Genomic DNA, 142882 nt, shown 5'->3' with positions numbered 1-142882 from the left:
AAAAGGATAAAAGGGATACCCCTCTAGAGAGATAGCAAGCTTTTTCTCTTCAATACAAAAACCCTTGTAAAACCCTATTCTATTGGATCTCAGATCATCAATTGGCGCCGTCTGTGGGAAACGACGGAGATCTTTTCATCACCGGAGTTTTCACTCTTAACAAAACCCACTGAGATCCACGATGGTTAATCACCAAGAAAGTAACCTTAACGTCCCAAATGACCTAAACTCTGCCCAAGAGGGGCAACAATTCTCCTTTTCTAGTCCTACGACATTAAACAACCAAACGCCTATTCCTCTTAATCCCTCGCCAAGTTTGGCAGGGAATACTCCTACTGTTACCCTGTCTAACCAGGATCTTCAAAACGTGGCTTTCCAGTTACAAAATACCGCCCACTGGTTGGGGCAGATAATGCAACATAGAGGCCTCAGCACCCCAGTAAATACACTCCCGGTTGTAAAGGAACCTCAGACTAATGACCCCCGATCCGCACCTGACCGTCTTCAAACCAGCAGCCGCGATACCGGAGAAAGAGGGAGAAGAGCTGGGGAAGAGGAAGGACCTGAGGCCCGAATCCATGCGAGGAGGGCGAGAGAGATGATAGAAAATGAGGAGATGGATAACTATTCCGCCGAAACAACCGGGTGGACGGGAACTGAAGCAGAGGAGGAGGAATACCACCTGGAGAAAAAACCTAGCCCGGAAGACGAGAAGGTGGACCAAAAGTTGAAGAGATTGAGAGAACAGCTCTTAGCTGAGCTAGGTAAGAAAGACCAACAACAAGAGACTGTCCCTAAAAAGTTTATGATGCCATCAATGGCGGCCTATGACGGAGCTGGTAACCCGAGAGAGCACGTCATGAACTATAAGACCTTCATGGAGTTACAAACTCTGTCAGATGCCTTAATGTGTAAAGTGTTCCCGACGACGCTCTCAGGACCCGCGCGGGCGTGGTTCAACAGCCTTGAGGCCGGAAGTATCAGCAGTTTCGGAGACCTAGCCACTCGCTTCATCAGTCGATTCATAGCCGGGGTGCCCGCAGAGAGGAAGATGAGCTACTTGGAGACAGTAAGACAGAGAGAGGGCGAATCACTCAGAGAGTATGTCGCTTGTTTCAATACGGAGGCCCTACAGATTCCTGAACTCAATGAAGGAAGGGCGGTAGAAGCCATGCAAAAGGGAACGACCTCTGCCGAGTTCTTCGGTTCTTTAAGCAGGAAGCCTCCGACTTCCCTGGCCGAGATGATGAAGAGAGCGGAGAAGTATATAAGGCAGGATGACGCCTTAGTAACAAGCCGATTTGCCAAAGGGATGACAGGAAAATAAAAAGCCTCAGAAGAAAGGAGGCCGGAGAGACATGAAAAGAAACACGGCAAGAGGCCCGAGCCGTACAAGCAGGCCTGGGAGCGAAGGGATCAAAGGCCTCCCCCTCCACGGGACCATGAGCCAAGATTGCCTCCCCCTTGGGTCCTTGAGAAGCCAACTCCACTAAATGCGTCCAGAGCCGAGGTGCTCATGGCTGTCCAGGATAAGGAATTCCTCCAGTGGCCCAAACCTATGAAGTCGGAAGCAGACCAACGGAATCCTGACAAATATTGTCAGTATCATCGGATGCATGGCCACGATACCAACAACTGCTTCCAGTTGATAGCAGAAATCGAAAGGTTGATAAAGAGGGGGCATCTCAAGAACTTTGTGAAGAAATCAGAGGGACAAAGGCCTCAATCCAGTCCGGCGGTTCAGATGCCGAGGAAAATAGGAACTGGACCAGTGAACGATGGATCCAGTGGGACCATCAACATGATTGTTGGAGGAACGGGAGGTCGGATGGGCCGCCGAGGGAAGAAGAGAAATCGGGAGGGAGAGACCAGCAGTACCGAGGTCATGCAGATCGTTGACCACTCTCCCATGACCATCACCTTCTCTTCAGAAGATGCTCAGGGTATTCAGATGCCCCATGATGACTCGCTCGTCATTGAAGCCGTCATTCACAATTATCGGGTAAAGAAGGTCTTAGTGGATGACGAGAGTAAAGTCAACTTGCTACCATATCGGGTCTTTCAGCAGATGGGAATTCCGGAAGAACAGTTGGTCCGAGACCAGGCTCCAATCAAGGGAATCGGAGGAGTACCAGTACTCGTAGAAGGGAAGGTGAAGCTGGCTCTCACCTTAGGTGAAGCACCCAGGACTCGCACTCACCACGAGGTATTTTTAGTGGTCAAACTTCCGTTGAGCTATAATGTGATACTGGGGAGGCCTGCGCTGTTCAACTTCGAAGCTGTCACCAGTATTAGGTATTTGGCGCTTAAATTTCCAACAGAAGAAGGAGTGGGAATAGTCCGGGGCAGCCAGGAAGAGGCAAGAGCAGTATACTTAGCCACAGTAGCAGAACCGAGCTCCACTGAAAAGGCTCTTGACTCGGAAGTTCTAGAGGTTCGGGATGAGAAAACAGAGGCCAGGACAGAACCGGTGGGGGAGCTGGAGATCTTCCCTCTATCAGAAGCGGAGGCAGACAAGGTCTTCAGTCTCAACGCCGGCCTCACTGAAGAACAAAAAGCTGAAGTCATGGCCCTGATCCGAGGTCATGCGTCTAGTTTCGCCTGGAAGCCCTCCGACATGCCTGGAATTGACCCTAAGGTAATGACACACAAACTGAATGTACTCCCCGAAGCCAAGCCAGTAAAGCAGAAGAAAATAGTAGTAGGAAGAGAGAAGCAGCAGGCCACCAGGGAGGAGGTGCAGAAACTTGAGGAGGCAGGCTTTATTAGGGAAGTTATGTACCCACAGTGGCTAGCAAATCCTGTATTAGTCAAAAAAGCCAATGGCAAATATAGGATGTGCATAGATTTTACTGACCTAAATAAGGCCTGCCCTAAAGATTGTTATCCACTTCCTGATATTAATAAAATGGTCGACTCTACGGCCGGTTTTGATTATATGTCTTCTTTGGATGCTATGTCTGGTTATCATCAAATCCCAATGGAAAGGTCGGATGAGGAAAAGACCTAATTTATAACTGAAGATGGAACTTATTGCTACAGAGCTATGCCCTTCGGATTAAGGAATGCCGGGGCAACTTACCAAAGATTGATGAATAAAATCTTCAAAAACCAGATTGGCAAAAATGTAGAAGTTTATGTAGATGATATGGTGGTCAAAAGCCCAAATTTCCAGCAGCACATAGCAGACTTGAAGGAGGTATTCGGGGTATTAAACCAGTACAGAATGAAGTTGAACCCAGCAAAATGTGCTTTCTTTATTAGAGGAGGAAAATTCTTGGGATTCATGGTGAGCGGAAAAGGCATCGAGCCTAACCCGGAGAAGGTAGAAGCCATATTGACAATGCCAGAGCCGACCTGTGTAAGGGACGTCCAAAGACTAACCGGAAGAGTAGTAGCACTCAACCGATTCATGTCAAGGTCAGCAAAAAAATGCTTACCATTTTTCAAAAAATTGAGGAAGGTGCCAAACTTTGAATGGACAGAAGACTGCCAAAAGGCCTTCGCAGAGCTTAAAAGATATCTCAGCTCGCCCCACGTGCTCAATAGTCCTATGAAAGGAGAAGAACTCTTGATATACTTAGCAGCCTCAGAACAAGCAGTCAGCGCAGTGTTAGTAAGGGTGGAAGAAGGGGAGCAGAAACCCGTCTTTTACGTCAGCAAGGTACTCAGAGATACCGAGGTCAGATATTCGAACATTGAAAAAATGGCTTACGCCCTATTGCTAGCAGTCCGGAAATTCAAAGTTTATTTGGAAGGCCACCAAGGAGTTGTGATGACAGACCAACCCTTAAAGAAGATTCTACGCAGGCCGGAAACTTCAGGTCGGATGTTGGCTTGGTCCGTAGAGATCAGCCCCTACTGCCTAGAGTATCGACCTAGGACAGCTATAAAATCTCAAGCCTTGGCTGACTTCATAGCAGAATGCACATTCAATGGGGAACAGAGAGGATCATTCTCAGTGATAGCAGGAAAGGAACATGAGGGGGAGCCTCATCCAGAATTTAACTGGAAGTTGTATGTAGACGGAGCGTCAGGCACTGAGGGCAGTGGTGCTGGAATAATGCTTAAGGGGCCAGAGGATTTTAAGGTATGTTACGCCTTACGTCTAGAGTTCAAAGCCTCGAATAATGTGGCAGAATATGAAGTCCTGATAAATGGAATGTTGGTGGCGCTGGAAGTGGGAGTAACCGATCTCGAGATAAACAGCGACTCTCAGCTGGTGATCAACCAAGTAACAGGGATGTATCAGGCTAGAGATCCCATTATGCAGAATTACCTGGCTAAAGTAAAAACTTTAGAAGCCGAGCTCGCAAGTCGAGGAATAACCATCAGATTTCAAAGAATATCCCGAGAGGAAAATGAGGAAGCAGATCTGCTTAGCCGATTATCCAAAGAAGAATTGGAACAGCTTCCCGATGAAGTGTACATACAACATGTCCATATACCTGCTTTTAATAAAACTAACACAATATTGCAGGTAGAACAGAACCCGACTTGGATGACCCCTTACTTAGAATACCTAGAGAAAGGTAAACTCCCCAAGGATAAAGATGAAGCCAAAAAGATAGCAGCTCGTGCTGCTAACTACCAAGCGATAAGGGGAACCTTATACAGAAAAGGAAAGTCCAGTCCGTGGCTCCGATGCGTGAGCCCGGAAGAGGCTACGAAGGTGATGGAGGAAATACATAGAGGCATGTGTGGAGCCCACGAGGGAGGAGGGACATTAGCTAATAAAGTATTCAGGCAAGGGTATTATTGGCCCACTGTTAAAAAAGAAGCAGAAGAGTTCGTCCGAAGATGCGACGTATGCCAGAGATTTGCTAATGCCATCAAAACTCCAGCCACTCCTCAAGCTAACATATCCAGTCCATGGCCTTTCTCGCAATGGGGAATTGACATCCTGGGACCTTTCCCCAAGACTACGGGTGTAATACCCGGCTAGACTCCGGTACCGGAATTCCTACCGTCCGGTGGAATCTCGGTTGTCGGAGACCTTTAGAAGGGTAAAAACATGTTTTTATAAAATGTTTTCATGTATTTTAATGTTTTAAGTATGAAAATTAAATGAGTTTTTGCATGAAAAGTCTTTGGAGGAAAACCCAGGTTCGGCCGCCGAAAGTCAAGTTCGGCCGCCGAACATGCATGCGTTTTGGAGGCACGTTAGGCCCCCGAAAGCATGAGTGAGGGAAGTCCAGGTTCGGCCGCCGAAACTTAAGTTCGGCCGCCGAACATGGCATGCATGCGGAGGCACTTTCGGCCCCCGAACGTGGCCTGGCCAGCCACCTATAAAAGGGTCACTTAGCCGAAATGGGCGAGCTTTCTCCCATTTTCGGCCACAGCTAGCTTCCGACCTCCCTCTCCCCAAATCTTGTGTTCTTTCTCCAAATCTCCTCCATTTTTCTTGAGTTTTCACCTCACATTACAAGTTTTGAGCATTTAAGACAAGTTTTGGAGCTTTGGGAACTCAGGAGCTCATTTGCTTGGATCTCCGAGTTTAGGTCGTCTCTCTCTCGATCATCAAGAGGTAAGAGCCGATCTTAAGCTCATTGTATGTTTTAAGTAAGTTTTAAGTTGTTTTATGGGATAGAATGGCATGTATAGGGTTGTATGAGTTTTTGAGCAAATGTTATGTTTTTGAACAATGTGGCATGTTTGAAGTGTTGTAGTTGGGGTATTTGATAGTTTGAGACCCCTAGGTGTGATGCATGATGTGTATGCATGTTTTAGAACAGGTTTATGCATGATTTGAGGCTTTGGGAGGCAAGAGGTTCATTTGAGCCAAGTTTCTGCCCATTTGGGAGAAACCAGGTTCGGCAGCCGAAGGAACTTTCGGCCGCCGAACCCCCTTGTGGAGGCAGCATTCGGCTGCCGAAGCTTGCCCCCGAAAAGAGACTTTCGTCTCTGTCTGGGACTTTCGGCTGCCGAAGGTGCCGCCGAAAGTGCCTGACTTTCGGCTCTGGAGGGACTTTCGGCCGCCGAACCTACCGCCGAAAGTGCCCTGTCCAGCCATTTCTTGCATGTTTTTATGTAATTGTTTTATGATGTTTTAGGGGGTTCTTGGGGAGTATATTAGAGTTATGTTTATGTATGTTTGGTCCCTCATTGAAGTCCACCTGTGTAGGTTCGGACCCGAGGAACCGAGGACCCCAGCAGTGAGCCAGCTGCTACAGAGTTTGTCAGAGCTAGCCAGAGGTGAGTGGAATAAACCTTAAGTTTTAAAATTAATGAAATATGAATTTTGAGCATGATCCATGCATCATGAATGCCATGAGATATAGTAGGTTGTTTGCATTAGTATTCACGAATATGTTGCATTGCATTTATGATGTTGATGTGGATTGGTTATTGGATGATCCTTTAGTCCTCATATGGTATGATGATGTTACGGCATGATATGGTATGGAAGTCCAGGTTGTACCCATTCTACGTCCCTGGCACTATGTAAGAGAAAGTCCAGGTTGTACCCATTCTACGTCCCTGGCACATTGGAATGTTATGATATGTTATGTTAAGAGAAAGACCGGTTGTACCCATTCTACGTCCCGGCACTTTGGAATGTAGAGGACTATTGGTGACAATACCATCCTTATGTGATTTGTTTGTGATGTGTTGCATTTCATGAAAGCATGAAATTTTAATATATGATTTCTCTATTCTGCTCACTGGGCTTTGTAGCTCACCCTTCTCCCCTAACCCCAGATGTGCAGGTACAGGGTAGACCAGGAGGTTAGCCAGGGTTTTGAAGTATGTTTATGTAATAGTTAGATGGTGGACATGACAATTGTACTATGATGTAATGTAAGAGATTCCAGCATGTTATGTAATGAAGTATATTGAGGTTATAGTTGTGCTTGACCCTATGAGTATTGTTATCCCTTTTGATACATGATCTATAGATATGTTTATAATGTTTATGATACAACCAAGCTTATGTATGATGAGATACCCCATTGGAGCATTTGATGAGGGCTCCAGTGGAGGTTTATGTTCACGTTTACGTTTATGTACAAGTTATGCTTGGTTGATATATGAGAGAGACTACAGGTTTATGTTATGTATGATCATGTATGGGATTGAACAGGTTTACAGGTGATATGTCAGGCTTGCTACGGTTCCCGGCGGCCTTATGCCGATCTGGATCCTAGCGCCGGTAGCGGTCCGATATTCGGGTCGTTACAGAATGGTATCAGAGCCCTAGGTTCATATGGTCGGACCTAGAGTGTCGGGCTCATAGATGTTATAGAAGGTCAACCACAATAGGAAGATCATGTCCACTAGGATAGGATGTGGAGTCCTGTCTTGTTTGATGATGTGAAATGCCATGACTTTATGCATGTGCATTAATGATATGCTATGATATGTGATGTATGTGATGAGGGTTCATGTGTGCCCACATGAACCATATGATGCTAATGTTTGCTTGTTATGTGCTGCCTTTCAGAAAACAGGATGAGGGGAACTCGTCGATCAGCAAGATTGACTGGAGTGCCACCTGAGGATGAGGGCATGAGTGCCCGTCCTCCAGCATTGCCTAGGGCAATGTCTAGTAGGTCTAATCGAGAAAGAGTAGCAAGAGACCCTAGAAGGTCTTTGGATCTGGGTAGAAGCAGATCAGTCAGAGGAACAGTTCAGGGAGGAATGTTAGAAGGCATGGGGGATGATATGGATGTAGAGCAGAGGAGGGATGGCAGTTTGGGAGTTAGTATGTCAGAAGAGGGAATGGGAGAGTCCCAAGGAGGCACTCAGGCCTCGGGATTTGTTCAGCCACCCCACTACCCACATTTCTCACAACATCCCGGGTATTCGATGGGAGGTACATCGAATTACCCTAGCTTCACCCCTTATCCCACACAGATGCCATACCCACCCTACTACCCACCATACTCACAGTACCCAATGTATCCACCCCCACCTTACTATCCAAACCCTACCTCAGAAAATGTTGCCCCACCTCCACCACCTACAGAACCAGCAGCCCCAGCTACTCAACCCCCTAGACCTAGCTCAGCCAGTGGGAGCAAGGTCAAGATGACAGACTACATGAAGTTGGGCGCTCCTCAGTATGAAAAAGGAGATGACCCGTTTGTGTACCTTGAGAGGGTGAAAGTGATCACTGATGAGATTGGGGCAGATGATAGTAGAGCCATTCAGATGGCCGGGTTCACACTCAAATGCAAGAAAGCCCGTGAGTGGTTTAAGAATTACGTGAACCCGAGGGTGGACAGCATGACTTGGGAGGAGTTTGCAAACGAGTTTGCGGGATGGGCTTTCCCCGATAGTTCAAGGGAGATGAAGATGATAGAGTTTGAGCAGTTGAGGCAGACCGATGAGATGGGTGTAGAAGACTTCACAGACAGATTCTTGGAGCTGTTGCCATTTGCAGGGCAAAACCTTGACACAGACCAGAAAAGATCAAGGAGGTATATCATGAAACTCCACTCTAGATATTCCTCTTTGATCCAGTCAGCAGATAGGGAGAGCTTCCAAGCCATAGTGGATATGGCCCGGAAAATGGAGGCCAGTGCCATCGTTCAGGGAACAGTCAAGCAGTCAGTGGCATAACCTTCTGGTTCCAAGACCCCAGGCTCTTCTCCTTTCAGTGCAGCAGCTTCAGGTAGCAAAAAGTGGAGTAACACCACTAGGAAGCCCAAGAAGAACAAGTTTTGGAACAAGGTCAAGTCCAGTCTGGGACTAGGGAGTGGCTCAAGCTCTGGCGCGGATAATGCAGTTTGTGCAAAGTGTGGTAGGCTACACAGGGGAGTTTGCCGGGCTGGGACAGCAGCCTGCTTCAGATGCGGGCAAGAGGGACACATGGCTCGGGAGTGTCCCAGGGCAGCTTTTGGAGTACAGTCTCAGCAGACAGCTTCGGGTAGTGTGGCTCAGCCAGCAGCTCCAGCCATGACTCAGGCCAGTGGCAGAGGCAGAGGGAGAGGGGCAGCCTCTTCTTCAGCGGGTTTCAGAGTTGAAGGTCCATCAGCTCCAGCACGGATCTTCACGATGACTCAGCAGGAGGCAGATACATCTAACACCGTGGTGGCATGTAATTTAGTCATTGGTTGTTCAGATGTGTATGCCTTGATGGACCCTGGTGCATCTCATTCTTTTATTGCTCCGAGAGCCGTCCAGAGGTTGGGGTTGATGATCTCTGAGTTAGAGTGTCCTCTCTGGGTCAGTGGACCCAAGTGTGACCCATCAGTGGCAGAGTTAGTCTGCCAGTGCAGTCTAGTCTTTGTTGAGGGAAGATGCTTGTCCGCCGACCTTGTGGTTCTAGATTTGACAGATTTTGACGTCATTCTAGGGATGGACTGGTTATCTACCCATGGTGCTACCTTGGACTGCAGGGACAAGGTAGTCAGGTTCAGAGGTCAGGATGGGTCAGAGATTGTCTTTAGGGGAGATAGGAGGGGTACACCTAGAGGTCTGATATCAGCTCTTCAGACTCGTAGGTTGCTTAGGAAGGGATGTCAAGGGTATTTAGCTCATGTGAGAGAGCTTAGCAGTCCGGTTAGAGAGCCCGCCTCGGTGCCAGTGGTTAGAGAGTTTCTAGACGTCTTCCCAGACGAGCTGCCAGGTTTACCACCTGCTAGGGAGATAGAGTTCGAGATAGAGTTGATGCCTGGAACTCGACCGATCTCTATCCCTCCCTACAGGATGGCTCCAGCCGAGTTGAAAGAATTGAAAGAACAGTTGCAAGAGCTGGTAGACAAGGGCTTCATCCGACCGAGTACCTCACCTTGGGGTGCACCAGTTTTGTTCGTGAGAAAGAAGGATGGATCCCTTAGACTTTGTATCGACTACAGGCAGTTGAACAAAGTCACTACCAAGAATAAGTACCCGTTGCCTAGGATCGACGATCTATTTGACCAGCTAGCCGGAGCAGGTTGTTTCTCCAAAATAGATCTGAGATCGGCGGGGTACCATCAGCTGAGGATCAGAGAAGAAGATGTGCCAAAGACAGCTTTCAGGACCAGATATGGGCATTTTGAGTTCCTTGTGATGCCGTTCGGGTTAACCAACGCCCCTGCAGCATTCATGGATCTTATGAACAGAGTGTTTAGCCAGTACCTGGATCACTTCGTTATTGTCTTCATAGATGATATCTTAGTGTATTCCAGGAATGCAGAGGAGCATGCCCATCATCTGCGGTTGGTCTTGCAGACCTTGAGGGAACATGGCTTGTATGCCAAGTTCTCTAAGTGTGAGTTTTGGCTGAGGAGCATTTTGTTCTTGGGGCATGTAGTGTCAGAGAATGGGATTGAGGTGGACCCCAAGAAGACAGAAACTGTGGCTAACTGGCCTAGACCCACTTCAGTGACGGAGATCAGGAGTTTCTTGGGTTTGGCAGGTTACTACAGGAGGTTCGTTCAGGACTTCTCGAAAATAGCAGCTCCTCTGACCAGACTAACCAGGAAGAACCAGAAGTTCGTGTGGACCGACCAATGCGAAGAGAGTTTTGAAGAGCTTAAGAAGAGATTGACTTCGGCGCCAGTGTTAGCTCTGCCATCAAGTAATGAGGACTTTACAGTCTTTTGTGATGCGTCCCGTGTGGGACTGGGTTGTGTACTGATGCAGAATGAGAGGGTGATTGCTTATGCTTCTAGGCAGCTGAAGAAGCATGAGTTGAATTACCCCACACATGACCTTGAGATGGCAGCAGTAATATTTGCACTCAAGATGTGGAGGCACTACCTCTATGGGGTAAAATGTGAGATCTTTACAGATCATAAGAGCCTGCAGTACATCCTGAGTCAAAGAGATTTGAACTTGAGACAGAGGAGATGGGTAGAGCTGCTGAGTGACTATGATTGCAAAATTCAGTATCATCCGGGTAAGGCGAATGTCGTGGCAGACGCCCTAAGCCGGAAGTCACTAGGTAGTCTATCCCACATCACGGCAGAGAGGAGACCAGTGGTGAAGGAGTTTTACAAGCTCATTGAGGAAGGTCTACAGTTGGAGTTGTCTGGTACAGGTGCCTTGGTTGCTCAGATGAAAGTGACACCTGTGTTTCTGGAGCAAGTGGCTCAGAAACAGCATGAGGATCCAGAGTTAGTGAAGATTGCCAGGACTGTTCAGTCAGGCAAGGACAGTGAGTTCAGATTTGATAGTAAAGGGATCCTCCGCTATGGGAGTCGATTATGTGTACCAAATGACATAGGGCTAAAAGGAGACATTATGAGGGAGGCTCATAATGCAAGATACAGCGTTCACCCCGGAGCCACCAAGATGTATCAAGATCTGAAGAAGGTCTATTGGTGGCCAGCGATGAAGAAAGAAGTGGCACAGTTTGTGTCCGCCTGCGATGTATGTCAGAGGGTGAAGCTGGAATATCAGAAGCCGGCTGGAATGCTTAACCCGCTACCTATTCCAGAATGGAAATGGGAGAATATAGCTATGGACTTCGTAGTGGGGTTACCGGCAGCGTCCAACAGAGTGGACTCCATATGGGTGATTGTGGACAGACTCACCAAATCTGCTCACTTCATCCCTGTTAGGAGTGGCTACTCTGTGGACAAGTTGGCGCAGGTATATGTAGATGAGATCGTCAGGCTGCATGGGGTTCCTGTTTCAATAGTATCTGATAGAGGGCCCCAGTTCACCTCCAGGTTTTGGCGGAGTCTGCAGAATGCCATAGGTACTAGGTTGGATTTCAGCACTGCCTTCCACCCCCAGACGGACGGACAGTCAGAGAGGACCATCCAGACCATAGAGGATATGCTAAGAATGTGTGTGCTGGACTTTGGTGGTTCTTGGAGGCAGCATCTACCTTTGGTGGAGTTTGCTTACAATAACAGCCATCATGCTAGCATCGGGATGGCTCCATATGAAGCTTTGTATGGGAGGAAGTGCAGGTCACCTGTTTGCTGGGAGGAAGTTGGAGAAAAGGCCTTGGCAGGGCCTGAGCTAGTAGAGATCACCAGCAGGGTGGTACCCATTATCAGAGAAAGAATCAAGACTACTGCAAGCAGACAGAAGAGTTATGCAGATATCCGCAGACGGCAAGTAGAGTTTCAGGAGGGGGATCTGGTATTGCTCAAAGTGTCTCCAATGAAAGGAGTGGTTCGCTTTGGGAAGAAAGGTAAACTAGCCCCACGATACATCGGACCCTTTGAAATCTTGCAGAAGATTGGGAATGTGTCGTACAAGCTAGATTTGCCTGCTTCAATGGCAAGAATCCATCTGGTTTTCCATGTTTCAATGTTGAGGAAGTTTGTGTCAGATCCGGGCAAAGTTCTTAGTGAGCCTGATGTGGAGATCCAAGAGGATCTCACCTATGTTGAGCAGCCAGTGCGGATCATAGACACCCAGATCAGAAAGCTGAGAAACAAGGAAATCCCGATGGTGAAAGTCCTTTGGAACCACCACAATATGGAAGAATGCACATGGGAGACATGGGAGTCCATGCTCCAGCAATACCCTTATCTTTTCTAAGGTTTGTTTCTTGTATGTTTTATGTGTATGTTATGTTCTATGCCTTGCATGTGCTAGTTGAGGAACATTCGGGGACGAATGTTCTTAAGGGGGGAAGAATGTAATACCCGGCTAGACTCCGGTACCGGAATTCCTACCGTCCGGTGGAATCTCGGTTGTCGGAGACCTCTAGAAGGGTAAAAACATGTTTTTATAAAATGTTTTCATGTATTTTAATGTTTTAAGTGTGAAAATTAAATGAGTTTTTGCATGAAAAGTCTTTGGAGGAAAACCCAGGTTCGGCCGCCGAAAGTCAAGTTCAGCCGCCGAACATGCATGCGTTTTGGAGGCACGTTAGGCCCCCGAAAGCATGAGTGAGGGAAGTCCAGGTTCGGCCGCCGAAACCTAAGTTCGGCCGCCGAACATGGCATGCATGCGGAAGCACTTTCGGCCCCCAAACGTGGCCTGGCCAGCCACCTATAAAAGGGTCACTTAGCCGAAATGGGCGAGCTTTCTCCCATTTTCGGCCACAGCTAGCTTCCGACCTCCCTCTCCCCAAATCTTGTGTTCTTTCTCCAAATCTCCTCCATTTTTCTTGAGTTTTCACCTCACATTACAAGTTTTGAGCATTTAAGACAAGTTTTGGAGCTTTGGGAACTCAGGAGCTCATTTGCTTGGATCTCCGAGTTTAGGTCGTCTCTCTCTCGATCATCAAGAGGTAAGAGCCGATCTTAAGCTCATTGTATGTTTTAAGTAAGTTTTAAGTTGTTTTATGGGGTAGAATGGCATGTATAGGGTTGTATGAGTTTTTGAGCAAATGTTATGTTTTTGAACAATGTGGCATGTTTGAAGTGTTGTAGTTGGGGTATTTGATAGTTTGAGACCCCTAGGTGTGATGCATGATGTGTATGCATGTTTTAGAACAGGTTTATGCATGATTTGAGGCTTTGGGAGGCAAGAGGTTCATTTGAGCCAAGTTTCTGCCCATTTGGGAGAAACCAGGTTCGGCAGCCGAAGGAACTTTCGGCCGCCGAACCCCCTTGTGGAGGCAGCATTCGGCTGCCGAAGCTTGCCCCCGAAAAGAGACTTTCGTCTCTGTCTGGGACTTTCGGCCGCCGAAGGTGCCGCCGAAAGTGCCTGACTTTCGGCTCTGGAGGGACTTTCGGCCGCCGAACCTGCCGCCGAAAGTGCCCTGTCCAGCCATTTCTTGCATGTTTTTATGTAATTGTTTTATGATGTTTTAGGGGGTTCTTGGGGAGTATATTAGAGTTATGTTTATGTATGTTTGGTCCCTCATTGGAGTCCACCTGTGTAGGTTCGGACCCGAGGAACCGAGGACCCCAGCAGTGAGCCAGCTGCTGCAGAGTTTGTCAGAGCTAGCCAGAGGTGAGTGGAATAAACCTTAAGTTTTAAAATTAATGAAATATGAATTTTGAGCATGATCCATGCATCATGAATGCCATGAGATATAGTAGGTTGTTTGCATTAGTATTCACGAATATGTTGTATTGCATTTATGATGTTGATGTGGATTGGTTATTGGATGATCCTTTAGTCCTCATATGGTATGATGATGTTACAGCATGATATGGTATGGAAGTCCAGGTTGTACCCATTCTACGTCCCTGGCACTATGTAAGAGAAAGTCCAGGTTGTACCCATTCTACGTCCCTGGCACATTGGAATGTTATGATATGTTATGTTAAGAGAAAGACCGGTTGTACCCATTCTACGTCCCGGCACTTTGGAATGTAGAGGACTATTGGTGACAATACCATCCTTATGTGATTTGTTTGTGATGTGTTGCATTTCATGAAAGCATGAAATTTTAATATATGATTTCTCTATTCTGCTCACTGGGCTTTGTAGCTCACCCCTCTCCCCTAACCCCAGATGTGCAGGTACAGGGTAGACCAGGAGGTTAGCCAGGGTTTTGAAGTATGTTTATGTAATAGTTAGATGGTGGAGATGACAATTGTACTATGATGTAATGTAAGAGATTCCAGCATGTTATGTAATGAAGTATATTGAGGTTATAGTTGTGCTTGACCCTATGAGTATTGTTATCCCTTTTGATACATGATCTATAGATATGTTTATAATGTTTATGATACAACCAAGCTTATGTATGATGAGATACCCCATTGGAGCATTTGATGAGGGCTCCAGTGGAGGTTTATGTTCACGTTTACGTTTATGTACAGGTTATGCTTGGTTGATATATGAGAGAGACTATAGGTTTATGTTATGTATGATCATGTATGGGATTGAACAGGTTTACAGGTGATATGTCAGGCTTGCTACGGTTTCCGGCGGCCTTATGCCGATCTAGATCCTAGCGCCGGTAGCGGTCCGATATTCGGGTCGTTACAACGGGGCAGAGGAAATTTGTAGTGGTGGCTGTAGAGTACTTCTCAAAATGGCCAGAGGCGGAAGCAATAGCCACAATTACAGCTCAAAAGATGATAGATTTTGTGTGGGGACATATCATCTGCAGATTTGGTGTACCCAGAGTGCTTATTTTAGATAATGGCAGACAGTTTGATTGCAGCACCTTCAGAGCTTTCACAACGAACATGGGTATCTGGCATAAATTCTCCTCTGTGGCTCATCCTCAAACTAACGGCCAAACAGAGGTCACCAACAGAGCCATCCTACAAGGATTAAAAAAGCGACTAGATGGGGCAAAGACAAATTGGGCAGAAGAACTCAACAGCATCCTGTGGGCACTCCGAACCACCCCTAGGGCACCCACTAAAGAAACGCCCTTTGCACTTGCCTATGGTACAGAGGCCGTTGTCCCAGTTGAGTTGCAGATTCCTACTCATCGAGTCCAATTTGCTAGTGAAAGCACTAACGATGACAAGCTAAGAAGCAACCTGGATGCCCTTGAGAAAATCAGGGAAGAAGCTCAAATCCGAACTGCCGCCTATCAACAACGGGCAGCACGATACTACAACCAAAAGGTCAGAGAAAGAAGCTTGAAAGTGGGAGACCTGGCCTTAAGAAACCTGGAAGCCACAGGAAAAAGGGCGGCAGCTGGTAAGCTAGCACCGACCTGGGAGGGCCCGTTCAAGGTAACGAAAGTAGTCCGGCCAGGAGTATATCGGATTGAAGATATGCAAGGGAATCATGAGCCCCACGCTTGGAATATTCAACACCTAAAGAGGTATTTCCCCTGATGTAGTTGTAAAGAAAAACATTGTATTCTGATAAATATGAAGGAAACAAGTTATTTACACAATGAGATTATCTTTATTATCATGAATAATATTCCTCTATGAAGAAGAAAGGTAGGTGTACAGGATCCCCTAGATTTCCTGACACCACAAACCAAATTGAGAGCACAAACAGCCGGCGGGGCCCCGAGGTCACCCCGGAACAAAGAAGACCAGGATCCCGTAAGATCTCCTGGAGCAAGAAACAACCGGCGAGGCCCCGAGGTCATCCCGGAAATACAAAAATGACCAGGATCCCGTAAGATCTCCTAGAGCAAGAAACAACCGGCGAGGCCCCGAGGTCATCCCGGAAATACAAAAATGACCAGGATCCCGTAAGATCTCCTGGAGCAAGAAACAACCGGCGAGGCCCCGAGGTCATCCCGGAAATACAAAAATGACCAGGATCCCGTAAGATCTCCTGGAGTAAGAAACAACCGGCGAGGCCCCGAGGTCATCCCGGAAATACAAAAATGACCAGGATTCCGTAAGATCTCCTGGAGCAAGAAACAACCGGCGAGGCCCCGAGGTCATCCCGGAAATACAAAAATGACCAGAATCCCGTAAGATCTCCTGGAGCAAGAAACAACCGGCGAGGCCCCGAGGTCATCCCGGAAATACAAAAATGACCAGGATCCCGTAAGATCTCCTGGAGCAAAAACAACCGGCGAGGCTCCGAGGTCATCCCAGAAATACAAAAATGACCAGGATCCCGTAAGATCTCCTAGAGCAGAAACAGCTGGCGAGGCCCCGAGGTCATCCGGAAATACAAAGAAGACCGGGATCCCCTAAGAACTCCCGGGAAAACAAAGTAAAAAACAGCTGGAGAAGGCCTTAAGACCATATTTAAGCAAAAATTCCCCATATCATGTGCAGAGACAATTCATAAAAATACAGTTCCGACCTCACAAGAAAGATGAGTCCAAAGGCTACCAAAGAAAGGCCAAATTCTGACCTCCCGAAGGAGTTCGGAACACTATAACCAAGAGGCACTAAAATTGAGAAATGATCGCTGATGCTAAGCTGGCTCATCTAGCCTAGAAAGAGGTCGAAGCAGCAAATAGCCCGGAAAACATCCAGGGGTATGAGAAACATCACAGGCCATAGGTATAATAGCCCAAGTAAAGAGTAAAGAGCCGAGCTCCCAACTCGGATAGACTCGCCACATAAAAACGCTCGAAAACATAGAGGAAGGCAAATGAAGACAGAGGACCGTGCTCATAACCAAGAAGAAAGGAAAAGTTATTTAAAATAAGCCCACACAAGCATATACAGAGTTTAAGGATTTACCCCCTCACCACCCATATAATGAAAGGTTGAGGAGGTAAAGGGGGCAATTTAGGAAGAAAGGACCTCAGCTTCATTTCCTGAAGTCAGAACTAAAAAAGGCAGCCTTGCTTATCACCATTAGAAGGTATGTGATCTGACTTCTCATGAGATCAGACAGTTAGCTAAGAATCGAGCTCATGACTAAAGGCTAATCTAGTTCAGAAAAAGCTTCTGAATCAAAATATAAGCATTACAGTTACGAGAAGGAGAGATAAATTATAAAGCGAAAAATAGTTCAAGTAAAAAGAAATTAAAATTTCATTAAGAATACGGGGCTGTTACAATCTACTTGTCGGACGAGGTTGAAGGAAAGATAGTCCTTAAAGGACTTACATTTGTAAGAACATCCTCGCCTACATTATGTTTATTTACAACTACATCTGGAGGAAGCCCGGCATCCTTGGGGTCAGATGTCTCAGTATCAACAACAGGGGCAATCTCCAACCCTGGATTGAGGTCCTCCCCTTCAGATTCGGGGTTGCCTCCTTCAGACTGAAGGGCTCCCATGTCCTCCCCATCCGGCTCGGATTCTTCTTCAGAAGATACAGCTGACGGGCCTCCAACGCAACAGTCCCCTCTAGGCATAGGGAAATCATCTTCTCCATACAAAACCGGCTCACCATCAGAGTCCACTTCGGCCATACGAAGCTTTGCCAGAGGAGTATCAGGAGCGTGTCTAGCCTCTCTTATACCGCGATTGTAACCAATTACATACATGCGGAAGGCTTTCTGAAGAACAGCAGATTTCATGTCTGCCGAGGCTTTATATTCATCAAGATGTGATTCACAGGCCTCAACTATAAATGCCTTCAACTCAGGAGAATCCTTGTAGTCCTGAAGGTGAGCTTCACAAGCCTGCTTAATATTTCTTTTCAGCTCCTCCGACTCCTGATATTCCGCTAGACACCTCTCGCGTTCTAGCAGGACCTTGCCTTCAACATGTTTCACCACCTTAAGCAGGGCTGAACATTTACGTTCCAAAGTCCTGACTTCATGGTTAAGCTGTTGATGCGAAGTTGAGACTCCTCCGCCAATGAAGCCAGGACTCTGATACGTTCAGAGCTCGTGCTCAGCTCCTGCTCAAGGACTTCCACCCGAGCTAGGGCCCTCTCCTTCTGAGCATTCAACTCATTCAGGCGAACTTGAAGTCCTTCAGAATCAGCCTTTAAGGCTTCATACTGGCACTGGACTTCGTTCCTCTGACTTACAGCCTCATCCTTTTCCTGAAGAGCCGCTGTCATAGAGGACAACTGCTTTAAAACTTCCACACAACGAACTTCCACCTCAACTGTCCTCTCATCAGACTCCTTGAGAATCCTGTGAGCACGAGACAACTCTACTTCCAGAGATTTGGTGTGCTCTGCTGCCTCAGCCGCCCTGCCTTCAGCTCTTTTAAGGGCCTCCAACGCAGAGTGCAACTCCACCTGGAGGGACTGGGAATGTTCCCGGGCAGCTAGAAGATTGCCCCTGGCATCATTGGTGGCAGATATATTCTCCTCCAGACGCGCCTCTTCAATCCGGCAATCCACAGACTCCCGGAGGGAGTGGTCGCGAGCGTCCACCTCCATAAAAAGACCCGTCACCTAGTAGGGGAGAACAACCGTCAAAAGAAAGAAATAGAGAAGACCAAAAGAGAGAGAAAAATAATTTACCATCAAAAGCATCTCCCTGATTGTATTCCCGAGCTCTTCACGAGATCGGGATCGGAAGGACGCTTGCTCCTTGGTAGAACTGGCTAAAAAACCAGTAAGGGCAAGCAGGCGTGGATCCGAGGCTTCTGTAGCTCTGCCGAACATCCGTTCTCTAAGAAATTCGGCGACGGCATTGGCCGGAGATTGAGAGGTGATGTCCGCTACGTTCAAAGTGTCGTTGTCAGTAGAAGACAATAGAGGTACAACAGAAACATCTTTTCCCTTCCCAATAGGAGGAAGGGCAGGAGAAGATCCTTTGGAAGCCCTGGGCTTCTTCTGGGCAGGAGGAGGGGCAGATGTTCCATGCGGCGCTGGACGTTTGTCCCCGGTTTTTCTTACGGGGTCTCCAGACTCAGACCTGATGTAATACCCGGCTAGACTCCGGTATCGAAATTCCTACCGTCCGGTGGAATCTCGGATGTCGGAAGTCTCTAGTAGGGTAGGAACATGTTTTATAAAATGTTTTCATGAATTTTAATAGTTTTAAGTATGAAACTAAATGAGTTTTTGCATGAAAATAGCATTGGAGGAAAACCCAGGTTCGGCCGCCGAAAGTCAAGTTCGGCCGCCGAAAGTCAAGTTCGGCCGCCGAAAGTCAAGTTCGGCCGCCGAACATGCATGCGTTTTGGAGGCACGTTAGGCCCCCGAAAGCATGAGTTAGGGAAGTTCAGGTTCGGCCGCCGAAAGTCAAGTTCGGCCGCCGAACATTGCATGGATGCGGAGGCACATTCGGCCCCCGAACGTGGCCTGGCCAGCCACCTATAAATGGGGCACTTAGCCGAAATGGGCGAGCTTTCTCCCATTTTCGGCCACAGCAAGCTTCCGACCTTCCTTTTGCAACTCTTGTGTTCTTCCTCCAAATCCCCACCATTTTTCTTGAGTTTTAAGCTTGCATTGAAGGTTTTGAGCTTTTAAACCAAGTTTTGGAGCTTTGGGAACTCAGGAGCTCATTTTCGTGGATCTCCAAGTTTAGGTCGTCTCCCTCTCGATCTTCAAGAGGTAAGAGCCGATCTTAAGCTCCTCATGTATTTTAAGTAAGTTTTAAGTGATTTTATGGGGTAGAATGGCATGTATAGGGTTGTATGAGTTTTTAAGTAAATGTTAGGTTTTATGTGATTTATGAACAATGTGGCATGTTTGAGTATGCTTGAAGTGTTGTAGTTGGGGTAATTGATGTTTTGAGGCCCCTAGGATCTTGTATGCATGTTTTAAGTGAGGTATATGCATGATGGGTGAGTTTGGAGGCAAAAATGCACAAAGGAACCGAGTTTCTGCCCTTTGGCAGAAACCAGGTTCGGCAGCCGAAGGCACTTTCGGCCGCCGAACATGGCTGGGGAGGCAGGCCTTTCGGCTGCCGAAGTTGCCCCCGAAAAGAGACTTTCGTCTCTGTCTGGGACTTTCGGCCGCCGAAGGTGCCGCCGAACCTACCTGAGTTTCGTCTCTGTCCAGGACTTTCGGCCGCCGAAGGTGCCGCCGAAAGTGCCCTGTTCAGCCACTTCATGCATATCTCTATGTGATATTTTCAGGATGTTTTAGGGGGTTTTTGGGGAATATATTAGAGTTATGTTTATGTATGTTTGGTCCCTCATTGGAGTCCACCTGTATAGGTTCGGACCCGAGGAACCAAGGACCCCAGCAGTGAGCCAGCTGCTACAGAGTTTGTCAGAGTCAGCCAGAGGTGAGTGGAACTAAACTTAACCCTTTTTAAATTAAGAAATGAAATGCTTTTATCATGCTTCATGCATCATGATCATATTATAGGATTGTTTGCATTAGAATTCACGACTATGCCGCATTGTATTGTTGTGATAAATGATAGTGGATGGACATTAGGATGATTCATTAGCCTTCTGATTACGAAGTCCTGTGGTGCCCATAATAGGGCCGGGCAATACGAAGTCCTGTGGTGCCCATAATAGGGCCAGGCAATAACTCCGAATACGAAGTCCTGTGGTGCCCATAATAGGGCCGGGCAATACGAAGTCCTGTGGTGCCCATAATAGGGCCGGGCATGGAGTTGAGGGATTTTTGAATCAGTCCATCCGTGGTGTGATTTGTTTGTGCAGTGACGCATTTCATGATAGCATGTTTTAAATATTTTCTTTTATAGTTCTACTCACTGGGCATCTAGCTCACCCCTCTCCCCTAACCCCCAGGTTTGCAGGTACGGGATAGATAGAGAAGGCAAGAAGAAAAAGTCATATGTATGTAATAGTTAGTTTGTGGACATGACAATTGTATTATGATGAAATGTAAAGATATTCGGGATGTTATGTAATGAGGTTATTGAGGATAGAGTTGTGCTTGACCATAATGTATTGTTAATCCCTTTTGTATATACATGATCTTATGTTATGATGTTTATGTAAACTAACTCAACACAGGTTGTTTTGCCTTTAAGGCTTGATGAGATCCCACAGAGGGACTATGTTATGTATATGATCAGAGTATGCACAGGTTGAGTTAGTTGATGACAGTATGTATGAAGAAAAGTTTTAATTGTTATGCATGTTGTTGATCATGTATGGGATTGTACAGGTTTACAGGTTTTATGTCAGGCTTGCTATGGGTCCCGGCGGCCTTAAGTCGATCCGGATCCTAGCGCCGGTAGCGGTCCGATTTTCGGGGCGTTACACCTGACCCCCACAGGGGCAGGGGCATCCTTGGCAGGCGCCTCCAAGACGTCATCCTCCACCAGGACGATCTCTTTTCCCTCCCCAGAGGCCTCCTTATCCTCGGTAATGGGGGACTTAAATTTTCCCCCTGACACCTCTTCAGAAGAATGAGCAAGACCCAACTGTGCTTGTTCGACGACCTCGGTCTGCTCCACAATGGCTAGAGAAACTTCCCTCACACCCTCTGAAGAAGCTTGAGCAGACTTAGACTCTTCAGTAGGCTTAATAGTCAAGGCCGACTTGCCACGACCAGATGGCCGAGATGACTTAGAGCCTCGAGAGCTCAGCTTAGGATCTCGAGAGGAAGCCTTGGTAGGAGGTCGGCTAACTTTCTTGGAAGAAGCAACTTGAGCCACCTCTGCAGCGACCTCAGGCACCGAACGCCCAGCCCGGAGGGCATCAAAAATTGCATGCATATTATCCCGAGACAGGACTAAGTTCTTCGGATGCTTGATCTCTTCCATTTTAACGTCAGAAGCTGCAAAGACACGAAACTATAAAGGATTAGCGCATTTTATAATATCATCTTGATAGAGCCAAATTTAGACCCATTTTCCATATTAATATTTATGTTAATTTACACATTTTCTACCTAATTTTGTGGTTTTAACCTTATTTTGCAGAAAATGGAGTAAAATGGTAATTTGGCAAAAATGGCCTTAAATCTGCCCAAAAGAGAGCAAAACTGCACAAGCATGGTTTGCCCAAATTGTTTGCCCAAACCAAAGTTGAAGCTGAAATGAAAGAGGAACAATCTGCTGTTTGACCAGACTGTTTGCCCAAACAGACTGGGCAAACAGACCAGCAGGGCAGAAGCAGAGCACAGACAACAGGAAAACCAGACTGTTTGCCCGAGCTGTTTGTCCAAACAACCCGGGCAAACAGCACCAGCAACCAGCAGACAGTAAATTGCGGGAAAATTAAAATTCAAATGCTCAAGAAGTGTTTTTCCTCCCAAACACGTGTGGACAGCTCAGCAAACCCTAAAGACACCTCAGCACTCATTCCCACATATTTAGGAAGACAAATCTCATCAAAATACAATTACCTTCCAAGAATTCAACTCCAATTGGGAAAAGGAGTCCCATCTCAACAAGGAAACCTAGGGCAGCCTCTTCAGCTATAAAAGGGCATGCAAACCAGCAGATCAATCATCTTTGGATCATCCTGGGATCAAGAATACCTGCGACAGAAGCACCACAGCAGCTGCGCCCTTGTGCCAGCCCTTCTTCTTCCTTTTTCTTGTTTTCTTTCTTTTATTTTTGTGTTAGTTTCAGCCATGAGTGGCTGAAACCCTTTTTCTAGTTGAAGAATAAGGTGAAACTTTGGTTGTTTATGGATTGGGAGATCTGAACCTTCATGTTATTCTTTTATTAATCAGTATTTATGCAATTTTGTGCTTAATTTATTGTTGCTTTGTTGTTTTGATCAAATTGGCCACTTGATTCTTGATTGCAAAGTAATTCTTTGTTAGTTTGGATAGTTTGAAGTCCGTAATTGCTTGAATTATTCAAATACAAGTAACCCTTGGTGTAAAAACCTAGGAAATTGCATAATCTAGCAATATCACCTTACGTTTGGGTAGCTAGAATTAGGTCTCTCTTTTTCTTAATGCAATTAACAGTTGTTAGATGCCAAAGGCCCAAGGACGTTCCTTGGCAACTTGTTAATTAGTGATTAATTAGAGGACGTTCCCTAAATAATCTATGCTTAAGGAGGGATATGGTTGGTGAGAAGCGTCTTCCACCTCCATAACTAATTTATTGAGTTAAATAAGAGAATATAAGTTTCAATGATCAATCCCAACAACTAAAGTGGATCTAACTCTTCAACTAGACCTTGCTCATTATTGAATTTCTCTACTTTAATTATTTGCTTTTCTCGATTGCTTTCAATATTAGTTTAGTTTATCAAACCTCAAAACCCCCCATTTTACTTTTATTGTTTGTTTCTTTACTTGGTCTTGACAAGGAAAATAAGTAAGTATCAATTCCCTGTGGATTCAACCCTATTGCCACTATCTGCAAGTTTATTGTTGATTGTTTAATAGGTTTATTTTTTACGGCTTCGACAACCGCTATAAAAAATTGGCGCCGTTGCCGGGGAATTGATTTAACTTATTTGTTTTTCTTTCATGATCAGATCTGGACTCAAGAAACTGATTCATGGATGAGGTAAGTATATCTATTCTCACTGCTCGACTTTCTGAACTAACCTCTGTTGTGAGAAGTTATGTCATAGGTCAAGCTCAACAACTTCAGCAGTCTCGGCCATGTGGGATTTGCACATACGTAGGACACCCAACTGATCAATGTCCTACACTTTATGAGGATTACCAGCAAGTACATGCCTTTGGAGGATTCAATAGCCAGCCAAGACATGATCCCTACCTTGATACCTACAATCCATGTTGGAGGGACCACCCGAATTATGACTATGCAAGGGCTAACTACTACCAAAACTATCAAGCCCAAGCAACACCTCAAAACTCCCATATGGAACTTGAAGAGATGGTGAGGAGGTTGGAAATTTCTGGGAAAAATCTCCAACAGCAAGTGGATCAAGCGGTCAACACAATGAACGCGCACATATTAAGAAGAGAGGAATATCTTCAAGATCTATGGGACGATGACGAAGGTTCCCAAGAAACAGACCGAGCTGCTGAATCTAGCTGCAAAATTATTGAATCAGCCGCTGTCCAAACAACACTTGTTGAAGCTCCTACCATCAAAGAGACAGCAATACATACTGCTGATGCTGAAAATATTGCAGCACCTGCTGTAAAAGATTCAGACTCTGCTGCTGTCCAAAAATCAGCAGCTACTGAAATTGCCCCAACCAAGCCTGAACCTGCTGAAACTTCCACAATTACACCAGAAATTGCTGAACCCGCTGCTGTCCATAAATCAACAATTGCAGAAATTGCCCCAACTGAACCTGAAGTTACTGCACTTGCTGAATCAGCAACATACATCACAGTACCAGCATCTGCCAAAGCACAGTTTGCAACCCCAGCTGCTGTCCAAAAACCAGCAACTGCTGTGTTTGCCCAAACAGCACAGCCCACTACTGTGTCTGCCCAAACACCTGCTGATGTGGATCAAAATGGTGTACTAACCAATGATTTTTATAGGGAGGACAGCCAAGAAGATGAAAGAAGCCAAGTAGAGCTGAAATGGACAGCAATGAACTGCTGCATGCAGAGGACAGATTGTTGTTTGCCTAAACAGCCTGGGCAAACAAGCAGACAAGAGGCAGAACAGGCAGATTACTGTCTGCCCAAACAGCCGGAAAAGGCAGAACAGGCAAGCCCCTGTTTGCCCAAACAGGTTCAGCAACCAGATGAGACTAATGGCAGACTGCCCAAATCACTCCAGCAAGAAGAACTTAGTTTGCCCAGATCAGTTGGGCAAACAACAAAGGCAGAATACTGTTCACCCGAAAAACCAGCAGAGGAAAAGAAGGTAGAAGCTTGTTTGCCCGAACAGCAAGTCAAAGCAGATTGCTGTTTGCCCAAACAGCAAGTCAAGGTAGAATCTTGTTTGCCCGAACAGGTCCAGCACCAGGCACAAAAATATTGCAGCCTCTCCAAACCACTTCAGCAAGCTGGAAACAGTTTGCCCAGATCAGTCAGGCAAGTAACCTTGACAAAATGCTGTTCACTCAAGCAACCAGCGAAGGAGCATGAGGAAAGTTGCTGTTTGCCCAAACAGCAGGGAGAAGGAGAATCCATCTTTTCCAAACAGCAAACCAAGGCAGAAACTTGTTTGCCCAAACAAGCTATGCAGATTGTACAAGAAGATTGCTGTTTGCCCAAACAGCAAGGTGAGGTAGAATTTGTTTTGCCCGAATTCAATATCAAATTGCAGCCACCTATGGAGAAATATGAATTGGAGTTCAAAGTGCTGCCCAATCATCTCAAATATGCACACATAAGGACTAGAGGCACACCTCATCTGAAAGAGGAGAAGCTAATCATGTTACTTTATGAGTACATGAAAGAAATAGGATGGGTTGTGACCAAATCAAAAGGCACGCTACACTTTTTACTTAATGCAGTTGGAACCATTTTCCCTCCTCCAATTACTTGAGCCTTAATCAAGTCAAGAAAGTCTAGCCCGTGACTTTAAACTAAGGCGCTACTGGGAGGCAACCCAGCGGAGACATGCCCAATTAAGGAAGATTTCCAGACGAAAAAAAAAAACTTGATACTTACTTATAGCGGTTGTCGAAACCGTAAAAAATAAACCTATTAAACAATCAACAATAAACTTGCAGATAGTGGCAATAGGGTCGAATCCACAGGGAATTGATACTTACTTATTTTCCTTGTCAAGACCAAGTAAAGAAACAAACAATAAAAGTAAAATGGGGGTTTTGAGGTTTGATAAACTAAACTAATATTGAAAGCAATCTAGAAAAGCAAATAATTAAAGTAGAGAAATTCATTAATGAGCAAGGTCTAGTTGAAGAGTTAGATCCACTTTAGTTGTTGGGATTGATCATTGAAACTTATATTCTCTTATTTAACTCAATAAATTAGTTATGGAGGTGGAAGACGCTTCTCACCAACCATATCCCTCCTTAAGCATAGATTATTTAGGGAACGTCCTCTAATTAATCACTAATTAACAAGTTGCCAAGGAACGTCCTTGGGCCTTTGGCATCTAACAACTGTTAATTGCATTAAGAAAAAGAGAGACCTAATTCTAGCTACCCAAACGTATGGTGATATTGCTAGATTATGCAATTTCCTAGGTTTTTACACCAAGGGTTACTTGTGTTTGAATAATTCAAGCAATTACGGACTTCAAACTATCCAAACTAACAAAGAATTACTTTGCAATCAAGAATCAAGTGGCCAATTTGATCAAAACAACAAAGCAACAATAAATTAAGCACAAAATTGCATAAATACTGATTAATAAAAGAATAACATGAAGGTTCAGATCTCCCAATCCATAAACAACCAAAGTTTCACCTTATTCTTCAACTAGAAAAAGGGTTTCAGCCACTCATGGCTGAAACTAACACAAAAATAAAAGAAAGAAAACAAGAAAAAGGAAGAAGAAGGGCTGGCACAAGGGCGCAGCTGCTGTGGTGCTTCTGTCGCAGGTATTCTTGATCCCAGGATGATCCAAAGATGATTGATCTGCTGATTTGCATGCCCTTTTATAGCTGAAGAGGCTACCCTAGGTTTCCTTGTTGAGATGGGACTCCTTTTCCCAATTGGAGTTGAATTCTTGGAAGGTAATTGTATTTTGATGAGATTTGCCTTCCTAAATATGTGGGAATGAGTGCTGAGGTGTCTTTAGGGTTTGCTGAGCTGTCCACACGTGTTTGGGAGGAAAAACACTTCTTGAGCATTTGAATTTTAATTTTCCCGCAATTTACTGTCTGCTGGTTGCTGGTGCTGTTTGCCTGGGTTGTTTGGACAAACAGCTCGGGCAAACAGTCTGGTTTTCCTGTTGTCTGTGCTCTGCTTCTGCCCTGCTGGTCTGTTTGCCCAGTCTGTTTGGGCAAACAGTCTGGTCAAACAGCAGATTGTTCCTCTTTCATTTCAGCTTCAACTTTGGTTTGGGCAAACAATTTGGGCAAACCATGCTTGTGCAGTTTTGCTCTCTTTTGGGCAGATTTAAGGCCATTTTTGCCAAATTACCATTTTACTCCATTTTCTGCAAAATAAGGTTAAAACCACAAAATTAGGTAGAAAATGTGTAAATTAACATAAATATTAATATGGAAAATGGGTCTAAATTTGGCTCTATCACATCTATAAAGAAGAAACGGAATCGCTGGACGAGGCACTATACCCGTGTCCCGAATATCCCTAAGATTAGACACGAATATACACTTCTCGACGTCATACTTCCTCTCAACAGAAGTCAGTCGAAGCAACCCCACCTGCTCAATAAGGCTCAATCGGGGCAGGTCATTGCAACCCGGAGGAACATCGTCCCAACTTAGATACACTTCCCATGATAAGGCGGATTCTAATTTCAGCTCCGCCACAAGGAAATTCTCAACCCATCCCTTTATGGAATCCTTGTAGCCCGTGAAAAGAGATAACCCACTACGGGGGAAAAAATAATAGAAATTCTGAACCGCCCTAACGAGACGGAAGAAAGTGACGAACAAACAGGCCGTGGGTGTGAAACCCCAGCTTCGGCAGATGGATTCGAAACAACTCATGAACAGAATAGAATTTGGGGATAACATCCGGGGGGTTACGCTGAAGTATTGGAAAACCTCGACAAAAAAAGGAGTAAAAGGGAAAGGTAGACCGAAATCCCTCTGTTTGAGGAAAAAGACTATACAACGCCCCCTCTGGGGATCCATCAAACCAGGGGGGGAGGGTTTGGAAGAACTATCCTTTCATTTTGGAAAGGAGCTCGAATAAGATAAAGCGGAGTATCTAAATACCTCCGAGAAATATGTTTATTTATGGTAGAAGAAGTGATATGCGACCTAAGATTAGCGACATCCGGAAGCTTTGGACCCTCCATGGAAGAACAAAGAAACGTACCTGAAAACGCAATAGGGTGGAAAAAGCAGAAGAAGTTGCAGGAAAATAGAGAGCAGAAGAGAGCGAGTTTCTTCAGAAGACAGGGAGAATTCGAAGTGAAAGGCAATAATGAGATGAAACGTTGTTCTGAGCAGTTTTGTCTTGGAGCTGCGCGATCATTAATTGCTCTCGAAGTTTACCCTCTCAACGGTTAGATAATAACCGGCGAGAAGGTAAAGGGGCAAAGAGATGACCGCTGGGCTTCTCCACTCCTACAAAGGGCCAGGCCCACGGCAATAGCCCATCAGCCGAAGGCCCACACGCTATCTACATAAGAGAAACCCAAATTGTCAAAACCTTGAGACTGAGCTCCAATTGAATCTCTCGCTCAGGACGACCTGACACGCAAAATGCACATCATCACCGCTCAGGCAGTAAAAACTAAGGAAAAAGAGTAAGTCATAGAAAGACCCAAGGAGACAAACAGGGGGAAGCATGATAAAGGTCAGACCAGCCTATCACCTAAAAAGGATCATCATAAAGCAAAGGCCAGGAGCCCAGAACGAAGCGATGAAGACGCCTAGGAATCCTACAAAGTTATGGGTCAGAAGCTCAACCCATTGATTAAAAGCAGAGCTCGCAGGTCGGTTAGTCTCGCTGAGATGAAGTAAACCAAAAGCGAGCTCGCAGGTCGGCTAGTCTCGCTTGGATAAAGTAAACCGAAAGCGAGCTCGCAGGTCGGTTGGTACAGCTCGGAAAGAGTAAACCGAAAACTCAGACTGGCTAAATGGATTCTGGGTCGGATCAATTAAAAGGCAAGAAGGAAAAAACAATATCGTAGACTTCTCAGAGAAAACCACGAAAACAGTCTCAACATCTCATTCATAATAAAGAAGGAACAGTTCGGATATGAACGAAAAAATGAAAGTTTCATTACAGCACGTTACGAATACCCACATTACAGAATAAAAAGCTATCCTTAGAGGATTTACATGACCAGGTACATCATCTATGTTTACATCATTATCACCTATCACACTATCCTAGTTTTCTATACAGAGGAACTCTCAGATATGGAAAACGAGCCCTGAAGGCCGGCCGAGTTCTGCTTCGATATTATAGGGGAACTGAATAAGTTGATTCCCACAAGTATTTCTCACTGTCCCCCTATAGGCAAACATTCGGTTGCCCAAGTGTGATTCACGGTACATACGAACAAGCTCAGATATTATATGTTGTTTGTATATCACGCATGAAAAACATAAGTCTTCGAGTTACAGCTTCAAGCAGATCACAGGGCATATATTCGAAGGCATCAACGGAAGCTTGACTGAGTGCAGCAGATCTCAGCCTCTCATAATACAGGTATTTCACACCAAAAGGGACAATAAATTGATCATTTTCGCCACCTCCATTTATATCAAAAGCAGACAACAGGGGCATCGGGGAAATTTCCTTCTCGAAGGAAGGTAAAGTCAAAGCAGGCCTCTCAACAGCCCAAAGCCTCTTTGGAGCTCGAACAACAATCAGAGGAGGAGGCCAGCCAGACGATCTGGGTAAAACAATTTCAACGACCTGCCAAATGGCCCTACCCATCAACCGCCCTACTAGGAGGACCGTTGAAGCAACCTCCAGACTCCCTCGAGGTAATATCAGATTTTCAAAAGGTTTGGACTGACCCATCTTTATCTCAGGTACTGCAGAAAGTTTCAAACAGAGATAAGTCAGGATATATAATCTCTTGTCAAGATAATGAAAGCAAGATTAGAGCAAACCTCTGGGGCAGCAAAGCAATGAAGCCTCAGGCTCACCTCAATCCGTTTGAAGAAGGCGTCAAATAGGACCTTTGCAGAAAAAACAGGAGAATCTCGCTGGAAGAAGGAAACAGACAGAGGGCTGGAAAGAAAGACTCCCTTTCTCCAACAAAGGGCCTAAGAGTGAAGAGGAGTTGACGCTGATATATACTCAAAATCTGAAGTCTTAGCACAAAATAAAGTAACTCTAGACTTTGAGCCCACGATGTCAGGATCTTTAAAAGATGTTCATGGAAAAGGAAAAAAGAGGCATGTCCAGGCGATAATGACAGGAAAGTAAAAAGAGCAGAGTATACGAGGGGTAAGGAAAGGCCAGAAAGGGAAAAAAGGCAGATAGGATTCAAGAAATGAGGAGTGACAAAAAGATGAAAGGGAGTTATGAAGGCAGCTACACACGAACAGGCGCGGTCATAATGGTTCTCGATATTCACCCCCTCGGCAGTCGGAGCAATAACTGCCAAGAAAGTGAAGGGGCAATTGATGACCGCTGGATTTCCCTACCCCCAATCCTGAGCCTAGATTACGGCCACGGCCCATGAAAGGAAGGCCCGCACGCCCTCTCAAGTAAAACAGGCCCGGATCACCAGATCCCTGAGGCCGGACTCCACCAGATTCTTCCTCATCGAGATCGGCCCAGCTCGTATAACCTCCCCACGGATTCCTTCTCCTCCTGGGTTCAGCGTCCAGCCCAGCTCTCGGCCCAGCCCAGAATCCAGAACGAGACTCGTCATACAGCCTGGCAGATCCGCTTGAGTGTACGCACGGAGGAGAATCAGAGGCCGTTACGCATGGAGCAGGCGCCGATATCCTCGTACGCCCATATCTGTATGGCAGAGACGCGTGGTCCAATCATGGGAGAGCCGTTATACGTCACCAGCAAGCAGGAAGAAAAGGATAAAAGGAATACCCCTCTAGAGAGATAGCAAGCTTTTTCTCTTCAATACAAAAACCCTTGTAAAACCCTATTCTATTGGATCTCAGATCATCAATAAATAATTTTTATTTATTTTATTTATTAGTAATAAAACTTTTTTTACAGCGAGGCTTAAATGCAAATAACTAATCAGATAGCGGTTATTGCCATCAGAAAACTTTGGTTGGCTGAGGAGAAAACAAACGACCCTTCACGAATGAAATTCATTCTGGGGTAGGAGGCGGCTACGCTGCTGGGTTACAAGGCTTCTCTTAGCCAAACAAATTAAGGGAAGTTGCATTCAGCTGTTCAATCGAGTAGCTTGGATGCTATAACCATAGACTCCTGCGCTCCTCTTGCTACGCACTTGAACATGGTCACTTGTCTAGCTGACAAGATAAAAGATAAAAATCTAATCCAACTACTTAATAAATTCAGATAGAGATAAATCTCTTAATCTGAAAAGATAAACTTCTGCTGTGCTGATGGACTTTTAACTCTCTCTGTTTGGAGCGCTTGCTGTAGTGCTTCCATAACAAAAATCCTCATCAGAAATTTGATTTCAGTATGTCTCCATCTGCACTTGCATTTAAACATATACTATTTGTTTTTCTTTAGCTAAATCTGAAAAAGCTGCATGTGAACAATTTCCACGAAGCTGCAAAAGGAAGTGTGAAAATATTAAATAAACCAACTAGGCCAAAAATCAGAAACATATAGCTGAACAAATTCAAGATCACAAGTATCTGCAGCTCTGAAAATTTTGTCTGCGTCATCATCCACAAACACCCCAACAGGTTTTTGTTCATATTATCGTGCAACTTATGAAATCTCATTTCCTACTGAAAGTGAAATTGAGCTCTTTGAGTTGGGCTAAAGAATTAGCTCTGGCTTGTGCTGCCATTGCAGCATCTTTAGCACTTGTAATGCCACACATCTTAACCAGAGGCCAAATCTTTTCATGTTCCTCATGAGTAAAGGTGACTTCCTCTAATTGGGAAAATGCACAAGTGATTCTATTATTCAAGTGAGGACGAAATCTTAAAAATTCAATTTCCCCACCGATAGACCTTCAAACGCTCAACAATCCTCTCGTGAAAAGCATAATGATAACACATTCAAGAATGGGAACCTAGCAATTGAATTTGATGAAGGGTATAAATGTTAGTGTGTCAACAATTGCACATTTTGAGGTGCACACATGAAATAAGAGGCAAAATATACCAGAATCATGCATTGTTTGCAAATTGGTAAGTTGCAAGTGACCTCCAGCAGCCAACCCTTTAAGGAACCAATGCTAATATGAAGCTAAAGTTCCACAAATTTAGATTCCAAGACAAGGTGATAACAAAAGAATTAAAACCAATGATGTATGAGCAAGTTTCTCTAGCCCTTGAAAATCATTTAACCTAATAAAGACACGGATTCCCACTTCCTCCCTTCTCTTTTCATTATGAAACTAACAAAAATGAATGGAACAATTGGAAATAAAATCAAATGCTAACTTCAATAAGTTCTCTAAGAGGAAATTCAACGAACAGTTTATATGCATTATAGCCAAACGTACAAAAGGGAGAAGAAAAGAGACCTGAAAGCATAATTTGGATTCCATTCTGAGGGGATGCTGAGTTCTGTATAGATGCACAAATATAGTTAATTTTGATTAATCAGAAATTACTTTCATTTGATTAATTAAATTAATTTTATTATATAATAATTATTAGCATTTATAATCTTTTTTTTCAACTCGGACTTCAATTTTTAGTGTAAATATCAAATTCCAAAAACTATTAATTTATCATTTTTATATTCAATAAATTTAAATGTCATTTTCTTTTGAATGAGTCAACCACTTCTATGCAATGAGTCAACCACTTCTAGATGGGATTACTAATTTTCAAAGACCACCTTAAAAAAATAGAAATATCCTTAATAATTTTTTTAAAGCGTAGTATAGGCCCGTCAAATGTTAATGGCTTCAGACCAAGAATCCATAAGAAATGTGGTGACCCCATTCAATAAACAATATTTTTAAAATATTATCTAAAGAATTAGTCTAAGTCGATAAATATTTTTGCAGAACTGGCTATGGCTAAAGGTTGTGGCTTCAATAATTAATTTTGCAGCATGAAAGAAACTTCTAGCATGGGACCATAAAAAAATAATAATTGGTTGACAAATGAACTCGTGGGCGGCTATTGACACTAAACAACTACTCATTTCTTGCTAAGAATTTTCCATTGCCGAGAGACAAAGCCAAGAAAACAAGACACACGTAGGCCCCAATCTCCATTTTTTCCAGTACTACTTGGGTTGAAGATAAGACCTTCATATCCATTCGAATTTTTTCTAATGTTTATTTGTCAATGAATTCATTCATGGGATTGAAAATTATTGAATGAATATGAAATATTATAATAAACTATCAAGAACTTGGAAGTTTCATATTAAAAAAAACATAATCCTCTGGTTGACTCTTTCAATCTTCCATTGCAAATATTCAAGTTGTTGCATAAGAGGATAAGTTTGACATCCGAACAATCTCTAATCGAAGTTGGTGTTGTTTTTAGGACCTTCCAACACCTTATAAAAAATCAAAATCTTTGAATTACGAACAAATATGGTTACAAGGCTAGAACTTTGAAAAAACTAACGAATTGACAGAAAAACACCACCGGGAATGAAGCCTGCAACTTAATTTGATTGATTCAATATATGAGAAAAACATAGTAAACATTGACAAACTGAGAGTTCTTCAGCATAAGCATAATGCTAACCCATAAATTAATTTTAATTCTAGATGATCAAGGGCCATCTGCAATTTATCATAAATGCTGCAAATAGCTGTTCACATGAGGCAACATGAAAGCTAATCCTGCGAAGAAGCACAAATTTTTTTCCTGTTGAGATTAGAGAACTTTGATCAGAGAAGAGAAATTATAATCTCTTTAATTTACTTAGAATTACAAAGCGCAATCTCCTCAGTTGGGGAGAAAAAGAAATAAGAATATAAATAATTAAAAAATTATCCCCTTTCTTGTTCCTGACTTCCTGCTAATTTTCATCCTAATTCTTCACTTCCTGTCAATGATTTGAGCAGACACTTCCTGCCCAGAGTTTTCTTCTTTGACTGGTCTGCAATTTTACTATTTAAATTCCCTTTTCTAACATAAATACAATTATCAGATACTAATAAGAAATTAAAGAGTATCAAATGTAAGGATAATCTTGGGGCGCACAGATGTTGTTTATGCCACCATCTGCTCCTGTTCTATGTACAACTGCTCCATCCATGGCTGCAGTGGTTCACGGACTCCTTTACTGAGATTATACTGCTTATCTGCACCAAACCCAGCAGGAGGAACATCTTTAACCAATGAATTTACCCACGACACGTCAGGCTCATTGATGTTCGAAAGTGTCAAGTCTGCTGCTGTTGTGCGGTTGTTGCTGCGAAACCCAAATGAAGCAGACTTCCTGAGCTTGTTCAGCTCATCTCCTTGAACACCCCAGTCAAGTTTTCCATCAGGGGAGCTCCAGTCTGAAAGATTAGAGGACATCATGGATACAGAATTTGCTGCTGCAGTGATCCCAAGTCGGTTCGTTGCAGCTCCACGGTCAATGAAACTATGGCTCCGCTTAGCAAAGGCAGAAGACCTTGAATTCATCACAGCTGCAGCCACTGCAGCAGATGAATCAAACCCAAATGAAGCAGGTTTCCTCACTGTGGAGGAGAGATTAGCTGGGTAGCTTGAACGAAGTTGATTCATATTTTGGCAAATCTGAACTCCAGTAGGAGATTGTAATTGAGTTGGTGTTGAAGGTTTTAATGACATCCCCTGCAATGGAGATAACAGAGAAGGATCGAGCAATCCAAAAACATCATCAAGGTTAGTAGGCTTCAAATCTCCAATCCTGTTGAAGTCCTTGCTCCAACAAGATGAAGAGGACAGGCCAGATATCTCATCCATCAATTGCTGTTGCTGAAGTTGGCTGGAGTGATTTTCCAACCCAAGCAATTCCATCTCCAAATCAAAATCTCTAGCACATAGAGCAGTCTTTAGCCTACTTCCTGGGAGCTGCAAAGCAGGTGGGGTTAGGTTAACTTTGTTCTGCCATAATCCTCCACTCTTGGGGGTTGAAGAAGCTGCCGACAATGGAGACATGGGTGGTGTTGAGACAGTAGGCAATGTCAATGATGATGATCCGAGACTCAAAGGACTCATAGTCGCCATGTCCATTGAACTAACTGAAATAGACTTGGGTGAAGGCATTGCTGAACCTGTGGAAGCATAAACAGGCCGCAATTCCTCAGGCTTGTGAGCAAAGAAACAAACTTTCCGTGAGCAACCAGTCTCATCCTTGCAAAGCCGGGTTCGATATTGAGCAGGATGCAGCCATGACTCAAAAACACCATGTGCGTATTCACAGGCATCACCTTTCTGGCATGCCCCCTTGCGGAACTCAGGGCAAGGGACGCAGCTGTAAGGGTACTTCTTGGGGTCTCTCCTCCTTGCGTTCTCTCCGGGATGGACAAATGGGCACTCGGTCCAATCATGGGAGTACGCCCTCGAGCAAGGCTTAACCTTAAAACAGTACATTCTGAACTCATCTGTACCATATATTCCATTGTTTATATCTGGCAGAGACACATCAATTGGGTATTCTTTCTTCTCGGTTCCTTCTTTTGTTGGCAGAGACATCAAGATTAGCTTTTCTTCTTCATCTCCGCTCAAGCTTTCACCTTTTAGCAACAACTCTACCAACTTCCTCCTTGAATTGCAGGGAGACTTCAAAGAAGAGGTAAAGAGATCACTGGGTTTGTTTCCGCTGGCGTCGACGCAGTTGGCATCAGCAGATGCATCCAGCAAAAGCTTAACAATTTCAACCAAAGAATTGGAACCACCAGCAACAGCACAGTGAAGGGCAGTAACCTTATCCCGGCCACAAGCCCGATTGACTTCAACTTTCCCAGTTTCAATGATATACTTCAGAACATTAGTACTTCCAAACATGGCTGCAATCATAATTGGTGTTCTCTCCTCAAAACCCATCTTTTTCGACCCGATTCTTCTCCCATACCAATAGCTTGCCTCATCAACATCTAAACCCTTCTCTTCAATCTCATTTTTGAATCCAACAAGGTCATCAGAAGCTGACAATTCAAGCAAAACTGAACATTTGCAGAAGATACCGTCCTTCCGGCTGCCAGATTCGACTTCCATGGTAGGATTTGAGGGAAAAGGTTTACTCTTGGAACCACTGCACATACCCTAATTCTGCATAATCACAACAAATAGATATCAACTTCCACTCTATCAATGGTGGGAAATCTAGTTACTTAAGATCACAAGTGAATATCAATTGGAACATAGACACAAGCGATTCCTTAACTCTTTCTGGAAAATGAGAAGAATCCAAAAGTATAAACTGTAATTATGTTAACACAATTCATTACCTGTACAAGTGACCATAATAATTTTAACAGCAGCATCTAAAAATATAAAGTCCTAAAAATCTATAAGATTTAGATAACATCAGTGGCCAAATTGAAAGAAGTAAAGCAACACAAAAGAAAGAGATTTCCGAAACAGAAAGAGGCTCAAAAAATTAGCACAAGAGAAGCAAGCAAACATTATAGTCAACCTGCTACACAAGCCAAAATAAGACTTTGTTCTAGGATCACTAACCTTTCTAACACAAAACCCGAAACCAAAATATTTAAAACAGTCAACTCAAGCTAACCCAGAAAACAAAATATTCAAACTTTTAGCCAAAATCGAACAAACCCATGAAAGAAAACACCGAAAAAAAATTAATCAAAACCTAAAAATTAGCAAAAATTTTTGTTTTTCAATTTCTTTGAAGAAGAAACATACCTATGAGCAGTATTCTTGTGAGAAGAAGATGACGAGAGATTAATGAAGTGAGCTATAAAGCTTCGTAAAGGGGAATATAAAAGCTCAAAAATGAAGGTGTGAGCTGAAGGTAGAAGAAGGGATCAATTATGGGCTATTTATATTTAGAAAAAGTTTCCTTCGAGCGGAAGGAGCGAGGAAAGTAAGACTTTTCTTCTGCTCTCTTTCTTGCTCACTCTTTCTTTTCTGTTTCGGTCAAAGTCAAAACTTCAAAGCGAGGAGCACTTCTTCCCTCCCCTCCCCTGTTGAAGAATTTGAAATGAAATGAAACCCAAATGAAATTCAAATGAAATGTAAATTATCTTTTGGAGTTTCAGAAATGGACCCCACAGTCGTCGGCTAATATCTAACAGTCTTAATGGGTTGCCCTTCACGTGTGCTTCTGGGCCCTCCCTTAACTCACGCGCGTCGCCGAGAGTTTCTTCAAACTCATTTTTCCTTTTTGATTAAGAAAGAGTATTCTAAATATTTATTTTTCTATAAAAATATTATTTGCGAAACAAATGATGAGGGTAGAGGAAAATTTAAATTTTTAAAAATACATGAAAATAAAAATATTAACGATTAAAAAATAAGTGGTAAGAAATATACATAAACAGATAATTAATTTTTATTGGTTTAAAAATAAAAATTAAATAAACTAATAAATCCTTTAAAAAAAAACTAATAAATATTCTTAAACTGTTTTGCACACGTTATTAAGTATTTTAGTCTTTATAGATTGTTTTGCTTTTAGTTTAGATTAGATAAAATTATGAAATTTTTAATTCATGGCATAATAAAAATTAAGATTTTCAGAAAGGTAATTAATTAATTAATTTAAAAATAATGTAAATACTATTTAATGATGTAGTGGACTCTTTGAGCATCGGTGGCTTGCAAATAAAAGAAATAGGTGAGGTCAATAGTCTTAAGGACAATTAAAATTAAATAATAGGTTCCAAAATTCTAAGAAGGCAAGATCAATACTCGTGAGTTCGAATTATTGCATATTTAGTTTCATTTTTTTTAAAAAAAAATAATTTATATTTTAAATAAATAATTTATATTATTTAAATTAAAATATTAAATAAAAATTTTAAAAATTATTATATAATTATAGAATGTGCAGTTTCGACTCAAAATTTATGTATGAACCAAAATTCAGTACAGTTTTGATTTTTTTTCTACTTTGGTCTGAATTCAGTAAACTTTTCAATTCTTTGATTTTGGCGCAATTCTGTATGATTTCAGTTTCGATTCTTAATTTTTAAAGTAAATTTATATAAATTTTTTTATGAAAAGTTATATTTAAAATACTATTTAAATTTTAAAATTGATTACTAATATAAATTATATTATATATATAATACGCATATTATTTGTTTTCAATTTATATAAAGAGTATATATATATAATTAACTTTTTATTGTATATTATTTATTACAGGATAGGTATATAATTAATAATTAAATATATTATAAATATTATAATATATAAATAATATTTGATATTTTATTTGATTCAAAAAAAAATATTTGATATTTTATGATTAAAATTATCAATATTGAATTTTACAATAATATATTTTTTATAAAAAATATATACACTCTTTTTTTAATCTAATTTTTATAATTAATTATATATGACTCAAATTTAATAATAAAAAAATAAATAAAAGATAAAAATAATATATAAATTATTTATAATTATAATATATATATTATAATATTAATGCATAAAGATAGATGTTATTTTATTTGTAATATATAAAATACCTTAAAAATTATAAAAATATGTGTATAAAATTAATTTTTTATTTAATTTTAATACAGTATAAGTCCGAAATGATTTTAATATTTTTTAATAAAAATTAAAATTAAACTAAAATTATAAAATAAATTCAATTGATATAATTTTTAATATTTTGATATAATTTTTCTATTCGATTTGAAACCTAAAAAACCTAAGTGTGTAGCCCTATCTAACAGAATGTAAAGCTAGTGAATTATGTGAATTAATAATATTTAAAATTTAATAAAATGAGGGGAAAAAAAAAGAAAAGAAAAGAAAGAAAAGAGAAGGCGTTGGAATCAAATAAAAGCTTGAAAGGGTGCGAGTGGGGAAATGGGGAGAGAGAATCAAAAGGGAGGAAGGAAGATTCAAAGGAGCGTCTCGTCTCGTATCCTATCGTCTACTCTCGTATCGTTTCGTTTCCTCTCGTCTCGTCCACGCTGAACGCGTTGTTTCCTTTTCTCTTCCATTTAGGTGGGTGACAGGATATGCCTGACTCACCCTTCCACTCTCTATTATCAATTCTATTATATTTTATTCTTAAAAAAATTATATTTTTAAAAGTCAGTTTTTATTTTTTATAATAAAAAAATAAATATATTAATAATTTAGTTCTTAAAAAACAATATAAGAATAGTGATTTATTTATATTTTTATAATTAAATTAATTTTTAAGTTATAATTATTTATGACTGCTGGCCTTCTTCACTCGATATAAGGCCAAACCCATGATGGCAATCCTGATCCAAGGGTCAAAGGCCTCTTCAACGAACCGACCTAGACCACCCGACCTTGAGGTCAGGCCTCCCGTGGGCCTCAGTCTTCTCACACCTGACTCGGTTCTGAGGCTCAGTGTGATAAGGAATAGCCGGGCCATACATCCAGCAGACTTGTTTACACGCGTGCTGGGGAGGGAATTAAATAGCCGTTTAGCATGGAGCAAGCGTCTGACATTTTCGTACGTACGTATCCGTATGACAGAGACAGATGGTCCAATAATAGCGAGGCCATTAGACGTCACTAGGGGACAAAAAAGAAAAGAATAAAGGGAGAGGAGCACCTTCCTCTCAAAAAAAGCTTATCCAACTATTGTAAACCCTATTTTCTCTGGATCTCAGATTATCAATTGGCGCCGTCTGTGGAAAACAAAGGAGATCTTTTCATCGCCGGAGTTCCACTCTTAAAAAACTCACTGAGATCCACAATGGCCAACCATAACGAAAACAACATTGCTAATACCCCTAATGACTTGAGCTCTGCCCAGGAGGGGCAACAGTTCTCTTTCTCCAGCCCCACAACTCCCAACAACCAACCACCAATCCCTTTTAATCCCTCACCGAGCTCGGCAGGGAATGTGCCCGGAGCCACCCTATCTAACCAGGACCTTCAAGCCATGGCCCTCCAGCTACAAAACACCACCCATTGGTTGGGGCAAATGATGCAGCAAAGGGGCCTCAACACCCCAGTGAATGTGTTGCCTATGATAGAAGAGCCCCGAACCAACGAACCCCAGCCTACTTTTAACCACCCCCAAACAAACAGTAGAGAAACTGGAGAAAGAGGTAGAAGGGCAGGTGAAGAGGACGAGCCGGAGGCTAGAACCCTTGGAAAAAGGGTAAGGGAGTTGATAGAAAATGATGAGGCGGAGAGTTACTCAGCCAGAACAACCAGGAGAACAGAAAGCGAAGAATGGGAGGAGGAGTACCGTCTGGAGAAGAGGCCCAGGCAAGAAGAAGAAAACGTAGATCAGAAGCTGCAAAAAATGAGAGAACAGCTCCTAGCCGAGTTGGGGGCGAAGAATCACAATCAGGCCCTCTTACCCGCGTCCTCGCCTTTCTCGAGATGGGTACAGCAGGAGACCATCCCCAAAAAGTTCATGATGCCACCTATGGCAGCATACGACGGAGCTGGAAATCCAAGGGAGCACGTCCTTAACTACAAAACCTTCATGGAGTTGCAGACCTTATCGGATGCCTTGATGTGGAAGGTATTCCCCACGATGCTCACGGGGCCGGCACGGGCGTGATTCAACAGCCTAGAAGCTGGAAGTATCAGGAGTTTTGGAGATTTGGCCAACGTCTTCATCAGCCGGTTCATAGCCGGAGTGCCAGTTGATAGGAAAACCAATTACTTGGAAACAGTCAAGCAGAGGAAGAACGAATCATTGAGGAAGTATGTAGCTCATTTCAATACGGAGGCCTTGCAGATTTCCGAGCTGGATGAGGGCAGAGCAATAGAAGCCATGCAAAAGGGGACGACCTCCCCAGAGTTCTTCGATTCGTTGAGTAGGAAGCCCCCTACCTCGCTGGCAGAACTGATGAAGAGGGCAGAGAAGTACATAAGGCAGGATGATACCTTAATGATGAGCAGATTCGCCAAGGAGGCAGCAGACAGGAGAAAAGCTCCAGAGGAAAGGAGGCCGGAAATGTAATACCCGGCTAGACTCCGGTATCGGAATTCCTACCGTCCGGTGGAATCTCGGGTGTCGGAGACCTCTAGAAGGGTAAAACTATGTTTTCATAAAATGTTTTAATGTGTTTTATGTTTTAAGCATGAAAGAAAATGAGTTTTTGCATAAAAAAACAACCTTGGAGGAAACTCAGGTTCGGCCGCTGAAACTCAAAGTTCGGCCGCCGAACATGCATGCATTTCGGGTGAGCCTTAGGCCCCCGAAGGCATAAGTGAGGGAAGCCCAGGTTCGGCCGCCGAACATGGCATGCATGTGGAGGCACGTTTGGCTCCCGAATGTGGCCTGGCCAGCCACTATAAAAGAGCCCCTTAGCCGAAATGGGCGAGCTTTCTCCCCATTTTCGGCCAAGGTGAGCCCTTCCGCCGTTCCTCACCAACTTTGAGTTCTTTCCTTCAAATCTTTCACGATTTTCACAAGTTTTCATCTTGTTTTGAAGATTTTCAAGTTTTGAGTGAGTTTTGGAGTTTTGAGGTTCAAGAACTCAAATCTCTCCCATCTTCGAGTTTAGGTCATCTCTCTCTCGATCTTCAAGAGGTAAGAGCCGATCTTAAGCTCATTGCATGTTTTAAGTAAGTTTTATGTAAGATCTATGAGGTAGAATGCATGTTTAGCTTATAGTTAGGTTTATGAGCTTATGTTGTGATTTTGAGCAATGTGTTGTTGTTGTGTGTTGTAGTTGGGGTTTAAGATAGTTTGAAGCCCCTAGGAGACAATGTATGTATTTTTGCATGATTTGAATGAGTTTTATGCATGTTGGAATGAGAAGGGGGGGTTTTTGTGCAAAGGGAACCAAGTTTCTGCCCTTTGGCAGAAACCAGGTTCGGCAGCCGAAGGACTTTCGGCCGCCGAACCTGCCTGGGAGGCAGGCCTTTCGGCTGCCGAAGTTGCCCCCGAAAAGAGACTTTCGTCTCTGTCTGGGACTTTCAGCTGCCGAAGGTGCCGCCGAACCTGCCTGGGTTTCGGCTCTGGAGGGACTTTCGGCCGCCGAAGGTGCCGTCGAACCTGCCCTGTCCAGCCTTCCTTTGCATGTTTTTGCATGATTGTTTTGAGGTGTTTTAGGGGGGTTTTTGGGGGATGTTTGTAGAGTTATGTTCTAGTTGTTTGGTCCCTCATTTGAGTCCACCTGTGTAGGTTCGGACCCGAGGAATCGAGGACCCCAGCAGCGAGTTCAGCTGCTTCTAAGTCAGTAGAGCTTCAGCCAGAGGTGAGTAGAATAAACCTTTATGTTTTAAAGTACATGAATTATACAGTTGAGCATGTTCATGCATCATGAATGCCATGTGATGAATTAGGTTGTTTGCATTAGAAATCACGAATATGTTGCATTGCATTTATGATGTTGATGTGGATTGGTTATTGAATGATCCTTTAGTCCTCATATGGTATGATGATGCTACAGCATGATATGGTATGGAAGTCCAGGTTGTACCCATTCTACGTCCCTAGCACTATGTAAGAGAAAGTCCAGGTTGTACCCATTCTACGTCCCTGGCACATTGGTATGCATGATATGTTATGTTAAGAGAAAGACCGGTTGTACCCATTCTACGTCCCGGCACTTTGGAATGTAGAGGACTATTGGTGACAATACCATCCGAGATGTGATTTATTGTGATGTGTTGCATTACATGATGGCATGAGATTTTTAAATGTTGTTTTCTATTATTCTGCTCACTGGGCTCTAGTAGCTCACCCCTTTTCCCTAATCCCCTAGGATTGCAGGTACGGGCTAGACAGAGAAGTCAAGAAGAGTAAAGTCTTGTAATTGTAATAGTTAGAAAGTGGACATGAAAAATTGTAAGATGATGTAAAGTTGAATAGTCATGTTATGTATAATAATATTGAGGATTAGAAGTTGTGCTTGACCCTATAGATGTTGTTATCCCTTTTAATACATGATCTTAGATGTTTACTGATGATTATGTTTAACCAACTCAACTTATGATGTATCGCCCATGGGGCATTTATGAGATCCCACAGAGGGGTCAAGTTTATGACTATGTTCAGTGCATGCACAGGTTGAGTTTGGTGTATGATAGAATGTATGAAAGAAAAGTTTTAATTTTTATGTATATTGTTGATCATGTATGGGATTAAACAGGTTTACAGGTTACATGTTAGGCTTGCTACGGGTCCCGGCGGCCTTAAGCCGATCTGGATCCTAACGCCGGTAGCGGTCCGATTTTCGGGTCGTTACAGAATGGTATCAGAGCCCTAAGTTCATATGGTCGGACCTAGAGTGTTGGGCTCATAAATGTTATAAGAAGGTCAAGCACAATAGGAAGATCATGTCCACTAGGATAGGATGTGGAGTCCTGTCTTGCATGATGATGTGAAATGCCATGATTATATGCATGTGCATTAATGATATGTGATGTATGTGATGAGGGTTCATGTGTGCCCACATGAACCATATGATGCTAATGTTTGCTTGTTATGTGCTGCCTTTCAGAAAACAGGATGAGGGGAACTCGTCGATCAGCAAGATTGACTGGAGTACCACCTGAGGATGAGGGCACGAGCGCCCGTCCTCCTACATTGCCTAGGGCAATGTCTAGTAGGTCTAACAGAGAAAGAGCAGTAAGAGACCCTAGAAGGTCTCTGGATCTGGGTAGGAGCAGATCAGTGAGGGGAACAGTTCAGGGAGGAATGTCAGAAGACATAGGGGATGATATGGATGTAGAGCAGAGGAGGGATGGCAGTCTGGGAGTTAGCATGTCATAAGAGGGAATGGGAGAGTCCCAAGGAGGCACTCAGGCCTCGGGATTTGTTCAGCCACCTCACTACCCACCATTTTCTCAAAACCCCGGGTATTCGATGGGAGGTACATCGGATTACCCCAGCTTTAATCCTTACCCATCTCATATGCCATACCCATCTTACTACCCACCATACCCACAATACCCAATGTATCCACCCCCACCTTACTATCCAAATCCAGCAAACCCTACCTCAGAAAATGTTGCACCCCCTCCACCACCTACAGAACCAGCAGCCCCAGTTACTCAACCTCCTAGACCTAGCTCAGTTAGTGGGAGCAAGGTCAAGATGACCGACTACATGAAACTGGGTGCTCCTCAGTATGAAAAAGGGGATGACCCATTTGTGTATCTTGAAAGGGTTAAGGTGATCACAGATGAGATTGGGGCTGATGACAGTAGAGCCATTCAGATGGCCGGGTTCACGCTTAAGTGCAAGAAGGCACGAGAGTGGTTTAAGAATTATGTGAACCCGAGAGTAGACAGCATGTCTTGGGAGGAGTTTGCAAACGAGTTTGCAGGATGGGCTTTCCCAGATAGTTCAAGGGAGCTGAAGATGATAGAGTTTGAGCAGTTGAGGCAGACCGATGATATGAGTGTAGAGGAGTTCACAGATAGATTCTTGGAGCTGTTGCCATTTGCAGGGCAAAACCTTGACACAGACCAGAAAAGGTCAAGGAGGTATATCATGAAACTCCACTCCAGATATTCCTCCTTGATCCAGTCAGCAGATAGGGAGAGCTTCTGTAACGACCCGAAAATCGGACCGCTACCGGCGCTAGGATCCGGGTCGACTTAAGGCCGCTGGGACCCGTAGCAAGCCTGACATGCATCCTGAAAACTTGCTTAATCCCATACATGATCAACAACATACATAAAAATTAAAACTTTTCTTTCTATGAACACCAACCAAACTCAACCTGCGCATATACATCATACATAACAGTGATCCCTCTATGGGATCTCATCAGTGTCCCCAATGGGTGACATAACATATGCTGAGTTGGTTACATAAACATCATAAAAATCTCTACGATCATGTAATAAAAGGGATAACAACAATCTATGGTCAAGCACACCTCTAACATCCATAAACATCCTTACATAACTATACTGTACTTTTACATTACAATTTGATCATGTCCATTACTAGCTATTACATAAACATGAATTCTTTACTCTAACCGGACTCCTGCTCTATCCTGTACCTGCAAGCCTAGGGGTAAAGGGAGAGGGGTGAGCTAAAAGCCCAGTGAGTAGGACTATAAAACATATTAACACTATGCTCTATGAAATGCATCATAACACAGACAATTCACATAAGGGTTGGGTGAACTTGTCACCAATTAGTCCAAGCTAACATTGTGCCAGGCCGTAGCATGGGGTCCTGGTCTTCCTGTCGTAACATACATTACTTACCATTTCCCCAGGGCCTCCTCTGGGCTCCTGGTCTTCGAGTACCATAACCGTGCCAGGCCGTAGAATGGGGTCCTGGTCTTTTCTTACATAGTGCCAGGCCGTAGAATGGGGTCCTGGTCTTCCTGTCATGGACTAATTGGGTCATCCAACATTCACTCACATCAACAACAATAGATGCAATGCGGCATATTCGTGAAGCTAATGCAATCATCCTATAGCATAATCATGATGTATGAAACATGATAAAACATTTAATTTAAAAGATTAAGTTTAGTTCCACTCACCTCTGGCTGACTCTGACAACACCGAAGCAGCTGAACTCACTGCTGGGGTCCTCGGTTCCTCGGGTCCGAACCTACACAGGTGGACTCAAATGAGGGACCAAACATACCTGAACATAACTATAAACTACTCCCCAAAAACCCCCTAAAACATCATGAAACAACCATACAAAAACATGCAAAGAAGGCCTGGACAGGGCACTTTCGGCGGCAGGTTCGGCGGCCGAAAGTCCCTCCAGAGCCGAAAGTCAGGCAGGTTCGGCGGCACCTTCGGCGGCCGAAACTCCCAGACAGAGACGAAACTCATGCATGTTCGGCGGCACCTTCGGCGGCCGAAAGTGCCAGACAGAGACGAAAGTCTCCTTTCGGGGGCAAGCTTCGGCAGCCGAAAGGCTGCCTCCCCAGCCATGTTCGGCGGCCGAAAGTTCCTTCGGCTACCGAACCTGGTTTCTGCCAAAGGGCAGAAACTTGGCTCCCAATGCACATTTCGCCTCCAAACTTATCAAACATGCATCAAACCTATTCTACAACACACAAACGCAAGCATACATGTTCCTAGGGGTCTCAAACCATCATAAACCCCATCTACAACACATCAAGCATCCACATTGTTCAAGAACACACATTATACCCATAAACACAACCATAACCTAAACATGCATTCTAACCCATAGATCTTGCATAAAACTTATTCAAAATATAAAACGAGCTTAAGATCGGCTCTTACCTCTTGAAGATCGAGAGAGACGACCCAAAAACTCGGAGTTGGGAGAGATTTGGTTCTTGAACCTCCAAGCTCCAAAACTTTGCTCAAAAGCTTAAATCTTCAAAACCAAGTTAAAACAAGTGAAAATCTTGAAAGATTTAGAGGAAGAACATCAAAAATGGGTGAGGGACGACGGAGAGCTCACCTTGGCCGAAAATGGGGAAAAGCTCGCCCGTTTTCAGCTAAGGGACCCTTTTATAGTGGCTGGCCAGACCACGTTCGGGGGCCAAATGTGCCTCCGCATGCATGCCATGTTCGGCGGCCGAACTTGAGGTTCGGCGGCCGAACTTGAGGTTCGGCGGCCGAACTTGAGGTTCGGCGGCCGAACTTGAGGTTCGGCGGCCGAACCTGGACTTCCCTCACTTATGCTTTCGGGGGCCTAAAGCACACCCGCAACGCATGCATGTTTGGCGGCCGAACTTGAGGTTCGGCGGCCGAACCTGAGTTTTCCTCCAATGCTATTTTCATGCAAAAACTCATTTTCTTTCATGCTTAAAACATAAAACACATTAAAATATTTCATAAAAACATGGTTTTACCCTACTAGAGGCTTTCGACATCCTAGATTCCACTGGACGGTAGGAATTCCGATACCGGAGTCTAGCCGGGCCCCCTTAAGAACATTCGTCCCCGAATGTTCCTCAACTAGCACATGCAAGGCATACAACATAAAACACATAGAGACTAACCTTAAAAGAGATGAGGATATTGCCGGAGCATGGACTCCCGTGTCTCCCAAGTGCATTCTTCCATATTGTGGTGGTTCCACAGGACTTTCACCATCGGGATTTCCTTGTTTCTTAGCTTTCTGATCTGGGTGTCTAGGATCCGTACCGGCTGCTCAACATAGGTGAGATCCTCTTGGATCTCCACATCAGGCTCACTAAGAACCTTGCCCGGATCTGACACGAATTTTCTCAACATAGAAACATGGAAAACCGGATGGATTCTCTTCATTGAAGCAGGTAAATCCAACTTGTACGATACATTCCCAATCCTTTGCAGGACTTCAAAGGGTCCGATGTACCGCGGAGCCAGCTTACCCTTCTTCCCGAACCGAACCACTCCTTTCATTGTAGACACCTTGAGCAATACCAGATCCCCCTCCTGAAACTCTACTAGTCTTCTGCGGATGTCTGCATAACTCTTCTGTCTGCTTGCAGCAGTCTTGATTCTTTCTCTGATTAAGGGTACCACCCTGCTGGTGATCTCTACTAGCTCAGGCCCTGCCAAGGCCTTTTCTCCAACTTCTTCCCAGCAAACAGGTGACCTGCACTTCCTTCCATATAAGGCTTCATATGGAGCCATCCCGATGCTAGCATGATGGCTGTTGTTGTAGGCAAACTCCACCAAAGGTAGATGCTGCCTCCAAGAACCGCCAAAGTCCAGCACACACATTCTAAGCATATCCTCTATAGTCTGGATGGTCCTCTCTGACTGTCCGTCAGTCTGTGGATGGAAGGCAGTACTGAAATCCAACCTGGTACCCATGGCATCCTGCAGACTCCGCCAAAACCTAGAGGTGAACTGGGGTCCTCTATCTGACACTATAGAAACAGGAACCCCATGCAGTCTGACTATCTCATCAATGTACACCTGCGCCAACTTGTCCACAGAATAGCCACTCCTGACAGGGATGAAGTGAGCAGATTTGGTGAGTCTGTCCACAATCACCCATATGGAGTCCAATCTGTTGGACGTCGCCGGTAACCCCACTACGAAGTCCATAGCTATATTCTCCCATTTCCACTCTGGAATAGGTAGCGGGTTAAGCATTCCAGCCGGCTTCTGATGTTCCAGCTTCACCCTCTGACACACTTCGCAGGCTGACACAAACTGTGCCACTTCTCTCTTCATAGCTGGCCACCAATAAACCTTTTTCAGATCCTGATACATTTTGGTGGCTCCGGGGTGAATGCTGTATCTTGCATTATGAGCCTCTCTCATAATGTCTCCTTTTAGCCCTATGTCATCTGGTACACACAATCGACTCCCATAGCGGAGGATCCCCTTATGGTCGAATCTGAACTCACTGTCCTTGCCTGACTGAACAGTCCTGGCAATCTTCACTAATTCTGGGTCCTCATGTTGTTTCTGAGCCACCTGCTCCAGAAACACGGGTGTCACTTTCATCTGAGCAACCAAGGCACCTGTACCAGACAACTCCAACTGTAGACCTTTATCAATGAGCTTGTAAAACTCCTTCACCACTGGTCTCCTCTCTGCCGTGATGTGGGATAGACTACCTAGTGACTTCCGGCTTAGGGCGTCTGCCACGACATTCGCCTTACCCGGATGATACTGAATCTTGCAATCATAGTCACTTAGCAGCTCTACCCATCTCTTCTGTCTCAAGTTCAAATCTCTTTGACTCAAGATGTACTGTAGGCTTTTATGATCTGTAAAGATCTCACATTTTACCCCATAGAGGTAGTGCCTCCATATCTTGAGTGCAAAGATTACTGCTGCCATTTCCAGGTCATGTGTGGGGTAATTGAACTCATGCTTTTTTAGCTGCCTCGAAGCATAAGCAATCACCCTCTCATTTTGCATCAGTACACAACCCAGTCCCACACGGGACGCATCACAAAAGACTGTAAAGTCCTCACCATTAGACGGCAGAGCTAAAACTGGCGCTGAAGTCAACCTCTTCTTAAGCTCTTCAAAACTCTCTTCGCACTGGTCGGTCCACAGAAATTTCTGATTCTTCCTGGTTAGCCTGGTCAGAGGAGCTGCTATTTTTGAGAAGTCCTGAACGAACCTCCTGTAGTAACCTGCCAAACCCAAGAAACTCCTGATCTCCGTCACTGAAGTGGGTCTAGGCCAGTTAGCCACAACTTCTACCTTCTTGGGGTCTACCTCTATACCATTTTCTGACACCACATGCCCCAAGAAGGAAATGCTCCTCAGCCAGAACTCACACTTGGAGAACTTGGCATACAAGCCATGCTCCCTCAAGGTCTGTAGAACCATCCTCAGATGATGGGCATGCTCCTCTGCATTCCTGGAATACACTAGGATATCATCTATGAAGACAATAACGAAGTGATCCAGGTACTGACTAAACACTCTATTCATGAGATCCATGAATGCTGCAGGGGCGTTGGTTAACCCGAACGGCATCACAAGGAACTCAAAATGCCCATATCTGGTCCTGAAAGCTATCTTTGGCACATCCTCTTCCCTGATCCTCAGCTGATGATACCCGGACCTCAGATCTATTTTGGAGAAACAACCCGCTCCTGCTAGCTGGTCGAATAGATCGTCGATACTTGGCAATGGGTACTTGTTCTTGGTAGTGACTTTGTTCAACTGCCTGTAGTCGATACAAAGCCTAAGGGATCCATCCTTCTTCCTCACAAACAAAACTGGAGCACCCCAGGGTGAGGTACTCGGTCGGATGAAGCCCTTGTCTACCAGCTCCTGCAACTGCTCCTTCAACTCTTTCAATTCTGCTGGCGCCATCCTGTAGGGAGGGATAGAGATCGGTCGGGTTCCAGGCATCAGCTCTATCTCGAACTCTATCTCGAACTCTATCTCCCTAGCAGGTGGTAAACCTGACAGCTCGTCTGGGAACACATCTAAGAACTCTCCAACCACTGGCACTGAGGCGGGCTCTCTGACCTGACTGCTAAGCTCTCTCACATGAGCCAAATACCCCTGACATCCCTTCCTAAGCAACCTACGAGCCTGAAGGGCTGATATCAGACCTCTAGGTGTACCCCTCTTGTCTCCTCTGAAGACGACCTCAGACCCATCCTGACCTCTGAACCTGACTACCTTGTCCCTGCAGTCCAAGGTAGCACCATGGGTAGATAACCAGTCCATCCCTAGAATGACGTCAAAATCTGTCAAATCTAGAACCACTAGGTCGGCGGACAAGCATCTTCCCTCAACAAACACAGGACTACACTGGCAGACTGACTCTACCACTGATGGATCACACTTGGGTCCACTGACCCGGAGAGGACACTCTAACCCAGAAGTCATCAGACCTAACCTCCCCACGGCTCTCGGAGCAATAAAAGAATGAGATGCACCAGGGTCCATCAAGGCATACACATCTGAACAACCAATGATTAAGTTACCTGCCACCACGGTGTTAGATGCATCTGCCTCCTGCTGTGTCATTGTGAAGATCCGTGCTGGAGCTGATGGACCTTCACCTCTGAAACCCGCTGAAGAAGAGGCTGCTCCTCTCCCTCTGCCTCTGCCACTGGCCTGAGTCATGGCTGGAGCTGCTGGCTGCGCTACACTGCCTGAAGCTGTCTGCTGGGACTGAGCCATCGGGACTGCTCTTGGACAATCTCGAGCCATATGCCCCTCCTGACCACATCTGAAACAGGCGTTCGTCCCAAACCGACATACTCCCCTGTGTGGCTTACCACACTTCGCACAAACTGCATTATCCGCACCAGAGCTTGAGCCACTCCCAAATCCCAGACTGGACTTAACCTTGTTCCAGAACTTGTTCTTCTTACCCTTGGGCTTACCCCATCTCTTACTGCCTGAAGCTGCTGCACTCAGGGTAGAGGGATCTAATCTTCCCCCACCCGGAGTTTTAGAACCGGAAGACTGTGCCACTGACTGCTTAATTGTCCCCTGAATGATGGCACTGGCCTCCATTTTCCTAGCCATATCGACTATGGCATGGAAGCTCTCCCTGTCCACGGACTGAATCAAGGAGGAATACCTGGAATGAAGCTTCATGACATACCTCCTTGACTTCTTTGAATCTGTATCCAGACTCTGCCCAGCAAAAGGCAACAGCTCTAAGAATCTGTCGGTGTACTCCTCTACACTCATATCCTCTGTCTGCCTCTACTGTTCAAACTCTATCATCTTCAACTCTCTTGAACTATCGGGAAAAGCCCAACCTGCAAACTCGTTTGCAAACTCTTCCCAGGACATGCTGTCCACTCTCGGGTTCACATAATTCTTGAACCACTCTCGTGCCTTCTTGCACTTAAGCGTGAACCCAGCCATCTGAATGGCTCTACTGTCATCAGCCCCAATCTCCTCTGTGATCACTTTAACCCTTTCCAGATATACAAATGGGTCATCCCCTTTTTCATACTGGGGAGCGCCCAATTTCATGTAGTCAGTCATCTTAACCTTGCTCCCACTGGCTGAGCTAGGTCTAGATGGCTGAGCAACTGGGGCTGCTGGTTCTGTAGGTGGTGGAGGTGGTGCAACATTTTCTGAGGTAGGGTTTACTGGATTTGGATAGTAAGGTGGGGGTGGATACATTGGGTACTGTGAGTATGGTGGGTAGTATGGTGGGTATGGCATCTGTGTGGGATAAGGGGTGAAGCTAGGGTAATCCGATGTACCTCCCATCGAATACCCGGGATGTTGTGAGAAGTGTGGGTAGTAAGGTGGCTGAACAAATCCCGAGGCCTGAGTGCCTCCTTGGGATTCTCCCATACCTTCCTCCGACATGCTAACTCCCAGACTGCCATCCCTCCTCTGCTCTACATCCATATCATCCCCCACGTCCTCTGACGCTCCTCCCTGAACTGTTCCTCTGACTGATCTGCTTCTACCCAGATCCAGAGACCTTCTAGGGTCTCTTGCTGCTCTATCTCGGTTAGACCTACTAGACATTGCCCTAGGCAATGCTGGAGGACGGGCGCTCATGCCCTCATCCTCAGGTGGTACTCCAGTCAATCTGGCTGATCGACGAGTTCCCCTCATCCTGTTTTCTGAAAAACAGTACACATCACAAGCAAACATTAGCATCATATGGTTCATGTGGGCACACATGAACCCGCATCACATACATCACATATCATAGCATATCATTAATGCACATGCCTATTATCATGGCATTTCACATCATCATACAAGACAGGACTCCACATCCTATCCTAGTGGACATGATCTTTCCTATTGTGCTTGACCTTCTATAACATCTATGAGCCCGACACTCTAGGTCCGACCATATGAACCTAGGGCTCTGATACCATTCTGTAACGACCCAAAAATCGGACCGCTACAGGCGCTAGGATCCGGGTCGACTTAAGGCCGCCGGAACCCGTAGCAAGCCTAACATGCATCCTGTGAACCTGTTTAATCCCATACATGATCAACAACATACATAAAAAAATTAAAACTTTTCTTTCCATATACATCAACCAAACTCAACCTGTGCATATACATCATACATAACATAAACATAACATTGATCCCTCAGTGGAATCTCATCAGTGCCCCCAATGGGTGGCATAGCATATGTTGAGTTGGTTTACATAAACATCATAAAAATCTCTAAGATCATGTAATAAAAGGGATAACAACCATCTATGGTCAAGCACACCTCTAACATCCATAAACATCCTTACATAACTATACTGTACTTTTACATTACAATTTTGATCATGTCCATTGCTAACTATAACATAAACATGACTTCTTTACTCTATCCGGACTCCTGCTCTATCCTGTACCTGCAAGCCTGGGGGTAAAGGGAGAGGGGTGAGCTAAAAGCCCAGTGAGCAGAACTATAAAACATATTAACACTATGCTCCAATGAAATGCATCATAACACAGACAATTCACATAAGGGTTGGGTGAACTTGTCACCAAATAGTCCAAGCTAACATTGTGCCAGGCCGTAGCATGGGGTCCTGGTCTTCCTGTCATAACATACATTACTTACCATTTGCCCCAGGGCCTCCTCTGGGCTCCTGGTCTTCGAGTCCCATAACCGTGCCAGGCCGTAGAATGGGGTCCTGGTCTTTCCTTACATAGTGCCAGGCCGTAGAATGGGGTCCTGGTCTTCCTGTCATGGACTAATTGGGTCATCCAACATTCACCCACATCAACAACAATCGATGCAATGCGGCATATTCGTGAAACTAATGCAATCATCCTATTGCATAATCATGATGCATGAAACATGATAAAACATTTAATTTAAAAGATTAAGTTTAGTCCCACTCACCTCTGGCTGACTCTGACAATACCGAAGCAGCTGAACTCACTGCTGGGGTCCTCGGTTCCTCGGGTCCGAACCTACACAGGTGGACTCAAATGAGGGACCAAACATACCTAAACATAACTATAAACTACTCCCCAAAAACCCCCTAAAACATCATAAAACAACCATACAAAAACATGCAAAGGAGGCCTGGACAGGGCACTTTCGGCGGCAGGTTCGGCGGCCGAAAGTCCCTCCAGAGCCGAAAGTCAGGCAGGTTCGGCGGCACCTTCGGCGGCCGAAACTCCCAGACAGAGACGAAACTCATGCATGTTCGGCGGCACCTTCGGCGGCCGAAACTGCCAGACAGAGACGAAAGTCTCCTTTCGGGGGCAAGCTTCGGCAGCCGAAAGGCTGCCTCCCCAGCCATGTTCGGCGGCCGAAAGTCCTTCGGCTGCCGAACCTGGTTTCTGCCAAAGGGCAGAAACTTGGCTCCCTATGCACATTTCGCCTCCAAACCTTTCCAACATGCATCAAACCTATTCTACAACACACAAACGCAAGCATACATGTTCCTAGGGGTCTCAAACCATCATAAACCCCATCTACAACACATCAAGCATCCACATTGTTCAAGAACACACATTTATACCCATAAACATGACCATAACCTAAACATGCATTCTAACCCATAGATCTTGCATAAAACTTATTCAAAACATAAAACGAGCTTAAGATCGGCTCTTACCTCTTGAAGATCGAGAGAGACGACCCAAAAACTCGGAGTTGGGAGAGATTTGGTTCTTGAACCTCCAAGCTCTAAAACTTTGCTCAAAAGCTTAAATCTTCAAAACCAAGTTAAAACAAGTGAAAATCTTGAAAGATTTAGAGGAAGAACATCAAAAATGGGTGAGGGATGGCGGAGAGCTCACCTTGGCCGAAAATGGGGAAAAACTCGCCCGTTTTCGGCTAAGGGACCCTTTTATAGTGGCTGGCCAGACCACGTTCGGGGGCCGAATGTGCCTCCGCATGCATGCCATGTTCGGCGGCCGAACTTGAGGTTCGGCGGCCGAACCTGGACTTCCCTCACTTATGCTTTCGGGGGCCTAAAGCACACCCGCAACGCATGCATGTTCGGCGGCCGAACCTGAGTTTTCCTCCAATGCTATTTTCATGCAAAAACTCATTTTCTTTCATGCTTAAAACATAAAACACATTAAAATATTTCATAAAAACATGGTTTTACCCTACTAGAGGCTTCCGACATCCGAGATTCCACCGGACGGTAGGAATTCCGATACCGGAGTCTAGTCGGGTATTACAAGTACTCTCTTGTTCTGACCCCCCAGTACCCACAAAGGGCACTATCTCCCCTCCCCGGGGTCCAGCATCTTCCCCTTGGGACTCGGCATCCTCTCCTTGAGGCCTGGCATCGCTCTCTTCAGGCTCGCCACTCTCCTGCTCATATCCCTCCTCAAGCTCGGCTTCCTCTTCAAGGGGTCTAGTTGCAGTATAAAAAGCTCCTTTGGGCAGAGGGATATCATCCTCCCCATAGCACACCTCCTCACCATCAGAGTCAACTTCAGGGGCTCGGAGCCGTGCTAATGGGGTGGAGGGGGCATCCCTGGCTTCCTTCAAGCCCCTATTGAACCCAGAGGCAAACATGCGGAATCTCCTGTTCCATATCTCGTATTTCAACTCGTCAGAAGCTTTAAACTCTGCAAGCCGTGCCTCACAAGCCTCCTCTATCTTTGCTTTCAACTCAGGGGAATCTTGATAAAGCCGAAGACGATCTTCATAGGCCCGCTCAATTTCGGCTTTCAGCTCTGAGGAGCCTTTATATTCTAGTAAATGCCTCTGACAGGCCTAATCAATCTCTACCCTCAGTTCAGCAGACCCCCTATATTCCTGCAGGCGCTCCTCACAAGCCAACTGGACCCTATCTTCAGCGAGCTTAGCATCCTCGAGCAGGGTTGAACACCTCTTCTCCAAAGCCTTGACCTCCTGGCAGAGTTGTTGATTCTGAAGCTTTGACTCTTCTGCTGCCAAAGTCAGGTCCTTAAGGATATCAGCACGCTTGCTCAGCTTCTGCTCGAGAACTACTATCCGAGCTAGGGCCTCATCCCTTTGAGCCATTACAGTATCATAACGAGCTCCCTCATAATCTGCTTTCAAGGCCTCATACTGATGCCAGACCTCATCCCTCTGGCCCACAGCCTCATCCCTCTCCTGTCGGACCCCCTCCAGGGAGGACAGCTATGCCAAGACTTCGTCATGGCGAGCCTCTACCTCGGTTGCCTTCTCGTCAGACCTCTTGAGAGCTTCTAGAGTATAGGATATTTCCCCTTGTAGAGTCTTCAAATGCTCTTAGGCCGCGGCAAGATGGCCCCGGGCATCACCGGTCGCAGCAAGGTTCTCCTCGTGGTGCGCCTCCTCAATTCGGCGATCCACCGTGTCACGAAGAGATTGATCACGGGCATCCACCTCCATAAAGAGGCCCATCACCTAGCGAAAAGAGAGAACAGTCAAGATAAAGGATAACGAAAATCGAAAGAAGAGCCAAAAGCAAAGAGTATAACTTACCATGAGGAGCATTTCCCTAATTGTGTCTCCGAGCTCCCCTCGAGTCCGAGACTGGAACGCTACCTGCTCTCGAGTAGAGCTGGCCAAAAGACCAGTGAGAGTAAGCAAACGAGGGTCTAAAGCCTCAGTGACCTTACCAAACATTCGCTCCCGTAGTATCTCCGCAACCACGCTCGCCGGAGATTGATGGGTAATGTCTTCTGCGTTCAGAATCTCGTTGTTAGGAGCAGAGAGCAGGGGCACAACGGGAGTTTTTTCTTTTTCGAGGGGAGGCAGGGCTGGAGTTGGCCGCTTAGAGGCCCGAGACTTCTTAGGGGCAGGAGCCGAGGCAGGAACTTCAAAGGAAAGAGGACGCTTGCTCGCGGCCCCCTTAGCAGTACCTTCAGGAATGGCAGAGGTCTTCTCTTGAGGAGGAATGCCACCAGCTGGCTCGGACTCAATCCCCTCCACAGAAATGTCCTTAGCGACAGGGGCAGCCTCGATGGCAACTTCCTGGACACCTTCACCTACTGGGGCGACTTCCATCTCACTCTCGAAAGCCCTCTCATCAGCTGGAGAAACCTCGAGCCTCTCCTCAGGGGCATCCCCAAAAGACGAAGCAACATTTGCCCTCACCAGCCCGGGATCCTCAACCGGCCTGCCAGGAACCTTCGGCGCGGCTTCTGTCCTTGCAATAGCGACCTGTTGGGACCCGGTGGCCTGAGAAGATCGAGGAAGGGAGCTAGAACTGCTACGGCTGGAAGGCTTAAAGGTCCTAACTCCCCGGGAGCTTGGCTTGGGAGCTCGAGAAGAAGCTAGAGCTGGGGGAATAGATCGGCCGGCCGACCTGGAGGAAATAACCTGGGCCACATCCTGAGTGGCTTCAAACATGGACCGCCCAGCTCGGAAAGCATCCAAGGCAGCCTTCATGCTCTCCTGAGATAGGGTGAAATTCTTGGGAGGCTTGATTTTGTCCATAGCTGCGTGAGAAGCTGCAAAGACCCAAAATTGAACCAAGTTAGAAAAGTTTTCGGAGAAAATTGAGAAACGAGAAACAAAGCAATTAAACGAGGTGAAATACCCGTATCCCTGCAGTCCTGAAGACTGGACACAAACATGCATTTTTCGACGTCATACTTCTTCTCAACAGAATTCAGTCGAAGGAACCCGACTTGCTCGGAAAGGCTTAGCTGGGGCAGATCGTTGCAGCCTAAAGGGATATCCTCCCAGGAGAGCTCCACCTCCCAAGACAATCCGGAGTCCTTTTTCAGCTCTACCACTGCGAACCCCTCTACCCAGCCTTTTATCGAGTCTTTGTGACTTGAAAAGATGGACAGCCCTCCGCGAGGGGCAAAATAGTAAAAGTTCTGACTCGCCCTAACCAGTCTAAAGAAGGTAACAAATAGACGTGCCGTGGGTGTGAATACCCAACTCAGATAGATAGACTCAAAAGAGCACATGAAAAGAATAGAGTTGGGAGCCAGCATCCTAGGGGTTATCCCGAAGTACCGGAAGACCTCAATGAAAAAGGGGGAGAAGGGAAAGGTTAGACCATACTCTCGCTGTTTGACGAAAAAGACCAGATTGCGGTCCTTCTGAGGGTCGATCAAACCAGAAGGAGGAGGATCGGGAAGGACGATCCTCATATTCCGATAGGGAGCTCGAATATGGAAAAGAGGGGTATCTAGATACTCCTGAGAAAATAAATTTTTTAGAGTGGAAGGAGTAATACTGGACTCTAGGTTAATAACATCAGGGAGTTTCGGGCTATCCATGGAGGAATGAAGAGCGTATCTTGAAAACGGCGGGGCAGAAGAACAAAGCAAGCAATACGCGCAGAGAGCAGAGAAGAGTGAGAGTTTTGGGAAGACTGAGAAAATTTGAAATTCGAAACAGTAATGTGAAGATGAGACGTTTTAAGGGAAACTATCATTGGGCTGCGCGGTTATAAGGATTCTCGATATTTACCCCCTCATCATTCATGAAATAACTTATGAGAAGGTAAAGGGGCAATTGATGACCGCTGGACTTCTTCACCCCGATACAAGGCCAAGCCCAAGCCCATGATGGCAACTCTGATCCAAGGGTCAAAGGGCCTCTTCAACGAGCCGGCCTAGACCACCCGGCCTTAAGGTCGGGCCTCCCGTGGGCCTCAGTCTTCTCACACCTGACTCGGTTCTGAGGCCCTGTGTGATAAGGGACAGCCAGCCCATACATCCAGCAGACTTGTTTACATGCATGCCAGGGAGGGAATTAAATGGCCGTTTAGCATGGAGCAGGCGTCTGGCATTTTCGTAAGTACGTATCCGTATGACAGAGACAGATGGTCCAATAATAACGAGACTGTTAGACGTCACTAAGGGACAAAAAAGAAAAGAATAAAGGGAGAGAAGCATCCTCCTCTCAAAAAAAAGTTTACCCAACTATTGTAAACCTTATTTTTTCTGGATTTCAGATTATTGATTATTAAATAGCTTATTTCTCAAAATATAATGATTAATTTGAAATTTTATTAAATTATAAGAATTAAATTATAGTTTACTTATCTATTATTTTACATTTATATTTAAAAAATTTACTATTTAATTTTTTAATACAGTAAAAATAATTATTTGGTCTTTTTATTTGTAAAAGTTAATTTTTAAAAATAACATAGTTAATAATATTTTTTTACTCCATTCATTATTTAATTTTATAACTATTTAGTTTTTGATAATAAAATATTGTTAAAACTAGTTATAATAATAGTGATTTAACTATATCTTTCATATTAAGTACTAATTTATAATTTTTTTAGAGTTACAAATGTTAAATAGCTTACTTCTAAAATATAATAGCTTAATATTCAGTACATATTATTTAATAAAATTAATTATTATATTTAAAAACACACTAACTGGCCACTCTCTTTCTAAATCATTTATTATTTATATTATGTTTGAAATTATTAAAATAATCTAATTTGTAATTTGTGCATGTAATTTTAAAATATAATTATTTAGTTATAGAATTCAAAATCCATCTATAATTTTAAAATAATAATTATTTAATTTTACAATACAGTAAAAAAATATTTAATATATTTTTAAAAATAAAAAATAATCAATTAATTAATATTAATATACTAAAATCTACATAGTATTTTTTTTTCAACTTTAAAAAATATATTAAAATATTTTTAATTTTTAAAAAGTAAACTATATGGTGTTTATGATAAATTTTATCGTTAAATATTTTATTATTTAGTTTTCATATTTTGAAAAAATTTATTAATTAATTTTTAAATTTTATAAAAAATTTATTAATTAATTTCTTAATATTAAAAAATGTTACGTGAGATATTTAAGTCTTTTTAAGAATATTTAATGATTTAAATTAATAAAAAATTAATTAATAGGTAATATATTTTAAAAAGTTTTTTTTATAATATAGAATATAAATGGTGAAGTCTAAAAAAAGAGACTTGAAATTTCAAAAAAAAGAAATAAAAAAGAGAAGAAAGGAGTGAAGTCTAAAAAAAGGAAGGGAAACAAGACATAAAAGAGAGAGGGAAAAAGAAATGGAGGAAAGAAAAGGAAGGGAGCTCAAGAAGAAAAAAGAAATGGAGGAAAAGAAAGAGAGAGAAGAACAAATAGAAACTTGAATTCGGATATGGATGTGACTTAAATAAAGTATGAAGCAATTGGTGTCCACTCTGTCTAAAGCAAATGCTGCTATTAAAGTTTTTAGAGAAATGTAAGACACTAGGATGTTTATTGCATTATTATCTAATAATTTTTTAAATTTAAATATATTAAAACATCACAATTTTTGGATAAACTGATTGGTGCGTGACTTGCAAATTCATAGTACATTTATTAGACAATAATAAATCTCATTATGAAAAAACCATAAAATTATTATGCAAAAACTATTTTAATATGGAAAAAGAAAATAAATCTCATTATTTCTAAATTATACGATAAAAAGTTATATTTTATATTTTTTTCCTTTGTAAAAAAAATAATAATATAGTTTATTTTCTTTTATAATTAATTTAAAAATATTTTAGAAGAAAAAATAAAATTTAACTGAGAAATAGAGATAGAAATTTCAAAGGAAGAACAAAATATTTAGCATCAAGATGAATCTTACGCAGCTCCAAAGCTCTTAAAGAGATTTGCATGCTTCTCAGTGTCCGTCCTTACCCACCTCCCTTCAGCTGCAGAGGAGAACAAAGATTGATGATGATGATGAGGAGGAGGACTTGGAGGAGGAGGAGCAGCGCCAGCATCCATCTTTAACTGCAAAGGGCATTTGGTACCATTCATTCTCCATTCCTGTTCTTATTTACCAATTCTTTCCATTCTTCTACTTCCGCACTTCAAGATGCACGCTTCTTGACTAATAACTTCGAATCTGCTTCTTTTACCCACCTTGATGATGCCATTGCTTCCTTTAATCATGTCATTCATATGCGTCCTCTGCCTTCTAGGGCTCAATTTAGTAAATTCTTATCTGCCCTTGTGAAAATGAAACAATTGAATTGCTAGGATTCTCACTCGATATTTATTCTCTTGGCATCTTAATTAATTGTTTCTCCCACTTGCACCTTCCGGATTTTGGCTTCTCTCTATTGGGGAAGATTATCAAACTTGGATTAGAGCCCACCATTGTGACATTTACAGCCTTAATTAATGGGCTTTGCATGGGGAGTAAAATCGATAAAGCAGTGGAATTTTTCGATGATATGGTTGCAGTAGGTTGTCAACCTAATGTTTATACTTACAGTGGGATTGTAAGCGAACTGTGTAAATTTGGGAAAACAGATGTGGCCATTGGGCTGCTGAAGGGAATGGCTGATAGAGGTTGTGAGCCAAATGTTGTGAATCATCCATGCCTTCTGCAAGGATAAGCTAGTTGGTGAGGCTTTAGAGCTATTCTCTCAAATGAGGAACGAAGGCATTTCACCTAATGTCATCACTTACAACATTTTAATTCATGGTTTTTGCAAATTAGGCAAAAAGAACCAAGCTTTGGCCTTGATGAATGAAATGGTGGAGCAAAACGTATCACCTGATGCTTATACCTTCAATATATTGATTGATGCTCTTTGTAAGGATGGAATGGTTTCAGAGGCTCAAAATACTTTCAATGTAATGATCCAAAGAGGTGTAGAGCCTAATGTGGTCACCTACACCTCCTTAATTGATGGCCTTTGCATTTCAGACCAATGGAAGGAAGCTTTGGCCTTGTTGAAAGAAATGGTGGTGCGGAACATATCCCTGTTGTGGTTACCTTCAATATTTTGATTGACACTCTTTGTAAGAAAGGATTGAGTTCAGATGCTCAGAATATGATCAAGATAATGATTCAAAGAGGTGTGGAACCTAGCATTGTCACTTATAATGCACTGATGGATGGATATTGTCTATGCAACCAAATTGATAAGGCTAGAGAGCTATTTGATTGAATGGTGACCAATGGAATAGTGGACATTTTTAGCTACAACTTCCTGATTAATGGATATTGTAAGTGCAATAGGATAGATGAGGCAAATGAACTTTTTGATGAAATGTCTCATAAAAGTTTAGTTCCTGATATTGTTACTTATAATACTCTTATAAGGCCCCACACTGCTCAAGAGCTCTTTAAGGATATGTGCTTTCACGGTCAACAGCCAAATATTGTAACCTTCTCTATTATGATCTATGGCTTATGTAGAAAGGGGAATCATGATGAGGCACTCGCACTATTGACAAAAATGGAGAAAAGTCAATTGAGGCCTAATCTTGTTATCTATAGCATTTTGATCAATGGTATGTGCAAAGCTGGGAATATTAATGATGCCAGGAAACTATTTTCTAGTCTTTCTGAAAATGGCTTACAACTTAATGTTTATATATATAGTGCAATTATGGAAGGACTTTACCAAGAAGGATTAATGGACGAAGCATATAATATTTTTAGAGACATGGAAAGGGGTGGATGTTTACCGAATGATTGTTGTTATAATGTCATCATTCAAGGGTTTCTCAGGCATGACGATTTACCAAAAGCATCAGAACTTATCAATAAAATGGTTGATAAGGGATTCTCTGCTGATGATACCACCACTGAATTGGTAGTACATTTATCAAGCAATGATGATCTCATTCTAAGCAAACTACGAGATCGCTCAAAGGCTTCTGAATGCGTAAATGTTAACTGATGTCTTAACACTCAACACTTCATCAGCAGATGCAAAAGGTCTTGGTGTATACAGAGTTATTGGTACTTCAATTAATTTCATACCCTGTGTCAGTTGTTTTTCCTTTTTACGAGAAACTGTGTAGGATTAGCACTAAACATAAGTTTTTAAGTTGTATAAGCAGATTAGCTTTGTTGTATCTGTTCGAACCTATTTTCTCTCATTTTGAAATTCAGCTTTCTGGTATACCAATATGCACTTATACCCAGTTTTTCTAAGTGTCGGATAATTATTGTCATGCATGAAAATTATGAAAAGGTCAAGAGCAGCAATTTTTTTTCTTATTTCTGAGTCATACTCAACCTGAAAGTTTTTGTTTTTCCTTATTAGTGTACTATGTGAAGTGAGTGTCACAAAATGGAAGAGGTTTTTTACGAAATGGTGGTTGCTAATAATTTGACCATTCAAGGGTATTTGGAGTGCAAGGATTTACCAAGGTTGAGCAAGATAGCCTCTGTTTCTGATCATCTATATGCTATTACCAAATTTGTTATAACATGACCAGAAACAGAGATGCTTCCTATCTCCTTTTTCTGGTTGAGTACATGTTGGATGTTATATTATTAAAATTTGGCTGTATGATTTGCATTTGTCAGCTAATGTGAAGAGCCAAGTTTGGCCACAGATATTAATTTTTTCTTTTTATTATTCATAAAAAATTATTATTGTTAATTTAATGATAATAATTTTTTTTGTATAAAAAATAAATTTAGGATTTTTTCAGTTGAATTTCATTATTGAAGCTCATGGACCTTATGGACCATTTTAATTTATTGGGAAAGGCCCACATATATTAATAACACAATTGAATTGAAAAGGAAATTTCGCTTCTGTGTGGTCTTTTTTTGGGTTGGCTTGCTTATTCTAGTTTTTGCTCCAGCATTAGAGAATTATTCCGATAAATCGGTGCTTATGATAGAATTGGTGTGGAATCGTTGGTGATGGTTGGTGCACATAATTAGACCGTTCGATTTATATTTTAATTTTGTTTTACTTTAATTTTGATCTGTACTAATTTTAATTATTAAATAATAATTTTTTTAATTTAAATATTATCTATTGATAATCATAAAAAATGTAATAAACGTGGAAAATAATCAAGTAAAACAAAAATAAAAATGCTAGTTGTATCTGTGGTGGTGGTTGTTCCTTTTTTTCCTATGAGCTGTCCCTATGAAAGCACTTCGTCTGGTCCTTACATCCACATAACTGCATATGTGTTGTGTGTTTCAGCACATAATCACTATTTTTTTAAATTTATTTTTCTTATAAATATCATTTTAAATGTGATTAAATATATTAAAATTTTAATTTTAATTGAACTAATTTTATTTTAATATCAATTTATCCATATTATTCAATTTTTGTTTTAAATGAGAGAAATATCATTTAACTCAAAGCGATCAAAGAAATTATATGAGGAGAAGGAACATAAATCCAAACTTTTTAACCTGATTCAGAATGAGCCGATGTTGCTAAAATATGAGCGACATCATTCGCAGACCTGTGAATAAAATCACATCTTACTTCTTCATAACTAGACAGAAACAATTTATAATTTTGAAGCAAAAGACTAAAAGGTGATAAATTATCTAATGAAGTATTGTTAATGGACACAATAAAAGCATTGTGAATTTTACTTGTTAATTTGTTTAATTATTTAAGTTGCTTATTTATTATACTTAAATTAAATATAAATAATTATTTTTAGTTAAAAGGCAATTCACTGTGAAATAAATAAAATTATCACTGAATTAAATTAGTTATCATATTATAATACATATTTTTATAAGTTTAAATTTATTGCATTCACAAATTTAGTATAATAGTAAATGCATCTGTATAAATCTGAAATATCTCAAATACTATTTTTTTAATTTTTAATTCTATTTTTAAAAAAATTTAAATTTATTAATAATAATAATTTATATTATTAAATTAATTAAAAAGGAAAATGTATATATTAACTTCACTGGCTAAAATTTCTAATTTTGCCCTGGGGTCAGGGAAAATGAAAAACTAGTCTATCTCCATCTCTATCTCCATCTCCATATGTGAGAGGTTGAGGGTTCTTGTCCTTTCATGTGCAATAAAACTTTCAACCAAATATATTAAATTTTTTTAAAGAAAAATATGATTGACATTTGATTTTGAAAGCCAAAGCTGATTGATCCACGATATTAAATTTGATTTTTACGTTTCAATAATATCTTTCAAGTATATTAAATTTGAATTCGGACATAATTTATTTTAAAAATTAATTTAAAAAAAATATTTGCAATTTTTATAAAAAAATATAATATTTTTATTTCAAATGAAATTTAATATATTTTCTTACGTTTAGATTTATATTAAAATATAAAATATTTCTTACTACTGTATTAAATTTGAAGCAAGGCAAATTTAAGAAAGTAGATGGGACATTATGTGAAATGAAAATGGTAGCAACGAAATGCTTCATTAGGAACGTGTTCTATTTCTATCCCTCGATTATCTCACAATCAAATCTAGCTACTAAATTCCCTGGGACGGTGTGTATGCCATTGGTGGTATAACTTAAATTTGTCCATATTATCAAAAACTTTGGAGAAAATTATTATTTGATTTTAAATTATAAAAAAATTATTATTTAATCACTCAATCTTATAAAATACTTCTAAAATTTAAAAAAAAATTATTAATTAATTTTTTTATTAATTTTAATATTTAAATATTATAAAAAAATAAAATATCTTTTATATAAAAAAATTAATTAGTAAATATTTTATAAAATTGATTGATGGATTTTTTCAAATTATAAAAGTAAAACACTAACTGCTAAAACTACTGAAATCACTATTTAATAAATTTTAAAATTTTAAAAATATTTTAATTTATTCTTTTAAAATTCAAATAATAATTAATAAATATTTTAATATATTATTATTAAGAGTAGTGATATGATAATGTATTGACGAGTTTTCGAACTCTCTCTATCCATGGGATCATCCAGAAGCCCCTCGGTCTTTTCCAACCTTATCGAGATTTTGGATATTTTTTCAACTCTAACGAGTTTTTTGGTCTTTTCCAGCCTTAGTGAGCTTCTGACCATTTTCTAGCCCTGACGAGAAATTGATCCGAGTGATATAGTAATGTCTTGATAAGTTTCTAGACTCTCTCTAGCCCTGGGGATCATCCGGGCATCTTCTAGCTCTTACGAGCCCCTTAGTCATTTTCAGCCTTATTGAGCTTCTAGGCATTTTTCCAGCCCTGACAAACTTCTTGGCCTTTTTCAACCCTATTGAGCTTTTCGACATTTCTAGCCCTGACAAGTTTTCAGACATTTTTCTAGCCTTGACGAGTTTCTTAGACTTTTCTAGCCCTATTAAGCTTCCAGGCATTTTCTAGTCCTTTCAAACTTCATTTGCTCACTTGGTAGCCCGTCTTGCCTTCGTCGATCCTCAAAAAGTCTCGTCCGCCTACAATGAACATTTCTCTTTTGCAAAAAGTCCTGGATCTCCATAAGTGATTGTAAGAGCAATGACACATGCTAGTGAGTCTCTTTATGAGACGGGACCAATGCTCTTGGTCGCATAGCCCGGCTCATAACCGCCTTGCGGTTTAGGCATCAAATACCTTGAAAATTTATTGGGAAGCGGGACTAACTCCCGATAGGTCGGCCTGACTCATACATGCCTTGAGACCTGGCATCAAATGCCTTTAAAACTACTTATAAAGTGGGACTAACACCCGATTGGTCGACCTGATGTATATTCACCTTGCAGCCTGGCATCAAATGCCTTTGAAACTCCTTATAAAGCGAGACTAACAGCCGGTTGGTCGGCCTGGCGTATACTCGCCCTACAGCCTGACATCAAATGTCTTAGAAACTTCTCATGAAGTGGGACTAACACTCAGTAGGATGGCCTGGCGTATACCCGCCGTGCAGCCTGACATCAAATGCCTTAGAAATTTCTCAGGATTAACACCTGATAGGTCGGCCTATCTTATACCCGCTTTGAGCTCTGATATCAAATGCCTTAGAATTTTATTGTAAAGCAAGACTAACACTTGGTTAGTCGCCCTGGTATATACCTGCCTTAAGGCCTGGCATCAAATATCTTAGAAATTTCTGGGGACTAACACCCTGTAGGTCGACTTGGCATCAAATGCCTTGTTAAGTGGGATCCATACTCGGATAGCCTTGTGGCCTTTTATGAATTTATTTTCGCAAACCAACGCCCGGATTATATATGGGACTCATGTCGGATGGCCTTGTGGCCTTTTATAAATTTATTTTCATGGACTAATGTCTAGATTATATGCGGGACCTATGCCCGGATAGCTTTGTGATCTTTTATGAATTTGTTTTCGTGGACCAATGCCCAAATTATATGCGGGACCTATGTCCGAATGACCTGGTGATTGCCTTATGACCTTTGTTCTTGTCTCCACACTTTCATTCATCCAACAATTCTGATTTTCTTATAAAAAAGGAAGCTTGAAGAATACATCCTAATTTTATAACATTTTTATATATCACAAATATTTCTCTAAGGATAAAACAAAAGATCCAGCCATCTGACTCGACTAATGTCAAAACTCGGAGTTTGACTTAAAAGCTGGACATCTATGATATTCTCTTTATTGTCACCCTTATTAACACTCGGTCCTCCTACAATCATAAGAATAACCCCATAGGTTCACTGTCGGGGGGTAATTTTTGGGAATTGTTACCTCGAACTCGAACTTTCTATCTTTTCTACTCTTCCTAATGAACTTCCGAAGTGTGTCATTTCCTACTAACCTTTCGATATCGTCTTTTAATTGTCCACACTCCTCCGTTACGTGTCCGTAGGCTTCATGAAAATGGCAGTACATGATCTTGTCTCGTTTTTCGGCTTTCTTAGGATTGAGTTCGAGAGGCCACCTGATCTTCTTGTCATTTTTCCTAATCCACATTAGAATATGCATTCGTGAGTCTTTCAATAGGGTATATTTTTTATACTTACCCTGTCCATTCCTTCCTCGGGAGATCTGATAACTTCTGTGGTCTCTCTCATACCCTTACTTTTTCAGTTTTTTGCCTTGCTTTTGACCCATCCTTTTGTCATTTTCCCATCATTCCTGGACCTTTAGGCAGCCCGTACCAGCTTTCAGCTAGCGTCTTTAGGAAGATCATCTGATTGCCCCTCTTCCTTAGACTTGTCCTTTCCTTTGGACTGAGTCTGGATTGCTTTTGTCCGAGTCCTTGAGGTCTCTATGGAAACTTCCTCCATCGCCCTGGGAGCCATGAGTGACACATCTTCCCGAGTTTTGTATTGCTCGAAAATGACCTGTAACCTTCTGACATACTGGAGCATTTGCTTGATGCTCATATTGTTAAAATCTGCCTCGTTGATCATAGAGGATATGTTTTGTCCACTATTAGGAGTGAAAGAAATGATAGTATTCTTATCGATAGCAACCTTAGTAGTAGCTTGTGAATTATTGGTCATTTCGAGAGAAGAGAGAGAGATTCCCTTTTACGAGAGAAAGAGTATGAGATCAGTCATAATCCAAATCAATAGAGAGAATTCAATAGATCTTTTAACAGCAGAACCAAATGATATTACAACTAAAATAATAAGGTGGCTTGAATGGAGTTGTACTGTAATTATCTAATCCTACAAGACAGAGAAAGTGAAGTGGTGGGTGCTCACAACAGCCACTCTGATACTCAAGTCAATAATTTGAAGAATGAGGCAAATATAAAACTTAGAGTATTTATGTTAGAGAATAGCATTTATTTATCTTTGTGATCGTTCTGTTTTTATACTATAAGAACGTGAGAATAAATATAATATTTTTCGTTAATACGGCGATGATGTGATCGACTTATTGATAAAAGATTTCCACCGGTTAATTAATCAGGAATCTCATGATAAAATGTATAAAACACTAAAAAAATTGACAAGATTTCAAGTGAAAAATTGAAATCTGTCAAAAATTTATCATTGAAAGTATCAATATGTAGATTTCTATCATGTCATAGTTTATTTTTATACAGTGTTATTTAATTAGGATAAGTTAATTCATGAACTTTAAGTTTATAAAAAGTTAATATATTTTATCTTTTTTTTTATTTTTAGTTTTTAACTTTTTAAAAATTTAAAAAGACAACTTTCTGTTCTTTAAAAATATTAACTTTTTTTTTTTATGGGAGTAAGTTATTTTGTGAGAAATTTTTGTCATAAAGTATTATTTCAACCAAACAATTCCTAAATTGATTAGTGAAAAGTGTTGATAGATTGGTGCCACATAAGCAAGGGTAGGAAGATGTAGCAATGAGTGGATATTATGGGCACATTGAATTATCTTCATATATCATTCTCATTTAATTCTTTTCATAATTTTATTTTTATTTATAAAAATAATTTTTTAAAAAAATTAGAAATTTTATAGATGCAATGAACTTTGATTTTACATTTCTAAAATTATAATTAATTGTGAATAAATATTTATTAAATAAATAAAAGTTTCCTATATTTTCAGTGATTATATTGCATTTTAAATACATTTTGTTATAAAAAATAATTTATTTTTCAAGTGTTTCAATGGAACACGTTTATACGTAGTTTTGTATTTTTCTGTCTATATGAATAGTATTCATCACGTGAGTAATAATAATTAATAAATATATTTCTTTTTTTATTTAAAAAAATATATATATTTCTTTTTTTTTAAATAATCAATAAATATATTTATTTGCTGACGATAATCTAATATCTTCTTAAAAGAATTAGAAAAAAAAAAAAAGTTGGCGGTGATTAGGACTTGAAAGAAATTTATATCTAATCACATGCTATGTCTTTGAGCGGCAACTAAATCAATAATTAATATTTTTTTTTCTTTTTACGTCAAATCATTTTTTTGTCAAAATTTTTTTATAAATAAAAAATTAATCTAACTAAAAAATAATATACTCAGCAGTATTATTTAGCATTAAAAAAATTCAAATTAGTAAGTAGTTGCTGCAAAATAATTAATGAATAGTTAAAATTTTGTCATTAAATTCAAATATAGGGTTTAATTAACGTAACATTGAAACGGTGTGAAATTATTATTTTAAAATTATTAAAATAATAATTTAATAACGACTTAAAATTATTATAAAAATAATTTAATTTTTTATTATATATAGTAATATACATGAACATAAAATTTTATATTCAGTAAAATTATTGTATTTTTTATTTATAATGAAAAAAATATTATTTTTTATTTTTTAAATAAAAATTAAGAGTTGAAAGAATAAAATCTGATATTTCTTAAATTTATTCAGATGTATTTATTTTAAAATTAAATATGTGAATGTTTAAATTATTATTTTATATTTAGTAGCGAGATACATATAATAAATTTTAAATTGTTACTATTAATTTATAGTTATAATTAAGGCAATAATTTATTGTTATTGTTTTAAATTTATTTTTTAATAGTGTTTTTATTTGTTTGTAAAAAAAATGTATATTTAAAAAATATTTTATATAAAAAAATATTTTTTAATAAAATAATTTATTTTATATTACTTAATTTAAATTTAAAATAAAAAATATTAATAAATTTATATAGTAATATTAATAATATTCTTAAAGTGTAAAAATTAATTTTTCTTTTAAAAATAATATCAATTTCCTTTGATAAAAAATAATTTATTTTGAGTATTATAAATACCAAAAAATATAAAAATATTTTTTAAAAATATTTTTTATAAAATAAATGAAATCTTAATTAATAAATTTTAATTTAAATAGTGTTGAAGTCATTTCAGAATAGAAATGTCTTGAGTGTAAATTTGAAGCATATATTAGTTATAATATAAAAATATATCTTAAGGTTGAATATGAATCCACAAAATCACATCTTTTCCTCATTCAACTCATAGAAATTAAGATCATTCTTCTCTTGCATTTGAGAAAGGAAAATGTGAAGAGCCTGAAATTGTATTTTTAGTTGAAGTAGTCAAGAGGTAGAAAGTTCCCACTTTACAGCACATGTTTGGATATTGAGAAAGTTAGATAGAAAGAAAACATCTTTCAAATGACCTTTTTGTTTTTTTTTTTATCGATTAGCTGAAAAAATCTTCAATGTTTATGATATTTTATATTTTAATTTTAATATTTAAATTTTAAATAATTAATTCAGTTTAGACGTTATTTTAATTAATTTTTAAATCAAAATTAAATATAAATAATTTCATTATTAAAATTAATTTTACAACAATAATTATAAATAATATATTTATTATAAAATATTTTTAATTATTATTATAAAATAAAATTAATTTAATGGTATAAAATGTATATTTAACGATTAGATTATTATTATATTTAAAATTTAATATAACAGTTAATTATACTTAAATATAAGTTAATATTATTTTTTTATATATGAAATTAGTTTATATTTAAAAAATAATAAAATATTATATTTAATATATTAACTGACTGTTACATTTTAATTTTAAAAATTTAATTAAAATTATATTTAAATATAAATTAATTTATCTAAAACTTAAATATTTAAATTGAAACGAAATAACGTAAACATTAGGACTTTTCCACACTTTTTTCTGTTTGAAAACGTGAAGATGAAATTTATTACACCTTGGTTTTCTTCTCTTCAGATTGAAAAAAAATTATAAGAAAATATTATTTCAATTTAAAATTACATTTATATCCTTTGATTTTTTTTTACTTTATTTAAAAATATAAAGAGCAAAGTAGTAATTTTCAGAAAATTATATTTATATTTTCTTCTTCCTTTCAAATAAGCGAAAATAAATTAATTTTTATTTTTTTTTACTTTTTCCCAATTGAAATATAATGAGAAAATATAAATAGCAGAAAACAAAATCTATTTTCTTCATGGAAAAGGAAAAATAGGACAATTAGCTATCTTCCAGAGTGAATAATTCTATTTAAAATCATTTAATTTCATTCATAATATTTAGACAAAATTAGTTAGAAAAATTATAATACTTTTTATAATTAAATATTATCACTTAACATTTATAAAATTATAAATTTTATAAAATGATTTTAAAATGTAAAATTATAGGTAAATGTTAAATAATTATTTTTTAAAAAATTAAATATTAAATATCCATTAAAAAAATCAGGACATTAGCTATTTTTTTCATGTATAAAAAGATTAAATATAAAAGATAGATTTTGCTAATAAAAATAATAATAAAAAGAAATTATTGTCAACTCTGGCTCCTAGATGTAGCCCATGATGTACCATGTGGATTGCATTATTCAACATTTAATAAACATACCCATACGTGTCATCTGACATCATCAATATATAATTTTTTTTATTAAACTTTTAAAAATTTATTATCTAAACAAGAAATTTTAATATTATATAAGAGCTTTAAGTTAATAATATTTAAATTATTTTTCAAAATTATGGAATATTATATTTAAATGAGTTAAAAAAAAAGATAAATAAGCATTTACGCTTTAAAACTTTATTAAAAACGTCTTATAACACTTTAAATTTTAAAAACATTTTAAATTAATTATTTAAAAGTAAAATTAATATAATTTTATAATTTCATTAAATAGTCGGTGTAAATTTTATATATAATTGTCTTTCTAATTTAAATTTAAAAAAAAATTCACAGTGAGTAAAAAATATACTGTAAATTTAATTTCAAACTTTATATTATTATTATTATTATTATTATTATTATTTATTTACTAAATAAAATAAAATAAATTTAAATTTAAATTTATTAATATTGAATTTAAATTTAAAATAAATAAAATTTAAATTTAAAAAAAAATTCTAACAGATAAAATTCAATTCATTTACGCTCCAATGATATTAATTTTTGAATAGTTTATGTTTTTAAAACTACATAACACGAGACTTTTTTTTTATGAAAATAAAGTGTGTACATACGGATTTGACCAATTAAAAAATATGATTGGTAAAATATGTGTTGGTGATTTTTGGAACCCAAAAGCAAGTAGTAGGCACGTTTAAAACGTGTAGAAAGAGGAAGATCCCGGAGCTACTGGCGGCGGTGTCGGAGATCCCTATATATTCTCTTATACAAAATATCAAATAAAACTAAAGCCGGAGCATTCCATAAGCCTGAATTAACATATAAAATATTCATTTTAAGAACTATTAAATTAAATTTTCTTCTAAACTACATAAAACTCTTAATATGAAAATGAATATATATTACTCTTCAAATAAAAATTAAATTATTTCATAATTAAAGCATCGAAGAGTTAAATGAAGTAAATAGATAATTGAGTGATAAAATGAAGTTTAATTAAAAAATGAATATAGTTATGCATTTATTTTTTTTTAAATATTATTTTACTAAAAGTAAATCTTAATTTAATAACATTAAAATTATTTCAAAATTATAAAATCCAAAATACAATCATCACAATTAATAATTAAAATGCCTTTTTTTTTTGCTAACAACGATCAAAATGTATTTGTTACATGTATAAACTCCATTCGGTAGCAAATTTTGACTATATCAAAATATGAGAGTTTAGAAATTGTGATAATAAATCATAAAAAATTAATTATTTTAATTTTTTAAGTATCAATTATTAAAATAATTAATAATTATTTAGACTTATTAATTGTATTTAAATTTTCAATAATAATTTAAATAAATAAAATAAAATAAAATTTAATATTATTGAAGCAAATTTGACGTTTTATCCATTAATTAACTAACTCATTACTTTTTTTTTCTTTTAAAGAAATATTTCCATAATAGCTACACATGTTAATCATACTAAATTCACAATTCCACACGCTTATGCTAAAGAATTAGACACATTCGCTTAACAATCACCAACCTTTAAATAGATTTTTTTTTAAAACTGAAAATTAAAAATTGAAATAATAGAACCTAAAATATTTCAGATACATTTATTATCAGACTAAGTATACGAGTGCATATTTAAATAAATTTAATAAAAACTAAAAATGAAAAAGAATAAAATCTAATTTATATAAATTAAAAAAAATAAAAAAATCATTTTATCTATAAGATTCTTTTATTAATTTTTATAAAAAGAAAAAGAGAGATTAAATGTGAAATCCATTTAAATTAAAAAATTATGTCATGTATGACATTGATATTTATATTTTTAAAACAAATTTCGATTTAAACATGAAATTTAGAACTTTATAATTCTAGAAACCATTTTAGTAGTAAAAAAAAAAATTCCAAACAAGCATCACAATAAAAAAAATTCTAATTTTTAAAATTTAAAAAGCAAAAAAAATCATTTTATCTATATACACTTTAATGCTTATTATTATGAGAACCTTAAGTTTGCATAAAATAATTTATATTTAAAAAATGCTTTTATATTTTATATTTAATTTTAATTTTAAAAAAAATAAAAAATATTTTTTATTTTTTTAAACATAAAAAATAATTTTCTTAAATATATTTTCCATGAATAAAGCGTTAGTGAGTTCCGGTTCTAGCTTATGAAATAAAAATGACCTCAAAATGGCGAATGTCGCTCGCCGCAAAACCCCATTATTTTCACGTTCTCATCTACGTCTATTTCACTTGCTTGGCCTCACCACTACTCTTCCTCTCCTTTTAAACACCGCTCCTTCATTTCCTTCCCTCGTCCCCATCTCCCTTTCCCTCCCCCGATCTCCACTTTCCCCTCTCCTTTCTTTCTTAAAACAAAAAGAGAAAGAATCTAAGGACTTATTTGTTTCATTGTTTTATCGTTTCATGTCATCTACTTATATAGTATATTCAACACCATGAACAATCTTCAAGATTGGCCTGAACCAATAGTTCGTGTTCAATCCTTATCGGAGCGCTGCTTGGAGGAAATTCCTGATCGATATATCAAGCCACCACACGAAAGGCCATCCATAAAATCACCATCTTCTTCTTCTTCTTCTCCAAGAGATGATATCAATATCCCTATTATTGATCTTGGAGGTTTAAGTGGAGATGATGACAATCTTCGAGCTTCCATACTTAGAGAAATTTCCATGGCCTGTCGCACCTGGGGATTCTTCCAAGTTATCAACCATGGAGTTAATCCTGAGTTGCTGGACAGTGGTCGGAAAATATGGAGAGAATTCTTTCATTTGCCGATGGAGGAGAAGCAAAAATATGCAAATTCTCCCAAGACATATGAAGGTTATGGAAGCAGGCTAGGAGTAGAAAAAGGAGCCATTCTTGATTGGAGTGATTACTACTTCCTTCATTATCTTCCCTTGTCTTTAAAAGACAACAACAAGTGGCCTGGTCTCCCAGCTAATTGCAGGTAATATTTCTTCAATCTTGATTTCTTCTCGACTACCCTTTTTTGATTTCTTTAATATTTTTTGTCTGGTTTTGCTTAGAACATCAAAGCTAAGAGCTTTGGATATTGGAAATCGACGTGTCTTATCGGTTTTCTTAATCATCGTACCACAAATAATATTAAAAGCTTTGCCTTGCCGGCCACTTTGCAGTTGTTTCGCCTTAGGTGTAAAGTGGGTCGGTTTTGGAGTTCGAATATTAATCGAATTAATATAAATTTAAAAATGAGCAAAATCATTTACAGTTATTTTATTTTATGTGTGTAGAGAAGTGATTGAAGAATATGGAAAACAAGTGGTGGAGCTATGTGGGAGGTTGATGAAGGTATTATCTATAAATCTTGGATTAGACGAGGCACGTTTGCAAGATGCATTTGGTGGTGAGAATATTGGGGCATGTCTAAGGGTGAATTTTTATCCCAAGTGCCCACAACCTGACTTGGCTCTTGGTCTATCATCTCATTCGGACCCCGGCGGCATGACCCTTCTCTTGCCGGACGATCATGTTACCGGTCTTCAAGTCCGACGAGGAGATGATTGGATTACTGTGAAGCCAGCTCCACATGCTTTCATTGTAAATATTGGTGATCAAATTCAGGTAATTAACAAAATCATCATCTTTCTCTTATCTTTATATTATCTGTAAACATGAAATATGTTTAGTTAGATTTATGAACCTAATCATGAATCAGAATAATTTTTTTTTTTTTAAATTCTCAAATTAGATAAACATGATAGGACTTGTCTCATTGACCTTTCAACCTTGGTCTATTATAAAATGTTTATTAAGAGTAGTGGTCACAAGTGCTCACTTCCACTCTCCCCACCACACATGTCCATGTTTAGAAAAGTATATAGTGTTCATCTTTCTCTCCCACATTTCAATTAGTGATTTTAAAAAATATATACACCTAATTTTTAAGCAATGCCACGTTTTTAACATGTGAAAAATAATGGTCAATATTTAAAATATCAAAACTTTTGAGTCATTGTTGAGGTCCCGTACCTGAGTAAGTATTTGATTGCTTAAATTTAAAATCGAATCGAATAAATTAAAAATTAAAATTTTGGTATTTATAAAAATCAAACCAAATTGATTTTAATCAAAAATTAAATTAAATCAAATCGATCTAATTTGATTTGAATTTTTAATAAATTTTTTATTTTTTATACTTCATTTTTAGTATTTTAAAATTTAATTAAAATATTTTAATTTTAATATGATTTAATTTCATTATATTATTGAAAATAATATACTATTATCACTAATCGATTCGGATTAATTTTTTTTATCAAAACTGAACCGAACCGAAATAATTAAAATTTTTAAAATTAAAAATCGAATCGAATCGAATCGAAATGAATAAAAAAATTAAACTGAATTTTTTAAAATTGAACCGAAATAATTAAAATTTTTAAAATTAAAAATTAAATCAAACTGAATAAAAAATTGAATCGAATTTTTAAAGTTTTTTAAAGTATTTCAATACAATAAGTTTTTTTATTTGAAGTCGGCGTACATATCTAAACAATAAATCAGTTTACAACACTTGAAGATAGCCTCCAAAAATGCTTGCTAGCTAGCAAGTCTTCTCATTTTCACTTATCCCAAAGTCACATTTCATTAAAAAAAAAAAGTGACTAACATATAAAAATTAAGGAGAAGTATCCCTAAAATAATATAAACAACATAATTGATATAAATAATTTTTTTGAACAAAATACTATTTAATTAATAAATTATTTATTGATATTTTCTTAATATTGATATTATAGGTACTAAGCAATGCAATATATAAGAGTGTGGAGCATAGAGTGATTGTAAATTCAGCAAAAGAGAGAGTCTCACTTGCCTTATTCTATAATCCAAAGAGTGATATACCCATAAAGCCATTGAAGGAGCTTGTGACACCAGAGAGACCTTCACTATATCAACCCATGACTTTTGATCAGTACAGACTTTTCATTAGAACAATGGGTCCCAGAGGCAAATCCCAAGTGGAAGCTCTAAAATCTCCAAGATGAAAGATTATGATGGTGATGATTATGGATAATAAATTTATTAATTAAGCAATTTTATTTTATTGTAAATCATAAAAAAAAAAACAACAAAATCCCTTCATTGGTTATTAGTATTTGAGTTGATTGAACACCTCTTATAATCAAAAGGAGATTTGGCAATTTAGCCTCTAAGATTTATTGGCTTTTCGTGATTTGTAATATATAAAGAGCGAGTGAAATCTTGAATTTAAGTCTCTTTATTTATAAATTGAGACTTTTCATTTTTATGGTGAAAAACATGAAGAGGACTACCTTCTATTTGTGTAGTCCACCAATTATTACTTAATTTATTGAATTTTTATTATATTAAAAATAAATAGCGAGTGTTAGATATAAATTAAAATATTTTTTTTTGTTAAGAGATTGAAAGTTTTATTTTTATAAATGGAATATATATTTAGTTGATCTGTATTTTATTTTTTAAATAAACACGTCACACATCTAATAAAAAAATATAAAGAAAATAATATATCTTTATTTTTATGGCCTAAAACGCTTCTAATTACATTTCATGCTAAGCTGTCATCAACCAAAATCATACCATATTTATAATAAATATGTAATGTTTTCAATTTTAATTAAAAATATATCTTATATTCATAGAAATAATAAATTAATTAAAATTGAAAAAGATCTACAACCAGAAATACATACTTTTAATTTATAGAATTTTTTTTAATTAATAAATTTCCTGAACATCTTAACTAATTAATGAATTTACTTTATCAATAAATTAAATTAAATTAAATTACTACTCTTTATCAACAATTTAAACAAAAAAATTCATGCACCATCACTCCTCAAGAACATAGAAGTTTATTTTAAATTTAATTTAATTTAAAATTTAAGAAATAAAATAAATTAAACTCCTTTATTTTTTATTAATGAAAAATTAATTTAAAATCCATGAAATTAACTTTTTAATTTTTCATCTAAATCAATAATTAAAAATTTTAGTTTAAAAAACTATTATTTTTAAGTTAAATTGAGCTTAATTTAAATTTCTAAACTATTTTAACTAGAAAATTTTAAAAAAATACATCATACCTCACAATAATTTAGGAATAAAATTAAAAGTTAAATTTTATATATTATTTCTGATATAATTTTATAATAATATCATCCCTGAATTTCAATTTATAAAATTCTTACTATAATTCTTAAAAATGAAATTTATAAGAATTTTAAATATTTCTTTTTTTAAAATAAATTAAATCTGATCTAAATTTAACATAATATCATAATTTCTCATTTGATATTAAATATTCTATAACTTTAGACACATCATCCCTTTTATCTCAAAGATTATACTTTATTTCATAGTATTTATAATCGTACAACATCCTTCAAGGACATGTATTTATCTATAAAATCATAATTTTTTTGCTTCTTTGCCACATCTACGCAGAAAAATGCCATTAGGCGACAACCTTTGACTACATAATGCGACATTTTCATGATTGATTATGAATATGTATTTCTGGTGGAGAAAAGACGTGAAAATGAAAGAAAGCTTCTGAATATATTGAAAAAAGGGATTCCATTCCACTCAAGTGACAATAACTTTTAACTGAGAATTGTGCTTTGATAAGTCACCATGTCCATGTTAGTTGGATTTTATTGTTATAAAATTTAAAATTTAAAGATTTTTTTAATGTAAACTAAATTTTATTTAAAATGGATGAATTAAGAATTTATTTAAATTTTATTTTACAAAATGAATAATGTTAAATGGAGAGATTGAAAAATTAGCATAAAATAAATTACTTTTTCTAGAAAAATATTTCTAATATCAACAAACATACTGTAAAAATATTGAGAGCCTTGAGTTTTTTTGTTTTTTTTTTCTGAATAATAATAATAAATCAAGTGAATTATGATTTTGTGTGGTAGGGGTGATGTTCTTGCGAAGTCAACATATATTTGGATGTCGGCAACAAGAGAAACATCACATGCTCAAATTCCAATGTTGGCAACACGAGAAAATCTTATTCAGATATAATTAAAATCATAAATAATTAAATAAATTTTATTATAGAATATTAATTATCTTTATAATTTTATCTTAAATCAATATAATTAATACAAAATTTAAATATACTACTCAATTTAATAATGAATTTGAAAATTTGTTGCGAAATTTAAAAGGTATTTTTTCTCTTTTTATTTAGAAATAGATTAAAAATTAAAAATTAAAAATTAAAAATTACACGAGAATTCAAAAAATTGATTTTATTTAACACCATTAAATGTTGCATCCATAATTATCCCTCACCAACAGTAAGTCTTTAATGGTTTGAATAGTGACATTATCCAATCATAATGAGTTATCCGTGAAGCCCCTCCAAAAGTTGTCTCCTATTAATTAAGGTCTATGTAATTTAGCAAATTTTATAAAATATAATCCTTTTTAACTCTTAAAAATTTAAAATAAATAATTATATATATTTAAAATTAATAATAAAATATTACAGTAAAGGTTAAAAATTAAATTATATATTTAATTAATTTATTTTTTTTAATAAAAACTAAATTCTATTAATTTTAAATAACAATTAATTCAGAAATATAATTAGAAGGCAAAGAAAAAATCTCAATCAGATCCAAAATATCACTAATTATCTGAAATTCAGAAAATAGGTTTTACAAAGGTTCTCTAAACTTGATCCGAGAGGAGAATGCTTCTCCCCTTTTTATTATTTTTCTTTATCTGTTAGTGACGTATAATGGTCTCACTGCCATTGGGCCATCTGTCTCTGTCATACGGATACAGACGTACGAGAATATCAGATCTCTGCTTCATGTGTAACGGCCATTTAATTCCCTCTTGATACGCATGCGGATGGATCCACTAGACAGATGGGTTGGCTACTTCTTCTCCTCCGAATTGGACTGGAAACTAGGGAGGTCCAATCTTAGGGCCGAACGGACTGGGCCGGCCTATCGAGAAGACTTAGAGGTCTCAAAATTAGGACTGTCGTTATGGGTTCGGTCTCATAACGGAATGGTGAAATCCAGCAGTTATCAATCACGATTAGCTCGAATAAGCGCATAAGTTATACCATTATCAGATTTATAAATAAAATTAATAAAAATAAATTTTATTTTTTAAATAAGAGATTTATAATAAAAAATAATGATAATATATTTTAATAATTGATATATATATATATATAGATATAGATATATTTATATGTGAGGTTCTCATTGGTTCACGTGAGCTTTATGTGATTTTTGTATGCAATCAATTATATTAAAAGTGAATACCGTCAACTATAGTTTAAAATTTTTATGAATAATTGATGTAAAATAATTAAGTATAAAGTCACATGTCTCTTGTCGTGTTGGTTTTTTGATTGATTGTTTGTTTAGCATACAACGAATACCAATTTTTATTTATATAAATGTTAAGACTCTGTTTCATATTATCATCAAAATTATTATTTAAAATATTTTTTAAATATTAAATGTTTATGTTTTATTATAAAATTTTTTTAAAAATATTATTAATGGTATTTAAAGACTATTTTTATAACTTTAAATCCTTGTTTAGAAAATCTATGTGCTCATAAAACAGGTAGCTTAATAATTTATAATAAAAATTATTAATATGTTTTTAATAAAAATAAATATAAAAATAATAATATATGATATTAATGAAGATAAAAATTATTATTTTTTTAAGTCAAGAAAATAAATATTATTATCTTGAACTATAATGTTTAAACAGACACTCAGACATATCAACCCAGAGTTTAAAACGATCAAAACGAATAGATTTCTTGCTAACAGATGAGCAACCTTATTCGCATTACGTCTAATTCAATATAAAGAAATATTTAGATAAAAAAACAGAATATTTTTACAATTTGATAAAAAAATAGAATATTTTTACAATTTAAAATAATGACGTCAAACTCATAAAATTCTCCCGAATTTGAGTGAAAGGCGAATAATAAAACCTAATTATCAATAAAAATATTTTCAGTCTGCAGGAAAGCATCACGCGCATACATTAAATATTGATGCAAATAATAAAAATTATTATTATTATTATTATTATTTAAGTTGGGGTTGTTCAATGAATATGAAGCTAAAAGCCAAAACTCATAAGTAATATTCAAATTGATTTAACCATTCACTTGTCATGAACCACACAAGGAAAAGGTCATCAAATTTCATACATAATAATGAACCACTACTTCATGCTCTCCTCAAGATATATTTTGGGATTATTTAAATTTATTTAAATGTGATATTTTGAAAACTTTTTAAAATATATATATTAATGTAACTAAAAAATAAATTTATATTGTAATTAGTTAAATTTAAAAAAATGAGATAATTAGTATTTACATCAATCACTCTAACACTCACAAATTAATAAACTAAAAAATAGAGCGAATATAAAAAATTATTTAAAATTTAAAAGTAAATACAAAAATTGTATATTTTATTTATGTGATATTAATTTTTATATTGTAAAAAAAATAAAATTAATATAATATTTTTTAAAAATTTAGCAATAATATAGCAACTATTTAATAAAAAATATCAATAATCGATAAGTGATTTCACGATTACAAACTTAATAAGTGTTGGTTTGTGTATGATAAAAGTAACTTTATAATAAGACTCGACCTCTAAAAAAATAAATAAATTTTAATAAAAAATCAAATATACTGATGTTTGAATTCTTTATTTTTTGAGTAGAATCGGATATCAGTTTATTAAATTTTTATTTTTTTATTTTATTTTATGATAATAACTTATCATTAATTTTAAATAATTTATATTATAAAAAATAAAAAATAATAAAAAATCACCATAATAATTATGTGATTGGCATGAGTCATTCCATCTTCAAACTTCCAAAAGCCACATAGTGTTATTGATATAATGATATGAGAGATTTTTTTTAAAAATATTCTATTTATTAATTTAATATCCTTTAAGGTTTATTTATATATCTATAATGGACAAAATACATATAATAAATAATTCATGCTTGAAAAATCTACATTGCCATAAATCAATTAAAAATTTTAAAGTCAATAATGTCAACTATATATTAAGGTTATATGATGAAATTAAAGTAAAATAATATATAATAATTTGTATGCATATTTGAAAATCACATGTCTGGTGTCATGTTGTTTCTTTTCTTTTTTTAATATTTTATCTATTTTCAGAAGATAAATAAAAAAAATTATACTGAAAAAGACATGACTAAATTATTTTATTTCAAATTTTTTTTTCATATACACACTTGTTATAGTTTATAAATAAAGTAATTTAGTTGGTTTTTTTAAAAATAAAATTATTAATTATATTAATAAAATTTCATTAAATGAAGAGAGATATATCTCAAATAGAAAGACGATCATACCTAATAGATTCTTTAACCAAAGTATGAGCAGTTAGAATGGTATAACGACGAATCCATCTAACATAAATATTAGTTCTAGAGTCTAACAAACATTTATAATCATTCAAAATAAAATCCAATTCAAAAATATCTAAATGTGGAGATTGAAGAGATTGAATCACTTGCAAACAGTCCATAAGAATGCAGTCATTAAAAGGCAAAAATTCTGTCACAAAGAGCAAACAGTGACGGAGAGTTAAAACTTTTATTTCTATAAAAAATAAAATGTCCGGCTTGTAACTAGTAACCAAATCCTTCAATGCATTAACTGTCCGAGAATTGTCGAGTATTCGGCAGTTCCAACATAAGACGATCATTGCATTCGGCTATTCCGACCTTTGATGGAATGAGCCACTTCACTGTTACCTATCAAATTAACATTCGCAGGGATATGATTAGAGGTATCCTGTTGAGAGGAAGGAAAACTTGTAGCATCATTATTTTGTTGAGAGAAAGGAAAATCAACCTTGTTAAAAAATCGAAATAAATATATTTTTTCCTCTAATTCCATAATATATATTCCTTTAAAGATGCTATAAATCTGTCAAAAAAATTTGTATTTTCTGAAAATTGATTAGATTGTATGTGAGAAATATCTCCATCATACAGGAATTATAAGTCACGATCAAAATATTTCTGGAACTCTTAGTAGGGACAACAATATCTTATGTTTTATCTTCTTTATCGATAGTCAATCGACACATATATCTTTTATTTTTTTTTAAAATATAATTTTACAATACATGCAATTTTGTAATTGACAAGTGGGTTGCCACTATTTCCCATATTGTGAGGATGAGAAGAAAAAAGACAAATTAAGTGGTTTTTAATTATAATACTCAACTACTTCCATTGCTTGTCTCTATCAATTCTAACTTTGGACAATCATTTTTAATCTCATCTTCTCACATGGATGACTAGTCCTAGTCCAATAAATACACACGCATTGGCCCTCCAATCAAGCTTTAATATTGCCATTGTGATTATTCTTTCTTTTTTTATGGTAAATTATATTTTAATTTTTAAAATTTAATATAATTAATAAATTAATTTTTATATTTTTAAAATTAAATATTTAAATCTTTATATAATTTATTTAAATGAAATTTTTTCATTTATAATTCTATTAGTCGATCGATAAAAAAAATAAATATTTCAAATATCTAAAATATTATCATGAACACATAAATCCTTTTAATATAAGTAAGAATTTTATATTGTATAAACTATATTTTATTCTTTTAACTTTTAATGTAATTAACATATCAGTTTTTATATTTTTACAATTAAATTTTTAAATTTTTTAATATTTAATTCATCTAAAATTATAATTTTTCATTTATTATATACATTAGTTTAGAACTAATGGATAGTCAAACTTTTTTTAAAAATATAATTTTTTTTAAAAAATATTTTTTATAAAAATTTATAATCTATTTAAAAATTATTTAATATCGTTTAAAAATAGTTGAAATTGTAAGTATTTTATAAAAATTTTAAAGTTATAAATATTAAAGTATTTTAATAAATAAAAATTAAAAAATAAAAAGTATTAAAAATCAGTTAAATGAGATATTATAGATAAAAATTAATGAAGATTTAAGTATTTTTTTAAATAAAAAATAAATTATTAAAATGTTTAAATTATAATAAATGATAATGAAATGATTATAAATGGATTTAAGTACATGATTTTAAAAATATAGAAATAAATGTATTAATTATACTAAAATTTAAGGATTTAAGTGTAGTTTATCTATTTAAAAGAATAATAAAAATATTTTTATATTTTTAATGGTAAAAATAGATGTAGAGACATCGAGAGATTTAAATGTTGAATTTTATAAATATAAAAATTGATATATTAATTATACTAAAATTTAAAAATTAAAATATAATATATCCATTTATTTATCATAACTTATTATTGTTTTTACAAATAAATTTTTTTTTTTAATTTGCAAATTAGAGCATTGCATATCTGCTTAAACACCACCACAAGATTGATATAAGAGATGTTAGCTCCAAAAAAAATAGCCACCGATCAGTCAAATGAAAAAAAAATATATTTTTTAAACAATGGTTAATTTTATATTAATAACTATATTATCTCATCGATTCACGAGTCCAAAAAGATTACATAATTGAGCATGTATAAATATAATAACAATAATAGTGCCCAACAATCTTTGAAAAAGATAAAAAAAATTCAGGCTTAGTCAAAATTAAAAAGAGAACTACTGTATTTCTAAAATAAATAAGCAATTGTGTGCTTTCATCTAAATTTTTATCAATAAATATTTGAGTAGGGAATAGTCAAATCTTAGTCATCGAGAAATTTTAAATTTTTATCAATAATTACAACTTATTGTTTTTCTTTTTAAAAAAAATATTTATATATAAAATATCTTTAAAATATCTATTTAAAAATAATACTAAAATTTACTTTCAAAATATTGAAAATATTTCTTTCAATTTCAACATAGAAAATGCTTTAACTGAAGGTGACATGACATAAAACTCTAATAAAAGAAATGAAACACTAAATATGTAAATCAGTCTCCTGCTTTGAAAAAACAATTATTACAATATAATCTAGAAATAGTGTAGTTTGTGAAAAATTAAAATGTGCATTTCACAAAAATTAAGAAAAGAATGGTGCCATGTTTCTAAATAAAAGTAGCTACATATACAGAATAAAATAGAAAAATAATAAATATAATATTTTAAATATTATACATAACAAAATGTAATCAAGTAGAGGTTTCATTAAAGTGGGCGGTTTTAACTTTTTGATAATATTGATTTGCCAGATTTCACATTAAGCATAGGAGGTGTTATTGGTTAAATAAGAAAGAGAAGCAAGTCCTTTTATGACTTTCAATTTTCTTATTACATGAATTAAATATGACAAACGCAAGCAAGAATAGTTTACATTCTATTGATTGGTTGAAATGTTAAAAAATAAAATAAAATAAAAATATTAATAAATTAATACAGAAAGTTTAGACAAGATTTGTAAAATATAGAAAATTACTTTCAACTTTTGGGAAAAAAAAAAGAAGCTATTTTTCAAAAAAAGAAGGCTTAATTGTCCCTTTAAAGTATCTCAAACATTGGAAAATACCTCAAATATCAATGGCATTCTTTTTAAATCCCCACCAAATATAAAAAAAAATGCAGAAAATATTTTTCTTTAAAAAACTATTTTCCATTAAAACAAACAATGCCTAAATGTGAAAATCATAGCCTTTATTAGATTTCTCAAACTCAAATTGAAGATTTCAATCTTGTAGAGAGTAAAGAGAGTTCCGAGGACTTTAATTTTCTTGATTATCCGAAATTCGTAACATAGCTAAGCACATCTCCATTGGCTTTGGCAAGCAGCATAAAGAAAGATTTTGGTCCTGGTACAAGCTTCGCCTATCCTTTCCCTTCTACGTTAAACATTCGGAATTTCCAAAAAGAACATTTCTTTCTATAAGGTTTTGGGTTTGAGGAACCTTCAGGAGGCCCCACCATGTTTTGGGTTCTAGAATTTGGCCCAATCGCTCTGTAATTGGGACCGTGGGCCTGTTACTGCAAATAATAAACAATTAAATACCAGCCCTAGAAGAACTAGGTTCAACAACTGAGACTCGTGTTGGAAGAGATGCTCAGCAATTAGGGGCACAGAAAAGGCCTTTGTTCAGCCAACTAATCTCAAGTCCTACATTCTATCCAACCATAGCTGATCTGCAGATCTTCTGGAGCTCATCTCAAATGAGCTATTGATCATTTAATGCACAAATGTATAATATCTATCATGAAACAAAATCTATGGCATGCAAGTCAAGTGTAAAGACCCTGAAGTTTAATAGACACTAAATAACATCTTTTGATTAAAAACTATGATAACAAGATGCCAACAAGCCCTTTTTGACCCCCATAAGAAAAGGAGAAAAGGAAACAGAAAAGGATTAACTATCAGTGATTTATGAAACCATCCGTAAGCAAAACAGTTTCTTTCCTTCTTCCGCTGTTACTGCCTTCGCTTCTTGGTGCTGCAAGAAGGGCATATGTACTGCTTAATCATTTCCGCCTTGGCTGGTGTTATCTTCACACATTTCCCATGGTACCACCGCTCACATACATCACAACCGATCCAAAACTCATCAGCACTGTAAGTCCCTCCACAGCTCCCACAAAGGGTCTCACCATGCTCATCTTCCTCTTCTGCATAGCTTTCATCAAGTAACTTGGTATTTCTTACTTGTCCATCAATTGACCTCTGCAACCAAAAGACAGGGTCAACTATTAGGTTACATGTAAATATGATGCCTTTAACAAGTTTTCATCGCTTAAATCCATTGGAGAGATACAATATTGCACCTTTGTACTGTTCCTTGATTTGCTACCACTGTCCACGCTGGGCTTGTCTTTTACTGGCTTTCTTCCAGTTACAACTTCAAATAGGGTGGGCTGATCATTTATCAGGCTAAACAGGCGCTTCCTGTCAAGTAAGAACACAACCTGTAAATCATATGGTCCAGTGAACATTACATTGAAACAAACACAGGTTCACATGCATGTGAAAAATGAGTGCAGCCCTCAAAGGTAGATAAGGGTGGCCTCACCTTTGTAATGATTAACTTGGGGTAAAACTTTGATAAGGGAGACGAAAAGGAGGAGGAAGATGGGGCAGGGAATATGAATGAAAATGACAAGCTATCCAGTTAAAACTTACAAAAAAAAGGGGGGGAAAGGGAGAAAAAACAACCCCGTGAAATATGCAGATATCAGAACCAATAGAGAGCCAAAAAAATAATCTATCAAAAGAAAATTTAGTATCAGTAAGGTATGAAAAATTATAGATTATGACCTCAGCAAAATAAACATATTTGCAAATACAGTCTCAATATCACTTAGAACTATGTGCTTGTTATGGAATTTCATCCATGGAAGGTTTTGATATTAGACAGCAGCATCTCCAGCTCAGGAATAGCTAAATTTGTCTGGTAAAGCTCAGATGGTCATGGATAAATCAGAACTCAAGACAAAAGACAGAACTGGGTTTGATATTACTTGGTTGATCCTGAAGAGGTGTTTACACCATTCCTAACAGTAGATATTCATACAACATAGAAAGCATGGTTTAACCCAACCCAAAAGCACAAGCAAGATTTGTTTAAAACAAACTCTGAGAACACCAACCCCAATCCCAGATTGGAATGGTTAGTGGGAAGTGGGAACTTCAGTGGACTCCTGGATAAGTAAGATATGTGGCTGGGAGCAGGACTTAAAGAAGCCTCCAAAAAATAAAACTTGAGAAAGTTCACATGAAACCAATAAATGTCACATGACAACAAATTTTAGCAACTAAACCAACTCTCATCAATTTAAACAATTAAAGTATGCGAGAAACAACTTATGTACATGAATCAAATATCTAGAATATGTAATATAAATTTGTTTTGACTAATAAAGTTACAATTACAAGACAACACATTCTGTACTATACCCTAGACCAGTATATAACAGCAGTCTAATTTCAGAACTGCATAGTCAACCCAAAGTAGCATCACTGGTAGACCTAGTTTTCTTACTGCATGCAAAAGCAAATGCAAACCAAGTAATTGTATGGTTTGTAGCCTCTACAGATATGGAAGGAACCCAGCAGACCGAATATGGGTAATTGGCTATGTCATCAAAGAAACAAGAAGGTTCAACTAACAAAGTTGACCATTCAGCCGTGTCTCCTGGGAGAATTAAGGAACAATCAACATGAGAAGATGTGTGAACCACATTTTGCCACAGATATAAGGAAAATATCACTTTGTTGCCAGATACTGAAATAACAGAAGCAAAAGCATCTTAGCCATGGGTTTGAATGATGGAAAACTTTTATTTCAAAGAATTTTTAGTTACAGCCGTTATTTAAAGGATTTTTAAAATTGCAGATGGAAGGCCTACGGCCGTTATTGCTGACCATTATTTGAAGGTGCAACAGCCATTCACTTTTCTAGCTGAGAATCTTTTGTTTCTTAAACATTTTTCACATAACAGGCAGCAGAGGGGACCTTTTTTGGGAGAAAACTATCTTGGCTTATTCATTTTAGCTCCTCTTCATTTTCTCACTAGGCAACTAAGTCATTTTAGCTCAACTCTCAATTTTTTCCACAATCAACTCAAGTGAAATCCTTCATTTCTCTACAATTTTTTTTATCTCAAGGACTCAAGAACACAGATCATCAAATAGACAGTGGTTTTGAAGTGATGGAGATATTTCACACTTTCCTAATATATGAGGTAATGATGTTATAAAAAGAAATGCTGTGCTTTCAAGCTCCAAATACATAACAAAGCTTTTTTTTATGCATGAAATGGTTAAAGATGATATCTTGCATTTGAAATGTAACTTTAAACAATGATGTGGAGTACTCTTGAATGCTTTATAAAGCACCAATAAAATGTTCATTAAGTGGACCCAAATGTTATTGTTTAGTTACTCAAGTCTCAAGATATATGTCGCCTTTGCCCCATCTATCTTTCTTGAATTCCCCTCATATTAAGATTTTAAACTTCTGCAATATTCACACCATTTCTAGTAGTTTTTTTTTCAAGCAAAGATAACAATCACATTGTAAGTATCAATCTACGGTTCCAAGAAAAATTAAACACTAGTGGAGCAACCTAGATTGGGCTGCTGAGTATTAAAGCAAACAGTTGTTCAGCTTGGTAGGTATGCAATGTGCACTTTCACTGCAGATCAGTGTGGATGTGAATTTGTGAACAACAAAATACCTTTCATTGCGATTAAGTCGAGCACCAAAGTAGAATGCCACAGAGAGCAACCAACAGTCACTATGCACTGCAACAAGTGAAAGCCAATCTTTACGGTGCATCCCATCTCTTGCAAAATTGATGCCCAATGCTGGTTCTGGGAGCTCAGGCGGAACTTCCTCAGCTGGCAAAGTCACCTCCCATGACTCATTTGGGTGTCCATACAAACACAAATTCTCCTTTTCTGAAAGGATAAGGAGGTGGAAGTTTGCTTTTCTTATAAATAAGCAATAAAAATTGATAAGCATTGTAATAAATAACAAGGATTGAAAGTCAAAAGATCCGCAATCAGTTAAACAGATAAGAAACAATAAAGCACCATTTGGTTTTTATCTCGAATGTGAGTTATGAAAATTATTTAACAGCTGTCAATTACAAATGCTCCTTTTGTAAGTGAAAGAAACCTCTGCTGCTCCGCATCTATAAGTGCAGCCTAAATGTCAGAAATAAAATTCGCAAAAATCATGGCACCCATAACAACCAGACCTACATTTGGCTACCAAAGATTGTAATACTAATTAGAATATTTAACAACCTTTTACAAAACAAATCTCCGCCACTTAAGTTCATGCAGAACAAAACACAAGAAAGCACGGAGAAAAGCTTATTTTATCAAACACACACACAACAAATCTTGGCTTAGTAAGTTATGCTCAGCAACCAATGGAAATTTGGAGCTTTAACAATTTCTCGTAAAGGACAAAAAAAGCTAAATGCTAGACACTGACCTGGATCGCATTGAGAGTAGAATTCATCCACATCTGGTAACAGAAACCACAGTTAAAAAAATAAAAATAAAAATCAAAACCTACACAACAACACATGTACATACAGAAATAGCAAAATTAGTGTTTTGGCTACCGTAAGTGAGAGCACGGACGAGTCCGGTGCGGCGAGCGTTGTAGTCCTTGAAGATCTCTTCTACAGTGCGTGGACTCGAAGAGATGGAAGCCATTTACATGCATAAACTAGTGTATATATGATTAGATTAAAGTAGCAGATCGGAAAAATTGAAGTTAGGGATTTCAGAGGAGAATCAGAGAGAAAAGAATCCGTTGATGTATGATAATACAAGACTGAGCGTTCAAGGCAAAGAGAAAAAGAGAGAGAAGAGAGGAGAGGAGGAGTAGGGGAAAGGAGGTTAGTGGTGTTTGTGTCAGGAAGAAAGCTTTGTTGGCCACTGCTTCGGGCTTTGTGATATAAAATGAATGAGGCCTGAGTTTTGGACATGTTTCAAGCCCAAAACTGTGCCGTATCACTTTATACTGTTGCAAAAGGGCCTTTTCTTGCTTAATATTCAATCAATCAAGATTTATTCTTGGATCCGATATAAACTTTAAATTGAATATTTATATTAATATTATTAATACAAAATGTAATTAAAATGCGTATAATGAATACTTAACTTTAAGTATAAATATTTAATTGAAGAATTGTTAAACTTATCCTTTTGTTATGAAATTAAGTTTAAAGTTTCGCAAAAATTAAACTATCCTAACTCAGAATCCGATTTATATTAGCAATATCTGAATTCATTCTAAATTTAATTAAAAATTAATTTAAATTATTGAATCCGTTTAGTTTTATATATTTTAATTAATAATTTATAAAAAAAATATTTTTTATTAATAATTTTCATTTAAAGAATTTAATGTTTCTAAAAAATATTTAAATTTTAATTTTTAAATAAAAAAATATAAAAAAATTTATATTATAAAATATATTTTTTATATTAAATTAATTATTTATATAAACGAATTTGAATAATGAATACTCTATATAAAATTTCAACTGCAATGTTTATTATTTTTATATTTATTATTTTTTAAATTTAAATCCATTTTAAATACCATTATAACTATTCATATCCGTCCTATTAAAATTCGATTGGATTGGATACTTAAAAATACCCAATCCGTTGCCATTCCTATTTACAATAACACCACCCAACTCCAAATCGACCTACCAATGAAATTTAATGGAAAATATTGTTAAATAACAATTTAAAAGAAAAAAATAACAAACAGAACGTAGAATTTATACTAAATAATCAATTGCTTTTTATTTTTTTATAAGTAAAAAAACTAAAAATATATATCTTATCCATTGAACAAGATGAAATTACACTTTTAATTATTGAAAAAGAATACTATAGCTACTCTACTTGTACAAGCCTTAAAAATTAAAAAAATCCTCCCCTATACCAAGGTCCTTTAACATTCTTTCAACTCTAAATATGACCCATGACCTTTTTTTTTTTTTTTTCGAAATGACCCATAACTTAACAATGCTGTGAATTGTGTGATTGTGGCATACCCATTTACAAATCACAAGCCAGCTCAAGCAATCAGAGGCATTCAGGGGAGTTGGTGAAAGACAAGGAAGACATTTGATTATGTATTGAAGTAGATGAAATATAACACAACCACTAATTATAGGTTGCACATAATTACATATACATATTACATACCAGTTAAGGTTGGCTCAATTGTTACATTTGAGAATAATCCCATGTAGAATATCATTGGTTCAAATGTAAGCCTGTTCCCCCAAGAAAGTAAATAATAATAATAATAATAATAATAATAATAATAATAATGATTATACAAATTACACAAAGCTAACCTGCAAAAACCACTAAAATTATGGGAATAAGAGGCTAAACAAGGGTTACAATATTCTAATGCTACATTATAATTCTACCTACAAAATACCCATTCTGAATGCATCAATTCAAAATAATTTTTGAAGGAAGGTGAATTTCCCCTGGCATGTGTTCTTCTGAAAATAGGCTCTTGCAGGCAACAAGTTTCACAATAAAATGGGAACTGAGATTGCACCTTTCCTGAACTTCCATAAATCCCCTGGTAAGGACTCCCTCCATCCAATCCTCTACCATCTTCCTATCAGATAAATATGCAGCTGCCAGTAATTGCTCCATGACTTTTGGGTCAATGTCTAGAAAACAGTCTGAGCCTATGATCTTGTGGAAGCTGTCATTTATCTCATTCAATATTCTCTCAGCAAGTGCATCAAAATCAAAAGGCTTGAAAATCACTATTCTGTCCACCTGATCAAAGAAATCTCGCAACCAAGCTTTGGATTCAGAATTTCCATCATCAGTCCCTTGCTCATCACTCTCTTCAGCAGGAAGGTTTAAATCTAGATTCCTAGGTGTCTTATGAGCCCAATTTACCACTTCTGAAGTGTTATGCTGCTGTAAATTTTGATTTGTATCAACTATCTTCCTTTTATTCATGAAGATTGTACCAGGCATGCCTTTTCTCTTTGTCACTGAGAGATTCAAAATTTGACCCATGTTGTCAGCAGGAGCTTGTTCAATTAAAATCTGCATTGGCCTGCACTTTGCTCTCAGTATTCTTTCCTCAGAATAATAGGTAGAGAAATCCTTCCTGGAAGAAAGAACTTTATCATCTGTAAATGTTGAAGTTGTCACAAAAATTGCATTGTTTATTCCGATTTCTCTTCCATGTGAATCTGAAAATTTACCGGTCCGAATAGCATGAGACAAACTATTCTGAGCCTGTATATCAGCCTTATCTACGTTTTCAAGAAAGACAACAGATAAGGGCTTCTTGCACAGTTCCCCAGCAACATAATCAATTATGGTCTTCCCCCTGAACATTACATCGTAGCCATGCACTTCCTGGCTGAATGTGCAAACCCTCCCATAAGGGGGACTTAAATCTGCAGATATTAAGTTTTCCTTGCTTCCATATATTATCTCAGCCAGTGCAGCAGCAACTTTCTTCTTACCACAGCTATCAGGTCCAAGGAAATTGAACCATATATCCCGTCTCAGACTTGCTCCTTGGGGTCTTCTGTTTCTTGTCATGCAATTAGCTATTGTTTGGCTGATAACATGTAAAGCTTCACCTTGCCAGCCAACTTTCTCAGTTAGATCTCTGAAGAACATCTTGAAACTACTAGGATCAAACTGCCCACCAAAATCAAGAGAAGAAGATGGTGATGATTGAGCCAGCTGGTCAGAGATACTCCCGTTGACAACATCAACATTTGCTGAAAGGGAACCCGATAACTCCTGTGGAAACTCTGCGTGATTTTTATATAAAGATTTCTTTAGCTCATAGCTGGTAGAAACAGGGCTTATTCTCAAGCCCAAATCTGTTGTCACAGAAGCCACAGATGTAGGAGATGATCGACTTCCATCAGCCATACTTGAATTGGAAAAACTAGAAGGAGATCTAAGACCACCTGACTCAAGATCTTCTTTTGCAGATTTTTCCCATTGTTTAGATTGGACACTCTCAGTGTTCAGCTCAGAAACTACAGAGAAAGGAGCACCTAATTGCTTGCTTGAAAACTTCTGCATATCAATGGGGACATTCTTGCATCTAGTTTCATTTGGTGGGGCAACTGTACTATTGCTGCTACACTTTTCAGCATCTTCCTTTTTGTCTTCAATGCGCTGAAAGCCAACAACAGTCGGCAACCGAGAAGGATGAATATTTGACCCAGGTGATTGGGTGTGATTGAGACGTTGGCATATGCTATCCCATTTTTTTTGCAAGCCTGCAATTTTGGCACTCAATACCACACCATCATCTCTAGTCTGCACTGAAGAGAGAACAACTAGTTTTTACAAATATATAGGAAAGATTCTTTGATCTTTATAATTTCATTATGTTAACCAGATGTGTTAAAGCCCATTCCTGTGACAGAATCTTAACCATCAATTTCTCCCATGAAAAAAAGGGCACATAGTTGACGTATAGAGCAAGAGTAGAGTGTACAATGGAACATAGATTTTAGACCAAAAGTATAGAGGTATGTAAGTTTATGCAATGACTAGTACAGAGTCTGTACGTCAAAAATTCTATGCTCTATAGGGGGACAGTGCACTCAAGTTAGAAAAATGTGCTGCGTTACAATCTTATCACAGAATTTCAATTTTTATCATAATTCCTCTGCTTCTTGTTTTAATAAGGTCATCCTAGCTTAACTCTTATAGAAATTTGACCAAAATTTTTATGTAATGACTATGAAAGACATAATTACAGTTGAATGTCAAAAACTTTATTTGGTTATCGCTTCAAAAAAAAGTAGCTGAAATTATAGCAAAATCAACCAATAGTGACTTTGTCGAAACAAATATTAAGTTGAATGATTTTGCTTATATAAATTGAAGTTCAATAGTTGTCATGTTTGATAAACCTGAGTGAATTAAGCCTAATATCATTATTAAACATGCAGTCTGCATTTTTACTCAATGTTAATAGAAAGAGGAAATCCTCTATGGAAGACATATTTAACAGCAAGCGCACCTTCCCATCAAATCCCTTGCTTGTGCCAAGTTCAGTCATTTTCAGCCAAGGAGATAAGTTGGATTGGTACTGATCAGCTACTGATGCAACAAATCCACCTTTTGAAACGGCAAGTATTTCTTGTTCACACCTCTCGTTGCATATATGACAGCGGGATATGCATGGGTAAGAGCTGCAGCTGCTGAAGGAGCTTTTCAACTCTGAAGGTGTAGAAAAAAACCCACCAAATGGAACAAATGATTCCATCAAGCTGCAACCATAGCATGAGAACTGTGAGAAATCTTACATATATAAATAGTGGGTCTTGGTAAAAAAAATAGTGGGTCATGCTAAACTTACACATGTAAATCATCCACCTCAGTCATAAAACTGCTATTCCATATACTTTTTAATACTCAAATACTATATTTCATTTACAATCAACTCAGAGTAAGGGTATGATCAAGCAACTCATAAACCAAGTAAAATTTAACACAGGAAGAAACTAATTGTAAAACTAATCCAAATTCCAATTGATTCAAATATTTTACTGCTTCAGAGAAAAGGAAGGTTTTCCAAAGGTATTTTAGAGTTTTAAGACAAAATCTTATCAATCCACCAATTTGATCGGTTGCAAATTGGAGGGTTTTGGAGTTTAAAAACTTCCCAAGGCCTTATCTCATGCTTTCTGACCACAAGTTGAAAATTTTTAATCCTTGAAAAACCTCCCATTGCTTTAAAAAAAGAACTCCTTCCTGAGGTACATGGCTGAGGCAATACAACTTAAATTATATTATATTATATTACTATAAACTGTATGGGCACAATTCAAGAGCTCCTGAAATCTAGCCTTCAGCCAATAATATTTAGTATGAAAAGTTAAATCCTTGTGAGAAAATCAAATAAGACTTGTAAAGAAAATAATCTAGTAATTATTAAATATAAACAAATTAAGCTCTTTACATCACTAACAAACAAAACATGTTCCCAATAAGATTATGCCAAACACAACACTGAAGCAGAACATCCAGCACTTGAAACCAAATTCTCTGAACTCAGATACATAAACAAATAAGCTCTTCTATACATGTCATATATAAAATAAAATATCAGAACTTTAAAAGGTACTATTAAATTGCAAGAGAGGCTGCTTTACCTGGACCTGGGGTAAGATTGAGCCATGGAATTTCTGAAAGAAGTGATTGGCAAAAGCTGCAAATCCCAGTCCTTTTCAATGGAAGGAAATCTGCTAACAAACTTCAAATAACTCTCATAACTTGCTGTTGCAGCTATAAACCACACTTTCCTTCCATGTAACTGCAGCAACCCTGTCAATTTTTCAACCACATAGGTCACTGAATCACTCAAGCTATGGCCATTAGCATTACTACCTTCGCCATGGACGAATACCTTCAAGTCCCCCAGATTCACCACCAATCCAGGTCCCAAATTTTGTTCCGCAAATCGACCCAACTCCTCAAATCTCAAATCCACACACCCTTTATCGAAATTCTCACTTACAAACTTTGTAATATCACTTTCAATGGAAGCCACAGTAATTCCAGATAACTCCACGGGCAAAATGTTTTCCTTTCTCTTCTCTATAACCTCTCTGAAACTTGCGAGTGTATCATATGCACATACACCAACAAGCAGCGGGTTTCTCCCTTTGTTTCTCGCAAGGACTTCTCCTATCCTCCTGCAGTTCTCATCTCCACTGATGGACTCGGTGAAACCCGGAAAAGGAAAGCTAAAGCCCTTTCTAGCAGAACCCATGTCCGGATTATCAGTCAAGTTACAGAGAAACATGGGCGGGCCTTTAAACCGAGAGAATTTGAAAACCTGAGTAAGTGGCCGGACAATAGCAAGCTTGATTTCAGAGCCCCGGAAACCCGCTTCTCCGAAAACCCGACTTACAACCGGGTCATCGAGGATCGATAGAATCAGGTTCTGGAGCTCCACTTTTATACACGACATTGAAGCGGAGGATTGCTGCTGTGAGATTTGGTGATACAAATGGAAATTCTCTGGCTGCCTCCTTTGATTCGCCTGAGACCGTTTTATCGCCGCCATGAGCGAGTTCGACACTGGCGGGTCATCAGTAAGCTGACTCGTCGGAACCCTGTCAAGTGAAACGCTAAGGCAAAGCTCGAGCGCCTTGAATTGAAGGCGAGGAGAGTATGCCGAGTTCCTCACACGAGCACAGGCGTCACGTAGAATGGAAGAAGGTAGAGAAAGCAGAGCGGATACAGCATGAAGTGACGTCGTTTGTCCATGCCCTCTCCGGCGCGCTACACTCACCGCTTCATCTAGAGCGTGGGCTGCTTCAGGTGTCAAGCATTCCCTGGCGGTACTAACCGGCGTAGGCATCGCCGGCAACAAGTAAAAGGTAAACAAAAAAAAAATCGTTACAAAGTTTGTTATTTTCTGTTTTTTTTTCCTCTTTTCTTTAATTGTCTTTGTTTATTGAACAACAGAACAAAAACAAATATAGATTTTAAAAAAGAGAGAACAAAAGCTCATGAAAAAAAGAGAACTTTGTTTATTGAACAACAGAACAAAAACAAATACAGATTTTAGAAAAGAGAGAACAAAAGCTCGTAGAAAAGGAGAAAGAATCAACAGCTTGTTGGGAGGTATGAGAGTTTTTCAAAAAAAAAAAAACTTAAATATCGGGTGATGGGTACTGGAGGTGGTGGAGGAGGTGGTGGAGTTGAAGGTGGTGGTGGTGGTGGTGGTGGAGGTGAAAGGTGGGTCCTAGTGGAGAGAGATAGGTGGATGGTGAGTATAGATTCTCTATATAATCTAAGATCTCTCTTGAGAGAGAGAGTGATAAGATATCATCAAAGCTTTAGAGAGAGAGAGAGAGAGAGAGAGGAGATGCTGTGTCCACTTACTTTGAGTGGACCACCACTGACAGTCAACGTCACTGTCTGCTGACGTGTAGTTTTCAATATAGAGTATCTAATAGGAGGAGGAAGAGTAGGAGGTGGGAGTCAATGAGTTAAAGTGAAAAAAGAACGAGTTAACTCGGTAATGAGTCGAGATAAGTAATGGGTAAGCAAGCAAGTGTTCTATTGTTTTGCCAAGTTGAGTTTTAATTAGCTGGGTGATTGATGGATTTAACAAATTACCATCTTTTATAATTAAAGATAAGAAACATGATTACATGTCTCATTAAGAATGAATCCTATGTAGAATGTTCTAATTCTTTTATTATTATAACTTAAATAAATTTTTTTTTTGAAATGGAACTTAAATAAATTATTGAAATTTTTGTTTTGAAAAGGTATGAGTAATGTTTTTTCAACGTTATTTATTATCAAATGTAATGCATTTATATCTTACAATTATTAATACTACTCTCTTAGAAAATTAAAAAAAATTAAAATTATGTTAAACTACTTATTAATTATTGATATATTCAATATCAAACACAATTTAGTCTGGAAAACTTTAGGTTAAATTCCAGAATTTCAATTTGAAAATTATATTTCCAACCTTATATTTTCCTAAATATAAATCCTTTATTCGATTTAAAATTTTCAAAAATCTTATTCAAATTGCAAGACATCAAAATCAGACAGTTGAGATATTTGGACAATAATCTCTAATTTACATTTGGTCCTAACCGGACAGATAACAGGATTTAGATACTTAGACTAAATTCGAAGAATGAGAAATCCTATAAGTATTTGGACATCAAAGTCCACATGAATTCTGTGTCCATACCAACCGTTGACTCTTAATCCATCTCTATTGAAATAATTTAGGACTAAAATGAATTTCACAAAAAGTCCTGGCCTTAAAAGGATTTGGCACATTAAAGTTATATAAGACACCTCAAGTATATTTTTTATTCAATAATAGTTTTTATCCTAGATTTCGGCTAAATTTAAAATTAAACCGAATTAAATAAATTGAAAATTAAAATTTTAATATTTATAAAAATAAAAATTAATTTAAATTAAATTGATTTGATTCAATTATTAAATCAGTTGAATTTTTAAATATTTTTTATATTTTTTAATATTCTAAAATTTAATTAAGATATTTCAATTTTAATTATAATTTAATCTCTCTATATTATAAAAAATAATATATTATTATTATTAATTGATTCGGTTTGATTTTATTATTTTTTTTTATAAAATTGAATTAAATAAAAATAATTAAAATTTTTTAAAATAAAAATAAAACCAATAAAAAAATGAAAAATTAAAATTTTAAAATTTTAAATTAATTCAATTTAATCGATTTTTTAAAATTCAGCGGTGATCCTTGCTCCTTATTAACTTACTATATGAGAGATTGAGCATCATCAACCACTCAATTCTCTTTCATTTATACATTCAAACTCAGTATTTATATGGTGAAGATAGGACTATGTTAACTATCAATATTTTTTTATTAATAAATTTTAGTTTTTATTAGTATTGAAATTATTTTCAATATTGAAAGATTTTGAGTTTAAATTGTATAAAAAAATACATTTTAAATGTGGTTATTTAACTATTTATAATATAAAAATGTCAAAAGACAATTGAAATGGAGGAGAGGGAGGAAGAAATATGAAGTAAACAAGAAAACACCCTAACAAAGATTTGATGATTGTGTCCAAAGGTGATTAAGAAAAAAAAAGGGGTAATTTGACCCTAACATTAATCTTGATAGCGAGTCCAGAAAAGGGGGTGAGTTGGTGAGTCAAAAGAACGAGGCAGAGACAGAGCATTTCTTGGCATTTAGTGACACAAGACTGTGTCCCCAGGAGGGGAGAGAGAGAGTGGGAAGGAAGGAAGGAAAAAGAGTCTCTATCAAATTGGAAAGGCTGAAAATGACCGCAAGAGAATAAGAGATGCACCCACCACCGCACACATATCATTCATCATCATACTCGAATATAATATGTAAAAAATTTCTTATGCCCTGTTTGGTTTACCCACCTTTTCCCTCTTTTCTTTTTCCTTTTACCTCTGTGGTTTTAATCCAAAGTTTAGGCCTTGTTTGTTTTGAGGAAATTAGGTAGAAAAGTAGAAATTCTTTGGACTCTGAAAATGAATCCTGTTTAGTTGGCCATAATAGAAAATAACTTAGTCACTAAATATACTTTTCGAAAAATAATTTTTCAAAAAATAACTTATTTTGAACAAACGAAGTATTAAAAAATTGAAATCAACTTTTAAATCTTTTTAATGGATTTATTCTATTCAAATTTAAATTCAAGTAAAAATCGATAAATTTTGAATATCAAATATTTTATATAAAAAAATAATTAATTTTTTTAAAATACATCATTCAGTATGTAAAATTTATTGATTCGTTTAATTCAAATCTCATTGATTCGATTATTTCAAACGCTCCCTTTTAAATTTTTTTAAAATATTCCGTACGAATTCGTATCATCTCATATCAAAAAATCTATAAAAAAAAAATCTAACACTTTAACAAATAAAAAAAAATTTATAAAAAAGGAATTTTTCTTATTTAGACAGTGAGGAGAGATTTAAATACTTTCATTAACCCAAATTTTTTCTGAAAATTGATATTATTAGATTAAATTACTTATACATCCACAACAATATATAATTAATTAATTTTTTTTTTAATTTTCACTCTTTATTTTCTCTTTATTTCTTCAGCATAATTAAGATTCAAACAAAGATTATCGATTTGATTTTGGATTAAATTTAATTCCAATTAAAATGATTGATTTTTTATTTTGAAAAAGCTTGAATTATATAGAATCAAATTAAATTGACCAATTATAATAAAGTTTCAAACAAAATTTGGTCATTGCAATTATAGTTTAAATAGATTTTATTTCAGTTTGATTCTAATCATAAACTGACTTGGGTTCTAATTTGGTATTCTTTTTATAGTTAATATTTTTAAAATATAAGTTAAACATATTAATTAAAAAATATCAAAAATTAAGTTAAGATTAATTTTGACATATTTTATTTGCAACAACTTTTAACTAATAAAATATTTTAAACCCATCTTAATGGCATCTATACTTTTTAAGAAGTATTTTTCTTTAATTTTAGAGTCCCAATATTTAAATTATTTTTTTGCAAATTAAATTTTTAAATTTAAATTTCAATAAAAATGAATTAAATAAAAAACAGGTGCTTATACTCCAAAACAATTATTAAGAAAAAGGAGATGAGATCCTTTGTTTCCATCAAAAAGATTTCTTTCCTTTGCTTTCTTTTCTATCTTTTCCTTTCCTTCTCCTTTTCCTTTCCATCTCTCCCAAACTATTGAGCAAATAGTAGGGTATGGGTCTGTGAGAGAATTAAAAAGGTGTTTGATTTGATGTGTTGTTTTGTTTGGTAGCTTCTTTTTTGTTTACTTTTGCAATTCCCTTTTTCATTTGCTTTTTCCCTAAATACCAAACAAGGACTATCTTCCTCAGATATCACCTTTCCCTCTTTCTCTTCATCTTTAAATTTAAGAATTAACCAACTGTTTGACTCTTTGAGTCAAAATTTATTATTTTTTATTTTTTCCCCCTATTTATTATTATTATTTTAAATGAAATGACATCCTCAAGATTTATTTTGATTTTTCAATTGATTTCTAAGTTAAATTTCTCATATTTTTAATTTAGAAAAAATATGTTATTATTGATATTAAAGTTGTATATTTTAAAAAATAGATTAAAATTTTAAAATTTTTAGTTATGCCATATGCCATATGCTTTTGTCTTTTTATTTATTTTCTCAATCTTTGCCATAATTTTATGTATGGTAAATTATTTTAAAAGAATAAAATTATGAATATTTTTATTTAATTATTACATTAGATATTTTATCGATAATGATTTAGGAAATAAAAAAATCAATTAAATTCAACAATTAAAAAGATCAATGGATTTTACTTTTTTTTCTGATCTCAATAGTTCTTTTACATCATTAACAAATCTTAAAATATAATATTTTATTTTTTCCATTAAATAATTTATATATATATTCTTAATAAATAAAAAGTAAAAATGACAAACAAAGTGAAAAAAAAATCACTGATTGAAAACAAAAAATAGGGTTTATCACAGGAAAGAGGGTAATGGGTAAGAGTAAAAGGGTAGATTTGGAAATGCAGAAGGGATAAAAAAACAAATTGAAATTCCTGAATGAAGCACTGTCGTTGTCGTAGAACAATGCTTGTTGCCCTCTCCACAGCCAAGGAGACATAAATTCTTGTTCCACTATAATAATAATTAATAACCCCAAAAAAAATTGTGGGAAAAAAGTTACAGAAAGGAAATTTGTGATAGGGAAAGGAAAAAATGATGATCTGGAAGTGAATGATCTATTGGGGTTCGGCTGGAATCTTTCTCTTTATTATTTAAAATAAAATCATTTTTTTTATTTTTGAAAAAATTATGGAATCAAACAATAATTACTAAGTGATAATATTTTTAGTCCATAAATTAAACTAAATTAGGCTAGTTTATATTGAAGTTATATGTATAAAATTACAAAATATAGTAATGACGATTTTGTACTTTTAATTTATTTTTTATTTTAATTAATAAAATATTTAAAAAATATTAAAAAGACTTGATTCATTGTTCATGCAAGATAAGTTGCATTAAAAGTCTAAATAGGTAACTGATTATAAAGTCAAATTGATTTAAAAAAAAAAAAAAAAAAAATTAAATTCCAGCCCAAGCTCGGATAGAACCTAGTCCATCTCAAGAGTTTTCTGAAATAAGCCACCAATTCGTATCTCCCTCTCAGCATTGACAAGCAGAACGCCAAAGGAAAATCGTTGGCAACTAGACACACTAAAGACATATTGCAAACCAAACTAGTAACCCAATCCAAGGAACAAATTTGAAAGAGTAAATTCTAATAGGTAGAGAAGAAAACTAAACAATAAAACACCCGTTATAGCCATAGAGACACAATAAAGAGATAAATTTGTACTCTAACGTCGAGTAATCTATCGATTCGCACTACCCTCAATAACAATCTGTTAAGAAAAAAATTAGACACAAAAATGAATCATGTAACTAAAGACACAAGTGGAGCTATTCATACAACGAACACAAACAAAATAGATTCCAACCAAACACTCCACTAAATATTATAAAGACCAAATCAAAATTAACTACAATAAAAAAATGATCGAGATCGAATGAAACACTCAATCATAGCTAAGGGAAAGATTCTTCCACCGATAAACAGAGAAATCCTAACCCTAAAAGATGCCCTTCGTCCTAATGGTTACTTCTCTTTTACAAGCCACTAAAAATGAATACAAATTCTCATTCTATTATTCATTTTTTCTAATAATTATATAATGTATTTTTACATAATTGTATAAATTTTAGTAGATTGACATTTTAGGTAAGATAACTATATGGAATCACTGTTCTACTATAAAATTTTTCCTTCATATGTGAGTTTTGTGTATTTTTATTAATTGGTATTAATTAGGTTTTAGTGTTTGTATAAAAATAAAATTTTTAGGGTAAATAAAACTAAAGGTATTGATTTGAGTAAAATAGTAATTTTTTGTGACAATTTCATTGTAAGCTTTTTTTTTTTCAGAAAAAAAAAAAGCTATGTTCTGTAGAAGTTTTGTTTTGTTCTAGAGAAGCCCGATGGAACATTTTCCAAATTTTCCTGTTTGATGAGTGACCATATTTATTATTATGATAATTATTTTATTTTATAATTAAAATTTTCTTTTGGGTAATCATGGGGATCATCTTTTTTAAAAGTATATATATAAAAAAATAATTTACAGGGTCTGACTCAGATATCTGAGGAAAAGATATTCAAACCATTCTCACATGGAAGTTGAAAATTGCTTATCATCCATTGCTGAATAAAGCTTTTCACATAAAGGGTGATGGGATTTGACTTTCGTTTTCTTCCTATGGCCCCATCTCTCCTTAATGCACATGAATTAAATCCTATTCCCCCATTTATTTTACTTTATTTTATTTACTTTTTATAATTTTTTTTTCTATTAATTCTATAATATATTATTATAAATTCTTTTTATATATATTCTACCTATTTCTTCTTTTATAAAGATAAACACATAGACTTTAGAGACATAACTTGACTATTGTCAAAATCCTTAATCACTTTTATCTATTCCTTTTTTTTTCATGTAAATTATAATGAAACTCTCTAAAAAAAATGATTTAACTATAATGATTAAGAATTCTAATTATTAAACCCAAATCAATTGAAAATTGATGAGAATGAAGGTATGCCAAACATAAAAATTTAAACAAAATCTTTCTTATTTAGAATATATATATTTGTTTTTTTTATGAATGAATAATTAAGAGAAAAAAACTTAATCCAAAGAAACAATAATAGAGACTATGATAAGGATTGTTGTTTCTATAATTAATGTAAAGTCCAAAAGATTTAGTGGGTAGAAATATGAAGTTTTGCTCTAGATGCATTGTCACCAGCAATTCATCAATTTCTTACAATAAATAATCATATGATGAATTGCTTCAATCCCATCCGACAACAAAATCACCCAATTTTGGCACCACCTTGTGCTCATAAACCTAATGAGTTGATTAGTATGAATTTTAATAAATACAAATATACATTAAATGCATGATAGAAAAAATTAGAGTCAACTGTTTAGTATTTTTGTGTTTGTAAAAATATCAAACACATGGTAGGCAATTATGAAAGGGTATTGAGACATTTTGCTATTATTGGGATACCTAGTTGGGATTTGGGATTTGCCTAGCTACTAGTATTATTGTCCTATCCATTTTGGTCAGATTCTGCTTGATTTTTTTTTGTTTTTTTAATTTTGCATATGGTGTCACACTTCCTTTATGGGTTGATTTTAGTCATTGATGCATATTGATTACTAAATCAATATTTATAGTTAGAAAATTATTAGTGGCAGTCATTCATTATGAATAATTATAGAAAGTAAATAGATAAATCTAAAAAAAAAAAAATAAATTATTAAAGATGTGATTACAAAAAAATGACTACTGGCCAATTAATATCTGAATCACAATCGAGTTAATCAGACTCAAAATTCACCAAAATTCATTATATAAGATGATCAATTAGCATGTAGCCCCTTTCCTAATCTAATAGATCGGGCTGATCGGGGCACAGATCTCCTCAGAAGGGGATTCAGCTCTTCTGACGTGGCAGAGAGAGTAGGTGAACGGACTCCTCTAGGACTGTGGGGAACAGATTAAGCTATGCCACAGTCCTAGCGGAACGAGTATCGGAAAAAAATTAAATGGTCATTTTACAGTAGTGAGAAGTTAGGTATGTCTGTACGTACAGTTTTGTGTGACAATGACAAGTAGTACTATAGTAAAATGGCGATTATGTATCACTAGAGGAGAATAAGAGAAAAAAAAATAAAAAAGAAAACTGTGAACCATTCAGACTAAATTTTTTTATACATAAAAAACTTTATTTCACTCTAAATCTCATATTATAAAAAATAAATGAATACATTTACATAAGTCAGAAGAAGGAATAAATACATAAAATATTAAATAATACTTAGTGTTAATTAAATAATTTAATAATATATCATACACATAACATACATTTTTAATTTTTCTTTTCATTATATATTAGTTAAGTTGAAACTATATGTGACATATAATTAAGTATTAGATATATGATGTAATATATTATTAGATTTATAATTAAAATTTTAATGCATTTATAGTTAAAAGTAAATAATTAAAATATATTATGTATTATTAGGTTGCATATATAATAATAATATTGATGGGTAATATAATTTTCATAGAAATATGAGCATTTACCCTATACTAAAACACCTAGCTACTTGGTGATAAATCATGATATGGGTGGTAGCCCAATGACTAGATATTTATGGCTTCACCTGAAGAATTGATAAATTTATATAACACCAGCAAGGGAGAGACGCATCTTTTTCGCCGGGATTGGAAATCTCGATCTTGATTCTCTCTTTGGCTCAATATTATTTAGTTTTTGGCGTTTTATTAGTTCTATTTTAGAAGATGATTTTTGGATTTAGGATTGATTTTTGTAGTTTGTTATTTGATGGTGAGGTTTTTATTGAATTTTGATTTCTGTTATTTTAGTCTTTGAAATAGGAGTTGGGGGAGTCGAACCTTAGATCTCTCAGATCTATCAGGATGCACTTTTCACCAGACTAAATCTCGGAGTGCATTTTAGTATGTGTTTTGTCTTTGGCGAATTTGATTATATTTAATGAGTGCTGGTCGATGGCTTTTCGGCGTTGGAGTCTAGTAAAACTCTATTTGATGGTTTCATAATTATAACAAATTGAAAATATCATAAATTGGCTAGGTCTTTTGGTATAGTCAATGGTGAGTACTTAGAGTTTCTGATTCGTGTTTTTGAATGATGGTTTTATGGATGGTGGTTTTGGTGTTTTTGGACGATGGTTTTATAGATGGTGGTTTTGGCCGCCATATTTTCGTGCGACTTGTGCATATGGATTTTCACCAGTTTGCTGCCATTAGTTGGGGTTGTTCTTCTAGACTTCTGATTGTATTTGCTCTTAACTTGCATGTTCACAATTAGATGGCTTGGCGATGGTTTTCAAATATCGCATAGTTCTCTAAATCATCGACTGTTCCGTTCATCATCTTCTGCAAGATGAATATTTTGGCGGTGTTGATTGATTGGCAATGCAGGAATTTGCGAGTGTCGGTCAGTCAACGGTGCAGGAATTCGTGGCCGTCCAAAGTTTTTGTTCGGCTGGATTAAGCTTTTGAGTTAGGTTTCTGTCCCATGGTGCTGTGAGCATACAACCTTTGTTTCTTTGCTTTCATCTTTATTTGAGTTGTACTTGCTTTTTAATGTAATTTTATAGTTGCATGATAAAAAAACGGTTTATTTTATAATATAAAAAATAAGAATATAAATAATATATATTTTAAATAAATATAGAAATAATATTAGAAATAAAAAATTAACTAATTAAGAGTAAATTAATTGATTTTTCTTTAACCTGCAAGGGGTAGAAATTATGTGAACTTCAAATTTGAATTTTTCATTTATTTATTAATGGTATTTATTTTTATAGTGAAAAAGTAGAATATTACCTTATGTTGTATATCATCTCTTATATTCTACTATGATCTCTTTATCGTATAAAAAATAATAAATTATATTTTGATATTTAAGGTTTAATATAATTAACGAATTGATTTTTATATTTTTAAAATAAAATATTTAAATCTTTTTATAATCGGTATTTAAATTAGAAGTCTCTCCCTCCATTTTAACCGTTAAAAGTGTAGAAATATCTCTATTATCCTTTTTAAATTGATAAACGATATTTAAATATTTGAGTTTAGTGTAATTAATGGATGGATCTCTGTATTTTTAAAATTATATACTTAAATTCTTCTATAATCAATCTGTTTTTACCTATTATAATTTAAATATTTTAATTCTTTATTTTTTATTTAAAAAAAATACTTAATTCTCTTTTAATTTTTATTTATAATATCTCATTTAATAAATTTTTAATATTTTTTATTTTTTATTTTTTATTTATTAAAATATTTCAATACTTATAATATCAAAATTTTCAAAAAATACTTATAATTTCAGCTATTTTTAAGTGGTATTAAATAACTTTTAAATAGATCGTAAACTTTTATAAAAATTATTTTAGAAAAAATAAAACGTTTAACTATTTACTAACTTTTTGAACTAATATCTATAATAAGTGAAAAAAACTTAAATTTTAAACGGATTAAATATAGAGAAATTTAAGAATTTAATTTTAAAAATACAAGTATTGATCCGTTAATTATACTAAAATATAGAAATTAAAGTGTAGTTTACATAATATAAAATTATTTAAAATGTTTATAAAAATATTTTAGATATTTAAAATTTTTTTTTGACCGGTTGATTAATGAAATTATGGATAAAATATTTTTAATTTGAACAGAATAATTATATAAAAAATTTAAATATTTAATTTTAAAAATATAAGAACCGATTTATTCATTACATTAAAATTTAAAGATTAAAGTGTAATTTACTCTTAAAAAATATAATTTTCATAATATTGTTATATACAATTCCAAAAGGAAGGAAAGAAATAAGAATTATGAGGCATCCAATGTGCATGGTATATATGGTAAAAATTAAAACAAAGAGTTAGGACAACAAACTTATTTCAATATTCATACAAAACTTTCCCAAATTGAAAGCTACCCAAATGCTATACAAGTGAGTAGAAACAGAAATAAAAAGGGTAGGCATTTGGACTATTCATTTCCTTAAATGGGTTCTGTTACTATATGGCATAACACAACCCTAAACTGATTACTAAAAGGAAAAGCAAAACAATATACACATCACACCACCAAAGGACCAAAGACAAGACATCAACATTATTGATTTTCAAAAGGGTCCTGTCATGCCATGGAAACCCCACTTTACCCAAAAAAGAAAATTAAAAATTAGAGGCATCTTAATTCAAATCACACTAGTCTAAAAATAATATATATACTATTTTTTTAAAATAAATATACAAAATTTACCATAGAATTAGACGGTTATTTCACAGATATGTTAGGAAGAAATCTCAAATAAAATTTACATTATGCATGTACACGATTAACTTATCTCTTAATTTTATATTTTTTTTCTCAAAGACAAATACACACATATAAAATTTAAGGAAATCATTAAACTATTATAAAAACTATAATAATTTTGCAGAATCTTTAATCTTATGCAAGTTAGATACACGAATATTTTATAATTGATGTAGGATCTGAAAAACTTATTTATACAATTGATTTGGTTAAATAGCAAAAACCCACCAATAATCATATCACACATCATTGAGAGAGCACCTTCCCACTTGTATTTTGCTTTGCCATATTTGGTACACTCATGTCCTATTAGTGTCTTAATGTTGCCCCCACCAAAGGGTACTATACCTAATAATGCCCATACAATCACTAAAAGTCAAGCCACAATATCTAATCAAAGGGCAATTTCTTTTTTTTTTTTCAAATAATTTTTTTTGGTTTGTGGGGATCCCTATTTATGAGTAGGAGATACGTCTTGCCATGTCTAAGCAAAAGGAAGTGATCCTTGGACTGTGGAAAAAGTTCTCCTTTTCAAGGTAAAGAAGCAATTATAGAGATGCTGAAAGAAAAGAAAAGAAAAGGAAGGAAGAGAAAAGTGGAGATGAACAATGTGGGTGGTGGAGGTGGCTGAGTGGACTACTTGGCTTGGTGTTGCTCTTGGATTTTACCCTAAATAGGAATTTATGTTTTCTTCTAGTGGGGAACCTCATTCTTTTCATTCCATTCATTTCCTAACTTTGACAAATTTTCCCTTTCTCTTTTTTTTTTATATAATTTTTATTTATTGTTTTGAGACATTAATTATTTGCAAAGAATCCACTAGTTCTAGAAATTTTCCTTTGCCCACTTTATTGAGTTTCCCATAGTTTCATTGCACCAAATATATTTACTTATAGTTAATCTCATTCTAATTATAATAGTTATATAAAGTTTTTTTTTTTCCAATCCAATGAATTAAATAATAATTAGTAGATACTCTAAAGAGATATGAATAATCTTTGATGACCGCTGGGCTTCTCCTTCTCATCATGAGGCTGGGCGCCGATAGTAGTAGTTCACAACCCGAAGGCTCCTAAACCCTCGAATGAGTCGGGTCCAACCGGGTCATTCTCTAGACTGGACCTCTATTCAAGTCATTTGATTATACCGGTCCAGCCCAGTTCAGCCTTTTAAAAACCTGACCTTTTTGGGTTCCGGTCATTTTTCCTCAAACTCGGGCACGAGAAGACACGATTGTGGGTCCAGTCATTTCGCAGCCCTGTCCACTCACGCGTCGAAGGGAATTAAATGCTAGTCTGACACAGGGATGGTCCTGAAGTCATCTATATGTACGAATCTGCAATAAGGAGTAAGTGGTCCTATAGCGGGATAGCCATCTCGCGTGAGGAGAGGGAGGAAATACCCTCCGCTAGGCCTAAACTTTTTCTAAGTTCACAAAATACTGTAAAATCTTATTTTCTGGATCTCAGATTATCAATTTTAAAATAAATAAAAATAAATACTCGAAATATTTCTTTTTTTTACTTCCTATGCTTTAAAGAAGGATGAAAACCAACAATGCTGCCCATTGATTTTCTTATTAATCTCAGCTCATCCGCCATGATCTCAAATTTAATTCATTCTTTTAGCAAAGTCTTCATTCTCCACCACTACCTTTTTCCTCCCCTAGTGGACCACGTTTGTATTATAAGGGCTAATTGTTGAAAAAATTGAACATCTTTTTATCATGGGTTTGATTTTTGTCATTAATAATTTTCTAAATATGTTTACTTTCAAAAAAAAAAATTGAGATTCAACATTACACACGTTATGTAATAAGGAAATTTTATCTCTAACGTTTTTCTTAATAAAATTAATTTTCTTATAATTATAAAATCAAATAAACTAAAAAAAATTAAAATCAAAACTTAATTATGAGGTCTATTATTCATTATAAATTTTGGTTTAATATTTTAATATTGATAATTCGAGTTTTAAACTGGACGGACGAAGGTTTCAAATTCGAGCCGGAGCTAAATAAATTAAAGCAATTTAATAAAATATTTTTAAAAATTTTGAAATATTTAAATAGAAAAATCTTTTCCATATGCGCTTGGTCTTTGTGAGGCAATGTCTGGCCCATTATGGGCCATGAGATGAAGATGGGCCTAAGAGTTGGGCCTACTAAGAGCCCACAAGCTGTAAAAGGCTGTACCATAAGGTTAAGTGTACAATAAGTAAACCCATTATTCAAGGATAATATCAACTTATTTTCTCTTATTTTTGTTTTATTTTATTTGAAAAAAATGGAGATATTGACCTTGAAATTAGTACCCCTTAGGCTAAAATTATCAATAAGATCAATTTGGGTATGATTAGCTAGTTTATAAAAAAGATTACACAAGGTGAAAATTGAAATAGATAATTTTGTCTGGCAAAAATCACATCAAGGTGAAATTATTGGGTGAAATAATTAAAATGTTGAAAAATAAATCAATTATGATTTAGGGTTAAGGTAAAATTTAGTGAGTTGCTTCTCATTATAGGACTCACAATTGCTTGTCAACCTTTGCTAATGGTGGATTATCTTTATGGAATCCACCTTTGATCTTACCTTTTTATTTATTTATTTAAATTCCACCAAGTCCTGGGCTTATTATGCAGTTCAATAGAGTGTGGATTTTGATTTTTTATTATTATTATTATTATTAGTATTATTAACTTTTACTTGAAACATGATGAAAAATCCACTTTCAGAGTTTATCTTCCATGGGAGTGCCTAAAAATTATAAAAATTTATACATATTCCTTCAAATCTAAGAAAAATATAATTCTGTAATATGTTTTTTTATTTAATAATTTCTACTAGTAGATGGTATGGCTAATCAACAATGATAGTATTCAATTTTTTTTTTAAATTAAAATAAATATTTGGAGATTGGTAGTTATCATTACCTAGAGCGTGGATTAGAATTAATTTGCAGGGTCATTTTCATTTTGCATTGAATTATTTGGAATCAATTAATTTTCTGATACATAGGCTGATGTAATAATAAAATTAAAATTTGATGGTTTCATACCATGCTTCATCATTAAGCTTTACAATTAAAAATTAATCATTAAATATCTATCTAATCATCATCATTTCTTAATTCGTTGACATCTTCCTAATTCTTTTGATTGTGAATATAAATTTATGAGTTGCAGCTAGCAGCGCTCGGTTTAAATTGAATCGGGAAAAAAGTTGATTTAACTTAATTAATTTAAATTATTTTTAAAAAATTTTAATTATTTGAGTTGAATTTGATTTTAATAAAAAAATTAATAAATTTAAATCGATTGATTAATAAATAATATTATATTATTTTTTATAATATAAGAAAAGGAGACCATAATTAAAATTAAAATACTTTCATTAAACTTTAAAATAGTATAAAAAAAATAAAAATCTATTAAGAGCCAACCGATCAAATTCGAATCAAATCAAATTGATTTAATTCAAATTATTTTTTTTAAATCGGTTTAATTTTAAAAAAATCAATTTTAATCGAATCAATTCGATTCGATTTGATTTGGTCCATAAATTTTAATATTTTTTACTATTAATCTTTTAATTTTTAATTTATTTAATTTAATTCAGTTCAAACTAAATTTATTAAACACTCACTCTTATAACGTATTAATAATATAAAAAAATTCAAGCTTATAAAAATAATTTAATTAATTTTTTTTTATTTTTAAAGCATAAAAAATATTGAATTGAGTGTTTTCATATTTATTTATAGCGATAATAAATAAAATTACCTTTGGGATTTCTTTCAAATAAAACATGATTAGCAAAAACTTTATTCTAAGGACTAAATAGGAATAATGTGAGACAAAAAAAAAATTTGGTAAATTCAAATTGGAAATAATCATATATATCTCACAAAACAAAATGAATCAATTATGAATAGACAAAATTAGTTGAATGAGTAAAATGAAATGACATTTTGCATTATCATAATCATGTTTCTTAAAACTTAATTTTGATGTATTTATACTCTAAAAAATTAAAAAATTAAGCATGCAGTTATATTTAATCAAAGTTTAAATTTAAAAAGAAAGAAAGTTATGTTAATATAAAGTGGAGAAAAATAAAATTGAAAGAGTCTTTAATAATAAAATTAAAAATTCTCACATGGAAAAGAAGATAGAAAGGGAAAAGCTGATTTGTGTCACACCATTCATGGACATACACCATCATAGTATGAGGTGGCTTATTTTTACTTTATCATTCATGAAAAAGCAGCCTCTCCCAGTCACTTTAGCATTGGATCCATTCAAATTAATAATAATAAGGGAAAAGTTAAGGATAAATTTGACCCTTTACCATTTTAAAATATGGTGAAAGTATATATTCAATTTAACTAAATTCAAATATAATAAAAAATTTTAAATTTTAAAAATAAATAGATATATATTAATTTTAACATTATTCATAACACAAAATTGTAATTTATCTTATTATGAATCAATAATATAACGTAGGGTTTCTATCACTCTACCAATTAATTAAGATGTGAGTTCTAATCTAAATACTTTCTTTGATTACAAGTTTACTAAATTCCAAAATATATTAATTTACGTTGACAAAAAATTATTTTAATTTCTACCTAATATTTAATATATAGTTAATTTATTTTAATTTAAACTAAAATAATTGGTGTTTAATTTATAATTTTTTATTTGATTTAATTTTTATTTTAAAAATTTTAATTATTTTATTTTAATTTAATTTTTGGTGAAATTAAATCAATGGTAATAATATATTATTTTTAATAATATAGAGATTAATTACGATTAAAATTGAAATATTTTTATTAAATTTAAAATATAAAATAAAAAATTTATTAAAAATATAACCTATTAAATTAAATTAAATTAAATTTTAATTAAATTTAATTTTTATAAATATTAAAATTTTAATTTTTAATTTATTGAATTTTAAACGTTGGGTAAAGTTTTTATGTAAATGAGTGGAAATAATAATTATGTCCCATAAAAGAAAGGTAGAAAATGGTAAATCCAAGGCAATTATATAATAGGTGAGTAGGTGTAATAATAGATGTTCAATTTAATATTAACAGAAATATTCTCTAATCTTTTAATATAATATAATATAATATATGATGATGCCAATTTATTAATTTTTTACTTCAAAAATAAATTAATTTTTCATTTCAAGAGAATCATCTTATCTTCAAATTAAAATAATGCAAAATAATTCCATTCGTGGAAGCATAATGCTAATTTTTTCAAATGATAATTAAAAATTTCTCTATTTTTTATGGTTTATTTAATGCCCAAAACGCCCCCTTCAAAACGAAATTCTTTGCCCCACTCTACCAGAAGTTCAAAAAAAGAAAAAGAAAAAGAAAAACAGAGTACAAAATAAAAAGAAAAAAAAAAATTGAAAATGAAAAGTAGGGTAAGGAAATGGTCCCCAAAACGACAACCCACGACACACCACCAAAAACTAAAAAGACACATAAGCACAAAATAGTGTAAAATTCCACGTGTACATATATTACGTGTCCACGTGTGAAAACCTGACCCCACCGATCCCTAAACCCACGGCCTTCACCTTTTCAAAGTTGGTGAGAAAACATAACGTCTCCTCTCTCTCTCTCTCTCTCTCTCTCTCTCTCTCTCTCTCTCTCTCATAGCTTCTGTTTTACAGCAACTACGCACACAGACAAGAAAGATACATAGATAGGTAGAGAGAGAAAGAGCATGCAAACTCTGAACCATGGCTTATTTTTTCTCACTTTTGACCCTCAATTTTTGCTCATCACTTGTTACTCTCGTTCATCTTCTTCCTTTTGTTTGACTTCACATAATCATGGCAGAAGCAGAAGCAGAGCCTCCAGTCTTCTCAAACGTCGAACAAGTTTTGGATTTTCTACGAAAAAATGGACTAAAAGAAGCGGAGTCTGCTCTCAAGGAGGATATGAATGAGAAAAACGAACTGGGTTCTTTTGATTTCGAGAAATTCTTGTTTATTTTGCCTCCGGTGAGGATACCAGCAAGCATCCGGCGAACGGAGGCCGATAGTGGTGGTGCTGGTGGTGATGAAGGGTCAAAATCGAGTTCTGGGTCTGGCTCAGATGAGGATTTTGTTAGCTTGGGATCATCTACCAATGATCTTTGCTCTTCAGGTGAGTTCTTAATTGGGTTTAGAGCTTCAGTTTTGAGCTGCTGATTGATAGTGTTTTTTGCTGATTTTAAGATTCTTCCTTGATCCTGTCTTATTGTTTCTTCGTTTTTAAGAATTTGAAAAGCTCTATTTGAGGTGATTGGCCTGCATTTGGTAATCTGAATACGGAATCCTGTTTCATCATATCTGCTCCTCTATACTGAAACTTTAGGATTCAAACTTTTACTATTTTTAGATCATTGGGATTTTATGGTTTAGAACTATGATCAAGTTTGGACAATCTTCTCTTTCTCATAGATATGTAATTGCTACTTTTGTTTGTTTGTGGAGGGTCTCATACTCACGCATGGAGCTCCGACAAAAGACTGTGAACTGTGCTAAGATTCCTAGTTCTTGTCGCTATAAATTCTCAGAAACAAATATGGCAATTATTGTGTAGAATTTTTTCTGCTTCTGTGATGATGACTCGACACAGCAAGGTTATTTTGTATCTATTAACTATTATAGTACAATGCTTTTATTCTTTTTTATTTTTTTTTCCATTTTATGATTAGTTCTTTTAATTTGAATGGTAATTAGCTGCTGCATTAATAGCTCTCAGATACTCTTCTTGTTGTATCAATGTTTCTGGTATGCTGCGAATTGCAATGCTTGCTTTCGTACCATCGGGGTTTAATAGTACTGGAGTCGTCTTTAAGGTTGTATTAGTTTATGAGTTTGAACACCCGTTGAAGCTCAATGAACCGAAACAAAATTGTTGCTTTTTCTAGTTTGTGCTTATACACAGGCTACAGTTGGTGGTTAATTGAGAGTACTGAGCCACTGACCCCGATATCCACCCTCCCCTTTTTTTACTTTATTTATGCAGATTTTACAAATCCATATGGGATTCGTTCTGCATCTCAGGTTACTTCAGAAACATCATCGGATAGATTGTCTCAGTTTGGTACAGCACGTGATTACCCTGATATTGATTTGCAAAATGACCTCTATTGGTATGATGAGAGAGATGAGGGCAACTTCATGACTCCATCCTTCAATGGACCAGACTACTTTGGTGGTCCAAGTGAGGATAAATTTGTCATGACATCAGAGACAGTGAACCAATTTGGAAGTCCACCGAGTTTATATAATAAAAGCGAAAGATATGAAACAAAATCAACCAATGATTTCTTGGATAAGCCTTGTCTTTTTAATCTGACATCTGTGAATGATCAGAATGTAGCTCAATCAATGGATTATTATCATTTTGAAAAAGGGAACCATCCTGAAGGAGACATTGAAATGAATGGTGGTTCAATTACTCTTTGCAAATGCTATGCAGGAGCAGGGGGAAATTATTGTAAAAATCATATTGATCAAATCGACTTGAGTTCCAAAGAAGCTGAATTAAGTGATTTTCAGCTAGAAATTGGAGATATTCTCACTGATTGTGATGTAGCTCCTGGACATGGGAAAAACATGAATGTTTACTACTCTTCAGAAGCACACTCAAAGAGTGACTGGTTTGAAAGCTATAAAAGCTCCACTGGATTCATATCAAATGGATTTGATGACTATGAAACTGGAAATGGTAAAGAAGGAAATGGAGAAGCTGATGAGCTTAAAGCTGAAGCAGATGAAGAAGGTGAAGTTAGTACAGATGAGCTTCTGTTGTTCGATACTCAGGAAGATGAATATGAAGTGTTCGATCTGCGAATCATACATAGGAAAAACAGGTTAGTTGGAGATGGTTGGTTTTTCTGAGCTTTTGGTTGCATTGTAGTTTACTTCTTGATATGAATGGCAAGTGAGATAGTTTAAACTTTAAAATTTCTAGGAGTTAGCAACACAAGCAAGTTTATTCAATTGTTGGATTGGAATGAGTAGACGTGTTTAGTTCAGCAGTGTCTAATATGACTTGCACAAATTCTTGCCAGTTTCTCAGCAATAATAACTTATCAAGCCATTCTTATTTGGAAGGAGGAGATTTGCTCTTTATAGAAAACTGACCTTTGTATTATTTCGTTCTTTTGTGTCTTGGAATTCTGCTGTGAGTTCTTTGTTTCAAGGGATGTCTGAAGTTTGTGGATTGCTGATTGATGTGTAGAATCAGTATACTCATATGTTGTGAAATCTACAGGACAGGATTCGAGGAAAATAAGGATCTGCCTATCGTGCTTAATACCGTAATTGCAGGCAGATATTATGTCACAGAATACCTAGGTTCAGCTGCTTTCAGTAAGGTTGTTCAAGCACATGATCTTCACACAGGGATAGATGTTTGCCTGAAGATTATTAAAAATGATAAAGATTTCTTCGACCAGAGTTTAGATGAAATTAAACTTCTGAAGCTTGTGAACAAGCATGATCCAGCTGATGAACACCACATTCTGCGGCTCTATGATTACTTCTATCACCAGGTACATCTAGAAAAATTGGGTAATTACTTGTGTTTTTCCTGAAAAAATTATTGTTAATAAGAACATTCTTTGGTCTTAAAGACTTCTAGTTCTTGTGTATCATATTATTGTTAACGGTAATGTTGTATTACTGATAGACATTGTGACAGCCATCACCATTTTCTTACTGGTTTGAGATTTTTTTACCTCTTGTAATGTTGTCTGCTTAAAACTCTGCAGGAGCATCTCTTCATTGTTTGTGAACTCTTACGAGCGAACTTGTATGAATTTCAGAAATTTAATCAAGAATCTGGTGGTGAACCATATTTCACACTGAGCAGGCTGCAGGTTTGTTTGGTTTTGCACTGCCTTACTGTTATCTGCTTTAAATTTTGTCTTTAGCCTCATCTTCTAGGTGACAATATATCGTCTTAGCCATTCTAGTCGTAACTTCTGCTAATGTAAAACAGCATGGGACGTTTCTAACTGTGAGCTGTTAATTGTTCTTTCCGTCATAGGTTATAACCCGTCAATGTTTGGAGGCACTGGCATACTTGCATCACTTGGGTATTATTCATTGCGATCTCAAGCCTGAGAATATCCTGATAAAGAGTTACAGGAGATGCGAGATAAAGGTTATTGATCTTGGAAGCAGTTGCTTTCAGTCAGACAACTTGTGCCTATATGTACAATCTCGTTCCTATAGAGCCCCTGAAGTAATTTTGGGGCTTCCATACAACCAAAAGATTGATTTGTGGTCTCTTGGTTGCATTTTGGCCGAGTTATGTTCTGGGGAAGTATGTTTTAGCTTGACTTCATTTTATTTTTGTTGAATTAAAGCTCCTACCTTTGCTCATATGTCCATATTCCATGGATGGCTTCGGCATCCATACGTACAATCCCTTGCATTGCCTTGAAGATTAAAATGTAGATTCCTTCAGTAATCTAGCCAGCATGTTATATTCAGTGTATATTTCTTTATCAGGTGCTGTTTCCAAATGATGCCGTCGTAATGATCCTTGCACGCATGATTGGGATGTTGGGCCCTATTGATTTGGAGATGTTGGTGAGGGGGCAAGAGACACACAAGTACTTTACAAAAGAATACGATCTCTATTATGTAAATGAGGTTTGTCTGGCTTCTTTCCTTCGTTATAAGAAACCAAACACACATAGAATGTCACACAATACATTCTCATTATACCTTTACCAAATCAGAATACTAAACTTATGTGCATGATTTACAAAAGAGACGGCAAAAACTGAAGTTGAATCTTTGTACGAACTTCAAAGTTCAACTTAGGCAAAACTCTATTTAGACTGTTAAATTTGCTGCTAATTCAAACTATACTACAAAAATTTTTTGTAGCATAAGTTAACAGGCGGGCATGCAAGTACTTTAGAGACCGTGTTATTCGGTTTTGTGCTTTGAGAGGGTCAGGGCATGATGAGCCTCGTCTCACCAGTTAGGTTGTGTCTTTTTCTCTTTCTTGATCAGAATGTAGTGTGTTCGTCATAGAAACAACATCTCTACAGAAATGCATGAGAATGCCTATATACGATCTGCGACTCAGTACTCATATAACTAATTTGTTCAGGACACAAACCAAATTGACTACATAATCCCAGAGGAGTCATCACTGGAGCATCATCTTCAAACTTACGACGATGGATTCATCGACTTTGTTAGAACCTTGCTCGAGGTCAATCCTTTAAGGCGTCCAACTGCACGAGAGGCACTAGAGCATCCGTGGCTTTCATACTCATACAAAGCAAACTCTTGATGAATTTCTGGAGGCTTTACTACTATTGATGATACATTGATGTTTTTTTTCAGAACTCGTCTCGTGAGCCAACGAAAACAAACCCTCATTGAGATCAATACCAGAGCAGAGATTTGTGGTATCAGTTTTGGTTTGAATAAGAAAACCAACACTAATTCATTTGTGTACATAAGGTTGTCCTGCATATTTTTTTGTTCTCATTGTGTCTTCACTTGGTGGGGGTTACTATGTGGCTTCATCACCTTATTGATTGGTAAAATAGAGGCAAAATAATAAGATGATCAGTGATTTGGATTCATCATGCTTGCTGTACAATGGCAATTTTCTCATCTTTTTACTAAATCATATATATATATATGTATATATAAAATAAAATTGGCCCACCTATGCATAGGCTAATGGGGAAAACTAGGAAAGACTTGGTCTTGATCGCTAGTCTTTGGCTGCCAAGTATATCCATCCCTTAAGTCCAGATAAGATCAAGGTGGCTTAGGAGTCATAAATATATAAATTAATTAACAGTTCTAATAAAAAAAGACTTATTAAACTATTGAGTGGGGATAACGAAATTAGCATAATTTAATTTGTATTTAAGGCTAAATGGCTCATTTTCTTATAATTACATTAAAATAATTTAGATGTAATAAAAAAGTGACAAGTTTGTTTAGTATGAATTTTTTTAATGGCCCATTACGTGTAAGCTGACGTAATTATTGATATTACAGTTAAAGAAATGTCGTAGAAACTAATAATAATAGTAATATTATTATTAATAGGGAGAGTATCTTTCAGAGGCTGTCATGAACTTGCAAACTATATTATTGTAAAATATATTTATTTATATTAAATTAATTATTTATATAATTAAGTTTGAGTGATGAGTATTTATATATAAAATTTAAATTTATCATAAATATTAATTTTTAAATTAAAAGTTAATTATAATTATTTAAATTCATTTTATTTGAACGAATATTTTTAATAATATATTATAGTACTGCTATTAGCTGAGAATTTTCATACATCTGAAGTATATTAATATGAAAATTATATTATAGAAAATTAATTTAATATAAATTAAATTATATATTTTAAAAAATATAAATAAAATTATAAAATTTTTCTATTTTCATCTTTAAAAATATTAAAAAATAAATTAATAATTATATTTTATTCATTAGGTGTGATTCTATAATGTATTATTTTAACCTAAATTGTATAAAAAATACTAAAATAAAAATAACTTTTTCCTAATTTTTATGCCTATCTCGTCTGTCGTAGATCTCTATAGTCGGTTATATTTCCTTGTCAGCATTCAACGGTAACAATTGGATTTGAGTATGCGTTGGAATTAGTGCAAAGCGAAAGGTTGCACATTTTTTTATATAGACATGACTTTACCAGATATCACCTTCTTATGCCTTTAAGGCTTTGGACCATGAGTAATAATGACCTTAGAGGCATGTCCAAAAAAAAAAAAAATTCCTTCTTTCACTTTCTTCTTCTCTCGTCGTTTGCTATCTGCTTTCCACGCTCTCCTTCCAGCGCGTGCGATACCTTTCCCAATCATTGCTTCAAAGTGGGCAAGTAGACTGACCATTGTTAAAATATATATTTTAACTTCAAATAATATTATTATATGTTAATACATTATTAAATTTAACGAAATGCATTTAGTTGAACTTTCATAGTGATCTAAATTTATATATATATACATATTTATATAAAAGAAAAGTGTGAAAAATGCAAATTTTTTGAATATTTACTGAGAAATTTGAACACAATTGATTCATAAAAAGATAAACTCCTTAAAATTATAATAATTAAATTAAATTGAGTATCTTTTCGTCTAAAAAAATTTTATATATTAATTAATATAATTAAATGATAAATTTTAGAATTTTTAATACGAGTGAGCATTCGGTCGGTTCGATTTAAAATCGAATCGAACTGAATAGATCGAAAATCTAAATTTTAGTATTTATAAAAATCAAATCGAATCGATTTTATTCGGCTCGGTTTGATCAGTTTCAATTTTTAATAATTTTTTATTTTTTACATTTTATTTTTAATATTTTAAAATTTAATTAAAATATTTTAATCTTAATATAATTTAATTTCTCTATATTATTAAAAATAATATATTATTATCACTAATCGATTCAATTTTTTTGATTTTTTTTATCAAAACCGAACCGAACTGAAATAATCAAAATTTTTAAAATTAAAAACCGAACCAAATCGAATTAATAAAAAACCGAATTAAATTTTAAAATTAATTCGGTTCGATTGATTTTTTCGATTTGAACCGAATACTATTTAGCCCTAATTTCTAATAATGTAAATAATTAAAATTTTTATAAATATAAATATGATACTATTTTTAAATACAAGAAATATATTGCAATTTTCCCCAAAGATCCCACATTCCTTTGTAATTTTTGAAAATCGTGGGATCTTTAAAAATCTTTGCAAGCGCGTGGTATTTAAAATTTTTTTTTATCAGAAGCGCGTGGTATGATATTTTAGCAGCACTCTCTTTCTTATACATCTGCTTTCTCTCGCCTCACTTTTATCAAATGATAATCGTTCACCGCCGCCCCCACCACTACCTTTAACCAAAACAAAATTATATGTATATATAAATTTGATATATCCGATGTCAAATCCTATGTTTGATAAGAAACTCTAAATCATTTCCCAAACCCACATCAAATCTCCAAATTCGTTCAAATCCCTTACAAAAGGTCCAGAAAATTTTCCAAACTGAAACCCTTACCTATCCTAAAAGAATATCTACACCAAAATCCAATCTTTGAGGGTTCTTTTAGTACTGAAGACGTCCATAAATTTCCAAACCGGCAAATAACTCTTAATTTAATAAAAATTTGATTTTTTTTTATATATATAGATATTAAATAGTAGAATATTTATAATTAAAATTATCGAATATATTAATTAATAGATTTTTAAAATATTAAAGATGTTTTAATTTATTTTTTAAAATTAAAAAATTAATTAAAATAATTCTCAATAGAAATTAAATAGTAATTTATTTATTTATTTTTTAATTTAGATAAATACACTATCTCAATTGGATGTTAAGCGTGAACCAGTAACCACTACCACCACTCCACCTCCTTCTCCTACTCTTCCACTACGACCACTGAATTTTATTCGATGGCAGAGTTGACTCAGCCCGAGGTTGTATACTCACCTCGTTCTCTTCAACTATGGAGGACGCTCTGGAACTGGCTCGCTTTCTTTTTCCAGATCTTCCTCCAGATCGTTAGAGCCTTAGGACACCTTCCTCTACTCTCTTCTGCTTCTTCCTCTTTCAAGCCTTTGCCAGTCGTTGAGTTGCCGGAGACTCACTCTTCCGCGACTCTTGAGATCACCGCCGGCCCCGACTCCATTCCCATCGATGAGCCTATCAAAAAACTCACGGTACGGTTTCTGTTTTTCTGGAATTTCAATTTGATTCCTCTATTAGTTTCCCCATTTTCTTCTCTGTTTTTGGTGTGATTGGCTCTTATTATTGTATATGAAGATAAAATAGAAATAGACGCAATGGACATTTTTTACTAAATTTAGGTGACAGTTATATATATATATATAGATAAATTAGGTGATGAATGACTAATTTCATAGCTTCTCAAGTTTATTGCTTCTCAAGTTCATTTTTTACATATGGGTTTTTAATCTCTAATTTGAAGTGGTGATTTTTAGCTCATCTCCCATTATTTGCCCAAATTTAAGAATATATTTTTTCGGGTTACTGGTTTTGAGTTCTGTGGGGTGTGGACCGGTGATCATGCAATCAACAACAGAAACATGAGGTTGAATCCAGTAGTCGTGTCTCTTTGATTCTTGATATTCAGTATGCAATCTATCAAGTTTGAGTGCAACAAATGGGTTGCTGTGTTAACCTCTCTGACTTAGTAGCTTCATTGTGCTCAGTGGTTTCATCAAGTTCTTTTTCTCTGCTTGTTTATGCTCTTGATCAATTGTTACACCTGCAGGTGGTTCTTGACTTGGATGAAACTCTAGTATGTGCATATGAGACTTGTAGTTTGCCAGCTAATCTACGTAATCAAGCGACAGAAGCTGGCCTGAAGTGGTTTGAACTGGAATGCATATCTTCAGACAAGGTTTCATATGTTCTAGTGCCTGTCTGGTTCTCTCTCTCTACATGACTATTTAAGGTCTATATGAAAGAAAATATTTTGACATTTACTTTGTTGATTTTTGAAGGAATGTGAAGGGAAACCTAAGATAAGTTATGTTACAGTGTTTGAGCGTCCAGGGTTGGCCGAATTCCTAAAACAACTGAGTGAATTTACTGATCTTGTGCTGTTTACTGCTGGCCTTGAAGGTTTGTTTATTGCTTCACAAGATTTTAAGCTTTCTTATCTACTGCTACCTCCTTTTCTTTTACCATTATCTATGTTCACCGTCAGTGGTGGTTCACAGGTTATGCTAAACCCCTTGTGGATAGAATAGATATGGACAATCTATTTAGCCTTCGCCTTTACCGGCCTTCAACGATTAGCACGTATGTGAACTTTTCTGTACTTCTCTTTTTTTACTTTATTATTTCTATATCTTCATATTTCGCTCTTTATTTATTAGCTTGGAAATTTGCCAATCTGGAGAAACATATTTCTCTTGTTGACAAGTGAAAACAGGTCTCTCTTTTGGATACGTATAAAAGGTTATTCATTTCTTCATGAATCCCCAAGAGGGCATTTTTTTTTTAAACTCTTGGAAATTGGGAGTGAAATGAAGCATACATGGTTATGTTGGAAACAAAATTTTTTCAGTTGACCTTATCATGGTAAACTTAAGTGTGCTGCTAGATTAGCTGTTTACTGATTTGAGGCCCATAACAGATCCGTGAAACGCAAGCATCTTGCAAAAAGAAATGAAATTTGAATCAAGAAGATTGTTAATTTTTGTAGACCATGTAATATATACAAAACTGGGCTTCTCCGACTTCATTAAGATATGTGAATGAAATATCTATCTGTTATTACAGTCTTTTAAAAGGCCAATGGTCAAGATTTTTCATGAAAATTTATTTAAATTACTGCATGATATGTAGAAAACCCCAGCCTTATCACAAAATTGTTTGCCTTGCAGGCTTTTTCATAATTCTAGCAGAACTGGAAAATAGATAATGCATTTGCTTATTCTGTGGTGTTTAATTTCTTAGACTGCATCATTGATGTTCTAAAGAATCATCACTTCTTGAAAAGATGATGCGTTATGTCCAGTAAAGGACTTCAAGCGTGTATTTTTTACTTGGAATATGACGTTCGGATGCCAAGTCATTCAAGAAAAATCAAGAACCAACTTTATTTCTTTTAGACAATAAAATGCACTACTTACCATTTTTCCTTGATAGTTGATGCTCTTTGCTGTACACTTTAATTAGATTCTTGTTCTTTATTATTATTTTAAAAAAAATTGTCTTTGTTAATGATCATAAAGAATCTTTTATGACACCATTAAGCCAGAGATTTTTCTTACTTTTTTATTATTTATTTATTTTTATTGGTAAACCTCATATGTGGTGTGTAAACAGGGAGTATAGGGAGCATGTGAAGGATCTCTCTTGCATATCAAAGGATCCTTGCCGGACTGTTATAGTCGACAACAACCCCTTTAGTTTCTTGTTGCAACCATTGAATGGAATCCCTTGCATCCCTTTTTCGGCTGGTCAACCATACGATACACAGGTCGCTGGATCTAATTTGCAAACTTATGAATTCTCTTATTCTTTTTCTTCCTTTACTTACCAGTGCTCCATCTTTCTTTTGTGGCGTTGTCAGCTTCTCGATGTACTTCTTCCGCTCCTTAAGCACCTGTCTAATCAGAAAGATGTGAGACCTGTGCTATATGAAAGATTCCACATGCCTGAATGGTTTCAAAAGCAGGGGATCCCTGCTTCTGGCTGGACATAGTAGGACTAAGATAGAATGCAGATAAAAGCCACCATCCTTTTGCTATGGACAGGCAGCATTTTGGGGTAATTTTTTCCAGCGGTCACTGAACTTTAGTGCTTGTTTCATTGCGGTTGCTAAATTTAATTTTGCTTCGTAAAAATGACTTGATTTCCTATTTAAATTTCAAACAGTAACTCTCGTCATTCGGTGAAATCTCTCCAATTGAGTGTCTATGTGGCTTCTCCTACATTGATTAAATTAAAAAAAAAAGAAGAAGAAGATCCTTTGCAATGTAGGTTAGGGAGATATTTATAGGCCTTTATAATCCTACATCGCAAAGAATTTTTTTTTAATTTTTTTAATTTAGTCCACGCAGGAGAAGCCACGCATTTAACTGGAAATTCGATGAGAGTCAAGGTTTGAAACGTATATAGGAAGTTGAATGACTTTTATAAGATAAAATTAAGTTTCATGACCGCAATGGAGCAACACTAAAATTTAGTGACTGGGTAAAAATTATCCCAGCAATTTGTGTAGAAAACACAAGTTTTGTATAGTATTAATTTGTATGCCCGTCATTCGTCGAAGTCGAAGTGCATGCAGTTTCAGGAAAAGAATTCATGTGCTGCTTTCATTGGCCAAATAAGCACAACAGTTTTTTCTGTAGATTTGTTAATACTCTGATTCTTACTGTAATTCTGTTTATAGGTTTGCAGTCAGCTCAATGTTTATTTATCTTTCTCAGTTCTGTAAATCGTTGCTTTATCAATGGTTATTAGTCGTTCACACATTTCTGATAGTGTTGCCCAGTAGGTTTTATGTTGAGATTTACTGCTTCTGTGTTCTGGGAAATGTGGATTTAAGGTTATTAATTTATTATTACTTTCAAAAGAGTCAAAATGAGAAAAATTTTCTAGGGAATTTATTCAATGCTCACCTTCTCAAGAACATAAAATCTAAGAAAATAAAACTATTTAAGAAATATATAAAACCTCTCTGGTTTAGTTTGCATTGTCAAACCACTTATCAGGGAGTGTTGTATTCGAGCTCCAAAGCAGGATTAAGCTCCTGCAATCTTCACATTGCCAAGTTTTGATACTATTTTGTGCATGTGCTATCAAAATTGCCTGGCAGTGTCTAGTGATGGAAACACACAAAAACATCCTGCATGGGCACATGGGCGGCGGTTGTTTTGTCAAGTTGATAATGGTTTAGTGAATAATTAAGGATTGATTAGCAAATGAACATGATGTTTAATTAGGAAATTTGAATCATTAATCAGCTTAGCATATCCATTAAAAGCTTATATATGTTGTCATAATCCCGACCTAAAGTTGCTTGTATATGTACATAAACAGCAACAAAAAGCACTCACTTGTCCTCCTCAAGACTGACCATATTTTTCATGGAAAATTACTTTTAGGTCTTTCAATTTTTAAAAAATTTTGTAATTCTATTAAAAAGTTTTTATATTTTATAATTTAATATAAAATTAAATTGTATAGTCATTCTGTTAAAAAATTAGTATATTTTTTAATGGAGAATGGTTTCTGTATGGAGTCATTACCCATAGAAAAACAACTTATATTGTTAGCTGTTCAGTTGTCAAACATCAATCATCATATAGAAAACAGCTCTCTTTCTTTTTCAAGTAAATTCTATTTTATATATGGGATATGTTTTATATTATTATTGGAGCTGTTATGAAAAAAAAATTGAAAAATGAATACTCAAACCCAGAGAGTACTAAAATTTCATTTAAAATTGATATGTTTTAATTGTAAAAACTGAAAAAGAAAGGAAAAAAAAACATCATATGATAATTGCAGTTGAATTTTTAGCTGCATGACTAAAAACCATCAAAGATGAAATTTTAAATTTAAAAAATTGTCTTAATTGGTTAAATCAAAATTTAGAAAAATAAAACACTAATTTTTTACTATGTATATATATATCCTAAATAAATAAATAATAAAAAAAACATATCCCATATATAAAATTAGGTATTGATATTTAAAATTATTTTTGTTTATATAAATTTATAAACTACTAAAGATTAAATACTTAATTAGCATCTTTTTATTATATATTATTTAAATAACTTCTTTTTTAGGAATTAGTCTATCTTTTTATTTGTGGTCGAATTTTTCTCTTTATGTCAAGCAGCCTGTGAATCATATTAATTAATTGATTAATTTTGATACCAAAATTGAAAAAATTAACTAATTCTTTAACTCTTCCAAAATTATCACGAAATTCTTATATATGATATTAAAAAAAGTTTAATATATGAAAAAATTTAATTATTCTACACGTATGTATATATATGGAAGAATTTTCTTAAATCCCAAATATATGAAAAATAATATTTATTTATATAAATATTTTTTTAAAAAAACCACCTTTTAAATGTGCAATTTAAACATATTAAAGTTTCAGTCTTTTGTAATATCAAAGTTATTCAAAACTTGAACTAGTCAAATTTTTTATTAAAATACGTTTTATAGGCAAACAAGTAATAAAATTAGTTCAATTTATAAAAATAAAAATATAATTTTTATCAATCCAAATTTAATTTCTTAAAAAACATTTATTTATCTTAAATATATAGACTGATATAAGAAATTACATATTTAAAATTAGTAAAAGCTTTAATCCCAATACATAAAAAATTGATTTTTAAAAAATCCATATGGGTGACATTATAATTTTTTTTTTCATACCTTTTAGCAAAATGTGTTTGAAAAGAAAATGATAGAAAATTATCAAGAAATTTTCTCTTTCTCTCCTTTCATTTTCTTGAACCAACCAAACCAAACAACAAAAGCAGCCTTAAAAGTTCATCTCATTTGACCCAAAATTCAAATCTTGAATTTTGAATTATCAGATGGCAGCTCATTTTTTCAATTTTAATCTTAATTAAAACTAGATAAGATATATTAATCACCAGATTAATCTTTGATAACAACCTCTGCCAGAGAAGCACTTGCCATATAATTATTCATTTTCTCTCTATATATTTTTTCTTAAATGAGAGTTTTCCAATCAAATTGCGCCATGTATGATAAAATTTGTCCTTAGTTTTGCCACGTTTCACTTGAAGAAGTTGATTATGCATTCATCTGTTTTATTTTGATGAGAAATTAATTATTTAATTTTTATAGTATGGTAAAGAGTTATTAGTTAATATTTTTAATATTTAAAAAAATTTATTAATTTTTTGTTTTAATTTTTGTTATTAATATTATAAAAATATTTAAAATATTTTTAATATGAATAGATTAATTAATAAATTTTTTAAAAATATAAAAATTAATTTATGAATATTTTAAAATTTAAAAGTAAACAGTAAAATATTTAATAAAAAAATTAATAAAAAATTAATTAATGATTTTTAAAAATTTTAATATATTTTTTAAAATAAAAAATTAATTAATAAATTTTTATCATATTGTAAAAATTAACTAGTAATTTTTTAAATTTAATAATGTTTTTTTTCCTGAAATACATATTTATCTATATAAGAGAAGGCGCGTAAAAAACACGCGGGTCTGCCAAAGAAGGCAACTGAAGCCCAAGGACGTGTTCCTATTTTTGGCACGTTGAGTTCAACTAATTGTTGTTTTTTTTTTTTTTTGATATTCTGGTATTTGAAATTATTTTTTTAAAACGTTATATTATCTTTGCAAATTTCTTTATTAGTTTAAAATTTTTGTAATTAAATTATCAATTAGCACTTCATTAATAATACATATTTATATTTATTTATTATTTTTACTAAAGTTATAAAAAAATAAAACTAAAATAATAGAATCTGAAATTTATCAAATTAATTTTAATATATTTATTATTGATGTAAATTTGCCAATAAAATAAATATTTATATTTAAGTTTATGTAATAATTATATGTATATAAATTAAATATTAATATTTAATTTAATGTTAATTATTTTACTATATATTAAATTACTATTCGCAGTTGGTATATAACATATGGTTTTGGAAGCAAAACCATTTGAATATATTTTTTTATCAATTAAAAAATTGCACACGGCTCTTGTTTGGTTGATGCATATGCATCATGTATAATTATTTAATAAAGCAAATAGATATTGATTTTATTGTTTGATAATATAAATATTAGACAATACAATTTTAAAAAAATTTACTTATGTTTTAGAAAAATCAAGAATTAATAGTCTTTAGATTATAAAATTTCAAATCTAGATTTCAATTATTAAAAAAGAAAAAAAAATACACACTACTTGCAATTAATTTGGTAGAATTAAATTAAATTAAATTAAATTTATTTCCTTCCTTGCCTTCTCTTTCCATAAACGGCAGTTTTAGATAACCTTCCAAACACTGCCTAACAATTTTAACAGTCCCCAAACCTGAAACCTACGAACTCATAGCCTCCCTCTCTCTCTCTAAGTCTAAACTGACACCTGAACTCTCTTCTCTTCTCTCTCTCTCTAGGATGAAGCAGGCCCACCCGGAACCCACCGCTTCCGCTGCCGTCCGCCGTCATCCTCGTAGACGATGAAACTACCCCTTTCCTCTTCCATCGTGTTCTTCGTCGTTACTGTTACATTTCTTGTTTTCTTTCTCTCCCTCCCATTGACTACTCATGCGCTGGGTTCCGGTTCCACAATGGCCGTCACCTCCGACTCCGTGTGCGGTATCGTGGCGGCGAAGTCTGCTCGGAGCATCATATGCTATAAAACAAGTGGCGAGATTATAAGCGTCGAACCCATCGTCTCCTTCTCCTCCATTTCTGGCGGGCAGAACTTTTTCTGCGGCATCCGTTCCGGTGGATACGCTTTCCTCTGTTGGAACACATTCAGTTCCAGTAATAATTTGAGTATCAGTGACCCACAAAGAGTTTACTTCAACACTACTGTTCTATTACAGAATCTAGCGGTTGGTAGAACTCATGTTTGTGGGATCCTAAACGACACAGCCAATGTCAATGGCACTGGTATCGTTAAATGCTGGAGAGGCGATGGCAATATCAGTAGCCAAACGCCGGCGGACGGTGATCAATTTGAGTCAATCTCATCTGGGTATGGATTTTCTTGTGGGATTTTGATGAATAGTGGCAGGATTCGTTGTTGGGGAAACAACCCAATAGCAAGAGAGATTGAATCCGATTTTGGGAATATGTCAATTGATAGCATAGCAGCTGGCGGCTCCCATGTTTGTGGAGTGAATTCAACTGGGTTCTTGGTTTGTAAAGGAGACAACAGTTCTGGTCAGTTAGATGTTCCTGCGAATTCTTCATTAAAGTATTATCAATTGTCTCTTGGGGCTGATTATAGTTGTGCACTTAGAAGAAATGGATCGGTAGTTTGCTGGGGAGGAAGAGGATTATATTCTGTTGATGGAACTGTAGGGATTTTCTTTGAGTCTATTGTTTCAGGGTCTAATTTCACTTGTGGGTTGACGACCAGTAATTTTTCGATAATGTGTTGGGGACCTGGGTGGCCTAATGTGGATGATTCTGGGGTTCAAATTCTTCCATTTACTGATCAAATTCTCCCATGGCCGTGTGTGCAAACTTCTTGTGAAGATAGATTGTTTCCAGATTCTGACAGATTGTGTTCTGGTTCAGGAAACGTTTGCTACCCTCCTGGGTTCAAAGCTATTGTCATCCCATCGCCACCGGCACCATCACCATTGTTACCATCTCCTCCACCGCCGACAATTCCGCCTTCTCCATCATCCTCATCCAAGGAATTAACAAATGGGTTATTGGTGTTTGCCATTGTCGGATCAGTAGGAGCTTTTGCTGGTATTTGCACTATCATTTACTGTCTGTGGACTGGAGTTTGTTTTGGCAAAAAGAAAGTGCATAATTCAGTTCAACCAACAATAAGTAGAGCTGGTTCTAATGGTGGCACCACATCAAACAATAGTGGTCTTATTTCAAGATCATCAACCATTAGGCGGCAGAGCTCGAGGGCAATGAGGCGGCAGAGGAGTGGAACCTCATCAAAACATGCAGATAGAGCTGAAGAATTTACTCTAGCTGAGCTTGCAGCAGCTACTAATGATTTCTCACTAGAGAACAAGATTGGTGCAGGGAGCTTTGGTGTTGTATATAAAGGCAAATTAGCTGATGGTCGTGAAGTAGCAATAAAGAGAGGGGAAACAGGTCAAATGACAAAGAAATTTCAAGAAAAAGAGAGTGCATTTGAATCTGAATTAGCATTCTTATCAAGGCTTCACCACAAGCATTTGGTTAGGCTTGTTGGGTATTGCGAAGACGGGGATGAGAAGCTTTTAGTTTATGAGTACATGAAAAATGGAGCTTTATATGATCATTTACATGACAAGAACAACATTCAAAAGAACAGTAGTGTGATCAATTCATGGAAAATTAGGATCAAGATTGCATTAGATGCTGCGAGAGGAATTGAATATCTTCACAATTATGCAGTCCCAACAATAATTCATAGAGATATAAAGTCTTCCAACATCTTGCTAGACGCGAACTGGACAGCAAGAGTTTCAGATTTTGGATTGTCATTGATGGGTCCTGAATCTGAAAGAGATTACAGACCAATGAAGGCAGCAGGAACAGTTGGGTACATTGATCCTGAATACTATGGTCTAAATGTAGTAACAGCAAAAAGTGATGTCTATGGCCTTGGTGTAGTATTATTAGAACTTTTGACAGGGAAGAGAGCCATATTGAAAGGTGATGATAATGGAGGAACACCAACAAGTATAGTGGATTTTGCAGTTCCTAGGATTATGTCTGGTGAACTGATTAAGGTTTTGGATCCTAGAATTGGTCCTCCTGATGTTAATGAAGCAGAGGCAGTGGAGCTTGTGGCATACACTGCACTTCACTGTGTGAATTTGGAAGGCAAAGACAGGCCAACTATGACAGACATTGTTGCTAATTTGGAGAGAGCTTTGTCTCTCTGTGATGGAAGCCATGGCAGCATCTCTAGTGGTACAATCTCTATTGTTTCAGAATGAAAAATAATTTTTTTTTCTTATTTTTTTAGATCATTTATTTAATACACATTTGGAATTGGTGTAAAGAATTAGGAGTTTGCTTGGTTTTTTTCTTTCCTTCAAAATTTTCCTTTATTTTTTGCTGTTCCAATTTTAGACAGAATTAATAGTTTCATCTAACAATGAGGTGTAGTATAGTAATTTATTAACACTAACAGCAATGAGATTGATTAAATGATTTTATTCTCTTAAGGAATGTTCTTGCCGTTTTGTTAAGTGTATTGAAAAAATTTCTTTATCTTCTTTGTATGCATATTTGCTGGATAAAACTAAATTTTTTATATTTTGAGATATAACTAAACTAATTGGTGCATAAGCAAGACTTGGTCACAAAAGATGAGTGGAGTTCAACTCTATCAAATTTAAATTCCTCCAAGGAGTTATATCCTTCATTTTATTTAATTTATTTTGTAAAAAAAAATTAAATAAATTTTTTAGAGAATCGTTAAAACTAAAATCAATTTAAGTTTTACAAAATTTTAAATTTCGAACCAATGGATAGACTTTGGAAAGATAAAGAAAAAGAAAGAGCTGTAGGTGATGTGATGTTGAAAAGAGGACATAAAGTGAAGCAAAAAACACTAACTAGCTTCTAGGTGACATGTGACTTGTAAGTGCACCAAATTACACGGGGCAGTTCGCTTGGAACCCCACAAAGAAACATTGCCCTTTATTTCCATTACAAAAATTGGAGCAATGAACAGCCTCAATCCCTACACTTTAGACATTAACACACTATTTTGATTTTGGTTGGTATTATGAAACGATAATATTAACTATTTTTTATAATTATTAATTATGAGTTATTTTATATATTAGTATTTAATGATTTAAAAAATTAATAAGAATATGTATGAAAAATTAAAAATGATGTTATTTAAAATTTTTAAAATCATAAATAATTTGATATAAAAAAAATTCTAATAGTAGTTAGCTAAAAATTTTTATAATTGTATGGAATTCTATTAGCTTTACCGTTATACATTTAATTTCACATTGAAAATTTTATGCAGAAAGTAGTCAATGGAATTTGGGTTATGGTCTTACAGATTGATGTGGAGGTCTTAAATTCTTGGACACGTGTACGGCCAAGATTAGAAATACTGACATCAATTTGACCAAAGAATGTGAAAGCGAATTGAAACATCGTGCGGTGCCTCCAAATTTTAATTACCAGAACGGGATATAAAATTAATTGTGTGGGAAACAGTTAATATTAATTATGCATTTAGTAGAATTAAATGTAATGGGAGGCAGAGGTGTTGGCCCTCATTGGTGGTGACCGGTGAACCACCACCATCCTCCGCCTCTCCTTTCTTCGCATTTATTCATATGATTGCCTTAGAAGTAAACTATATGCATAAACATGCTTTTAAATTTTAATCAATTTAATCCTTTTAACTAAATGTATCTTGTTTTACCAATTAGGCTAACTTAATTAGTTTTATTAAGATAGTAAAGTGTCAAATTCGAATTCTTTTATGTATTTATTATAAAATATTCATTTTTATGATGAGAAAAAGAGAATATTACTTTTTATTATGAAGTTTTTTTTATGTGTTTAATTATAGAAAAATATTAGCGATAATCACTTTAATAAGTAATTATCTAACGCTTTCATTGATTAATATGTATTTATTATATTAATTATTATTTTTTCTCTTCAATTAATTATTAAATACTATAAATTTAAAGAGTCTATTAATGATAAAACGAAAACAATAAGTATTTCTTTTAATCTTATTATCAAAAAATTCTTAACTTTTAAAAGTACATACACATTTATGTTGATTATTAATTCGGAATAAAGACTATACAATAGAAAAAATATGTGACGGTTCCCATTATATTAATTACAATAATGAGTTACAAAACCTATAATTAAATTCAATAAATTTAAATTCATGTAAAGTTTACCCTTTAATATCCCACAAATTTAAATTATTTTTCCATAATTTATTTATGAAATTGTTTTGTACTAAAATTACAAGATAGTTTGAATCAATTTAACATTATTCTTAGAGTTACTGTTTAAAAAATCATTTCAATTATACTAAAACTTAATTTAAAATTAAATTTAACAAATTAAACTCTAAAATAGCAACACAATTTTCCAAATTGTCATTTTTTATCCTCAAAACTTCAACCTCCTCTATATATATATATATATATATATATATATATTGTGTGTGTGGCTGGAAAAGAATCCCACTTTACAAATTCCCCTTTTCAACTGATACGTACAATGTTTGGGTTCAAACTATGATGAGATCCACACAAGAAAAGTCCTAGACTCTGCGCCATTGACGGAAAATTCAGAGCCCACCTTTGTCTTGTATTCAGGTAATGTAGACGTTTCACCCAAGTAAGAGACTGAAACAAAGTAACGAATACTAAGCGGACCAAATCAAACATGCAAATAGACAAAGTTTGAAAGTCCATACTAACTCCTGTGTGTCCTCGTCAGCTTTTTCTATAGTGTCCATATCACACTAAAGGGCAGCCTTTCACTTTCCTGGAAAAACACTAGTGAGCCATACAGCACGCCCTTCTTCATTTTGTCTGGGGGCCTCAGCTCTCTTGTTTGTTTCTTCTTGGGTGATTGACAGAGTTCATTACCAAATAGAAAATTTCTGAAATCAAATCAGTTCAATTCAATTCATTATTAGGTTACCACTTCACGTGTATTTGACAAACAACTGTACTAATAACATCCATTCCAACAAACTAACTTTTCCAGTTCTTTCAATGATGATCACAGACAGCTCCATTTTTCTGCATAAGTTAATTTGATAATGACAAACTTGTTAGTTATATACTGTTCCTCTTTGTATCTCAAACACATGCCTTAAATCAATATACAAAAACACAAGAGAAAAGCACAGAAAGATACATTGAGATTTCACGCTTTGACATTTAGAGGCTTGTGGTTCAATTTTTGATAAAATTATAAAAGTTCAAAAACTTTCTGCACTCTTTCATACTCATTTCATTACAGATTTGGTGTCAAACATTGTTTTAATTGTAAGATAAAAAAAACATGAGCAGTAAATACCTATGAACTTTTTAATTTGTCAATTATGTCGAAGTAGAACTCTCTGAGACTCAAGTGGACAGCTTGAGAATAATTAGACTCGTAGATATCTTCCCTATGCCTTGTTCTTCTACTCATTCATCTGATCCAGAGAGCCGCGTAAGAGTGTACTTGTGACTAAAATATGTAGCTGCTACCAGAGTCACAGCAAGGATAACTAGTAGAAGAGCCACTTCACAGTGGCAACAATTTTCTGTCCTAAAAGGTAAAAAGAGTGGTTATTAAATTAAATATAAGACATTCATAACTACTTGCTTAATGACAGCCGAACTAATAATAAAGAGAAACTTATTTAAAATGAGAAGCAACCAAAAGAGAATCTTCAAATTGATGAAGCTTATAAAAGAAAAACAAACAAGTAAAAAAGAAGAACAAATACACCAACCACTCTGCTCCAAGGTGCTGGCCAATACAAGACCTCCAAAAAAGTTCTGTGCAAGGAGAGCAGGAAGACCCTGGAGTACATTCATTATGATGATTAGGTTTCGTTTTCTTTGGTTTCAATGTGAATTCTGAATTAGGTGGTGGTCTTGGACCATGACATCTGAAACATGCAATAGAAAAAGCATTTCGCAATCTGGAGCCAGTTTGCTAATGAAAATACTGAAAAGTTCTCACTTAAAAGTAATGAAAAATCTTAATTTGCACGTATGGCCACATGGATAATCTTCTTTGCAAAGTAGCCAACAAGGAGGCATGCTTCACAATGGCATTTTTGCAGCTGGATAAAAACAAATAAAATTACCTAAATTTCCATTCAGCAAAACACGATAGGGGTCATGAAACAATATTAAGATATCTTGCTCAAATATGAGCTGCATGCACAAAGCAATAAAAGACTTGAATTCTGATAAATGAAACAGATAACTAAACGGTGATGCAAATTTTACTGTAAAACCAATGACTAAGCTTCTGTTTGGTGCAATATAAGCCCATAATATGTCTCTGCTCTTCAAATGTGATTTTAGAGATATGATAAAACTGAAAAGATATATTATATTAGATATTTACAGCCCAAGTGCACTTATAGTTTATAGATAGTTACTTTCGTGTCTGTGTGTACATGCTCCCATGATGGAAGCCCAATGCTCTGTGACACCATTTTATATACATTATGCATACATTCATGTATATTTGAAATGCCATAGAACTGATCTGATTGAGATATGGTTTGAATAAACCGGAATATTAGAAAATATTCAGTTGGAAACATATGCCCGTACACAAACTACTTACCTATACCAGATCCCATGTACTACAGATTCACATGGATCCAATCTAGATAAGAGTTGCCCATGTTGGTACACATAGGAGACTAAGTAGGAACTAAAGCTCTTGATTTTAGAGAAAGTAATTCTTTATTACTTGTATAATACTTGATGAATTCAGAAGATGTATTATACATCTCAATACACTCTATTTATATACACAAGATACTAGCTAGAACCTACTAGAACATAGTAGAAATACATGACCCAAAATGACCTATATACTAACAGTAGGAGACTAAGTAGGAGCTAAAGCTACCAACAGTAGCTTGCCTGTCTGATCCACCCCATCATAAAGGAATTGTACCACACAATTTATGCATTACGACATCCAATAGGCTTCTGGTTCATCTCAGTGCCACAGGGAACCTAACTGAAATTGATGTCAAATATTGATAAATAAATGATTACGACCAACAGTACCTGTATGCTTCACAATGATTCAAAGAGATGCGAATCAAGGTTCAAGATACCACCAATCTTTGACATTCTACACCAAATGAACACTAATTCAACCTCATATACTTAGCCAAATAGCTAAGGCATTTGTGATTTCTACATCAAATCCTCTTCCACAAATCTAATATTTGAAACATTTACTATAGTTCATCCATAACTAAAACAAACAGCATTAGCAAGTAGATGTTCTGAGACGCACCTCATTCTCCGACGCTTTCACCATCACAGCAGACACATCACTTTCATACTTATGTCTCCACACCCCAACAATCTCTCACACGGATTCTCGCATTGAAATTCCCTCTCACTGCACTTCCTCTTCTCCTCCTTCCTTCCACTGCAACATCCATAAGAGCCGCCAATCTGACACAGACGACAATCTCCGTCGTGGCATATTGCGATCTAAATGATTGATCAGGGAAGTTGTTTGAAGAAAACAATTTGAATACTCAGCGTTTAACATCTTCAATTTTTCCCGCAAAAGCACTTGCTTTCAGCGCTGGAATTTGAGGAGCTCCGCGTAGCTTGACTTGTGGCTTATGGTTTAAAAAAAAAAAAATCTTTAATTAAAGTTTATTTTAAATTGTAGTTATTTCACTTTTTACAATAATTTAATTTTTTATATATCTAAATAAGAACTATTTTTGCTAATATAGTGAAAATTATTTTTTATTAAAAAACATTAAATTGTGATTTTTAAAACTTTATAATCCTTATTGTAAATAACATTTTAACAAATTGTTGCATTTCATTAACTTGATTATACCGTCTTAACAATTTTTTTGAAAGAACAATATTTTAATTTACTTTTTCATTGAATTTTTATATTTTAATTTTGTAATTTTAAAAAAAATAATAGAAATATTTTTATATCCGAGCATAAATTATATATATGCTATATTTGTCATCCAAACGGGTTAGAGATTATTTTTCTTGGAAAATACTTTTTTTTTTTTTTTATGCATCTTTACGCATAAGGTATAATTTATGCATCTTTCAATCCATTTTTGAATCAATTGCATATGCCTTCTTCTCCAGAAATGCTGCTATTCCCGTCAAAGAATCAGTTTGGCCTATTAGCTTTGCCTTTGGTCTATTCTGTTCGAGATTACTTCCATTTAGGACAGACACAAACGTTTACAATTAGGAGAATTAATGTTGTAACTAACACAGAATTTGTATAAGCAATTGATCAAACCAATCGATCCATCTCTACTGAATTGAATCAACCCATGTCTTGAACCATCATAATTCATTTAGCAAATCATGAGATTGCATAGATTTATACACAAAATTTAATTGAAAAAGAGGCAAAAGCTAACACAGTAAAAGAATAATTAACACAGATTTTAAAATATCACACTATTTATTTATTCATTTGTTTATTCCAAATTGCGAACAATAACCCCATAAATTCCTTAATTGAAAAGGAAGAAAACACACCCAACACATTAAAATTACGACCTTCCACTACTGTTACTGTTGCCGGAGCCACTGCCGTTGCGCTGCTGATAATTAGTAGTGAAATTGGAGTTCAAATCGGAGTAAAGAGAGACAACCTTGGAGATGTTACCGTTAAGTTCCTGAATCAAGGCAACGTTTTTTACCATGTTGTCGGGGATTCTGGACTGATGATTTTCGTTCACTTGTTGGATCAAATTTCTGTTCCTATCGAGAACTGACTGAACTTGCCGGAAAGTTGAATTGAAAGTTGACCAGACTTCAGGGTCCCCTTCATCATCGTCATCGTCGGCGGTGTGTTTGTGGCGGCGCCTGCTGGATTTGTGATTGGAATTGGTGTTCATGGTGGATTAGTCGGTTGCGGCGGAGCAGAGGGAGGTCAGGCAGTAATTAATGGCGGAAGTTGTTTCGCCAAATGTACTTGAGTTGCTTCGTGTTGAGCGAGAGATGAAGAAGCATCGATCGGATTTATAGTCTCTGCCTCGTAGACTAAAGCTGCTCAGTAAGAGAGCTACGCGAAATAGAGAGAGTGTAACACACGCAGAATAACATCTAAACTTTAAAATTTCATATTATCATGATAACTTTTTTTATATTACTTTTTCTTCCTATTATTTTAAGTTTTCCCTTTTTTATTATTTTTTTGAAATTCCCTTTTATTTTCTCACTTTTAAGCATTAGTGGACCGATATTCCATGGGCGTAAATTACATTATAATCCTTATATATTAATTAAGTTTACACATTAATCCTTATATTTTTAAAAATAAATTATTTAATCATTATAATTTTAAAAAGTCAATAAATTTATTATTATAATGAAAATGGAGTTAAGTCACCATTATTATATTATTTTTAAGATTAGACATATCAATTGAAGAAAAAAAGTAATACAGGTTTTGGTTGACATTATTGTTAAATATATTTTTGTAGAAAAAGAATATTTAATAGAAAAATATAATAAACTATCTTTTTTATAATCTTTTAGGAAAACTAAAACTATTAATTTTTAAAAAAATTAGTGAAATTAGCACTTAAATACAATATCTAGATCGAAAAAAAATCAAAAAGAAATTACAAATATCATAAAATCAAAATGTCATATATATGTGATAATTTTTGAAAATAAAAATAAATACAATTAATTATTTAATTTTATTTTAAAAATATAATTCAAATATTTTCAATATTTATAAAACTAAAATCCTTAATTTTTATAAAAAGCTAATAAATTTATTTTAATTTTAATTAAAAAATAAATAATATAAAAAATAACTTTATAATATTCAATAGTAAAAAGTCAAGACTACAACTAGTGGATTAGATTTTTTAATAAAAAATTGTTAAAATACAGAAATTTTACAAATAATTTAAAAAATTAAAAAAATATCGCCCGGTAGGGAATATTTGGGAAACTAATAAAAAAGGCACGCGCTAATAGGTGCGAGTGGAAAAGGAGAGTCGGGAAAATATCTTGGGCTTGGATTGGAAGAAGGATCTAAAAAGGGCACTGATATTGCCACGACATCAAAAAGTACATGTTCTTTTGCTCCGTCTGTATCAGATATTTTTAAAGGGAAAAATAAATATCTTCAAGCCGAAAGATCACGTGTAACCATATCCACCCTTACTAACTATGGCCTCTAGCCAACGGTAAGAGTCTTCATATGAATCACTCAAAAATATCCTTCTTATCCAATCAAAAAATAACAATATATATATATATGTATGCATTATATATTCTAATTTGTTTTCTTTATTTTTTTTTATTTTTCGTTATTTTTTTAAATGATTATGTCATAACTTCAAAAGATTAATATCCCAAATTTTATAAGTTTATAATTTCTTTAAAAATTTGAAGAAATTGAAAATTCTATGAATAATGAAAACTCTAAACCAACTATAAAAAGGATATATATCATTGCACACAGTATCCTATTAACAGGTGGCCTTATCATATTTTAAATAATATTTTTTTAATTATAAATAATATGTTAACTTTATAATTTTTAATTTAATACTAGGTTTGTTTATAAAAAATAATTTGAATTTAAAAAATATTTTATATAGAAAATATTTTTTATAAAAAATATATTTTATTGGTTAAATTTTTTAAATAAAAATATTTTTTTAGAAAATATTCAACATAGGAGTCTAAACGAGTGTATATATATATATATATAAACAGAATCTTTGAATGGCATTTTCGAGATGAAGACTAGCTTGTTGGCCTTAACTATCAATCTTTCTTTCTTTCTTTTTTTTTTAAAGAATCATTGAGTTAAATTCAAATGGAGTAAAATGATTCTGACAAAGTTAGCAACATTTTCATTTTTGGCAAATGACATCACCTTATATGATTAGCAAAATATCTTAATTTCATTTTCATTAATTTTTTTTCTTAAAATGAAAAAACATTAGAAAGGGTGTTAAAAATTAATTCAACATTAAATTCAATAATTTTGTCATAAAAACAAAAAACAAAAAACAAAAAAATATTTTAAAAAATATTTAAAATATTTAAAATATTTTTTTTATGAAATAATAAGTCTTAGCTTACTCACATTGGAGTCACATCCGTAACTATGTAAGGTCTCAAATTTAACTCGAAATTAAAACCAATTATACCCAAAAACAATTTTCTGAAAACTGCTCTTGTTAATACAACAATTTCAAAGATTTATGAATAATCCTAACTCCTCTAGTAATGCAAGATGGAAACTTTCTGAAGAACACAAGCTTCTTTCTTAGTTATATACATGAAAATTTTAGCATCAGCATAGCCAAACTAGGACCTAATTAAATCACTCAATCACTATTAGCTAGCAAGGATTATTTTCACAAGGCCACTACCACTAAACTATACAAGCAACTCCATCCAATCATTCATCATCATCTTATCAGATATGAGCTACGGTTCATATACATTTTGGTGATGCAGGTATGATGACTAGAGGAATCCATTAACATGAGCTGTTCATCACTTCCCTTACTTTACACTTGACATTGATGGGGATCTTGGCCATTCTGAGCATCAACGCCCTCTGATGCGTCTTTTTTAACTATTTGTCTCCATATGTATGTCAATTGGAGGAGAAAGAAAAAGACCTGCAATAAGAAAGTGAAGTTAAAAGTTTCATGTCCTTTATTTAGAAAGACATATAACATAAGCATTTAAGTTGATGCTTGTTCATTCTGGAAAAACCATGTGCACTTTTGAAACTCAAGCCTAATAATGTTACTTTAGCCATGCACAAGCCACAAAAGATAAGTCAATTGATTAACCAGAATTTTGCGTCTCATAATATAATCCATTGGCAGTTATTGTCTAAAATTAGTAGGAAAATTTATTATTTAGCCCATAAATATAGAAAAACTCATTAGTTGGTTTCTTAGTTTTGAAAAATAAACGTCCCAGATGTTTTAAAAAGTCTACTAATTAGTCTCACTTTTAGTTTAACCGTTAAATATTATAAAAAAGTCTAAATACCCTCGACACAGAAGGACTAAATAGTAGATTTTTTACAAAACTGAGAAACTAACTAATAAGTTGGTTTCGAACCACAGAAACTAAATAGTAAAAATTTAATAGTTAAAATTAATAAGTCTAATACCCTTGACACTGAAGGAAATTAGTAAACTTTTTACAAAATTGAGAGACTTATTAATAAGTTTTTCCAAACCACATGAACTAAATAGTAAGGATTTAATAGTTAAAATTAATGAATAGACTGATCAGTAGACCTTCTAAAATATTACATATATTTTAAAGTATTTTTAAAAATGGACCAACTAGTGAGTTTTTCCTTAACATAGAGATTAAATAGTAATTTTTCAAATTAGTATTTACTAATATTCAATTGGTAAAGAATACGTCTAGGTCCGAAAAGGGATAATGGTAAAGTTGGTTTATTTGTGCTCTGAGGTCACGAGTTCTAGAAAAGAAAATAGCTTATCTATAAAGCTAAGGTAAGACTACATATACACCAATCCTCCTTAAAATCCACAAGTATGGAGTGTTATCTTGTTGGTTCAAGCTTTACATATCTAATCTAAGTACACCAAATAATCTAGTGTTCAAAAAGATAGGCTTTATCCTTTCTAGGAGTATGCTTATCAATATTTCATTCATCTTTGAACCTTCAAATGCAAGCTTGTTAGTATCTGCTTAGCCTTTGGCTACAATTTGCACAATCCAAAACCTAGGTAATTTGAGAAGCTAAAATGACCACAATAGGAATCATGTCTGTGTAACTCGAAAAAGGAAAAAGAGTTATGCCCCATCCAAATAATTTATACGTTCAATGCTAGTGAAAGAGAGTATTAGGTTGTGAAGCTATGTTCCAAATAAACAAAATGACAACTGTAAAGCAAATTCTTCCCACATGCTGACATAAATCAATTTGGAAACAGTTGAGAAAAAAAAACGAGAAAGGCAGTTATGGATGTCCAACAGTAAGCACATCAAGAACACATCACAAGCAGATAGTGTAGGGATATGAATAACAGGGCAAAGAGACTCACAGAGGAGCTAAATTGCTTCTGAGTTCATAAAACATGGGCAACTAGATCTTAGATCCATTCCATGTTACTTTAATTTGCATGATAAGCATAAATACAAGATATTTTACTTTCCCATGTATGATATATAGAGAATAAACTTAATTAGGACACTATTTGAAGATTTTAGCCTATTGAAACATATTCTTGTGATAAACTTAATGTTTTAAGTTTAAATTTAAAATTTAAGTAGTAGAATGCAACTTATTTAGGAAAGCCATAATAGATATAAAGAAAACTATTCTAATTAAATAAACCTTGTTGGTAAAAGGATACATAGTTTTTAGAGTAACTAAACACTTAAAATCACTAGCTGATTCCTCATTTAAATAGCATCATCATATCAAAGAGAAAAAAGAAAAATCTAAAGCAGCAATTTCCATGTTCTAGCGTGCAAACATATCACATTTTAGACCGTGCGTATTGGAAAGCCATTCAGTAGGGTAAAGGAATTAGGTAACACTGGATCCACAAATACAGCATCAGCCTGAATTTCCAACCAGTTCCTGGTGAGGCTAATAAATTGTCAATAAGACAAGAAAAACAAGACAAACTTATAAAAAAAAAAAGAAGCCATTTTAATATACTTCTAGATAGAATGACATTGCTGTGACCTACAATTTTAAAGGAATTCCACAATCACTGTGTGTGTTACTCTTAACTCCAAAACGAAGTGATTAACAAGGTTAAAAAAGCACCCTCCTTAGAGGACTTCAAGTCTTCAACAGAGGTAGTTGACATGAGGCTGATAAGTTCTAATCTTAAGTCGCTACACTAATGTATAATAACAAAAGAATATATGGTAATGGTATCAACAAGAAATTCAATTAGTAATGATGTTACAAAACAAAAGCAATTGAACTCCATCATCCATAGACCAGAATCCTTCGTTAGAGAATCCAAACCATTGTGCAGTAATGCTTCTCCTTTCTACTCCCTCTATAATATGAAACAAAAGAATGGTATTTAGACCATGATTACTGTAATATGACAAAACTTGCCTCAAGTGTAGCTCATGAGCAAGCCCGAAATGAAGCTCTACCTTTGAACCTTGTTCCACCTGAAAACTACACTGAAGAAACACAGTTATTACATCCACATTTCTCCCTCCAACTGATCTCCCTTTCTCTCTATGCCCATTCCCTTGGGATTACATATCCTTCTTCAATGTTTTCATTCATTTTCACTCCATTCATCGCATGATCTCTTCTTCTTCCACAAGCATACCATCAAACTGAAAGCAAGAATCAGATATGGTTAAATTAAGTGAATTTGGATATGCAATCAGTGTTCAGGATGTAAATTGACAGAGAAAAACAATATAATTGATACTTTACAGAGAAAAACAATATAATTGATAATTTTTATACGCCCACTTTAATAAACACTTGCGTATAGTTTGGCAAACGGAATCTTCATACACGAGAATGAACTATTCTTGATTGAGGCAATTTGTCAAGCAACTCATGAGCTATCAACTACTGATTTCTATTTCTAAAGCCATAACAATTCCAG

The 142882-nt window shown here is 35.4% G+C and overlaps 8 protein-coding genes across 9 annotated transcripts; 4 read left to right on the top strand and 4 right to left on the bottom strand.

Moving 5' to 3' along the window:
- Window positions 1–33474: 33474 nt before the first annotated feature.
- Window positions 33475–36659, bottom strand: LOC110618858 (zinc finger CCCH domain-containing protein 29). Its single transcript, XM_021762129.2, has 2 exons — window positions 36436–36659; window positions 33475–35835 (listed from the first exon to the last, which is right to left on the bottom strand). The coding sequence occupies exon 2, from the start codon at window positions 35824–35826 to the stop codon at window positions 33805–33807; it is 2022 nt and encodes a 673-aa protein (XP_021617821.1). The 5' UTR covers window positions 35827–35835; window positions 36436–36659; the 3' UTR covers window positions 33475–33804.
- A 36567-nt stretch (window positions 36660–73226) lies between these two features.
- On the top strand, window positions 73227–76353 carry LOC110618790 (jasmonate-induced oxygenase 2). Its single transcript, XM_021762034.2, has 3 exons — window positions 73227–73966; window positions 74271–74601; window positions 75780–76353. Exons 1-3 carry the CDS (start codon window positions 73452–73454, stop codon window positions 76026–76028), a joined length of 1095 nt encoding a protein of 364 aa, XP_021617726.1. The 5' UTR covers window positions 73227–73451; the 3' UTR covers window positions 76029–76353.
- Window positions 76354–85351: 8998 nt separating this feature from the next.
- LOC110619766 (PHD finger protein ALFIN-LIKE 2) lies at window positions 85352–89493 on the bottom strand. The gene is made up of 5 exons (XM_021763314.2): window positions 89176–89493; window positions 89043–89075; window positions 88276–88498; window positions 85864–85984; window positions 85352–85762 (listed from the first exon to the last, which is right to left on the bottom strand). The coding sequence occupies exons 1-5, from the start codon at window positions 89267–89269 to the stop codon at window positions 85514–85516; spliced, it is 720 nt and encodes a 239-aa protein (XP_021619006.1). The 5' UTR covers window positions 89270–89493; the 3' UTR covers window positions 85352–85513.
- A 1383-nt stretch (window positions 89494–90876) lies between these two features.
- Window positions 90877–96359, bottom strand: LOC110619249 (protein SMAX1-LIKE 8). Its single transcript, XM_021762556.2, has 3 exons — window positions 94756–96359; window positions 93621–93870; window positions 90877–92908 (listed from the first exon to the last, which is right to left on the bottom strand). The coding sequence occupies exons 1-3, from the start codon at window positions 95967–95969 to the stop codon at window positions 91043–91045; spliced, it is 3330 nt and encodes a 1109-aa protein (XP_021618248.1). The 5' UTR covers window positions 95970–96359; the 3' UTR covers window positions 90877–91042.
- Window positions 96360–112864: 16505 nt separating this feature from the next.
- Window positions 112865–117846, top strand: LOC110619624 (cyclin-dependent kinase 11.1). Its single transcript, XM_021763141.2, has 7 exons — window positions 112865–113384; window positions 114252–115101; window positions 115506–115785; window positions 116005–116112; window positions 116283–116561; window positions 116750–116893; window positions 117363–117846. Exons 1-7 carry the CDS (start codon window positions 113069–113071, stop codon window positions 117546–117548), a joined length of 2163 nt encoding a protein of 720 aa, XP_021618833.1. The 5' UTR covers window positions 112865–113068; the 3' UTR covers window positions 117549–117846.
- Window positions 117847–120639: 2793 nt separating this feature from the next.
- On the top strand, window positions 120640–124286 carry LOC110619824 (CTD nuclear envelope phosphatase 1 homolog). 2 transcript variants are annotated; one of them, XM_021763387.2, is made up of 6 exons: window positions 120640–120995; window positions 121571–121720; window positions 121803–121923; window positions 122022–122103; window positions 123136–123289; window positions 123383–124286. In XM_021763387.2, the coding sequence occupies exons 1-6, from the start codon at window positions 120729–120731 to the stop codon at window positions 123512–123514; spliced, it is 906 nt and encodes a 301-aa protein (XP_021619079.1). In that variant the 5' UTR covers window positions 120640–120728; the 3' UTR covers window positions 123515–124286. The 2 variants fall into 2 exon arrangements, with proteins under 2 accessions (XP_021619079.1, XP_021619080.1); XM_021763388.2 differs by having other exon boundaries at window positions 120641–120995; window positions 121571–121699.
- Window positions 124287–127841: 3555 nt separating this feature from the next.
- Window positions 127842–130722, top strand: LOC110618591 (putative serine/threonine-protein kinase-like protein CCR3). The gene has a single exon (XM_021761757.2). The coding sequence runs from the start codon at window positions 128040–128042 to the stop codon at window positions 130485–130487; it is 2448 nt and encodes an 815-aa protein (XP_021617449.1). The 5' UTR covers window positions 127842–128039; the 3' UTR covers window positions 130488–130722.
- Window positions 130723–136694: 5972 nt separating this feature from the next.
- LOC110618592 (protein EARLY FLOWERING 4) lies at window positions 136695–137262 on the bottom strand. Its single transcript, XM_021761758.2, has one exon. It carries the CDS (start codon window positions 137150–137152, stop codon window positions 136805–136807), a length of 348 nt encoding a protein of 115 aa, XP_021617450.1. The 5' UTR covers window positions 137153–137262; the 3' UTR covers window positions 136695–136804.
- Between the last annotated feature and the right edge of the window lie 5620 nt (window positions 137263–142882).

This window comes from Manihot esculenta, chromosome 7 (assembly GCF_001659605.2).
Source record: "Manihot esculenta cultivar AM560-2 chromosome 7, M.esculenta_v8, whole genome shotgun sequence".
Classification (NCBI taxonomy): Eukaryota; Viridiplantae; Streptophyta; class Magnoliopsida; order Malpighiales; family Euphorbiaceae; genus Manihot; species Manihot esculenta.
Note: the sequence above shows the minus strand (reverse complement) of the source record. Positions and strands in the feature narration are given on the sequence as shown.

Bases quoted from the DNA above. Each gene is read 5' to 3' on its own strand.
- LOC110619249 (XM_021762556.2), bottom strand. From the start codon at position 95,969: ATGCCTACGCCGGTTAGTACCGCCAGGGAATGCTTGACACCTGAAGCA. The intron at 93,871-94,755 runs GTAAAGCAGCCT...CTATGGTTGCAG, and splicing joins CAATCTTACCCCAGGTCCAG to CTTGATGGAATCATTTGTTC. The intron at 92,909-93,620 runs GTGCGCTTGCTG...TCTTCAGTGCAG, and splicing joins GCAAGGGATTTGATGGGAAG to ACTAGAGATGATGGTGTGGT.
- LOC110618858 (XM_021762129.2), bottom strand. From the start codon at position 35,826: ATGTGCAGTGGTTCCAAGAGTAAACCTTTTCCCTCAAATCCTACCATG.
- LOC110618592 (XM_021761758.2), bottom strand. From the start codon at position 137,152: ATGAACACCAATTCCAATCACAAATCCAGCAGGCGCCGCCACAAACAC.
- LOC110619624 (XM_021763141.2), top strand. From the start codon at position 113,069: ATGGCAGAAGCAGAAGCAGAGCCTCCAGTCTTCTCAAACGTCGAACAA. The intron at 115,786-116,004 runs GTACATCTAGAA...AAAACTCTGCAG, and splicing joins ATGATTACTTCTATCACCAG to GAGCATCTCTTCATTGTTTG. The intron at 116,894-117,362 runs GTTTGTCTGGCT...TAATTTGTTCAG, and splicing joins ATCTCTATTATGTAAATGAG to GACACAAACCAAATTGACTA.
- LOC110619766 (XM_021763314.2), bottom strand. From the start codon at position 89,269: ATGGCTTCCATCTCTTCGAGTCCACGCACTGTAGAAGAGATCTTCAAG. The intron at 85,985-88,275 runs GTATTTTGTTGT...CTTACTTGACAG, and splicing joins CGACTTAATCGCAATGAAAG to GAAGCGCCTGTTTAGCCTGA. The intron at 85,763-85,863 runs GTGCAATATTGT...TTTTGGTTGCAG, and splicing joins AATCAAGGAACAGTACAAAG to AGGTCAATTGATGGACAAGT.
- LOC110619824 (XM_021763387.2), top strand. From the start codon at position 120,729: ATGGCAGAGTTGACTCAGCCCGAGGTTGTATACTCACCTCGTTCTCTT. The intron at 121,721-121,802 runs GTCTGGTTCTCT...TGATTTTTGAAG, and splicing joins TTTCATATGTTCTAGTGCCT to GAATGTGAAGGGAAACCTAA. The intron at 122,104-123,135 runs GTATGTGAACTT...GTGTGTAAACAG, and splicing joins CGGCCTTCAACGATTAGCAC to GGAGTATAGGGAGCATGTGA.
- LOC110618790 (XM_021762034.2), top strand. From the start codon at position 73,452: ATGAACAATCTTCAAGATTGGCCTGAACCAATAGTTCGTGTTCAATCC. The intron at 73,967-74,270 runs GTAATATTTCTT...TTATGTGTGTAG, and splicing joins GGTCTCCCAGCTAATTGCAG to AGAAGTGATTGAAGAATATG. The intron at 74,602-75,779 runs GTAATTAACAAA...TTGATATTATAG, and splicing joins ATATTGGTGATCAAATTCAG to GTACTAAGCAATGCAATATA.
- LOC110618591 (XM_021761757.2), top strand. From the start codon at position 128,040: ATGAAACTACCCCTTTCCTCTTCCATCGTGTTCTTCGTCGTTACTGTT.